This window comes from Nyctereutes procyonoides, unplaced genomic scaffold (genome assembly GCF_905146905.1).
Source record: "Nyctereutes procyonoides isolate TBG_1078 unplaced genomic scaffold, NYPRO_anot_genome, whole genome shotgun sequence".
Classification (NCBI taxonomy): Eukaryota; Metazoa; Chordata; class Mammalia; order Carnivora; family Canidae; genus Nyctereutes; species Nyctereutes procyonoides.
In genome coordinates, this window is record NW_026575124.1 from 3316885 (window position 1) to 3454759 (window position 137875).

The 137875-nt window shown below is 52.2% G+C and overlaps 8 protein-coding genes across 8 annotated transcripts in view; 1 reads left to right on the forward strand and 7 right to left on the reverse strand.

The window, feature by feature from the left end:
• Positions 1-5562, forward strand: part of LOC129517216 (keratin, type II cuticular Hb5-like) — a 12488-nt gene extending 6926 nt beyond the window's left edge. The window contains exons 6-9 of the mRNA XM_055336878.1: positions 1-82; positions 1478-1698; positions 4185-4216; positions 4820-5562. The exon at positions 1-82 is cut by the window's left edge and continues 44 nt beyond it. Of these exons, the coding sequence (XP_055192853.1) occupies positions 1-82; positions 1478-1698; positions 4185-4216; positions 4820-4971 (487 nt within the window). The 3' untranslated portion in view covers positions 4972-5562. The remainder of the gene's footprint in view (positions 83-1477; positions 1699-4184; positions 4217-4819) is intronic.
• Positions 5563-10748: 5186 nt separating this feature from the next.
• LOC129517215 (keratin, type II cuticular Hb5) lies at positions 10749-18210 on the reverse strand. The gene is made up of 9 exons (XM_055336876.1): positions 17701-18210; positions 15534-15742; positions 14869-14929; positions 14642-14737; positions 13826-13990; positions 13501-13626; positions 12888-13108; positions 12102-12133; positions 10749-11730 (listed from the first exon to the last, which is right to left on the reverse strand). Exons 1-9 carry the CDS (start codon positions 18118-18120, stop codon positions 11537-11539), a joined length of 1524 nt encoding a protein of 507 aa, XP_055192851.1. The 5' UTR covers positions 18121-18210; the 3' UTR covers positions 10749-11536.
• Positions 18211-37127: 18917 nt separating this feature from the next.
• On the reverse strand, positions 37128-45335 carry KRT84 (keratin 84). The gene is made up of 9 exons (XM_055336998.1): positions 44757-45335; positions 43311-43519; positions 42443-42503; positions 41801-41896; positions 40554-40718; positions 40266-40391; positions 39928-40148; positions 39415-39446; positions 37128-37631 (listed from the first exon to the last, which is right to left on the reverse strand). Exons 1-9 carry the CDS (start codon positions 45291-45293, stop codon positions 37288-37290), a joined length of 1791 nt encoding a protein of 596 aa, XP_055192973.1. The 5' UTR covers positions 45294-45335; the 3' UTR covers positions 37128-37287.
• Positions 45336-53665: 8330 nt separating this feature from the next.
• Positions 53666-65667, reverse strand: KRT82 (keratin 82). Its single transcript, XM_055337122.1, has 9 exons — positions 65187-65667; positions 63120-63328; positions 60746-60806; positions 59996-60091; positions 59462-59626; positions 57325-57450; positions 55633-55853; positions 55369-55400; positions 53666-54853 (listed from the first exon to the last, which is right to left on the reverse strand). Exons 1-9 carry the CDS (start codon positions 65589-65591, stop codon positions 54612-54614), a joined length of 1557 nt encoding a protein of 518 aa, XP_055193097.1. The 5' UTR covers positions 65592-65667; the 3' UTR covers positions 53666-54611.
• Positions 65668-67520: 1853 nt separating this feature from the next.
• LOC129517280 (keratin, type II cytoskeletal 5-like) lies at positions 67521-81878 on the reverse strand. The gene is made up of 9 exons (XM_055336964.1): positions 81162-81878; positions 79106-79314; positions 75945-76005; positions 75054-75149; positions 72742-72906; positions 71822-71947; positions 71130-71350; positions 70484-70518; positions 67521-69386 (listed from the first exon to the last, which is right to left on the reverse strand). The coding sequence occupies exons 1-9, from the start codon at positions 81639-81641 to the stop codon at positions 69184-69186; spliced, it is 1596 nt and encodes a 531-aa protein (XP_055192939.1). The 5' UTR covers positions 81642-81878; the 3' UTR covers positions 67521-69183.
• Positions 81879-83341: 1463 nt separating this feature from the next.
• Positions 83342-93804, reverse strand: LOC129517278 (keratin, type II cytoskeletal 75). Its single transcript, XM_055336963.1, has 9 exons — positions 93244-93804; positions 92474-92688; positions 91454-91514; positions 90966-91061; positions 89958-90122; positions 87976-88101; positions 87410-87630; positions 85989-86023; positions 83342-84046 (listed from the first exon to the last, which is right to left on the reverse strand). The coding sequence occupies exons 1-9, from the start codon at positions 93739-93741 to the stop codon at positions 83808-83810; spliced, it is 1656 nt and encodes a 551-aa protein (XP_055192938.1). The 5' UTR covers positions 93742-93804; the 3' UTR covers positions 83342-83807.
• A 15698-nt stretch (positions 93805-109502) lies between these two features.
• Positions 109503-114998, reverse strand: LOC129517405 (keratin, type II cytoskeletal 6A). Its single transcript, XM_055337218.1, has 9 exons — positions 114379-114998; positions 113273-113487; positions 112867-112927; positions 112618-112713; positions 112329-112493; positions 111709-111834; positions 110636-110856; positions 110382-110416; positions 109503-110268 (listed from the first exon to the last, which is right to left on the reverse strand). The coding sequence occupies exons 1-9, from the start codon at positions 114916-114918 to the stop codon at positions 110015-110017; spliced, it is 1713 nt and encodes a 570-aa protein (XP_055193193.1). The 5' UTR covers positions 114919-114998; the 3' UTR covers positions 109503-110014.
• A 12247-nt stretch (positions 114999-127245) lies between these two features.
• Positions 127246-132579, reverse strand: LOC129517397 (keratin, type II cytoskeletal 6A-like). Its single transcript, XM_055337197.1, has 9 exons — positions 131953-132579; positions 130845-131059; positions 130439-130499; positions 130187-130282; positions 129898-130062; positions 129278-129403; positions 128263-128483; positions 128009-128043; positions 127246-127895 (listed from the first exon to the last, which is right to left on the reverse strand). Exons 1-9 carry the CDS (start codon positions 132490-132492, stop codon positions 127642-127644), a joined length of 1713 nt encoding a protein of 570 aa, XP_055193172.1. The 5' UTR covers positions 132493-132579; the 3' UTR covers positions 127246-127641.
• Positions 132580-137875: the final 5296 nt, after the last annotated feature.

The window sequence follows — 137875 nt, forward strand, 5'->3', positions numbered from 1 at the left end:
CCGCAGAACCAAGGAGGAACTGCACGAGCTGAACCGCCTGATCCAGAGGCTGACAGCGGAGGTGGAGAACGCCAAGCAGCAGGTCAGGGGGCGCCGAGAGCTCGCCCGCTCCGTGTCCCTGCTGCTTCTGCTCTGCTCCCTGCTTTCCTCCTACCTGGAGGGGCTGCTGCGACCTTTGGAGAGGCTTTTATGGGAAGGGCCTGCAAACGCTGTTTGCACAGAACATTTCAGGGGGAGGATTGATGTGTTTGCCTTCTCTGAATTCTGTTCTTATTTCCCTTCTTTTTTTTTTTAATTTTTATTTATTTATGATAGTCACACAGAGAGCGAGAGAGAGAGAGGCAGAGACACAGGCAGAGAAGCAAGCTCCATGCAGGGAGCCCGATCAGGGACTCGATCCCGGCACCCTGGGATCACGGCCTGAGCCGAAGGCAGACGCTCAACCACTGAGCCAGCCAGGCGCCCCTTCATTGTATGTCTATACCATGTTTTCTTTGTTTGTTCGTCTGTAGATAGACACTTAGGGTTGCTCCCATGTGTTGGCTGTGGTGAATCGTGCTGCAATGAACATGGGAGCGCTAATATCTCTTCGAGATCCTGATTTTACTTCTTTGGGATAAATGCCGAGAAGTGGAATTGCTGGATCCCAATGGGGTAGTTCTATTTTTAACTTTTTGAGGACCCTCCACATGGTTTTCCAAAGCAGCTGCACCACTTTGCATTCCCAGCAACAGTTTGCAAGGGGTTCAGTTTCTCCATATCCTAGCCAACACTTACCTTGTTTCTTTGATAATAGCCAACCAGGCAGGGGTGAGGTGAATCTCATTGTGGCTATGATTAGCATTTCCTTGAAGATGAGTGACGTTGAGCAATCTTCTCATGTACCTGTGGACCATTTATATGTCTCTTGAGAGAAATGTCTCTTTGGGTTCCTTCTGCTTTAAGTGGGGGCAGTGTGGGGACTTCTTTCAGTACGCTGATCTCAGTGGCTCAGAGAATGGGACCCCAGACAGTGGCCTATGAAAATCTGGGGGTGGCACTAATGACTCAGGGTAGCGTAGGGCAAGTCACAGCCTCTCTGAGTCTCAATTTCTCCATCTGCATAAGGGGAATAGCCATGCCTGTTCCGACAAGCTCGCAGAGTAACTGGCGGTGGGTAAGGTAACATCTGCATAAATGCCTTGTAAACTCACAACAGTAAACAAACGTAAGATAATATCATTACTTATTATTAGCCCTGTTCCAGTGCTAATATTTCCTCCCTTTAATGGCTCACTGGAGACTTGAGTTTTACAACCACCATCGTACAAAAATGGAGGAAGAAAGCTCCAAAAGGTCATTATTTTCCTACCTACTTAATTTGCAAGTTGACCATTTTGGATGGAGGTGCAATAGGTTGACCGAGGCCATGGGGGACCCACCAGTATTCCCACAGCCTGCACCCCACTCAAGCTCCTTCCCTCCTCTCCTTCCCCAGCGCTGCAAGCTGGAGGGCGCCGTGGCGGAGGCGGAGCAGCAGGGTGAGGCAGCCCTCCGGGACGCCAAGTGCAAGCTGGCCGAGCTGGAGGCCGCCCTGCAGAAGGCCAAGCAGGACATGGCCTGCCTGCTCAAGGAGTACCAGGAGGTGATGAACTCCAAGCTGGGCCTGGACGTGGAGATCGCCACCTACCGAAAGCTGCTGGAGGGCGAGGAGAGCCGGTGAGCACGGGCGGGACTCAGGGTCTCTTCTCATCCCCCCTTAGGGCTCGAAGAGCACCTTGCTGGACTCTAATTCTCCAGGCAGAGAGCACTCACACGGGGAAGGACCCCAGAAAGACTCCAGAAATCGCGGGAATCCAACCATTTCCCCATTTACAGATGGGGAAACTGAGGCCTTGAGGAACTTGTTCAAGGTCACAGCTAGGTCGTGGCTATGCTTACATGACACCTGTCTCCTGGTTAGCGTTCCAGTGATCTTTCCCCTCCTCCACTGCCCCTCTGGCTGTGCCTAAAGCTCATTCCAACACAGCTGCTTTGCCCTGTTGGCTGAAAGGATGTTTCTGCAGTCACATCTCAGTGGGTTGCAAAGGCTGGAATCGTCCAGAAGCTTTATTAAATGCCATTTGATTTGGGATGCAGAGACAGGGAACCCTAGAGTCCCGTGTTCAGGACCAGCAAATGGAAACGAGCAGCACAGCATCCTTGCTTGGCAGGGAAAGACAGAGCTGGACATAAATCTGGCCTCCAGGTGACCGGGGTTAGTGTCCCAGGGAAGCTGTTGGAGGCTTCTCAGAGGAGGAGGTAGCAGAGCTGAGTGGGTGGGAAAGGAAAGGGCACATCAGGCTGTGCCGACGGTTTGAGCCAAGAATCGGGGCCCGTGAAGTCAGCAAGGGAAGGAGCGATGTGGATTTACACCTGGGGCGGTGATGGGCCCTTAGCCCAGAGGTGCATACATCATTACTGCCTCCTAGCTGGGTCCCGTCACAGGGGAGCAGGCTAGACGGGGGGTGGAACGTAAAGGTTAGGGTCACAGGCTGCGAGCCAAACCGCTCGGCCTTGGCCTCAAATCCCAGCTCTGCCACTTTCCAGCTCTGAGCCCCTGTGCCTCCGCCTCCTCACCTGTAAAACAGATCATCATAAAACCCGCCACTGTAGGCTGTTGCACGGATTAAATGAGCTACTGTGCATAGTAGAGCATAAGTAGGAGCAGGTTATGAGCAGAATAAGACTCTCTCTATGCAGGGTGGCCAGGCCGGGCGGTGCCATGGACAGGCTCCTTACTAACCAGGTTAGCTTTAGAAATCTGATGTGTGTGGCGCCCAAGGCAGCTAGCCATGCCGCTGGATTTGTGCCACACTTGACCAAAGCATGTAAACTCTCCTGTCCACGTCCTCAGGCCGCCAGAACTACCTCCTCCTTTGTACCCGTAAGCCCCCAATCCACTCACCTGCCTTCAGTGAAGCGTTAGGCATTTGCACCGTGAAGCTTACTGCCGTTGCCATAATCATCATCATTCGTGTATTAATACCTCAATCATATAATCAATGGGATTTTAAAGGGTGGATTTAGGGTATGGCGTTTTGCATATGGTGGCCGTTGACCTTTTAACAGACTTTCTCTTCGTGGCATTTACAAGTTTAATTGGGTGACACGAGGAACTCTCGTGGCAGAAAATAAGAAAAGCGGCCGTAATCCCTCAACTCGTAGCAGCTAGCTGCTGCCAGCACTGTGGCTCAACGGGCACCATGACTAGAATCTTCTGGAAAGGCGCAGTTCTAAGGCTGTGGTAGGGTCAGATTCACGTGACAGGAGAGTGAGCCCGAAGCATAGATCCGCACGGAAAAGCTGTAGCGTGTACAAGTGCTCTGTGTCGGGCAGAAGGAATCAGACTAGAGCTTTCCTGGAGCGAAGGGCCGGAAGCCGGCGTTACCAAAGAGGGCCACGTAGAACCGAAAGTGCGGGTGGGTGTGAGGGAGGAGCCCACCGCAGGGGTATACGGGTCCCACCCTTAACGAGATGGTTACCGCGTCCATAGCAAACGCGGTGGATGTACTGTGGGCCAGGCTCCGCTTGCACGCACTTTGCAATGTAGCGCTTACAACAATCCTGGAAGGTTGGGTATCATCATCCCCGTTGCAGAAATGAGGAGACCGAGGTCACCCAGCTAGTAAGTGGCTCAGCCAGCTTTGCTCCCAGGAGGCCTGGCTCCAGAGTCCAGGCTCTTAACCACTATACCCTCCTGCTTCTCCCTCTGCGTTTATCAAATCGGGTGCCTATCCGGGAGAGCGTGTGAACTCACGGGGTAAAGACCGATTGACTAGAATGAGAGGCAAGCCTTTCCCTACCCAGAGGCGTCCCGCGGGCCGTGGCTGCTCCCATCACCTATTTGGCTGTGCTGGAATGTCCAGCCAGGGGGCAAGGAGGGTAACCCCCACGGTAACCCACGCCCACCTTTCAGTACAGCTTTCCATGGCGAGAAGCAAACAAGGCATAAAGTGGCCTTTGGGGTCCTGCAACCTAACACTCCCCTGTCCTTTTGGCATCCCTGGGAGCAGGGGCAACACCGATGCTCTCTGCAGAGGGTGGGCAACAGGCCCCCAGCCCCTCAGCTCTGCTCCCCTCTCTCCGGATGGGGCACAACAGGCCCGATGGAGCGGAAGCAGAGGAACACGGTCCTCAATGTTCACTCTCTCTCTCCCCTGCAGCTTGTGTGAAGGCGTGGGCTCCGTCAATATCTGTAAGTTGGGTGTCCGTCATGGGCATCATCCTTTTGGGTCTTAATGTTGGGTTACAGCTAATTGGTGACTGAACCTCTGTCTGTGGGGCACTGGGTGGGGGAGAAGGGGGCTGAGGTCTCTGGGATCTGGACAAAAGGAAGGTCTAAAATGTTTGCCCCCTACGCAGATCCACCTGGACCCCAAGCTAGTGATCGTGGCAGGTTCTGTCCCCCTAATTGGTTCTGCAACTGATCACCTGGGGGGCCATTGTGGGCAAAGGTTGAATCTTTAATAATCCTATGTACACGCAGTCCCCAGGCCAGGTGTCTATCTGTTCTTCTCATCTTTGCAGCAGTCGTATTTCTCGATTTTTCCTCCACTTTGACCATCCGTCTTTGGTCAAAGGTTGTATAAACACATCTTGACATTAGTCTGGTTCAAGGAGAGTTAGGTGTTGACGGCAATGGGTTTGGATGAATGTCTGTTGTAAAGATTCATGTTGCTGCCCCCGCCCCCAACCCCCACCCCGAATGGGAAAAGAGTAAATCATTGGTTCCAAAAAAGTCTGGGTCATGTCATGTCACGGATGGAAGAGAATTCTGACGCAGCGTCTCCCTCCACAGGTGTGAGCCGTTCCCAGGGCGGCGTGGTCTGCGGGGACCTCAGTGCCACTGTCCCTCGTGGCCTGGGGGGCGTGGCCACCAGCAGCGGCATCCTGTGTGCCCCCTCCGTAGCGGGGGCCTGCTCCAGTGCCCGATCCGTGCGCTTTGCGTAGCGGGCGGGCGGGGGTAGGTGCAGGGGGGAGGTCACCGCTCTCTCAGACCTCAGTGTCCGTGCGGTACTTTCCCCTGGCTGGGAACCCAGATGAACGCTCCAGTTTCCTCCCTGTAGCAGTTATGACTTACCTTCAAGTGCGAACCCTGGGGCTGGCATTACTGCCACCTGCACCTGTCTCCCTTCCCAGTGGCCCAGCTTTCTGAGATAAGCTGCTCGGCCCCTTTCTTTCCCAACCAACTTCGACTTAGCAGGCATTTACGAGGTACTGACCGTGTGCCAGGCCCTCTGGGAAGGGGGCAGGGTAGGGGAACGGCTGTGGGTGGGTGCATGTCACCTGGGCGCTGAGGGGGCTGCGGGGAAAGTGGGCTGGGGGTCCGGGAAGCCCCTCACTGATCTGAGACATTGTGTGTCCCCAAGAGTGTCCCCCAGGCATGCACACGTCAGGGTGGAAAGGCTTGACTGAAGCTAATGGCTGAGCTATTTATGGTTGGTGCTTTGGATTTTTTTTGGGGGGGCGGCGGGGGATGCAATTCCTGTTGCGGCTTCTTCTCTCTTTGCGTGTGTGTGATTAAATACTGATGGTAAAACATTTTCTCCTAGTAAATGAATTAATGCCTGCTTCCTTTGCGGTTTTCCCAGCCCTATCCTCCTCCTCCCCAGAGCCCTGACCATCTCAGCGCTCCTGCCAGGTGTGGTCCATGGACACCACCTACATCAGGGTCCCTGGGGGTGGCGGGTGGAGGGGGCTTCTTATATAGGCAGATCCTGGGCTCCATCCAGAACCACTGAATCAGAAGTTCCAGGGATGAACCCGGGAATCTGAATTTTATTTTGAAGATTTATTTACTCCTGAGACACACACACAGAGAGGCAGAGACCCAGGCAGACGGAGAAGCAGGCTCCCTGCAGGGAGCCCGACGAGGGACTAGATCCCGGGACCCTGGGGTCATGCCCTGGGCCAAAAGCAGGTGCTCAACCCCTGAGCCGCCCGGGCGTCCCAGGAATCTGAACTTCAACATGCTCCCAAGTGATTCCAAAAGAACTAAAGCCGAGAACCGTTGGATTCTGTGGGCAGGGGGGTAGTGGGAGGGTCAGGTAATTCTGACGGTGGAGCTGACTTCCTCTGTGACTCTCACAGGATCAGGTTCACCTCCTCGCATTTCTCCTTTGACTTTGCCCGAGCCAATCTGGGTGTCCCACACCTGGGTGGGGTGGAGGTGAAGGTGGAAGAGGGGAGGACACAGGAGCCTGTATCCACAAGCACCTGCTAAGCGTCTGGCACATCATATCTGAATTTCATTCATGGCTCAGAGCAGCAGCAGCAGCAGCAGCATTTTATCTTCATTTTATAGATTAGGAAGTTCAGACCCGAAGAGGTTAAGTAACTTCTCTGACATCACGCAGCTAGTCCAGCCTCTGTCTGAGGCCAACTGTTCCTTTGGCTGGGACACCCTGGCTCGTCAGAATGCTCCTGGAGGAGGTGTTCTAACTGATGCCGCTTGCTGGTCAGACACTTCGGGAGTAAAACACGCAAGATGGCACAAAGGAACTTCCTGGAACGCTCGTAGAAACAGCTCCCATAGTCTCTGCTCTCCAAGAATCTTGGACAGATCTTCTTATGGGGCGGGTAGTACAGGCCAGTTATGTGGGAACCCAGAAGGAAAACCCAGACTTCTGGTTGGAGGACATTTTCCTTGGCGGCCTGGACGTTCCTGGACTGACGGTCCCCGAGAAGTCCCACCTGGGGAAGTCTGTTTGGAGCCCCCTCCAAACAAGGGGTGTCCTCCTGCTGAGGTGCAGAGAGAGCTTTCTGATGGATAGGTTTGTTCCATTTGAGTTATAGGAAGAGCTCCTCTTCTTCCATTTTATTTTATTTGGGATTTAAGAAGAAAGATTCAAAACCAGCCCGACTGGGTAGAGAATATCTTGCCATAAGAGTACATACTTGATCTCAAGACATAGAAAAAGCTATGGACAGTTGTCTGGGCAATGCAGTCCTGAGGCTTTCAGAATGTGTCTTCAGGGGGCACATTGTTCCCTGGGGCCCTGGGAGGACCAAGATCTATCTATCTTTCTTTCTTTCTTTCTTTCTTTCTTTCTTTCTTTCTTTCTTTCTTTCTTTCTTTCTTTCTTTCTTCTTTCTTTCTTTCTTTCTTTCTTTCTTTCTTTCTTTCTTTCTTTCTTTCTTCTTTCTTTCTTTTTAAGATTTTATTTATTTATTCATGAGAGACACAGAAAGAGAGGCAGAGACCCAGGCAGAGGGAGAAGCAGGCTCCATGCAGGGAGCCGACGTGGGACTCGATCCCAGGACCCCAGGATCACGCCCTGAGCCAGAGGCAGACGCTCAACCGCTGAGCCACCCAGCAGCCCCAAGATCTTTCTTAGAATATTACTCTCCTAGTCTCTGCCTCCTGGCCTTAGAGGGTCCTATAGGGGCTGCATGCTGGGCACACCATGGTCTAGATCCCACCAAGTTTGGGTGGAGGTAAAATCAGCTTCAAAAGGCCACCGGATCTGCTCTGAGGATGAAGGGGAGTCTCACGGGGCCCCTGCTGCCCTGGGACAGAACAGGGGATGGAATGGGGAGTGGGCCCTCTGCCTTTCCTTTCTCATGGGGGTGGGAGGGTGTATATACACGTTTTTGTGTCTCTGATGTTTTCTTTTTTTTTTTTTTAATATTTTTTATTTATTTATTTTTATTTATTTATGACAATCACACAGATAGAGAGAGAGAGGCAGAGACACAGGCAGAGGGAGAAGCAGGCTCCATGCACCGGGAGCCTGACGTGGGATTCGATCCCGGGTCTCCAGGATCGCGCCCTGGGCCAAAGGCAGGCGCTAAACCACTGCGCCACCCAGGGATCCCTTTTTTTTTTTTTTTTTTTTTTGTCTCTGATGTTTTCTTTATCTTTAATGCAAGAGCTCATTCTTGGGGCACCTGGGTGGCTTATTGGGTAAGCATCTGACTTTTGATTTTGGCTCAGGTCATGATCTTGGCATCATGAGATTGAGCCCTGTGTTGGGTTCTGTGCTGAGCGTGGAGCCTGCCTGGGATTCTCTCTTTCCCTCTCCCTCTGCCCCCACCATTTGCTCTTTCTCTCTCTCTCTCCAAAAACAAAAACAAAAACAAAAGCTCATCTTCTGAGGGCTGCCTCCACCCTACTCATTCCCTGGCTATCCATCTCTGCCCTATAGCACCAAGAGAATAGGAGTGGGCGCTTTGGAGAACTCTCCATTTTTAAGCAAAGTGGAAGTGGGCAGGGATTTCCAAGAGGCACACAGGGGGTCTGGTAAGGGTCACAGATGGGGCAGGAGAGTGGTGTGAGGCAGTTCGGAACTCAGCCATTCCCCAGTGCAAGTCCCCCCACCCAAAGCAAAAGCAGAACCAAGCTCGTGTGTCCTCACTGCTCTGATTTTCAACGAACAAACCACTCCATACAGTCTCTTCTTAATATCCCCGTTCCCAGAGAGCAGCAGTGGCTTGCGTATGTGGACAGGGGGTGATTCCCGGATAGCCATTTCCAGTGTCACGTCCATTCCAAGGAGCCATATGCTTTGTCATTTCCTTGACCGTGTGGTTAATTTCCATTTCTCACTATGCTTGGTTCGAGTGACCGATGGCACCAGTCTGTGTTTCCCGGGATCCCAAAGATTGAAGCAGGGACGTTGGAGACGTTGGGCTGGTTGAAGGAGCCGACCAGGGGTGGGTGTCTGTGAGGATGGTCCAAGGGGAGGGTACCTGAGACTTGGTGGAGGAAGCTGGTGGCCTTAGAGAGGAAAGAGAAATACCAAGGCCTAAGCTGACTTGATTGTTTTGAAAGGACTATAAGCCATACTTCGCGCATCCCTTGGAGATCCTTGTATTTTGGGGAACATTGAATATTTGAATAAGGCTAGAACACAAGCAGCAAGTCTGATTTTCTCTGAAGAAGGTCTTATTGGGTTTGTGGAGTTTCAAGGGAAAGGGAGCCCAGGAAAGCACTCGGGGATCACCCACATGGGCCAACTTTATTGTTTGGGCCACTTTGCTCTAGAATTTACCTGATCTCTTGATTTCAGACCACGTCACTTCTCCTTAAAATTTTTTTTCTAGTGAGACTTTAATCCTTAGTTGCTCTTGGATTAATCATTTGCTTTGTGTCTATCAGGAGAGGGCCGTGGGAGCCCCAGAAGCCTTTGAACTGGAAAAGCTTGCTCTGCATTTTTGCTGATGGCTGGAAGGAGGGCTGGGGAGGGCAGGCTTCTTCCTTATAAGGCAATGGCACCTCTGCCCGGCTGAGTAGGTTGACTGGTCTTTGCACACAAAGCATGAAAACTCATTAAAAAGCTTATTATTATCTCCCGGTTTGTGGCCTTTTGACTTTTTAATGCACACTGTCCTATTTCGGGGGTACCAGAGTTGGCATCTTAGGAATGCTTGGCCCCGATCCATGGGAACATCCAAGTGCTTTCCCCCAGCACAGACTCACCCCAGCAGCCCAGACCCGCAGGAGGTAGCAGGGCTGGGGAAGGCTCGGCTCACAGACCCCCAGGCTGATGCAAAAAGCTTCCTGCCCGACGTCTCACTGAGACACCTCAGGGTTCATGCTCAGGTTTTGATTTTCAGCCCCTGACTTATAACCTTCCCTGTGGATGATTGAGTGAGGACCAGAGGACCATGCCCCTGAGGACTAGAGAGGCGGGCAAAAGGAGAGAGGCCAGCGGGGAGCTTAGAACAGGCCTGCCCAGTGGCAGCCGGCAAACCTCAAACAGCAGCAGCAGAGCTCTCAGAAGAGGCCAGCAGCCCTCTCAAGGGAGCTGCTGTCCTTTGGGGCTGAAACGAGGAATCATCAGAACGCAGAGTCGTAACTTCTCCTCCCAGGGAAAGGCTGCCGAGGGGGCTGGCAGGTGGACATCCACCCAGAATGGGGACAGCCCGTCTGTTCTCCAAATGGAGCAATGGAGGGGAGTCCAACAGGGCTGATGTCTTCTCACGCTCTGCCAGCTGCCTGAGACCATCCAACCATCCCAGACCTGACGAGTCCTGGAGCCCCATCCCGGGAGGCGGGGGGAGTCAGAGCCAGAAGCAGATACCTCCTGGAACTTTAAGGAACTTCCAGCTTGATCCAGGCTCCGGATGCCCGGTGACATCCCAGGCCCTGAGCCACAAAGTCAGAACCAGAGATCCTGAGGGTTGGAGACCGTGTGGGGGCAGGGGTGGGGGGATTGTGCACATGGGAGGGAGGGAGGGGAGGGAGAGCAGAGAGAGCAGGGTAGAGGCCAACGAGGGGAGAGCCTTGGGATGTCTGTGTGTCTGTGTGGGATGGTCGTGGGTGGCTTAGAGGGTGGGATTGGCTCCATGGGGTGGAGCCTGAATCTGAGAAGAGCAGCACTGGGGAGGGAGCCCTTGGCAGGGGTTTGAGGAGCAGGTGGCAAGCGAAAGAGGAGATGGAGGGAGTGGGTGCTTGGCATCAGCAGGGCGCGCACACCTGGGAACTGATCTGAACCAGGAGGGGGTGAGAGTCATGGATCTGCGGTGGGTTCTGGCTGCCTGGGGCGGGTGGGAGCTTGGGGCAAAAGATCCTGGGGGAAGCTGGAGCTGAGGTCCAGGCCCGACTTGACTGGGCAGGGCTGAGCTGGAATCAGGCTATGGATCAGTGGATGAGAAGAGGCACAATCACTGGAGGGTTCGGGAAACACGACCTGGGGCTGGAAAGGGTTGCCGAGCTGGGGAGGGGCCGTGCATCTGTGTGTCGGAGAGGGCGGCCACACTGTCATCCACAAGACCACGCATCCTTGCATCGAAGCAGCATTTATTGGAACAGAGACTGAGACAACCCAGAAGGCAAGGCACCCACAGACAGTCGTAACAAGAGGGAGACTCAGAAGTGGCCTAACCTTCTCCATCCCACCGGCTCTGCATTGGACACACCCCTCCTGCACCCGCAGGGGAAGGGGGAGATCTGGAGCAACCTTGGAGTTTTCTTTGAAATGTATAAAGGTACAATGAAGAGCAAGACCCGTCCCAAGTCAAAAGGATTCCCTCACCCCCATGATGGGCCCTCAACTGGGAGGCCACACGAGGAGTTGGGCTGGGACAGGTTAACCCAAAGAAGGCATCGGTCAGAGAGACAAACAGAGGACCCAGGGCCAGTGCTTCCTGCACGTGCCAGCCAGGGGAGGAGCTGCTGGGAGGGAGGACTTGCTCTCAGCCTCTCAGCCTATGTGAATGCGAGGCCCGCAGGCACTACGCTCACGCCCTGTCTCGGGGAAAGGCCAAGCTCCTGCGACGTCCAGCCACCCTGGGTGACTGGTAGTGTCCCAGAGAGCTTGGAGAATGATGCAAACCGGCCACGGGTCTTTTGGAGTCAAACTGGAGTTAGGTTGGACAAACTGGGACTGCCTCTCTAACTGAAGCCCAGAGGAGAACCAGGAAACAACTCCCTAGAAGGAGAAGGTGCGGGAGCACGGCCGAGGGTCTTTCCCTCTCTAGGAACATGTGGAAGATTCCGGAAGCAAGCACACGATTTCCATTCACACGCCATTCCGCGCTCCGGGGCCGGGGCCGCGGGCGCCCGGGGGCTCTAGGCAAAGCGGACGGACCGGCTGCTGCTGCAGGTGAAGCTGGCCTGGCGGGGCTGGCAGGGGGCGCAGGAGTCGGGCGCCATCACCGTGATGCTGCCCCCCGTGGCCGCGGGCCCCGAGGCAATCTGGCGCCCCGGGGTGCTGCTGTACGTGAGGCCCCCGCAGGCCACTCCGCCGCGGGAGCTGCTGACGCCTGCGGGGGAAGAGAGGGGACACCGGGGGTGAGTGGCCTGCCCCGTCTCCCCAGCCTTGTGATGGGCCCCAGGGAGCTCCCGCCTAGCGGAGGGGGATTTAGTGGTTAGGAGCTCAAGGCCCGGTGCCCCCAGCATCTCAGTCCTTCTTGGGACTGGGACAGGAAGGGGGTGAGGACCCCCACCCAGAGGGGACATTTCCCTGGCCTGTGGGTCCCATCACCATCTGGGGAGGTGCTCCCCCGGGTGTTCCCCAGTGAGGAGCCCTGAGAGGAGGAAAGACCCCTCCCAATCGTCCAGAAGCATCCCAGGTTCAGCTCTGCCCATCAACAAAGCCGCTTTTCTGCGGGCAGGTGTTCGGGCAGGTACTTACAGACATTCACGGAGCCCACACCCTCACACAGCCTGCGGGAAAGAAAACTCCGTTAGCGCTGCACACGGAGCGGGGATCCTCGAGCCAGGTGGTTGCTCAGGGACAGGGAGAGCCCTTCCATGAACAGATGCCCCCCACCGTGCCCCCCGAGTCAGGGAGGGCGCCCCAACGTCTGCGTTACTGGACCCCCGTCTCTCTCTGACCATTCTCTGACCACAGGGACAAGGCCTTCCGGTTCCGAGCAGAGCTGGCACGACGCTGAGCTCCGCCGGCTGCCACCGATCTGAGGTCCCCGGGGCCGCCCGGAGGAGTGTGGTCAGGTGCCCAGAAAGCAGCAGGAGGGTGTGCAAAGGGCCGGAGCACCACCGAGGAGCTCGCGTGCAGGGAGCGCACTGTCCTCACGCCGTGCGAGCCCGTGGGGCAGCCACGTGGCGGCCTCCCGTAGGGAGCTACTGGGAGAAAATGGGTTTGGGGGGCACGTGGCTTGGAAACAGGCTGCGCCTCTTGCGCTTAGTAACTGAGGCCACAAGAACGTCACTGCACGCGGGGCCTTACTCCCTCACCTTTGGGTGTGAAACATGGTCGCTACCTCATTGGATTGTGAGGACTGAGCTGAGCGCGTGGCACAGGCCAAACACATAATAAGTATTTGATAAGTTATGACTATCATTGAAGCTTAACCTGCACCAGCGGTGGTTAGAGATGTAGCTCACACTTGGGCTCAGGGAAACAGACTCCCCGGGGGCCAGGGCCTCCTCCATCCCACCAGACCCTCCTTAGCCCCACCTGTGCTCCTCGCCCTCCAGCAGCCGCCTGTAGGTGGCGATCTCGATGTCCAGGCCCAGCTTGGAGTTCATCACCTCCTGGTACTCCTTGAGCAGGCAGGCCATGTCCTGCTTGGCCTTCTGCAGGGCGGCCTCCAGCTCGGCCAGCTTGCAGCGGGCGTCGGTGAGGGCCGCCTCGCCCTGCTGCTCCGCCTCGGCCACGGCGGCCTCCAGCTTGGCCCGCTGCGGGGAGGGAGATGGGGGACCAGGGATGAGAGAGAGAAGGCACGGCCGGCCGGGCTCGCCTGAGCGCGTGGAGCTGCACCAGGGAGAGGGGGCCAGAGGTCCAGGGAGAAGCTAGGTGAACCATGTACGATGGGTGCTTAACGAGACCTTGCCCATGAGCGAGAAGAGGGGGCCTTTCACCATGTCTCCTTGATGGTGGCCTCAGGGTGGCCAAGGAGGGTGATGCGGATGCATGTGACATGGTACGTCCCGCTGTGGGTGCTGAGTGATTCGGTTGGGTCCCTGCTTCCTCACGGGCACGCTGTGAAGCCCGACTGGGGCCGGGCTTTTGCCCTCCTGGTACTGCGGTCTGCCCGGGCTGGACATGCAGGCCCCTCCTCGAACCCTACCTGGCACTTGGCGTTCTCGATCTCGGCCGTCAGCCTCTGGATCATGCGGTTGAGCTCGTTGATCTCCTCCTTGGTGCGGCGCAGGGTCTCCCCGTGCCGGATCACCGTGGCCTTCATCTCCTCACACTGAGGGGGTGGGGGGGACGGTTCACAGGGGCTCCTGAGGCTCAGGACGGGTCATCCCGCTGAGCCCCACACCTTGCACAACTGCCACCCCGACCCGAGGGCTGCCTGCCCTTCCCTCGTCCATCCACCTGCACAAAACCCAAAGCCCTTTCAGCATCCCTCCTTCTGGGGCTCTGGCAGGGGGAGGCTGGGCCCCGACCTTGCTGCGGTACCAGGACTCGGCCTCAGCCCGGCTGCGGCTGGCGATGTCGTCGTACTGGGCCTTGATCTCGGCCACGACGCAGTCCATGTTCAGGTCCCGGCTGTTGTCCATCTTGACGATGACCGAGGTGTCTGAGATGTGGGCGTGGAGGACCTGGAGCTCCTGGGGGCCAACAGCCAATACATTTGGGTCTGGCACCTGGTCTGGGCAGTGGGCTCCACCCTTAGGGGCGGTGTCCGCTCCCTGGAGTGGTCATGCGGGCGGCATGACTCCTGCTCCGCGGGCTCCCCTCCCTTCATTCCCACGCAGGCTCATCATCAGACAAGAAAGCTGGAAGGGCCCCAGGAGGAGCTGCGGACTGACTGCCCCTGACTTAACAAATGGGAAAACCGAAGCCGGTGCTGGGTTTTCTCATAGTCACCCAGCAGGGGACCTGGGGTTCGAACACCGGCGAGTGATTAGTCCACTAAGTAACCAGAGACTCGCCCTGACCCCCACCCTCAAATAGACGCTTTCATATCCACGTGCAGACGGACCCGCCCCAGGCCGGCACACGGGCGCACACACTGCAGCGCACAGAGGCACTCACAGACGCGGAGAAGCCCAACCACACACACTCCGCAGTCCGCACGCGCGCCGGGCTCTCCCCGGGCACGTTCATACGTGTGTCCATCACAGCTGTGTGCGCGCTCTCTCGTGCTTTCATCACGCACACGGGGCGAGCGTGGACTCCCGGCACACGCTCTCCCCTCTTTCTCAGGTGCTCACGCCTCCCGTCTACCTGCCCTGGCTGGTCAGCAGGGGCCCCCTCACCTCGTCGTAGAGGCGCTTCAGGAAGCTAGATTCCTCCACCAGCGCCTCCACGTTGGCCTCCAGGTCGGATTTCCGCAGGTAGGCGCAGTCCACGTCCTGGCGGGGGAGGGAAGGGGGGCTTGTATGAGTGGGAGGCCTTGAGGTCAGTGTGCTAACCATGCTCCCCCCACTGGAGGTTGCCCCCAAGGGTCCCCCTCCCTTCCTGCCCCATGGCCAAGCCCCCTCACCTTCTTTAGAACCACGAACTCATTCTCTGCCGTGGCTCTCAGAGCCACCTCCTCTTCATACCTGGGTTGGGAGGAAGGGAAGGGCTGCAGCCAAGGGGTCAGAGCTCGGACACCCTCCTAGCTTCTGGGCAAGCTCTCCCAGGGAGTCAAAAGAGATGGAGTCCGTGCGATTGTTGTCTTGTCCTCTCCATGATCTAGCTTGTGCATTATTCCTGGGGCTAGCCCTCCCTCGTCCCGGCCTGGCTTATGCCACCCCAGTCCTGCTGCCTCTGGGATGAGATCAGGGAATGCACGCCCTGTTCCCCAAATCTAAGCTCCTCTGTGCATTCTGGATGCAGAGAGAGCCAGTGCCCTGGGCTGTGAAAACATAGAGCGAGCGGCATAAAGTGAGCTGAGCCGGCCCTGCGCTAGGCCCACAGAAAGCTGTAGAACTCCGCTGCGTTTCCTCTCCTCAGTCCCCATGAAAGCAGCTCTAAGACCTGCCGAGCCTCCAAAAGGTAGAGTGAGGCCAAAGAATCTAAGAAACAAGGGGTCTGGCCCCCTGACAGCCTTGGGAGTTCCAGGCAGCCCTGCTCATAGACAGGCGGGAATCTTAAGCCGCTTCAAGAAGTTGAGGGCGAGACCTTCCTGCGTTCCCTGGTGCCCCCCGGCCAGGCCGCACTCACTTCTTCTTGTAGCCCTCCAGCACCTCCTGGACGTGGTTGAGCTCGGAGGCCAGCCTCCCGCCGTCGGCCTCCACGCACTCGGCCTCCCGCCTCAGCGTCTCAATATAGCCGTTGAACAGGGGCTCCAGGTTGCTCTCGCAGCAGCGCTGGTTCTGGTAGAACTGCCACTTGGTCTCCAGCAGCTTGTTCTGCTGCTCCAGGAAGCGCACCTGCGTCGGGGCGGGAGGATGAGACTTGGGGTTGGGAGAGCCCGGGAGGAGCCTGACCCCCCTGCTCCCCCCAGAGCCCTCTCTGCCCTTGGTGCTTCCTGAACGGCCAGGGCCAGCCGAGGGCCGAGCATGGGGCTGAGAGTCTGAGACTCTCCGCGCCCACCCGGCCCACCCGGCCCCTGCCCCTGGAGGCAATGGGGTGGCGGTGGGGGGAGAGCGCCCCGGGGCCTCCGGCCAGCCGTCTGGTTCAAGTCCAGTTGTGCTGCTTGAAGCGGGCAAGCTTCTGAACCAGAGATGATAATAGAGCCTCCCTTAGAAGTCGTAAAGGTCGAACAAGTTAATACATGGAAAATGCTTAGAACATCCCTAACACGCGGTAAGCGCTCAGCTCATGCAACGCCCCCTGTAATCGGCAGCTCCTCATTTATTAATCCAGGTGGGGACGCTTCCCGAGACGTTCCTGTGTGGTGTGAGGCCCATGCTAAGCCACCCACACCTATCCATCTGCAGCTACAGCTGACCCTTGAACAATGCGAGGCTTAGGGGCACCGACGCCTCCCCCGGCCCCCCACCCTGCGCAGTCGAAAATTGGCCTATGACTTTTGACTCCCCGAAAACTGAACTACTAACACCCCCCATCCCGTTGCCCGGAAGCCTCGTTGACGACCTTAAGCAGTCGAGTAACATACATTTTGAATGTTATGTGTATTAAATATTGCATTTGTACACGACAACGTAAGCTAGAGAAAATCTGTTATTAGGAAACTCATAAGGAAGAGAAAATACATTGACAGTACTGCGTTTGTCGGGAAAAAAAATCCTCATGGAGGTAGATTTGTTCATCTCCTACCCGTGCTGTTCAAGGGTCAACTGTGTATCTCTCTCTACCCGTGTATCCATCACACTCAGTTCTCCCAAGCCCCCGGGTAGAGGGGGGTGTTATTCCGCTCATAGTACAGATGGGGAGACTGAGGTGACTAGCGCCTTGTCACACAGATAGTCAGTGAGAGTCGGGGTCTGATGTCCCCCGAGCCCCCTTCGCCTGCCCACCACGTCTAAGCAGCTCATCTGAACTCTCTCAGCTTCAATTTGGTAATAGAAAAACGGCAATAGTGCTGCCGACCCCGTTGGGCCATTTCGAAGATGAACCCAACTTGCTAAAGGACATGGTAACCGGAGCTCCTGACTGCAACCCCAGAGCCCGGTCCTATCTGCTCTGCCAGAGTGAGGCCTCGTGGGCACGCGGGGAGGGCGCGGGGGGCTTGGGAGGCGGCCTCACGGCGTGGGGGTTCCCACACTCTGCATGTCTGGGCTTGCTCCTCGCAGCCTGGCCGCCCCCTCCCGCCTTCCCAGCCCTCCGTCCACGGCGTGCTCGGTTTCCCGTCACACCTCCTGGCCCTCTATCCTTGAAGAATCATGCTGACAGCCAGCACTCATTGAGCACCTACTGTGTGCCATCCATGCCCACAAACACGCATACGAGGCTGGTTCTGTTATCCAGACAGGTCACACGGCCGAGGCCTCGTGCTGCCGAGGGGCAGAGCAAAGACGGGGAGGCCGGTGGCTCCGGGCCAAGGCCGCCCACTTCCCGAGCTGCCGGGCTGGGAGCCGTGTGCCTTTTACTCTCCCCATTATCTCCCACTCTTGCGGCACCCAGTACCCCGTCCAGGTTTCCGGGGGCGCCTCTGATGTTTCTGGGTTGCGTTGTCTGCAGAAGCGCGCGCACACACAACACACACGCGCACACCCGCTCTAGGCCGCAGACTCCGCTTCTGGCCCCCACCGGGCTCCTGTGCTGGAGTTAAAAGATGGGAACCGATCCTCTGCCTCTGTTGGCCTGCGTTTCTCTCCCTCTGCTGTCTCCAGCCCGGCTCCGTGCTGTCTCCCCAACACACGGGGACCTTCCCGAGGGGACGGCAGGCTGGGGCCTTCCCCGGACCGTCCTGGGCCTCACTGACCTTGTCGATGAAGGCGGCGAACCTGTTGTTGAGGCACTTGATCTGCTCCTTCTCCTCGTGCTTGACGCACTGCGCGTTGGGGTCGATCTCCAGGTTGAGGGGCGTCAGGAGGCTCTCGTTGACCGACACGGTGGTGATGCAGGGCGGGCTGGGCCCGCACACGCCCCCCGAGCGGTAGCCGAAGCTGCGGCCGCAGGAGCCGGCGCGGAAGCCGCCCACAGCCATGCGGGGCCCGCAGGAGCCCAGGTTGGAGAGGCTGCGGCTGCCGAAGCCCGTCAGCCCCCGGTAGCAGGACACCCCTCGGTAGGGGGCGGCGCTGATGCAGCAGCGGTTGCCAGTTTTGGGGGCCACGGCCGAGCAGGAGCTGAAGGTCCTGGTGACCCCACATCCTGAGCTGATTCTGTAGGAGCGGCAGGACATCGTGCGGGTCTGAGCAGAGGCCGAGTGCCACGGGAGTAAGTGAGGGCTTCGGGTGCGCTGCTTAGGATTCTCTGGCCTCTCTGATCCTCCCTGGTCCTTTTATTGGTGGGGAGAGCTGGGGTTGGCTGCATAAAAGGAGTGAAAAGCCATTTTATGTTGTTTATTGGCTTGGGGAGTTTGCCAGCAACTCCCCAAAGACTCGTCTTAAAGGTGAGCTCAGCGGCGACGTGGGGCCTCCGTAAAAGGGTTGAAGATGTTATTAGGGACACTGTGTTTGCACTTTTCATCTTCAAAGCTCGTTTACATACATTAAGCAATTAATTTTCTTGCAGTCTCCCTGTAAGAAGGCCCCAACCCACACTTGGAGACGGATCTGAACTCAACAGTCTGAGGTGGCTGGCGTTGGGGTAGAGGCTGGGCCCGCTGTCTCAAGGGGGAAGGTCCAGCGTCCCAGGTTGGGTGAGACCCCAGGAGCGCATTAGCTCTGTCCTCCCGGCTCCATGCAGGATGTGTTCTCGGGTAAATCGCCGTGTTTCAGGGGCTGACGGATCAGGCAAGTCCAGGCCCCACCAGGCACCATTGCCTGGAAGGTGGTTCAGGTCCGTGGGACCATTTTGACCACGCTCCCTGCGGGACACGGGCCTGGAGCACATGGTCTCTTAGAACCTTCTGGATTCCAGCCCAGGGGCTCTGTCTCAGAGCTTCGTTCCTCACTCAGCAAAATTGCAAACCAGTCCATTCCCAGTGGCCACAATAATGGCTACTTGTGGATAATGGGGGAGCCTCCCCTTCAGCCACTTTCTCCCACTGGGCGGCAAGGATGGAGGAACCCAATCCTGGGGTAACCTGCCTGCTGTGAACTTGCTCTGGGCACTTTCCCTCGGCTCTTCAAGAAGAAACAGGTTCTGTTAGTCTCCCTTCCAGGACCACCGGCCAGAGAAGGGGCGCATCCCGTTCGCCAGCCCCACAACCGTAACGTTTAGAGACGGGGGCAGGAAAGCGGCTTTATTTATCTTGTCTGAGGATGCTGTGATTTCTGGCGACCGGGGGGGCTCTGGGGGCCTGGCTCCTCATAACGTCCCTGCTTCCCTGTGTACCCTGGAGCCACTTATTAGGATAATGATTGCTATTTTTTTAATGGTCATTGAGCACAAAGCTGGGGGATGTGGTCTCTGCCCCCAGGGAGGCTAACCAGGCACCTGAGGTGTTAGGGACTTCAAGAAGGGAAGAAGAGCAGATGGGCATCCTTCGAGGAGGGGGACAACCCCTCCGGGGAGCCCCCCAGAGCCAAGTCCTGCCGCCGTGGGGCCCTCGCGTGCCTGATGTTCCATCCTGGTTCTGCCCTCATCTCCCTGGCTGGGCCCCTGCAGGTCTTCACCCGCAGCCAGGCGGATTGGCTTCTGTCTCCACACTCCACACGTGTTCTTCCAAAAAGGGCAGAGAGACTTGGGGCAGCGGGACCAAGGCAGCCTCACCAGCTGGCCCCGAAGGATCTCCAGGTCTCGGTCAACGCGGGCAGCGGAGTCCAAGGCAGAGGGCCTGGTTCCAGTGCCAGCTCGGATGCCTCCCACCGTGCGGCTCTAGGGCCCTCTCGGCTCTCTGAGTGTTTGTGCGCTTGACCGCAGTGTGGGCTTCATCCTCACCTTCCAGGGCTGTTGGGAGGTTGTGTGGCTAATACGCAAGCGTGTGCTTTGGGGGCCAGGAAACTCCGTATAAAGGAAGGAGCTTCTTGCTTCCTATCGGAAACGCCGCTGCCACTCCCGCACCCCTCACCCTGCAGGGAGTGGGTGTGCTCCCTGCCCCACCCATGGTCTTCACCTCCTCGGCACATTTATGACTGCTTTACCCTTTCAAGGCTGCTTTTAATGTTTCCTTTAACTTGATTTCACTAGTATAAAAATTTGGGGTGGAGTCTGGGGGTGGAGAGGGGAGGTTAGGGAGCACGGGGGCTGGTTTCCCAGCACCCACTCCCTAGTGGGGGCCCTGGTGGCCTGGGCCCAGGGATGTGTTCTGGTGCCTTGGGTGGTGAGCTCCTGCCTGCCTGTTGTGTGGACCTGGTGCTGGTGTGCTGGGGACCAAAAAAGGATTTGGGCCCTTTGAACATGGCAGGGGGAGGGGAACAAGTGAACATGGGAGATAGAAGATGGGTGGGCCCCCTGCTCAGCCGGCTTGGGAAGCCCACGAACCTCCTCTTCTCAACCCCCACGAGCCTCTGCTCTCCTTCAGCGTGTTGAAGAGGATGGAGCTAGATCCATCTCTGCCGCTCCCTGGGGCAGGAGACAGTGGAGGCTTTGTGCCACTGAGAGGCTCCTGAGTCAGTTGTTCTCCAGCCTCCAACACACACATGCACGCACACGCGTGCGCACACGTGCACACACCCCTCCCAAACCTCTACCTTGAACTGGGCTTGGGCACTGAGGGTGGGGAAGAGGATGCTGGGGGGCTCAGGAGACCTGGGGGGAGCCTGAGTGTGCCGGGGTGGGGGTGGGGGGAGGCCCAGCCCGGCACAGGGATGTGCTCATGGGCGCTGGGTGAAGTTTGCAGATGGCAGCTGAACCCAGGGCTGCTGGGGCTGCTCAGGGACGCCCTCTGCATGGTGCTTTGGATCAGAGAGGCTGGGCTGGAGAGGGAGGCTCAGTTCTTACTGAGGCTGTTCCCAGGTTGTGCAGGGCAAGTGAGAAACTCACAGACCAGGCCAGTCTGACACAGCTGCCCTGGAGGGTCTGTGTGGACGCGGCGGACCTGGGCCTTCGCCGTCTAGTTCTACCCAAGAAAGGGACCGAGGACCCATAGCCCCACCCTTGGCTCTACTCATCACCCATCACCTCTGCTCATGGGACTCACTCTCCGGTGGGAGCCTCACCTCCCTTGGCTGGCCTCCTCCTCATTTACTGCCACTGTGCCCTATAGGTTCCCTGCACCTCTTTCCCTACGCCCAAGCCTCCTCTCTGGTCACACCTTTGCCTGGAATGTTCCTAAGTGGCTGGCCACCTCTTCCAGGAGGCCTTTGTGAGCTAGTCAGAGGGAGGCTGTGATTTCTCCTCCTCTGTCTCAGCAGGCAGCTCATAAAATGCCCTTTCCGGGGCTTCCCAGGTAACTCCAATTATCCCCTTCCACACCCTCTTGTCCCAGGTGTTGTCATCCATCACCCTCTTTGGTCTTGTCCCCTCCTACCCCCATATGTTTTGAAGGCCACACCCAGTGTCGAGAACGGGCACTTAAGAACCCACGTCCTAAAAAAAAAAAAAAAAAAAAAAAAAAAAAAAAAAAAAGAGAACCCACGTCCTTTCTGCAATGTAAAATGCTCCCGAGAGGGCACTTGGTCCAGGAAGCATTCAAGAGCTGACTGAGTGACAGAGATTCTTTTCTTTTTTAAAAATGTATTTATTTATTAGAGAGAGAGAGAGAGAGACTCCGAAGCAGGCTCTGTGCTCAGCTCGCAGCCCTATGTGGGGCTCATCTCACGACCCGAAGACCATGACCTGAGATGAAATCAAGAGTTGGATGCCTAACCCACTGAGCCACCCAGGCACCCCAGAGAGAGAGAGGGAGAGAGAGAGAGAGAGAGAGAGATTCTTCACCCCACCCTGGAGACCCAGGAAACTGCCACGACTCCCTCTCAATCTGCTCCATTCTTGGTTGCCATCTCCTGGGGTTTCCGCAGAGGCCTATCACCCACACGCCTCCCCGCAGATGAGCCACCCTGCTCCCGTGTGCTACCTACTTGTTGGGGCACGCTTGCTCTTCCCCCACACCAGGGATCACTACCTACCTTCCCTTCTGATCCGTCTACTGTGCTTTAAACCCCCCTGCTTCTAGGAAGGCTTTCTGGATTTGTCCAAAGACAAAGGCGTGCTGGCATCTTCCCATCCTTCCCTGCCTGCCCTTAGAGCTGCCGGCCGGCCCTTGCAGTCTTGTATCTGTGTCTCTCTGGGCTCTTGTGGACCGTCTCTCTATCCTTCCTGGCTGGCTGGTTCTCTAGAATCAACCCTGTTGGACTCCCCATGGATCATGCCCACCCAGGTAGGGCTTTGGTGGCCGCCCGCGCAGCTCACTCAAGTTGGGCATCACCCACCATCTCTGCTGATCCTCTCCATGCCTTTCAGATTTTGAATCTGCACCACCTCCTGGGGCTGAGACAAAGCTCTTTAAGGGTCTTCTAGCCCCGTGACACTTTCTTCGGCTTTCATAAAACTTGGGCATGACTCATGACCCTGTGTGAGAGGAGCGGGGTCTGAACAACCACAGGGAGGAGCTGGATGAGCCACTGGGCTGAGCCCTGTGCACATAGGGCAGGGCTCCCCTGCAGCCCCCAAGCTGCAACCTGGCCTGCCCACCTCCCCTGTCACGGGATTCCCCACCAGGAGCTGCGAGAAGCAGTGTGGTTCCCTCCTGAAAGCTACCCACACCTCGCAGGCAGCTTACCTGGCGGCTTCGCGGTTGCCCGCGGCCGCTCTGGGTCCGAGCAGTCGATCCGTTAATACAGGGCCTCCAATTTTAGGATTGTACGTTAGTACTGGTCTGGAACTTCTATTCTTGTTTCTTCTTGCCTTTTTCGGCACTAGAACCACTTCCCTGAATCTCAGGAGGAAAACAGGGATCTAAAGCCATCTATATGACCATGTAACTCTACGCACAGATTTATTTATTTATAAAACAGGTGAGATTGGCACACTGCTTTCCCTGCTTGTCCTGTCCCCCTCCACGCCATTCTCAACACCTAGAGTGAGCCCCTTAAAACATGAAGCTGGATCATGTCACTCCTCTGCTCAAATGCTCTGAGGATTCCCCATTTCACTCGGAGCAAAAGACACAGTCCTAGGGATGCCCAACAAGGTCGCGTACCGCCTGTCCCTGGTGTCATGTCTTTCGGCTCATCTCCTTGCTCTCGGCCGCCACCCTGGCCTCCTGCGGCTCCTCGGACACACCTGCAGTTCTCCTAACTCAGAGCCTGTGCACTGGCTGTCCCTCCCGTCCAGAATGCTCTTCCCTCAGCCGCGCGCCTCGCTCTATCGCCACCTCTGGGTCTTGTCTCACCTTCGAAGAGGCTGCCCAACCCTTCTCTTTAAAATGACAATCTAGGGATCCCTGGGTGGCGCAGCGGTTTGGCGCCTGCCTTTGGCCCAGGGCGCGATCCTGGAGACCCGGGGTCGAATCCCACATCGGGCTCCTGGTGCATGGAGCCTGCTTCTCCCTCTGCCTGTGTCTCTGCCTCTCTCTCTCTCTCTCTCTGTGACTATCATAAATAAATAAAAATTAAAAAAATAATAAAATGACAATCTAGGCTCCCATTTCCAGGGCATTCTGCAAAGGTCTGTCTTGCTCTGACCTCTTTCTTTCTCCCCCCACAGCACTTAACACCTTCTAGCACACTCTATAATCGACTTATTCTATTTATTGATTATTGTCAGTCTTTCTGCTTTGCCCCATCAAGCCAAACCAAGCCAACACGGAACCCCATGGGAGCAGGGATTCTGTGTGCTTTGTTCATTGACGGCTCCCAAGCACTTAGGGCAGCACTGGGGATGTAGGAGGTGCTTAGTAAATACTTGTCGACCGACCACATGTGTAGGTGAACGGGAATCTCAGTTTAGGTATTTGGTGTTGGCAGAAAATGTCACCTTGTTTGAAGCTCGCAGGACTCGGGGCCCACCGCAGCTTTTTCCTGTGCAAAGGTGGTGGTTTTCTGAGCACGTGTGGGAACAAACACAGAAACACAGAATGGTGTAAGCGGGGTGGTGTTGGGCCTGGTGAGACGAGGGTTTCTTTTTCAAAGATGCTATTCATTGTTGTAATGTTTGTGTCCTAAGCACAATCTTGGAGGAAAAATTTGTTTTAAAAGAGTCTCAGAAAAAAAAAAAAAAACAATAAAAGAGTCTCAGCTGCCCACAGCATCAGTGTGCTTCAAAAATCCCATGTAGGGCCTCCTGGGAAGCTGGTGGCCAGTAGAGGGCAGCAACCCCCCACCACTGGCAGGTGAGGCTGAGCCCTGGATGCAGAGCATGAGGGCTGGGAGCTGCCTGCCTGCTTGCCTGAGTACTGTCTGCCTGCCTACCTGCCTACCTGCCTACCTGCCTATCTGCCTACCTGCCTACCTGCCTACCTGCCTATCTGCCTACCTGCCTGCCCACCTGCCCTCCTGTCTGCCTGCCTGCCTGTCTGCTTGCCTCTCTACTGCCTGCCTACCTGCCTACCTGCCTACTTGTCTACCTACCTACCTACCTACCTACCTGCCTATCTGTCTGCCTAACTGCCTACTGCCTGCCTGCCTACCTGTCTGCCTGGCTGCCTACCTGCCTACCTACCTACCTGCCTACCTGTCTGCCCAACTGCCTACTGCCTGCCTGCCTACCTGTCTGCCTGGCTGCCTACCTGCCTAACTACCTACCTACCTACCTGCCTGCCTGCCTACCTACTTACCTGCCTGCCTGCCTACCTACCTACCTACCTACCTGCCTGCCTACCTACCTGTCTGCCTAACTGCCTACTGCCTGCCTGCGTACCTGCCTACCTGCCTGCCTGCTGACCTACCTGCCTGCCTGTCTGCCTGCCTACCTGCCTGCCTGCCTACCTACCTACCTGCCTACCTACCTACCTGCCTACCTGTCTGCCTAACTGCCTACTGCCTGCCTGCCTACCTGTTTGCCTGGCTGCCTGCCTGCCTACCTACCTACCTACCTGCCTGCCTACCTACCTGTCTGCCTAACTGCCTACTGCCTGCCTGCGTACCTGCCTACCTGTCTGCCTGCCTGCCTACCTGCCTACCTACCTACCTACCTACCTGCCTACCTGCCTACCTGCCTACCTACCTACCTGCCTGCCTGCCTACCTGTCTGCCTAACTCCCTACTGCCTGCCTACCTGCCTACCTACCTGCCTACCTGCCTGCCTAACTGCCTACTGCCTGCCTGCATACCTGCCTGCCTACCTGCCTGCCTGCCTGCCTGTGGCCCAGGACACAGGGCTTTGGAGGAAGATGCCAGAAACAGCCTGCTGACACTTCAGCATCCACCCGCGTTTGCTCCTGGACTGGTTGAGCTGCCGAACACAGCGACTCTCCATCAGTCATAAAACTAGAACCACCGCCGCCACCACGAGCAGAGCGACATCAGACATTTGCTGCGCACCCACTGCGCGCCGGGCTAGGTGCTGAGCACCTCAGTCGTGTCACTGTGTGTCATCTCCACGACGACTCTTTGCAGTAGGAAATATTTTCCCACTTTATGGGCAAGAGGCTTATGGAGCTGAAGTGACACCAGAACTTTGCGGCGACCAGCGCGGGTTCTGGAGTCAGGATGCCGCTGCTTCTACCTCTCAGCCTCTCTGGGCCTTGGTTTTGTTCACCTCTCAAGTAATAATAAAGGAATGTTAGCGGGAACAGTAAAAGTACCTACCACATCAGGTTATTGAAAGAACCAAGCCGGACGCATCGCTACCTATGACTTATGGCCTCTGGCCGCACGGATGGGGAGCTTAGGGCCTGGGATATGAAGTGGCTCGGCCCACCCCGGAGCCCGTGGCTTTAAGCCTATGTCATCGCTGGGGGAGGCTCTCTGGGGGGGGGGACCTTGCATTCTGCAACCTTACGAAACTCACGTATTCTTGGTAGAAGGTTTTCAAAAGATTTCTTGGGATTTCCTCTGTAGAAAACGATAACCTTCTGAAAACAGAAACGGTTTTGTTTCTTCCTTCCCAACCCATGGGACTTATTTCTTCTTCTTGCCCCAGGTCGCTGGAGAGTCCAGCTTGTGGCAGTGGTGCAGGCAGCTACCCTGGCCTGGCTCTGTCTCGGGGCAGAAAGCACGCAGCCTTCCGCCATCCGTATGCTGCTGACTGCAGATCTGTTGTTTCGTGGTTCCTCTCTCTGTAGGTGCCGTTCTCCAGGTTAAAGACGTTCCCGTCTATAGCTGGCGTGCCGAGCCTTTGGGTCAGGAATGGATGCTGAATGTCGTTTGCGCATCTATTAAGATAACCTCAGGGTTTCTTTCTCTTTAGCCTCTCGATATAATAAACGACATTATTAGATTTTTAAAAAAGATCCTTCTCTCTCTTTTTTTTAAAGAGTTTATTTATTAGAGAGAGAGAGAGCGAGCATGTGAACAGGGGGTAGAGGCAGAGGGAGAAGCAGACTCCTCGCTTAGCAGGAAGCCTGACGTGGGACTTGATTCCAGGACCCCGGGATCATGATCTGAGCCCAAGGCAGACACTTAACCGACTGAGCCACCCAGGTGCCCAACATTAATAGATTTTTGAAAGATGACTCAATCCTGTGATAAGCCCTACTTGTTCTGGTATGTTATTTATTAATGTTGCTACTGTATTCGACTTACTACTATTTTGTTGAAGATTTTTATGTTTATGTTCATGAGCAGTATGGGTTTTGAGTTTTCTGTTTTTTTTTTTTAAGATTTTAATGTATTTATTCATTAGAGACAGAGAGAGAGAGAGAGGCAGAGACCCAGACAGAGGGAGCAGCAGGCTCCATGCAGGGAGCCCCATGCGGGACTTGATTCCACGACCCTGGGACCACATCTCGAGCCAAAGGCAGATGCTCAACTCCTGAGCCACCCAGGCGTCCCCAGTCTTCTGTTCTTACATGTTTTCATGTCTTTGCTTGATTTTGTGTCAAGGTAATGCCGGTCTCATAAAAGGAGCTAGGAGGTTTCCCTCCTCTTATGTTTTTCAGAAGAGCCTTGGGTTGAGTTTTTCCTTGAACGTTTGGTAGAATGCACCAGCGAGAGCACTAGGGCCTGTAGTTGTTGTTGTGAGATTCAAAACTCACATGTTCAGTTCCTCTAGCAGACCTTCAGCTCTTCAGGTAGAACCGGTTACGCAATTTATGGGGCTCGATGTAAAATAAAAATGTTGGGCCTGTTGTTAAAAAGTAAGGCTTTCAAGAACGTTCAAAAATTTCAAATTTCAAGATTTTAATGACAGTCGTCAGTAAACCACGTGCGGGGCATGCTGTGATATAGGATCCTGTGTGATTTTGCACAGGACACACACTAAGAGTTGTGGTCACACTCTGATGTGGGCATCTGTGTGTGTGTGTGGCGGGGGGGGGCAGGGGCAGGTTTCCCACTCGGAAACATTTTACTTACTAGATCACTGGTTTATTAAAAGGAAGAGTCAGGTGGAGGAGAGCATAAGGCAAGGTGTGGGGAAGGGCGAGGGGCTTCCAGACCCTCTCTAGACACGCCACTCTCCCATCTCCCTGTGTTCACCAACCCCTTTTGGGTCCTGATGGAGGCTTCAGCACAAAATCATGATTGATCCATTCAACCTCCAGCCCCTCTCCCCTCTCTGGTAAGTTCCAACCCTCTAATCACTGGTTGGAGCCCCCTGCAACTAGCCTCTTTCCTTAGGTACACCCCAAAAATCAGCTTATTAACACAAAGGACAACGTTATCACTCTCCTCGCTTAGGAAATCCCAAGGGTTTGAAGAATCCGATCCCAGGAAGGGGATGAAAACCAAACATTTATTTCTGATTACAAATCACAATATCACACATGCCCATGAAGCCGTCCCTGTATTTGGGCTATTTTCTTTCTTGAATCAGCTTTGGTCATTTGTGTTTTTCCGAGGAATTGACCCATTTCCTCTAAGTTCCCAGATTTCTGGGCATAAAGCTGTTTGTAATATTCCTTCATTATCCTCTTAATTAATATCTGCAGTGTCTGTAGAGATGTCTGTCTCTCACTCTTGAGAGGGCTGATTTTTGCCTTCTCTTCCCCCGCCCCTCGTACAGCTTGTCTAGACGTTTACCCATTTTATTAGTCTTCGAAAGAACCAGTTTTCAGTTGCATTACTTTGTCTTTCTGCTTTTCAGTATCATTTTTTTCTGCTCTTTTCTTGATTACCTCCTTTCTTCTGCTTGCTTTGTGTTTACTTTCATCTTCTTTTCCTAGTTTCTTTTCTTTTCTTTTTTTTTTTAAGAGGGGGACACAGAGGGAGAGAGAGAGAATCTCAAGCAGGCTCATGCCCTATGCGGAGCCTGAGGCTGGGTTTGATCTTACAACCCTGAAATCATGAATTGAACCTAAATCAAGTCAGACACTTAACCGACCAAGCCACCCAGGTGCCCCTCTTTTCCTGCTTCCTTCCTTCCTTCCTTCCTTCCTTCCTTCCTTCCTTCCTTCCTTCCTTCCTTCCTTCATCTTTCTTTCCTTCCTTGCTTTTTAAAAAATTATTTATTCATGAGAGACGCACAGGGAGAGGAGGCAGAGACATAGGCAGAGGGCGAAGCAGGCTATGCAGGACTTGATCTCAGGACCCCAGGATCATAACCTAAGCCAAAGGCAGATGCTCAACCATTGAGCCACCCAGATGCCCCCTTTTCCTGGTTTCTTAAGAAGGAAGCTTAAATAATTGATTCGAGACCTTCCTTCTATTCTAATTTAAGTATCCAATGTGATAAATTTTCCTCTAACCACTGCATTAGCTGCATCCCAAAATTTTGATATGCTGTGTCTTAGTTTTCACTCAGTTAAAATATTTTCTAACTTCCCTTGTGGCTTCCTCTTTGATCACTTGTTATTTAGAAGTGTGTTGCTTGATTTTCAAGTATTTTGGGGGGTATTCTCCAGATATTGTTCTGATACTGATTTATAATTTAATACCATTATGGTCAGAGAACATGTTTTGTATGGGGTTGAGTTTTTAAAACTTGTTAAGGTTTGTTTTATGGCCCAAAAGTGGCCTGTTTTGGTAAATGTTCCCTGTTGTCACTGAGGAGAATGTGTATTTTTCTGTTTTTAGGTGGAATGTTCTATCAATGTCAGTTGTCAGCTTGATTGATAATGTTGTTGAGGTCTTTTGTATTCCTATTGATTGTCTGTCTACTTGTTCTGTTGATTACGGAGAAAGAAGTGTTTAAATCAAGTATGATTGTGGATTTGCCTGTGTTGCCTTTCACTACTTTCCAGTTTGTGCTTCATGTATTTCGAAGCTCTGTTGTTAGGTGCATACACTCTTAGAATTGTCATGTCTTCTTGTTGAATTGACCCTTATAACAGTATGGGATCTCTTTACTGCTGGCAGTATTTCTTGTTCTTAAACCTAATTTGTCTAATATTAATATAATCATTCCAGCTTTCTTTTGATTATAGTTATTGTGATATATCAGTTTCAATCATTTTAATTTGACCTATCCACGTCTTTGTATCTAAAGTGTAGACAACATATATTTGAGTTTTTTAAAAAAATCTAATCTGACAATCTCTGCCACTTAATTTGGTGTGTTTGGACCATTTACATTATGTGTGATTATTAATATAGTTTTACTTAGAGCAGTCATTTTATTATTTGTTTTGCTTTTGTTCCTTCTAAGTTTTGTTTCTCTGGTACCCCTTTCCTGTATTTTTTGGGTTATTTGAATATTAAAAAATATTCCCTTTAATTTATTTATTGACTTTTGTTTTTTTTTTTTTTTGGTTTGTCTCTTTTTTTCTTTTTTCTTTTTTTTTTTTATAAATTAATTTTTATTTGTGTTCAATTTACCAACATACAGAATAACACCCAGTGCTCATCCCGTCAAGTGTACCCCTCAGTGCCCGTCACCCATTCACCCCCACCCCCCACCCTCCTCCCCCTCCACCACCCCTAGTTCATTTCCCAGAGTTAGAAGTCTTTATGTTCTGTCTCCCTTTCTGATATTTCTCACACATTTCTTCTCCCTTCCCTTATATTCCCTTTCGCTATTATTCATATTCCCCAAATGAATGAGAACATACACTGTTTGTCCTTCTCCGGTTACTGTGGCCAAGTTCAAAAAGGGTGTTGCCTGAGTTCTCCTCTGGGATTTTGATGGAATCTTGTCTCACATTTAGATCTTTCATCTATTTTGAGTTTATCTTTGTGTATGGTGCAAGAGAGTGGTCCAGTTTCATTCTTCTGCATGTGGATGTCCAATTTTCCCCGCACCATTTATTGAAGAGACTGTCTTTCTTCCAGTGGATCGTCTTTCCTCCTTTATCGTATATTAGTTGACCATAAAGTTCAGGGTCCACTTCTGGGTTCTCTGTTCTGTTCCATTGATCTATATGTCTGTTTTTGTGCCAGTACCACACTGTCTTGATGAACACAGCTTTGTAGTACAACCTGAAATCTGGCATTGTGATGCCCCCAGATATGGTTTTCTTTTTTTAAAATTCCCCTGGCTGTTTGGGGTCTTTCTGATTCCACACAAATCTTAAAATAATTTGTTCTAAGTCTCTGAAGAAAGTCCATGGTATTTTGATAGGGATTGCATTAAACGTGTAAATTGCCCTGGGTAACATTGACATTTTCACAATATTAATTCTGCCAATCCATGAGCATGGAATATTTTTCCATCTCTTTGTGTCTTCCTCAATTTCTTTCAGAAGTGTTCTGTAGTTTTTAGGGTATATTTTGAGAACCATTTGAATGGTAAATGGTTCTCCAACCTTTTATTTTCAGGTTGTAGGTGTCCTTCTGTCTAAAATGAGTCTCTTGTAGACAGCAAATAGATGGGTCCTGTTTTTTTATCCAGTCTGAAACTCTGCGCCTTTTGATGGGGTCATTAAGCCCATTCACGTTCAGAGTTACTTGAACTTCTTCTTAAAGGGGAGTTTTAAGAGTCCCCCTTAAAATTTCTTGCAGAGCTGGTTTGGAGGTCACATATTCTTTCAGTTCCTGCCTGTCTTGGAAGCTCTTTATCTCTCCTTCCATTTTGAATGAGAGCCTTGCTGGATAAAGTATTCTTGGTTGCATGTTCTTCTCATTTAGGACCCTGAATATATCCTGCCAGCCCTTTCTGGCCTGCCAGGTCTCTGTGGAGAGGTCTGCTGTTACCCTAATAGTCCTCCCCATGAAAGTCAGGGACTTCTTGTCTCTTGCTGCTTTAAGGATCTTCTCTTTATCTTTGGAATTTGCAAGCTTCACTATTAGATGTCGAGGTGTTGAACGGTTTTTATTGATTTTAGGGGGGGATCTCTCTATTTCCTGGATCTGAATGCCTGTTTCCCTTCCCAGATTGGGAAAGTTTTCAGCTAGGATTTGTTCAAATACATATTCTGGCCCTCTGTCCCTTTCGGCGCCCTCGGGAACCCCAATTAAACGTAGGTTTTTCTTCCTTAGACTGTCATTTATTTGCCTTAATCTGTCTTCATGGTCCCTTAATTGATTGTCTCTTTTTTCCTCAGTTTCCCTCTTTGCCATTAACTTGTCTTCTATGTCACTCACTCGTTCTTCCACCTCGTTAACCCTTGTCGTTAGGACTTCTAGTTTGGATTGCATCTCATTCAATTGATTTTTAATTTCTGCCTGATTGGATCTAAATTCTGCAGTCATGAAGTCTCGTGAGGCCTTAATGCTTTTTTCTAGAGCCACCAGTAGCTGTATAATGGTGCTTCTGAATTGGCTTTCTGACATTGAAGTGTAATCCAGATTTTGTAACTCTGTGGGAAAGAGGGCTGTTTCTGATTCTTTCTTTTGAAGTGAGGTTTTCCTTCTAGTCATTTTGCTCAGTGCAGAGTGGCCAAAAACAAGTTGTATTGGAACACGGGGGAGTATCACTGGTCCCTCTAGCTGGTCTTCTGGGGGAGGGGCCTGTTGCGCTGATTTTCAGGTGTCAGCACTTGGGGGAGCTGCTCTGCCCCTGCCTGCTGCAGGGCTCAGCGGGGGTTGTTTACCCGGTCAGGCCCCAGGAGGAACAGTCGCAGTTGCTATGGCAACTCTGGAAGCCTGGATTCAGCCTCCGCAGGAACTACGGGGCTCGGGGCTCTCGGCTCTCCTTCCGCAGGGCCTGGAGGCTCCGGGGCGGGGCCGCTGATCTGCTCAGCTGGGGGCAGGAGCGTCTTCGCTGTCTCGGGCCCTCCCGGCCTCTGCCTGTCCCGGGGGAGGCCGGGTCCTGGGCTGTGTCCCGGCGCCCTGTGCTCCGGGGCCTGCGCTGTGGGATTCGCGCTCCCGCCCCGCAGCTCCCTCCCTGGAGCCGCTCCCGAGTCCCTCCGAGCTGCTCCGGTCGGTCCCTCCGTGCGCGCTGCAGCCCTTAGGGAGCTCGGCGCACTCTCCCGGGGCGCAGGTGTCTGTTAGTGTCCCCGGGAGCCCGAGGGCATCCCCGCCCTTCTGGGTCCTGCTCCACCTCCCTGCGAGCCCCTTTCCGCCCGCCCGGGAAGGTTGGTGCAGCTCCTGCTCCTCCGGGACGGGGACGGGGCTCTCCTGTCCTGGGGACACTCGCCCCGGCCTCAGCCCGGCTCCTCGCGGGGCCCCTCCCCCTCGGAGGCCTTTTGTTCCTTTATTTCTTTTTCCCCGTCTTCCTACCTTGATAGAAGTGCGGACTCTTCTCCCTGTAGCGTTCCAGCTGGTCTCTCTTTACATCTCAGGCCGAATTCGTAGATTTTCAGGATGGTTTGAAGGTTATCTAGGTAATTTGGTGGGGACAGGCGACGTGGGGACCCTGCTCTTCCGCCATCTTGCCCCTCCCCCTCTATTTATTGACTTTTGAATATATATCTTTGTATTATTTTTTCAGTGGCTATTCCAGAGATTATAGTGTAAATAATCTCATGTTTCACAGTCTATCTAGAGTTAATATTTCATCACTTCATGTAAAATGTTATAGTTTTCATAGATATTCATTTGCATACATTGAAATCCTGCCAGATGATGTTACAATTTTTGTTTTGTTATTTTTATTTTTTGTCTTTTTTTAAAATTTTTGTTTTTAATAGTCAGACATATATTTTAAAGAATACAAGAGAAAGAGAATCGTTTTATATTTATCCAGTATTTACCATTTCTATTGCTCTTCCTTTATTCCTGAAGTTCTATGTTTCTCTCTGGTATCATTTCCTTTCATTCTGAAGAACTTTTGCCTTCTTTTTAGAGTAGGTCTGCAGACAGCAAATTCTCTCAGTTTTCTTTCATCTGAGAATGTCATTCTGACCCCCACTTCTTAAGAATACTTTTGCTGGCTATAGCATTCTGGGTTGACAAGGAATATATATATATATATATACACTTAACGTATTTTTTCAATATTCTTTTCTTTTTATTCTTCAGATTGGATAATTTCTATTGATCTATTTTCAAGTTATTGACTTACTTTTGTCTTTTCTTTTTTGCTATGGAGCCCATCAATGACTTTTAAACTTCAAATGTAGTATTTTTTTTTTAGTTCTAAAATTTCCATCTGGTTCCATTTTTATAGTTTCTTTTTCTGCTGAGAATTCTTAACTTTTAATTCACTTCAAATGTGTTTACCTTTCTCTTATGGAACATTGTTATAATAGTGATTTAAAATCTTTGTGTGATAGTTCCAACATCTGTGTCATCTTGGGATTAGCATCCGTTGTTTTTCTTTCCCCTTGAAAATTGGTCACAATTTCCTGGTTTCTGGATGTCAAAATAATTTTAGATCATATCTTGGAAAGTTTATTTATTTTTTTTAATTTTTTAAATTTTTATTTATGATAGGCACACAGCGAGAGAGAGAGAGGCAGAGACACAGGCAGAGGGAGAAGCAGTCTCCATGCACCGGGAGCCCGACGTGGGATTCGATCCCGGGTCTCCAGGATCACGCCCTGGGCCAAAGGCAGGCGTCAAACCGCTGCGCCACCCAGGGGTCCCCATATCTTGGAAAGTTTAATGATGATGTGTAGACTCTTGGTCCTGGTAAATCCTATGAAGAGTTTTCCGTTTTGATTTATTTGTTTGATAGAGAATCTGCCTAATTAGGTTCAGACTAAAAGTTCTTCACTTCATCTGTGGGAAACTTCGTTCAATTTCAATTTTCAAGCCTTTCTTTGCTTGCTGATTTGTGTCTGTCCTGTGTCTATTCCACTTAGGGTTTGTCTGAAACGTGGGCAGTGACTTAATTGTTATTCAGTTCTCAAAGCTTTGGCACGCTGTTTGGGTCTCCCTTGCATGTATAGCTCAAGGGAGAGCCCAGGACTTGTACATGTGTGGATTTACACACAGAGGAATCCCCTCCCCAGTTTTTCTCTCTCATTTCTTCTCCCAAATGGGGGTCTCTTTTCCTGGTTCCTCCTGCCAAAAAGATCAGGCTTCTCTTGGAGTTTCTGCTACCAGATTCTGGCTGCTGCACAGCCTTATGACTGGGATCTGCTCTCAGGCAAAACCATGAGAGAAAAGAGGAAAAACAGGAGGATTCCCCTTACATATTTTCCAGCTCACAAGTGCCCTCTTTCCTGCTTCCCCTGGATAGAAAGATGGACTTTCTTTCTTTTTTTAAAAAACATTTAATTTATTTATTTGAGAGAGACAGAGATAGCAAGAGAGAGGATGAATGGAGAGGAGAGGGAGAAACAGGCTCCTTGATGAACAGGGAGCCCATTGTGTGGCTCCCTCCCAGGGCTCTGGGCTCATGACCTGAGCTGAGGGCAGATGCTTAACTGCTGAGCCACCCATGTGCCCCAGAAAGATGGGATTTCTATTAGAGTTAATGGCTCACAGCCTTACTACTGGTCTCTTTGGACAGGGCACAACCACTGCTCACTAGATTCCAGAGAAGTCATTGTGGTGTCGCACCGATGGAACTTGCTGGAAATCTCCCATCCAGAACTTACCAAAAATCCACCCTCTAGGGTGCTGGGGAAAGTTTTTCATGAAGAGTGCTGGAGGAACTCCCTATGAAATTGCCCAAGAGGGGTGCTGGGGAAGCTGCTGGCTGCTGGGTGCTCTGCTGTGCATTGCGGGATCCTGATATTATAGAAGTCTGTGCTGCAGGAATCTGGCAGTAGAGAAACTGCTGAGACAGCTCAATGGAAGGAAAGTCCTACTCCTGCAACGTCTCTCCGTTGATTCTGGAAATGCCTACTGACAAGGCTTAGTTAACATCTTGCCAGCTGGCAAAATAAAATTTTTAGAGGGATCAGATCCATTTTCACATGGGAGGCAATAAGGGTGAATTTGGAACCAAGGCAAGAAATTGATAACCAGCACAGGGTAGACGTGGGTCTGGCTGAGGAGACGCACTAAGGCCAGATGGGGGCTGCCTTGCTGTCGCTGCTAACCTGAGGGGCGTGTGTGACTTCACATGGCAGACGAAGTGGGTAGTGTGGAGCTCCTGGAAGCAGAAGAACAGGTGGGCTGGGGAGCCCAGGGTCAGGCAGGCCTTAGACTGCGAGCAGAGCGACATGTAAGTTGTCAGGTTGCTGGCTGAGGTGTGGGCGAGGTGGATTCCATAAAGAAGAAAGGTGTGTTTCTTGCAGAGGAGGGCTCTCGAGGTGAGGCAGAGGGGCAAACAGTCCCTGTGTGGGACGTGGGCCCTGATGGAGCTGTGCCCCGGGAGCCGATCTTGAGTGCGTGTTGTCTGACTCCTGTCCCCACCTCTGCTGTCACTTGCAGGCTGTGTCATTCAGCCCCAGCGAGATCTCCAAACTGGGCACGCTCTCTCCAACCTCTTGGTTTTTGCACACCCTGTTTCCTCTGATTGGAGCACTTCCTCCTCCTTAGTATGGCCAATCCATCGGCCTTCACATCTCTGCTGGGACATGACATCCTCCAGGAAGCTTTTGATAATGCCCCACGTCTAGGTTGGGCCTCTCGTCTGTGGAGTGCAGCATTGACTCCACTCTGAACACGGCACGTAACATGTCAAGTCACAGTGCTTGTCCACCTGTCCGCCTGTCAGCCTGGACTGTGGGCTCTCTGATGACAAGGACCACGTCTCATTCACTGCTGTTTTCCCCGCATCGTGCCTGGCATGTAGCAAGCATTGCACGAGCGTCTGTTGGGTGAAGGAATAAAGGATGAGAGGCCAGAGTGGGGTGCGTGGAGGGATGGCACGGGGTGGAAGTGTACGGGCAGATCACTCAGGGCTTATATGCCATGTTGAGAAGTTTGGAATCTTTCTGAAAGGCAGTGGGGAGCCACGGAGGGCTATTAGTGGGGGGGGGGGGAGCCATGATCAGTTTTCTATGTGAGTTAGGCCTTTCTAGCAGCATCGTGGTGAGTGAGCTGGATGGAGACAAGAGTGAGGGCAGAAGATGAGTGTCCTGCAATGATCCCAGAGGAAGTGGGGCTGGGACAGGACCTGGGGAACAGGGGGAAGGGTTTCTGTTGGTCAGGAGGTGTGGGGCAATGCCTGGAGAGAAGCGGGCTGCTGGGCACTTGTTCTTGGGGCCTCTGCTGCATTTCTTCTCTCCCTCACTGAGTTGTGAGCCCCCGCAGGGAAGGCCCTGAGCCCTCTTTCCTCAGTGCTTCCTCTGTGCCCAGGACAGCAGCCTCTGCCCTTGGCACGTCCCTGGGGCGGGGGGTGTGCATGGTGGAGAGGGCAGGGGTTGGAGTGGTGGAGTCCAGGAGGCAATGTCTCCCATCGGCAATGTGATCCAGAAGGAGAGGCCAGAGTCCTAGTGAGGTTAGCTTGGCAAGTTTATTGAAAACCCAGCAATGCAAAGGATAGTACAAACAGGCACCCCACCCCACCCCAGACCCCCCTGGAGTTGCAGACATAAACCCTCCTGCAGCACACGGGGTTTGGGCCTCCCTCACACCACCAACAGGGGCAGGGGCCATGCAGCATAGCAGAGCCCACCTCTCCATCTGCACCCACCCACCACGTGCGCTCACATGCACATTAAACCAACAACGCAGGAAGAGAAGCTGCTGGGACGTTTGCCACTTGGAGAAGAACCATCTCAGGGGACTTAGGGATCCCTTGGGCTACCAAGGACTGTGGATCCTTTCGGGTGAGGAAGAGAAGGAAAGAACCTTCTCCTGCCAGCGAAAGGAAGGAGGAGGCAAAGGGCAGTGGGCTGAAGACGCCCGCAGTGTGGACAGCCAACTTTCCATTCTCCAACTTAATCCAAAGCCATGGATGGCGATGGTGCCTAGCACATTCTTTTTGGCTTTGCACTGTTCCTTTTCTCCCCGGGGCCCTGATTTGTGGAACTGTGTGGAATGAGCCTTTCTTCGGGACTGAAAGGTGAAGAGTGATCCGAAGAGTGGAAATGGGGAGTCAGCGAGAGGCCAGTCTACTGGGGCTGCAGACGGAGCATCCAGGTGGTGGAAAAAATGCCCCCGAGGACAGGGCCTGGCAGATCAATCCCTGGGGAGAGCGGCGTTGCCTGCCTGGCAGGAGGGGTGGCTGGAGCTCCCTCGGGCCCAGAGTCCAGACGCCTCTGGGACAGAAGCAGGTGACTTTGAGGTGGCTCTTCTCGGGCAGTGGCTGGCTGGCGTGGCCTCTAGTACTTGGTGCGATGGCAGGTGGTGGTGGACACGAAGCGGACGCTGGAGCTGCGGCTGCCTCGGCCCCCGCTGCAGCTGCTGAAGGACCCATCGGGGGGCAGTGGGCAGGGGACGCTGGGGGCGCAGGCCTCGCCCCCCAGCACCAAGCCGCCCCGGGAGCCGGCGCTCAGCAGGTCCCCGCTGGCCTTGATGACTCGGGCCCCCCCCAGGCTGGAGGCGCAGGTGCTGACGGAGCGGATGCCGCTGCCGGACGGGCAGGTGACTGCGCTGCGGGACAGGGTGGCGCTGGCGGCCAGGGCGTCGGGCCCGCACACCGTCCCGCCCCGGGAGCTGCTCACGGCTGCGGGCGGGAGAGGAACCTGTCAGCGGGCAGGCTGCCCACTCCTGGGGCCCGGGGCCCTGCCCTGTGCTGGCGGGCACCGGGGGAAGGGCCCGCGCAAGCCGTCCCTCTCGTCCACACAGACAACACCCCCCTCTCCCTCCTCTTGTCTGGGCCACTCTAGGGCTGTGACTCCCCTCAAGTTAAACATTCAGATTAAAATGGGAGAATTTGGGATCCCTGGGGGGCTCCGTAGATGAGCATCTGCCTTCAGCTCGGGGTGTGACCCCGGGGTCCCGGGATCGAGTCCCGCATCGGGCTCCCTGCATGGAGAGCCTGTTTCTCCCTCTGCCTGTGCCTCTGCCCCTCTCTCTATATATCTCTCATGAATAAATCAATAAAATCTTTAAAAAAAAATAGGGAGAACTCAACCAATTCCCCAGGTGGCATAGAGTCGTAAGTTGACTGTCATGTATATAAGCTGAAGTCAGGGGATCCCTGGGTGGCGCAGCGTTTTGGCGCCTGCCTTTGGCCCAGGGCATGATCCTGGAGACCCGGGATCGAATCCCACGTCGGGCTCCCGATGCATGGAGCCTGCTTCTCCCTCTGCCTATGTTTCTGCCTCTCTCTCTCTCTGTGACTATCATAAATAATAAATAAAAAATAAAAAAAAATAAAAAAAAATAAGCTGAAGTCAGGTTGGGCAGAGAGCTGGATTATCCAGACAACTGGAACAGTAACTCCTACAAAGCCATGGGCTTTTCTCTCCTGATCATATCATGTCCCTGGGGGGGTCCCCGCATTGTCCCTCCAATAAGAGTCTCTCGTCAGTTCTCTTTTAACCCACTGACGTCTTTGCTCTGTAGCCCTCTGGTATCCACTGGGGATATCTCCATGCTCCAGGGCGCCAACCCAACTAAGATCCTTGCTTAGAGCAGCCCCGTCTGTGGAGGGGTCCCCTCTCCTTCCCTCTCCTTTCACCAGAATCCTTCCTACCATCCGTGACCTCCACTCAAGCCTGACCTCTTGCAGGAAGCCACACCTTCTCCGAGGGCAGGCTCACCGGAGGACGAGCAGCTCTACCCGCCTGACCCGCCCAGTGTAGCGCTCACCCCACCAGACATCCATGGAGGTTTGTACTTTTGGATCAGGAATCTGAGTTTGAATTCTGGTTGTGCCACTGACCAGCTTTGTGACTTCTGGCAAACCACCTATTTTCTCCAAGTGAGCACTAAAGGGGTGCTCATGCCTCTCTTCAGGGCTTTGAGGGTCAGGCTGACAATGGGTAGGGCTCATCTCAAGAAGATTATAGTTCTAGAGAGCAGGGGGTGTTCTTGCCTTCTCTGTTCCTGCCCACCCCCCCGCCCCCGGAAGTGCCGGGCACAATCCCCTGCATGCTTTGGGCACAAATGAGGCTTTGGCAGCAACAGCAGCAGCAAGACTTGTGCTCATCCTTGTCCCATCCCCTGCCATGAGTGGGGGCAACTCCTGGGCACAGGCCTTTTCATTCCTTCTCTGACCTTTGTCCCTGAAGGACAAGACACTCACAAGAGAAGGGCTGACTCTCTTCTGGGACCTTCTCCCACCCATTCGACCCTGCAAACCTTTGTGATTGCTTTCTCTGGGGAGATCTCAGACCTCAGCTAAGGGATGCTCCCAGTCCAGGGGCTAAATGGTCCTTGCCTCCCTATCACGGCCAAGCCCAGCATGGGTTCCAGATCCCAACGCAAGCCTGACTTCAAAGGAATTTTGCAGAGCCCCAGGAGAGAAGTGTGAAGAGGAAAAAAAAACTCAAGTTTCTTACATATGTTGACTGGTCCAACACCTTCGCAGATCCTGGGGAGAGAAAGAAATAAGTCAGTTCACAAGCAGAGTTGTTCCTTGAAAAGCTGCCTGCTACCGGGACGGCTTTCTTTGCAGAGTGAACCTACCCATGGTTCTTACCCCTGGCTTACAAGCATCCCGGGAGCTTCGAAAAAAAACACATTTTACTAGACTCTGCCCCATAACTATTGAGTCAAAAAATTCGAGGAAATGTGTTTTTATTATTATTTTTCAACAGATAACCCATCACAGAAAATATCCCATGATTCTGGTGCAGCCTGTCTACAGACTTGCATTTTGGAGGAGAAAATCTAGAACCATCTTCTAATTCCCTGGCAAGGGCAACCTGACTAATACTTGCAGGGAAGCTACTGCTCCCTGTAGAGATGGTTCAAGCGGATGATTCTTCACCTGGTCCCCTTCCCCACGCAGCTGGTCTAGAAGCCTAAGTCTGACCTCACCCCCCACCCCCACCCACACTGGGAGCTCTCACCGGATCTCCTCGCCCTCCAGCAGGCGCCTGTAGGTGGCGATCTCGATGTCCAGGGCCAGCTTGACGTTCATGAGCTCCTGGTACTCGCGCAGCTGCCGGGCCATGTCCTGCTTGGCCTGCTGCAGGGCGCCCTCCAGCTCGGCCAGCTTGCACTTGGCGTCGGTGAGGGCCGCCTCGCCCTGCTGCTCCGCCTCGGCCACGGCAGCCTCCAGCTTGGCCCGCTGCGGGGAGGGCATCAGGCAGGTGGGCTTTGGCCGGGATTAGGGGATCCCTGGGTGAGGCTAGAAACAGAGCCCCTCCTCCTCCCTCTGAGGCTTTCTCTCCTCTCCTTTGCCCACCTGAGACTTGGCGTGCTCGATCTCTGCCTTCAGTCTCTGGATCAGGCGGGTCAGCTCATTGATCTCATCCCGTGTGTTGCGCAGGTTGTCACAATGTTGGCTAGCTGTCACCCGCATCTCCTCATACTGTGTGCGGAGGGAGGATGTTATAAGGCCAAAGTTTGAGTGAAGACTGCAGCCCCAACTGAGTTGCGGGCCTTAGACCTCCACTGGGTCCACTCCATCGTACATGAGTCTTACTCTAGGGCTGCCTACACCCCTTCCTCAGCCCCCCACCCCTTTTCCCACCTTGGTCTGGTACCAGGCTTCAGCATCAGCCCGACTGCGCCTGGCGACCTCTTCATACTGGGCCTTGATTTCGTCGATGATTCCATCAACGTTCAGGTCCCGGCTGTTGTCCATCTTCACGATGACCGATGTCTCTGAGATGTGTGACTGCAGCAACTGGATTTCCTGTGTTGGAGGATCAGCAAGACAGATGGGCTCAGAGTCTCATCAGTGGCTGGAACTCTGCCCAGGAGTAGCTTCAGGAGCCGAGAGCATTGCTCATTTGTTCAGAGCAAAAAGATGGAGCTGACCATCCAAACCTCAAGATGAAGAAGGAGACGTGAACCATTTCAGTGTGAATTTAAACCCTTGTTATAGGGGTGGGTCCATGGTTGAGTGTCTGCCTTTGGTTCAGGTCTTGGGATTGAGTCCTGCATGGGGCTCCCCGCAGGGAGCCTGCTTCTCCCTCTGCCTGTGTCTCTGCCTCTCTCTCTCTGTGTCTCTCATGAATGAATAAAATAAAATATTTAGGAAAAAAAAGTGAGCCCTTGTTATATGCTCGAAGATACCCCTTTAGCACCTTATTTGCTTAGGTGAATACACGGGGCCTAGGAACTTGGCAGAGGGGAGCGAGAGCCATGCTAGGGTTGAAACTTTCCTTTGGCTTATCCACAGAGTGACTGTGGTGGTCATGGATCACTGAAAGTTAATAATGTTCTAGAACATGATGGTCTAGGAATTCCTGCATCTCCAGTCCTTAAAAGAACCAGGGACTTAGAATTGGCCGCTAAGGGCTCTAGAGAGAGCTTTCTGATGCCTTTCCACCCAGAGCCAGACATTAGCTCTGGCTGGCTCTGTACCAGACCAAACAGACCACTTACGAAACAAAAGATAACTAGTTCATTTAGTTAATTAGATCAAACACAGTTTTCCTTACATCTTCTAACAAATCAGTTTTCCAGATTCTTCTGATTGGTAGAGAGGAAGTGACACTCTTAGAGCCCGGTCTTTGGATTGGCCAAAGAGGAGTTGCATCATAGATCCAAAGAGTTTATTCATAAACCTGAGTCAGGCTGCTGAGAAGCCTTACTTGCTTACCTTCCCTTCTCCCCTTGTGGATACATCGACATATAGAGAGGATATAGATTGGAACGGGAGGAAGATATATGGTACTAAATGTTAGAAATTATGCCAGTCCAGACGAAGTCCCCCAGGAGTCCAGGCTGAGCACCGATCTCCTTGTTTGGCTCAGAGGAATGGATGCTTACCGCCATGTATAGAGTTTTCAGAAAGTCGATTTCCTGAGTTAGGGTATCCACGTTGGCCTCCAGGTCAGACTTATTTAAGAAAGCTGTATCCACATTCTGCAGAAAAGACAGAAGGATAAAATGGTCATGACTTGTGCACTGTTTAAACTTGGTGGGGTCTGGAGATGGGTGGGAAGATCAGGCCAATCCGCATAGGGCCAGGCCAGGCTTTGGGATGGGTGGGAGAGTCCCTGGAATGCAGTTTAGTGACTGTTGTTCTTCTCCCTACTATGACATGAAAACTCCCCTGGGGGCTCCTGGACATTTCAAATGCTTATTTAGAGACAAGAAGAATATGGATAACCTAAGACTCTCTCTCTCTCTCTCTTTTTTTTTTTTTTAAATCTAAGACTCTTACAAGGTCACCTCTTCAGACCTCTGCTCTTGCAAAGACCCAGTCCTAAATAATCTGAGGCCAAATCAGAACTCCAAAGGGAACCTGTTACGACCTTTGAGGTTCCACCTTTTGTGGGTGGCCCCAGACTCCACCGGGCTCCCCTGGGCCATTTATAGGTAGGGAGTTGGCGGTGGGAGCAGGTTTTGACTTCAGAACATTTTCCTGTCTGGGGGAGAAGTTTGCTTGGACCTGTTGGTCTGTCTTACCTTCTTCAGAGCCACAAACTCATTCTCAGCGTTGGCCCGGAATCCCACCTCCTCTTCGTACCTGGTTGATAAGGATTGAGAGGGTGAGTTCTCATTCTGAACTGAGACGCAATTATTCCCAGCAACCCAGTGAGCCTCTTAAGACATCTCTGTTACATCCAGGAGCATGGGTCTCTGTTGCCACCTATGTGTTCTCATCTTCTTTGTCTCATCTTTAGGACCATTTATGAGCCTATGGCCTTCAGTTTTTCCAAATCTCTTTTACTTTCTCAAATTAGATTTGGGGTCTGAAAATGTGGACCATTGTTACGCTCCTCTGCTGGAAAAGACTTGGAGTCATTGTACTTGAACATAGAGAAAATAGGACCCCACTCATTGCTGAACCCGAGCACTATTCTTTTTTTTTTTTTTAATTTATGATAGTCACAGAGAGAGAGAGAGAGGCAGAGACACAGGCAGAGGGAGAAGCAGGCTCCATGTACCGGGAGCCCGACGTGGGATTCGATCCTGGATCTCCAGGATCGTGCCCTGGGCCAAAGGCAGGCGCCCAACCGCTGCGCCACCCAGGGATCCCCCGAGCACTATTCTTAAAACCAGAGGGCTCCTTTTTCTGGAGTCCACTCTCCATTCCCATAGATAAGACTAGGGATAAACCATGCCCAATTCCAAGACTCCTTTTTTACTCAGGACCTGCAGAGGGCTTTCTCCTCCTTCCCTACATATCATTGCCCCTACTCCCATCTCTAGGCTGAGTATTGAAACCAGCATTCAACCCCGATCCTTCCAGCTGCTGTTATCTGAGCTTGGCACCTGCTTTGGGGACCAAACCCTGCCGGTCCTTGTTCTATGAAGTAGAGATGCCACTTACTTCTTCTTGAAACCCTCAAGGACATCCTGCATGTGGTTCCTTTCAGCCTCAAACCGAGCCCGGTCACTGTTTGCTACGTCCAGCTGCCTCCGCAGGTTGGTGATATAATTCTCGAAGAGGGGCTCCAGGTTGCTCCTGGCACATTTCTGCTCTTGGAGGAAGTTCCACTTGGTCTCTAGGAGCTTATTCTGCTGTTCCAGGAACCGCACCTAAATCCGCAGGGACAGAGAAATGGCACCTGAAGAACTTGATGGGGTCGCCTACATGTCAGCCAGTTCTTCAGGTGGCCAGAGATGACTCTCAGCCTTATGTTGACGTTGTTCTCTTGTCATTTGACTTTCATTCCTCCTGTAACTCAGTAGAAGCTGTAAAAGTATGTCTGCAACCCCCTCCTCATGCTCAGCCAGGCTCAGCTGCAAACAGAAGCTTTCAAACCAAAGCACTTTAGCACCATTTCCCCTCTACACTCCAAGAATGGTGTAAGCCAGTCCACTGGGAAGTTTGAAAAATTGATTTTACCTGAGCTGGGATTTGCCTATATCTAAAAATTGGTATCGGCCATCTCTCACCGAGAATGAGGAGCAAAGTATATTGGGATAGGATAAGACATTAGGAGATAGGAATTCTCAGGTTATAAGTCCTATCCATCATCCCAGATACTCCATCAGCTGAGAATTATAGAGCTGGAGAAGAACTTGGATCATTTGCTCCACCCGTTCATTTCAGAGATAGGAACCTGAAGCTCACAGAAGGGAGTTTCCATTCTCAGAGAGAGAGGATTATACCCACTCCATGGAGGCATGGTTTGTGGGATGTCAGTTCCACATCATCAGGGTGTCACTGTTCCTCTCATCGGTCTGAAGATCATGACTTTCTGTGGTGGCTTCCTACTATTTCCTTCTATCTAGGCAACTCAGCTGGATTTTGGTATATAGCCCACGGGGGAGAGCATATATTCTTTCTTTTGTGCAAAAATCACTCAGTTCCATTCTCTACTTTCCTGATCCTGAACAGATGTGGTTACCCAGCCTCAGAGACTGTGACAATCTCAAAAAGAGCACAAAAATCTTAAAGGATAAAACCCTTTAAACACGTAGTCAACATTTGGCCTGGCCAAAATCTTAAGGTTTCTAGCCCATCTGAGAGATATTTCTAAGTGACTAGGTGCTAGGACTTAGTTTGTCCAGGTGCCCTCAGATTTGCCTGGATGTTTCTCTTTCCTCCAGAAGACACAACCACTGTCTTAGTCTACCCCATCACGAACCATTTCCTCAAGTTTGTCCTTGTTTTGCAACAAAGTGACCCAGAAATCACACTGCAGTGCCTGAAGGATGTGGGTCAAGGCTGATGCCTCAGGCCTGGGATGTTTTTTCTTAAGGGAGAGGACACTCCAATGCATTTTAGCTCTTCCCATCCCAGATCTAAAGATTGAGCTGTTATAGGTACCTTGTCAATGAAGGAGGCAAATTTGTTGTTGAGGGTCTTGATTTGTTCCTTCTCATCCTTCTTCACCCTCTGGGCATTGGGATCAATCTCCAGGTTGAGGGGGGTCAGCAGGCTCTGGTTAACGGTCACTGCTGTGATAGATGGGGCTGCTGGGATTCCACCTCCTCCAACTCTGTAGCCAAAGCCATAGCCAAGGCCACTGCCGGCTCCAAATCCCAGGCCAACACAACTGCTGGCCCCGAAGCCCATACCAGCACCACTGCCATCACCAAAGCCAAAGGCCATCCCACTGCCAGCACCAAGGCCAACGCCACAGCGGATGGGACGAGGGCCTACAGCTGCTATCCGGGGTGAGCACGATCCAAAAGCGATGACGCTCCGACTACCAAAGCTGCCAAGGCCCCGGAAGCTGGGCCCACTCCTGCAGGAGACAGAGCTTGCCCGGAAGCGGTTCAGGTTCTGGGGGGTCACTGTGGAGCAAGAGCTGAAGTTGCCCATGCGGCACCCAGAGCTGACTCGGTAGGAGCGGCAAGACATGATGGCTTCCAGAGCGGGGATTGCAGAGTGGGGCGAGCCGGAGCTGGGAGTCCCTCTGAGGCTAGTGGATCTCTTTCCCCCTTTTATGTGTCTGAGAATCTGAGGATTGGCCCCATAAAAATGCAAAAAAATCCATTTGGATGCATTTATGAGCTTGGGTAGTTAGCAGAAACTCTTCATGCCTGTGACCTCGTTAATAATGAGCTAATCTCAGACACACCTATTCTCCTCAGGATCCGGCTATAACATCAAGCCTATAAAGATTAAAAACACATAAACACATAAACATTATGGTCCTATTTTCCCCCCACAAGTTCACCACAATTGCCATTATGGGGACATAAATTTGCTTTGGTCATAAATCCAATAGCCTTTTTCACTGCAGGTGCGGCTAACCACCAGAAAGTTAGGATGGTAGGATTCCAGCAAGAGGCTCAAAAGAGATGCACCCGTATGGATGTAACCCCCTAAATAGATGGGGTGTGAGAGGGGTCTGCAGAAGAGACAGGGTCTGCACAGCTCTGAGTCAGAAATGATATAGCAAGAATATGGCTTGTTGCATCTCTGTAGATGGATTAAGTAGTCCAAAAACCCTTTTGTAGTCTTATCTGTCCTCCATGCTCTGGTTTGTGGTTTACATACGAGCTGAATCTTCAGCAAAGCTCATTTAGGTTGGTGGAGATGCACGTCTGATTTGAGACACTCAGAAGAGACTAATTCATGAATTCATTACTTCACTCAACGATGATCAGTTGTCCCTGTGTCCCAGGCAGTGTGCCTGGTGCTGAGGATGGAGAGATAAAAAGACAGTCTCTGTGTTGGGGGGAAGATTTATGTTAAGGTCTTCCACTGGTCAGTACTTTCATGGCATAATCTGAGGCCAAAGCATGCCAATGGTTTAACCATGTATCTGTGTTACATGATTTTGAATCCCCAAAATACACATTAAGGCTGATCTATAGGCTTGTGTGTGGGTTTCTGGTGCTGATGAATCTTCGGTTAGGGTAGAGAGACCCAAAGCCATGAGCCTCTGGTCTAGGGCCATACCATCCTGAATGCATCTATCTTGGAAGCTAAGCAGGGTTGGGCCTGGTTAGCACTTGGTGGGAGACAAAGCAATAAGTCTCTGGGTAGAAAAGGAAAAGCTCTAAGCAATTGGATATTATCATTGTTGCCAGGATTGCAGATATTTCAGGATGCAGGGCAGGTGTTCGCCTTTTTTATTCCAGCACATGACAGGGTTCATCCTACTTGTTCTGTATCTGGTGGAACTTGGGCTTGACTGGATGTTCGGGATTCTTTGGGATGCTTGGGATTCTACTTGGAAGGGGATGCGTGCTTTTGACCTGAGCTATCCAGCCGGGTTCTTTGCCATTTTCTTCCTTTCCAGTCGCAAAGGGGTTTATTTCCTTTGGTCTTACTGTATTAGCTAGGACTTCCAGACCAAGGTTGAAAAGCAGTGGTGAGAGAGGACCTCTTGGCCTTATTATTTTTATTTTTAAGATTTTATTTATTCATGAGAGACACACACAGAGGCAGAGACCTAGGTAGAGGGAGAAGCAGGCTCCTCACGGGGACCCCGGGATCACAACCTGAGCCAAAGGCAGACACTCAACCACTGAGCCACCCAGGTGCCCCACTTGGCCTTATTTTTAATTTTAGTCGGAAAGCTTCAAGTTTCTCACCATTATTAAGTAGGATGTTAGGTGCAGGCTTTTTTTTTTGTAGATGTTCTTTATCAAATTCAGGACATTTCCCTCTGTTCCTAGTTTACTACTATTTTCCATAGACCCAGCTCTCAGGCATATGAGAAGCAGGAAAGTAATGACGAGAGAATCCTTTTCGTGAAGATTGTGATCCCCGTGCTGCTAACCGAAGGGGTCTGTCCTTGGCCCTCACTTAGCTTCTCAGCAATATTTGATCATTTCTCTTTCCTTGAACCACTTTCTTCTTTTGGTTTCCAGACACCGTGCTCTCCCGATTTCCTTGCCATATTTCTGGCAGCTTTTTTTTTTTTTTTTTGGCTGTCTTAGCCAGTTTCTCCTCCCGTCCCCAACCTCTACACACTGCAACATCCTTCGGCCCGGCCTTTGTACCTGTTCACATCTTTATCTGCACTCATTCCCTTGGTGACGTAATACAGTCTCATGTCTTTTTTTTTAAATTTTATTTATTTATGAGAGAGAGAGAGGCAGAGACATAGGCAGAGGGAGAAGCAGGCTCCATGCAGGGAGCCTGACGTGGGATTCGATCCTGGGTCTCCAGGATCGTGCCCTGGGCCAAAGGCAGGCGCTAAACCCCTGTGCCACCCAGGGATCCCCAGTCTCATGTCTTTAAGTACCACCTCTCCACTGATGACTGCCGAGGCATATCGCTGTGCTGAACATCCCTTCTGTTCTCTGCACATAAATTTTAATGAACATCTTTATTTGGGTGCCAAGTAGGCATCTCAACCTTAATGCATCCCAAACCGTTTTCCCAATTGCTCCTGCTACATACATTCCACTTGCCAGGCTCACCATCCATCCCTAGAGTGGCTCGGGCCAAAAATCTGGCAGTCATCCTTGGGTCCCCTGTGTTTTTTCTCATGTCCCACATTCAATCCGTTGGCTGATCCTCCCTTCGGAACGTTTGTGGGTTCCTTCTCCCTCTCACCACCCCACTGCTGCGCTGTTGCCCCAGCCCATCACTTCTCACTGGGTCCATTGATGTGTCCTCAAGCTAGTCTCCCTTTCCCCCTTCATCCTTTTCTTAAACAGCGCAGCGCGATCCTTTAGCAACGTGTTAGATCATGTCATCTCTAGGCCCTTCTGGTTTCCCATCCCACTCAGGGTAAATGGTGTACAGGACCCTCCACAGTCCGCTCTCCTGCTTTCACGGACTTTGTCACCCTTTGTCCACCCTAACGGGCTCCCGCCGCCCTGACTTCTGGTTGTCCATCAAGCAGGTGGGAAAACTCCTGCCTCGGACACTCCCCGCTTGCTCTTTTCTCTGCTGGAAGCTCCTTTTCCTCAAATAGCTGCATGACCAGGTCCTTCAACTTCCAGCTCTTTGCTCATATGACACCTCCTACTTCAAGCTCCCTTCCCCACGTCCTCCCTACCCCCCCTTCCCCTAGTAGTTGTCACCATCAGAGGTGCCCTCCTGCATCGATTTGCTTGTTTCTCTACTGTTCCCTGGCTGGGACAGAAGCTCCAGGATGCAGGCACTTGGTGTGATTGGTTCCACATCCCCGGTGCTCAGGAGAGTGGGGCATGTGGAGGGGACGCTCCCGCTCTGTAGAATGCAGGAATGCCCCTCAAAGAGTCAGGGTGGGAAGCAAAGGGGGAGAAAGGAGCAGAAAGTAAAAAGAAGAGAAATTCCAGCATCTGGTTTTGGAGATACATCACGAAGAGGAGACTCCAGCCTCTAAGGTGGGTGGGCACAGCCCTGAGGACACTGCTCGTGCAGAAGCTCATGTGCTCACTCGGGAGCCAGCACAGTTCGCCCTCTGGCTCTGGCCTCTTGAGCTCTGAGTCTGGGATGCTTGGAGGAAAGGGCCAGGCCAGGGGATCCAGGAGATTGGGAGGGCGACTGGTGGACCCCTGGGGAGGCAGAAGAAGGGGGAGGAGAAGCATCAAGAACACCAACGAGGGTGCCAGGCCAACGACAGACGTGACACAGCCCTCGGAGTCAGATGGACCCGGGTTCAGTCCCGTTTTGCCACCTGCCAGTGGAGTGACCTTGGCCGGTGGTGCACCGAGGGCAGAGTGGGGACAGGACTCTGCTCCGGACTCTGCTTATGTGTAGAGAACTTAGAAATGAGAATACGAGGGGCTGAAAGTCAGTCTGCTTTTTAGTGTCACTGTGTGCGGCCATTTGGAACAGTGTGGGGCAGCGAGCACGCACCCTCCGTGGCGTAGCGGTGACCTGGGGACGTCCCTTAACCTGCCTCATCCTCAGTTTCTCCATCTGTAAGGTGGACTGACACCTCCTTCTCCTTCACAGTATTGTAGGGATGAACGTGGAGGTGTCTGGGCCGTGGCAGGCGGCTGGCTACCCGCAGCTATTTCCGCCCACCGGCCTCTCTGCTCCTCCCCTCGCTTGCCCGGGCCTCCCCTCCCTGCCAGGCGGGCACCCTGGCCCTGTTCCTGCCCACAGCGGTGCTTCCACCGCCCGCCAGTCTGGGGCTGTCCCGAGCTGGGCTTCCCGGGGCCCCAGCCGGCGGGGCCGGTGGGGCCTGTCCTGGGCTGAGGAGCCGCGTCAGCAGTTATGGTTCTGAGGCATCATTTCGCCAGGTGATGCGTAACACAACCCTCAGCCCTTTGCTCGGGGTGGCACGCGGGCGGGGCGGGGGGGGGTTGCCCCAGGGCCCCGGGCTGGCTGGAGCCTCTGCGGCCCTGGCGGTTCTTCCTTCCTGCCCACGGGTCTGGGGGCTGGAGATCTCCCGCTGTGCTGCGTGCGGCTGAGATGCCCGGGTGCAGGCACGGGCGTGGGTGCGGGTGCAGGTGCAAGCCCGCGGGAGGGGGGGAGCGAGGCCGGGGATGCCAGGTGCTGGGAGGCTTTGCTAAAAGCCGCCCTCTTCAGTGTTTCTGTTTTGCCTGGAGACAATGTGTGCTGGGGAGAGACGGCACCGGGTGGTGTTCGCGCCGGGACCTGCCGCTGTGGCAAGGGAAGCTCGGGGTCCCCCAGCAGAAGGGGGGGCGGTGGGGAGACGCCGAGCCCACCCTGCCTAGGCCCTCCCCCCTCTGCCCTCTCAGACTAATGACACTGTGATGGAAGCTAAACACCCCCGCGGGAGCCAGAGAGCCCCCCCCCCCGTTCAGGGCCCCCACTCTTAAGCAGGATGATCTCTTGCAGGTGTGATCCAGATTCCTCGCGTTACCCACGCAGCTGTCACCTGTGCAGAGCCAAAACGATGCTCCTGGAAGGTGTACGGCTCAGGCCACTTCCACGGCCATGCTGGGGGTGGCTGGGCCTGGCGTGGCGGTCCCGTGCTGGCACCGCTGACACCCAGCTGTCTTCCTTCCCCGACACAGGGCCCTGTTCTCTCAGCTCCGTTCACAAGGCCGCTTCTGAAGCCGCTCCTCCCAGTCGAAGCCCTGGCTGGAGAGTGGCAGTGGTGGGTGCACCTGGGCCACCCAGGGGACTGGGATGACAAAGGGGTCCTGGCAAGACAAGGGCCTCTGGGGGGCAGAGGCAAAGGGCACCTGAGGGAGGGGGCAGTGGGGCCGGGAAGGGCCTCGTAGAGGGGAGAGAGGCCCCGGGTGAGGACATGGGAGATGTTCTGGGGAGACAGGCCCAGAGACAAGGAGCTCCATTCTGGGTGCTTCCATCCTCCCCGGGATGCTGTTCCCGTCCTGTCCTCACACGGGTGCTTGGGGGGGGCGGGGTTTGGATTCCTGAGGCCCAGTGGAGTGCAGTGAAGCTCCGACCTCGTGCAGACCCCCATCCTCTCCGTACCCTCGCACCTGCACCCACCTGCACCGGGCTGGCCCTGGCTCCTGGCTCCTCCCGCGCTCAGGAGCCGCTTGCCACCACTAGGAGGCACTTTTGTCCTGTCTGCTTGGAGTCAGCTCCTCAGTGCGGAGGAAAGGAGATTGGGGTGCTGCTGCATAGCACTGAAGGGGACCCCCCCCCGGCATATGGTCTGGAGGGGCCACCAGGCCAAGCCCACCTCACAGTGAGGGGGGCAGCCCCCCTCCCTCTCCACCTTTACCCAGTGGCGTGTTTCCTGGGCCTTGGCCTGTGGGCTGGAGGTGGAAGGGCCGTGGGGACTCCGGGCCAGAGCATCCTTGCAGTTTTCAGGGCTTCGCATGTTCGTCAGCAAGGAGCTCCGCTGGCTCTGGGGCCAGGTCCAGAGTGACAGGGCTGCAAGTGGGGACTGAGGCGGGGAGGCCCTGCTCTCCTGTCCCCCTCCTCCCCTCTGCAAGGTTGTGTGGGCCTGGACTCCAGACTCTCACTGGCGGGGGGAAAATTCGCGCTTGGGCTCCCAGTCGCTGGTTCCTGAGCCTGGAACAGCACCTGCCCCGCCCCTGCTGCCGCCACCACCAGGCTTCCTTCCCCAGAGTCCAGCTGCCTTTCAGGGTCCAGCTTGCCTGCCCCTCCTCCTGGGGACCTTCCCAAAGCCCAGGACCAGGTAGGACACCCAGTCACGTCCCCCGTTGCAGCCATCCTCACATCTTTAATTCCCGTCCCAGGTCTGCATGCCCGGCTGGGCTGTAAACCCTGTGCGGCTTGCATCGTGGGGGCCCCACTTAAGAAACCCACAAACAAACAGCTTGGTTGAGATACAATCCACAGGCCATATAATTAGCTCATTTATTGTTTTTATTGTTATGTTTTGAAGATCTTATTTATTTATTTTAGAGAGAGAGAGAATGCAGGCGTGAGCGGAGCAGGAGGGACAGGGGGCGGGGGAGGGAATCTCACCCAGACTCCCTGCTGAGCATGGAGCCCGATGTGGGGCTCCATCCAGGACCCTGACGTCATGGCCTGAGCCGAAACCAAGAGTCAGACGCTTAACTGACTGAGCCTCCCGGGCGTCTCTATCATTTGCTGATTTAAAATGCACAGTCGGGGGCAGCCCAGGTGGCTCGGCGGTTTAGCGCCGCCTTCAGCCCAGGGCGTGATCCTGGGGTCCCAGGATCGAGTCCCGTGTCCGGGTCCCTGCATGGAGCCTGCTTCTCTCTCTGCCTCTCTCTCTGTGTCTCTATGAATAAATAATAAATAAATAAATAAATAAATCTTTAAAAAAAATGCACAGTCGGGTGGTTTTGGCATATGCTCAGGCACATGCATCCATCAGCATAGTCCAACTTAGAACGTTTTCACCACTTCCAAAGGGAACCTTCAGCCATCACCCCCCACCCCATCTTCTCCTCCCTCCAGCCCTAAGCAACCGCTGATTTGCTTTCTGCCTCTATGGATTCCTCTCTTCTGGACTTGCATAGGAAAGGACTCGTCGAACAGGCGATCTTCATGTCTGGCTTCTTTCACTTGCCATGCGTGATGTTTTCAAGGATCGTCCCTGTGGTAGCACGTGTGAGTGCTTCAGTCCCTTTCACCACCGGATAGTATTCCATTGTGTGGACAGACTACGGCTGTCCCCACCCTCTGGCTCTTGTGAATAATGCTGCTACGAGCACTCACATACAGGAGTTTGTGTGGACATGTGCTTTCATTTCTTCTGGGTGTACATGCCCACGAGGGGAAGTGCCGGGGCCTACGGCCGCTCTGTGTTTAGAGGAAACGCCAGGCTGCTTTCCAAGGTGGCTGCACCATTTGACAGTCCCAACCGTGGGCTCTAGCTACTGCGTCTATACTACCTGTTGAGCAAGTCAACCCTGACTGGAGCTGTCTTGTTCATCACTGTGTCACCAGCCGCGGGGTGGCCTGACCCATAGCAGGTACTTGATAAATATATATCGAATGAACGAAAAAGTAAATGAATGGGTTCTTTTGAATGTGCTGCTCCAGACTTCCACCCAGACTCTCTCCTCCTTACAAATCTTCTCTGTGAACCTCTCTCTGACCCCCTTTCCGGGCATAATCATTAGTTGCCTCTTCTTGTTGCTCCCATACTCTCTGCCTCTCATTATCTATGACTCCTCTGTGAGGCCAAGAGTCCCTCCAGGGTTAAGAGAGGGTCTGAGTCACCTCTGTATCACCCGCTTCTCATGCAGGGGTTGGCACAGAATAGATGCTCTGGATGGGGCCGTGGGGGAAGGGGAGCTGCACCCTGACACTCAGGAGAGGGGAGCCCCCACGGGGAGGTTGCAGTGGGCAGCTGGTTACAGGGGATCAGTGAGGCCACAGGAAGGATGTGGGGGCCCCACAGAGGGTAGATAGAACTGCTCCTACCAACTCTCATCTCTAAGTCTTGGGGTTCCCAAAGAGGGAGAGGGGTCTGGAGGGTCCTCCTTTTTGGCTGGGCTGCTGCCCATCTGCGCAGCTTTCCCCAGGCCTGTCCCTGCCCTGCCCTGAGACTGGTCCAGGATGGGGAAGCAGAGCCCAGGGCTTGGAGGCTGCTAAGTATAGACATGATAGCCCCCTCCCCGTAACAGGCTTTCTCTGGGGCCTCTGCAGGGGACCATGAGGTGAGGAGGCCTATGCGCACAAGGCCGTGGTTTTTAACATGGCAAGTCTCTTGCAATCTATTAGGGTGTGATATGTGGGTTTTAAATGCAATTTGTATGGATCCGCATTTATTCCACAGGCTGCTTACCAATCATCCAAATGTAGCTTTTCCATCTGTATGATAACCTTCATTTCCACTCCCAAGCCCCCCCATCCCAGCTCCCAGGTCCCAAAGGCTGCTCATTGGTTCCCCTTCAGCCTCCTTGCACCCCACAGAGCAGGTGGGGGTGTAAGAAATAATCCTGATGCCTGCAGTCTGTGAACAGTCAGTTTATTGGGAACAGAGAAGCCCAGAGGCTCATGGCAGAGATGGTGGCTCCCTGGGTGGGTGGCAGGATGCAACACTAAGGGCCTCTGGGGAGACGGGGTCAGCGCGACACCTCCTTCTGTGCAGCCCCTGAGCCAAAGCCTCCCAGTTTCTGGGCAGCCCCATATCACTGTAGCCAGGAAAACCCGTTCACATCAGCCCGAAAGCAAGAGGTTCTAAAAGGAGACAGAGCAGGAGGTGGGGGGTTGGCCTGGGGCCGGGGCGGGCTATGTACAGAGGGTGGGGCGGGGGCTTGATTCCGCTGAGCCAAGGGTGTCAGCTCTCGACCGTCTCCGTCCAGTAAGTTCCCCACATCCCCTTGCCTTTGTTTTGGCATTTCCCGGCCGTCAGCTGCCAACGGGACTCAGGAAAAAGATGTATTTTCGTAGTGTGAGTTCCGCACCCCTGAGCAGGGAAATCTAGTGCCCAAAGACCGCCTCTGGATTCCGTGTGCCAACCGAGAGGGCCGTTAAGAGGTCTAGAGCGATCCTGAAACGCGGGCACCGGGCTCCGGAATTCAGAGTGGGATTCGGGCGATCGCCGCGGTGCGTGTGTTAGCTGGGTGTTAAAAGGAGTTCGCTTTTCTCGGGTGCACGAGAGCTGTAAGGGGGCGGGGAGCCTGCAGGGGTGTGGGCCCGGGAGACTGGCTCTGTGGGGAAACTTGCAGGGGACGGTCCACAAAGCGGAGCTTTGATGCGTTCACCCCCAGGGGCTGGCTCGGGGTGGTGCACAAAGTGAAAGGTGACTCCTGAAGATGCCCGAGGGGCGCCTGCGGTCGGTCGGTACAGGAAGGCGGGGTTTGGAAACATCCTTGTCTTCAGCCCTGGTGGGGGGACGGCATCCAGGCTGTGGGCTGGAGGCCTGTCCCTGGGCTTCCAGCCTCTGGGGCCGCGCTAACACTTGTGGGGGGAGGCGCTGCCCCCAGCGCCCACCTTCGTGCTGGGGCTCCGGCCGCTCACGCAGCCCAGTACCCCTTGGGGCTCGCAGGGGACGTAGACTTCGCCGGAGCCCACCACGCTGCAGCCCCCGCTGCTCTTGAGGACCCCGGGGGCCCCTGGGCAGTATTCGGTCCTCAGGATGGGGGTGCTGACCATGCATGGCTCGTAGAGGACCGCGCCTTTGGAGCTGCTCACAGCTGTGGGAACAGGGAGGGCTGCTTAGGGTCCTGCGGCCTGTGGCTCTAAGGGCATTGCCCTGAGGTGTCTCAGCCAGGCCATCCCCCCGCCTGCTGCCACTCGCCAATACGGACACCCCCACGCCAGCCACCGACTTTCTACTCTAGCCACAAAAAGTGCTTAGAAGCTGTCCTCTTCCTCCCAAACCTCGGCTTCCGCTTCACGCTTGTTTCTACTTGTCTGAGCCTGCTTCCCAACTGCTTTCTCCAGAGAGGCATCCCCTCGTCACGATGGTTCCCAGCAGCTTCTAGACCCCAAAGCACTGAGGCCCTGCTGCATATCTGCTCCTGATTCTGCCCCCCAAAGTGAAGTACACCCTCTCCGTCTGGCCAGGAGCTCCCGGCAGACAGAGCTCCTCCTTGGGGTGGGGGTGGGGCACGCTCGCAGCCTGGGCAGGGGGCAGTGTGACCTGTCCTTGTTGGGTTGATCGGCCCCCACGACCCCAGAGCCCCCGCAGGAATGCTCATCTACTCACAGATATTCACGGGCCCGATGCCCTCGCACAGCCTGGAGTGAGGGAAGAAGACACAAGGAGACCGCGTCAAAGAGAGCAAGGCTGATGAAGGTGGGGGGGGGGCACCCATCCTCCTGCCCCCGCCGCGGCCCTGCACTGCGTGAAGGGGGTGGCGCTGGGGATTCTGTGCCCTTTGGGGCTTCCCCCTGACCGCGGAGTGGGCAAGCGGAGCCCCAGGGAGCAGAGGGCGGGAGGACCTGGCCTTGATGGGCAGCCGGGCCTCACCTGTGCTCCTCGCCCTCCAGCAGCCGCCTGTAGGTGGCGATCTCGATGTCCAGGCCCAGCTTGGAGTTCATCACCTCCTGGTACTCCTTGAGCAGGCAGGCCATGTCCTGCTTGGCCTTCTGCAGGGCGGCCTCCAGCCCCGCCAGCTTGCACTTGGCGTCGCCGAGGGCCGCCTCGCCCTGCTGCTCCGCCTGCGTCACGGCGGCCTCCAGCTTGCAGCGCTGGGGGCGAGGGCACAGAAGGGCATTACTGGGGGCTCCCTGGAGCCCAACGCTGACTCTCAGAAAAACGGGGAGAACATGGTCATTAGGAGATAATTAAAAAATATATATATATAGGTCTCTACCTCCAGGTCCTGGCACAGAACCCCAAAAGTCTGGCAAATCTCCCAAGTGGTAAGAGCATTAGGAGCATCTTTTGTTTTGATGTTTGGTCTCGGACCTTGGGTTCTGACACAAAGTTCTCAAATCCCTTGGGATTCGTGGATGATAGCAGTGTCTTTTGTTCCAATGAGGTGAGTCTGGGTGAGTCCCGCATGGCTCCTGGGTGGCGGCTGGTCACCAGAACAACCAAGCCATGCCCAGAAGCTTGGAATTTTCAGCCCCCCGGCCCCATGACCAGACAGAGGGGAGGGGCTGGAGATGGACTTAATAACTGGTCATGCCCAAGAGAGGAGGCCTCTATAAAAATCCCCAAAGTATGGGATTCACAGAGCTTCCAGGTTGGTGAACAAGCAGGGGTGCTGGGACGGTCGTGTGCCCAGAGAGGGGCATAGAGGTTCCGCGTCCTTCCCGTCTAGCCCGCCCTATGCCTCTCTTCCATCCGATTCTTGATCATATCCTTTTATAACAAATGGCTAAATAGTAGCTGAACTGTTTCCCTGAGTTCCGTGAGCCACTCCAGCAAATTAATCGACTGGAAGAGGGGGTCGCGGGAACCTCTGATGGGTCAGAAGCACGGGTGGCAACCTGGACCTGGCTTGGGCATCTGAAGTGGGGGCGGTCGTGTGGGACACTGACCCTGTGGGATCTGACCCTCTCTCCGGTTAGATAGTGTCGGAGCGGAGTTGAGGCGTAGGACACCCGCTGGGTGGCATAACCGGCTGCGTGGGCAGATTTGTGAGTGTGGGAATGAGGCCACAGTAAAGGGAACACATAGGAGGAGGAAGGGGATTTCCTTCCCAGTCGTGGTGACATGCCCGCTTCAAAGCTGCTGTGCATCTCGTCCTGGGGCTGTGACATCTGGTTCCTCCAAGGACGTGGGTCCAGCTCTACCTGTGACACTTCAAGGAGATCTTGGGGCTAAGACTTCAAGTGTCTGGCTGGATTTCACCAGCCTAGGAGAACAGAGTGGGTCTGTGTTTTTGGACCCCTGGGAGTCACCTGGAATTTTTCAGGATCACAGGACTGGAGTCTTTGGGTTCGAAGGGGCCGTGGCGACCACATTTCTGTGCCCGCACCTAGGGGAGCACCCTTGCTATTTCCCCTGTGACCAAAGGTTGCTTAGGGTCCGTCGGGACCTCGCTGTTTCCCAAGGCCGCTCCTGCCTGCGGTGGGCCAGCTTCTGTACCCACGGCCTGCGCCCCCCGGAGTGAGGGCCAGATGCCCACCCCCTCCTCCCCGCGCTCCCGGGGAGAACGGAGCCGCCCCGGGCCGGCGAGGTGGGGCCTCACACGAGGCTTCCTGGCCTCACCTGGGCTTTCACGGCCTCAATCTCTTGCTGAAGCCGCTGGATCAGCTTGTTCATCTCCAGGATCTCATTCTTGCGGTTGCGGAGGTTGTCACAGTGGTTCCCGGCTGTCAGCCGCAGCTCCTCATACTGCAGGGACCCCGGGAGCCGGCGGTCAGAGCCCGGGCCGCACCGGCACCCGCCCCGGCAGCGCAGCGCCCCTTCTCACAGTCGGGAGTCTCTCCTCCCGTGGCTGCCTCGCTCAGGCTCTCGGGATTCTCACGCTTGGGCTGCTCCCCGGCCCCTTTGCATTTCTGGTCAGCTTGGGGGTCCTTTCCTGGGCTGCTGCTTATTTCCTTCCCCAGCTCCGAACCTTCAAACTTACTAAACGCCACCCCTAGCTCTCCTTCTCTCTGTTTAGCTGTTCTGCGGCTCTTCTTTGTCCCCCTCGCCCGGAGCCCCAGGGTCTCCTGAGCGCTCCTTCCCCTTTAGACTTCCCTCTTGGATCCTAGGAGGGGTTTCTGCGCTCGGCCTTCGAGGCCTAACGGATCCGGGAGTGAGGACAAACCGCATCGGCCTCACCAGGGTGAGAACCTTCGGATATTCTCCTCCAAAACCATTGAAAACAGAATGCAACGTTACTTCCTACTCTGGCTTAACTCTTTTTTTAAACCATTGCAGCAATAAATAAATAAATAAATAAATAAATAAATAAATAAATATAAAAAAATAAACCATTGCAGCTCCAAAATCAATCTCTGAATCATGTTTTATCGATCACACCTATAGATGCGAAAAATTAGCCGACTTTAGGTTTTCTGCCCATGAAGGATGGGAGCACTTTGCACAGAGAAGGCAAAATAAGTGATTAAGCACAAATCACTCCCTTGGGCTCTTTTGTTATTCGGCTGCTGCGACAAAGCCTACAGCTGCCCAACCAATGTGCACCCTCCTCTTCTTCCAAAGAGCTCTGTTTCTGTTTGGGGTGGCAGCGAGCCTCAGAAGGGAGGCCTGGCTTTTGCATTAATGAGGTCTGTGGGTAAGGCTTCCAGGAAAGCTGTTTCAAGTCGGGGAGAACCCAGCTGGCCTGTGTCTTTTGCCCCGTGTTCTTCCTACCTGGAACGAGCATGCGAGATTAGCAATATGGCAGCCTCACTGGGACATGAGGCGACCGTGGGGACTATGGCAATGTTAAGGACGGCGGAGCAGAAAGCTGGAAGGAGCCGTGTCCCTGACGGCAACAGAAAACCCCTGTGTCATCTGTGGACAGTCTATTTCTGTGGCCTCTTTGCGGGCAGGGACGGTGTGACTCTCAGTATCGTCATGGTCCATCCATGCCACCCCAGTAAGGCCGTCCTTCCCTGGCCGCCCTATTTAAAACCTCATTCCCGCACCACTCCCTTCACTTCACGCTGATTGGTTTTCTTCAAAGCACACGCCACCGCCTCACACACATCCACGGTACTGAGTCACCCCGTTTATCGCCGGCCCCCCCCTGCTGTCCCTGCCTCTAAAAGGAAAGTGACCCGAAGGCAGGGTTTGCCGTCCGTTCTGTAACCTGCTGGGATCCAGCCCCAGTCCCAGTCCACTGCTGGGACAGTGCTTGGCATATGACGGATGCTCAACAAACGGTTGTTGGATGAATAAATGACGGAGCGAATGAATGCGTGGTGCCTTTCACAGACAGGGCGGGAGACACGGAGGTGATACTGTTGTGAAATCAAGTTGCCCTCGGGGGTATCAAGCTCCCTCCTAGCAAGCGCCTGATTCCCTAAGTCTGGGGCCGCCTTAACGACCGCTCATGCCCTGCCATTAGCGGCCGTTGCGCCACTGGCCTCCCCGACGCCCCGAAGCCCAGGGCCCTCTTTGCAGCCATTGCCAATTAGTGCCTCCTGAGTGCTGCTTAGAGGAAGGCCTCCAGGGCGTCTGTGCGTGGGGAGCGCTGGGACGCCCCGGCGCCCTGATGACAGGCCTGGGCTGTCGGTGGGGTCCCCTCCCACACCCTCTGTGGGGACCTGGCCTGGGGCCTGGCAGAAACAACAGGACCCGAGGATCATGGGGTTCCCTATGGCTGTGGTGCAATGCAGCCCTCGTCACCCTCTCACTCACTCCCTGGGGGTCAGGGGGCTGGGGTCCCCACCCTGTCCTGCCCGGGCCTCACCCGGCTCTGGTACCAGGCCTCAGCTTCGGCTTTGCTGCGGCTGGCGATGTCGTCATACTGGGCCTTGATCTCGGCGATGATGCCATCCACGTCCAGCTCCCGGCTGTTGTCCATCTTCACAATGACGGAGGTCTCGGAGATCTGAGACTGGAGCAGGCACATCTCCTGGGGTGATGGGGGGGGGGCGGCAGGTGGGAAGGTGGGAGTATTTTGAGGATGGAGACTGGAGGGGACAGCTCTCACCTTCCCAGAGCAGATTTGCACAGCACCTTGCGTAGCTGTCTCGAGCCTCCCGTCACCAACCTGCTCCTCGTCCCCCCTCTAGTTATGCAGACCCAAGAGCCGAGGCTTGGCCCCTGTGACTCCTGGGAGCCTCCCCGCCTGAGAACCAGCTGTTCGTGCCGATTTCTTCCAGGGCTCACTTTTGGGGCTGCCTGCCCCGGACAGCACCCGTTGGCAGGAGCGCTCCCTCCCCACCGTGCCCACCCAGCCGGTCCCTGACTGAGCATCTGTGGGTGGTGGGGCTCCAGGTACCTCTTCGTACAGGCCTTTCAGGAAGTCAATCTCCTGGACCAGAGCCTCAGCGTTGGTCTCCAGGTCAGCCTTTATCAGGAAGGCCGTGTCCACCTCCTGCAGCCAGAGCAGAGACAACCATAACCTGGGGCCGGGGGACCATGAGACGGCCACCCCCTCTTCCCACTGGGCCACCTCCCAGGCAGGCCGGTGGCGGGTGTGAAACCACGTGCAGGCCCGCGTGGAAGTGGAAAGGCAACAAAGCCAAGGATGGAGGGAGGGGTCCCAGCCCAGGACCCCATGCCCGAACCTGGTGCCCTGATGGGGAAGGATCTGATGGAGCTGGTTTTGAAGGGGCCTTGACTGCGGCTTCTCTGAGTCCGCTTTGTGAAGCACGGGCCATAGAGCACCTCTGTGCTTTTGTTTTCCTCTTTTGTGGTCCGAGCCAGTTTCTGTTTGATTTTTGATTTGGCCTGGGCTATATCTCCAACCGCTAGGGCAGGTGTACGTACGACCCTAACTGGGTCGGGACCACGTGAGTCGGGAGTGGAGGCGGGTCAATCACTGCTTTTCTGCAAGAAGTGGGGGAAAGCTGGCTTTCCTCTTTCCCAGAGTCAGTGGGGTTGGCCCTAGGCCCCGAGGGGTGAGAGGCCCCGTCGGGGGGTGCGGGGTGGGCTGCGGACACGTGTGGACCCTGTCAGGGGCTGAGTGCGGCCAGGCCACCTGGGCCGGCTCCGGGGGCTTCTGTCTCCCTGGGACCGACCCCCTCACCTTCTTCAAGGCGACAAACTCATTCTCGGCGCAGGGCCGCAGGGAGAGCTCCTCTTCATACCTGGTGGATGGGCGGGAAGAAATATCCTAGTCTGGCTTGGGGTTTGGAAGCAGCCTTGGTATCCGCCTGAGGGAGGGCCGGCGGGGGAGGGAGGAGGGGAATCCTGCCTCTCACTGCCTTAACGCCCTAAGGACCCCGTCGTCACTGGACACCTCTAGGCCCTCCAGGCGTTCAGGACAGAGCACTGTCGCCATGGCCTCTCCGTAGCCACCTTGCGTGCTTATCTCCCTCCCCGCAGCCCAGTAGCCTGTTCCTGCGATTAGTCATCTTCTGGGAAGTCCTTCTTAAGGCCCCCTTCATTCCACCTCGCTGCCCAGGAAGCTCGTCTCATTTAGCTGTTTGCTCTGGGAAGGTGCTGAGGAGTTGGCTGCCTGCAGCTGGCACCTCTGTCTCTCCTCGGGGTGGTTCTCAGATCGGGCTGCAGACCCTGGAGTCCCAGCCCGCCCGGTCCTTCCCCGCCAGGAGAGGTCTGAGCCGGGCCTCCACTTGCAGCTCACTTGCAGAGGTAGCAATTACCCACTTTACCGAGCCGTGGAGACAGCCCGACCATCTCCTCCAGGCTCCGAGGGAGCTCCTCGCCCACTCACTGTCGCCCTGGGCAGCGGAACCAGGGCCAGGGGGTTCCGTGTGGCCAGGATGACTCAGTCTGCCGAGGGATGTGGAGCCATTAAACGCCTCCCTGAGCTTCCCGACGCCCGTCCTTCCTTATTCTGGCCTCAGCGTGGGCCCGGCAGCCGGAGCCTTCTGTCCGGGTGCGAATCCCAGCTTGGTCAGGTGCTAGCCACGTGACTCTGGGTAAGGGACTTGGGTCGGGGACCTGTGGGTGCCTCAGCTTCATCACGTACAGAACGAGAATAACCCCGGTCCGGCCTCACGGAGCTGCCGCAAGCCAACACGGGCCACGGGTTAGTGTCTGTCCGGCACGCGGACGCCATCAGTGCTGCCCGTGACCGGCAAAACGGCGCTTCGTCTCATCCCTCTACCCCCACCGCCACTTTCCCAGCCCAAAGTCCTCCTTGTGAGCTGCAAACCACATCTCCCGCTGAGAAGGGCATCGCCCCTGCCGCAAGGGCCGGCCTCGCCGTGCCTCTCCCGTCGGGCTCCGCTTGAGTGGTCTCACCTGGCGCACTCTGGCCCCTCTTGTCACCTGCTCCCATCCCTTCCCCTTCACTGGGATCTACTCTGGACTCCCCTTTCGTGATGCCCAACTGGAATGAAATTTCATCATGGCCCCGAGCAAATGGCACCTCCTCCGGGGAGCTCTCCTGGGCCCCGTGTGCGCTCTCACTGTCTGGGCTTTCTTCTCCGCCTCCGTCCTGTCTCCCGTCATCACTGTTGGAACGTGTGCGTGGAGGTCTGTGCCCGACGGGGGCATCTTGAGGGCAGGAGCCAGCTCAGCACAGGGTCTGGCACCAAGTAGGCATGTGACCGACACCTGCAGCTCAAGCGCCTGCCATGTGGCTCCATGCCGCTGATGCACGTCCCCTGGGAACCATTGCTCTGAGCATACTTGCCCTGCTTCTTGTCAATGGAAACGTGTCTCTCTCTACCTTCTCCCAGCAACCTGTGCTCCCATGGGACCCTGGGCCCAGAGACACCCTCCTACGACCCATGAGGCAGTATGTCTGGGCCTCAAGCCTCTTGTGGGCACTGGACCTAGAAGCCTGCTCTTAGTTGACATCCATTTCCCGGCTACCTTCTCCTGTGAGTCAGGCTGGGAGCCGAACCTTAACCACAAGAACTGGGGACTTAGAGCCCTGAAGGTAAGGACGGGTGATGGCTTCCAGCTGTGGACACTGGGTCTGGAAGCTGGGTGTTGAGGAGTGAGAGGAAATGTGGGCTGTGGTGGCAGCTTGGGTGCCGTCCTGAGAGGAGCCGAGAGGGGCTTATTGGGGGAAGGGACAGCGGGAGCAAAAGCTTGAAGGGAAGAGGGTTTGGGGGGTGAGTTTGGGGAATGAGACATAGTTCCGCATCTGGACGGGGATGGTTGGAAGATGCAGCAGGGCGGGTGGTGGAGCAGAGCCCCGGCTGCTGGAAAAGGCGGGAGCAAGAACTCGTACCACGTTGGGATGACTGAGCGAGCATGGGGCGAGGGAGGTGCAGACAAACACACAACCTCAGAGCTTCTACCGCCAGCTCTGCCCCACGGGCGGTGTCCCTGGGGCTGTGCCTGTGTCATCCCGCTGCACTGACGCCTCACCTAATCAACCAAGTTTCAGGCCTCCCGTTGCACAGGTGGGGAAACCGAGGCCCAGGCTGTTGCACGTGCCTTGCTCCAGGCTCCGTGGAGGGGTGAAAGTGGGCCACACTCACTTTTTCTTGTAGCTTTCCAGTGCGTCCTGGAGGCTGCAGAGCTCCGACTCCAGCCTGGCCCGATCGCCCGCCACGCAGTCCAGCTGCCTCCGAAGGGCGCAGATGTAGGCCTCGAAGATGGGCTCTATGTTACTCTGGCAGCATCTCTGCTGCTGCATGAAGTTCCACTTGGTCTCCAGCAGCTTGTTCTTCTGCTCCAGGAACCGGACCTGCAGCCAAGCACAGGATGTCACCGGAGAGCTGGGAGCTGGGGACCACGGCTGGGAGACGGTAAGAGGTGGCCGGTGGGTGGGCAGCGCGCTCTTGCTCCCGGCACGCTGCCGCCAGCAAGCTGCAATTTTCAGATGAGGCTGTCCGCATAGACTGGCCCCTGAGGATGTGTCTCCACAGCTCCCCTGCCCCAGGGGAGCTTTCATAAGACCCCCACCTTCCACCCAGGGGTCACGCATTGTCATGGAAGGCGTACTGTCCCCAGAGGCCTGGGACAGGTGCACCTTCCAGCGCTGCCTGTCGACCTCCCACGAGCCTTGCGACCTTGGCCAACACATCCTGTCCCTCGGAGCCTCGCTTGGCTTCCTAAGGCTCCTGCGTGGTATCGGGTATGGGAAGCACTTTGTGAGTCCTCATACTGATGTCAGCTGGTGACACTACGCCTGGGAGTTCAGGCTTGCTTTGGTCGCAGCCCAGGGACACTCAGGGGAGTTCAGGTCGAAGACTTTGTCCCAGGACTCCAAGCCCTTTCCCCTGACTCTGCTGCGCTCTGTGTGGCTGCGTCCAAAATGTGTCCCTGTCACGGCAACGGGGAAAGCTCCCGCCAGCCGGGCTTCTCCCTTTGTGGGCTTAGAACCCGAGATTGGGAGAAGCCGAGTGAGCCCATCACGGCCACACCATCGGCCGCTGGCGGAGGGAGCACGGCGCCCGATCCTTGAGAGGAATCTGCGGGGCCAGCGATGTGGCCCTACGTCCGGAGCCGCCCCAGAGGTGCTGCGATGTTGCTGAGGATCAGGGCCCAGAACCTAATGAGCTTTAAAGGTAAAACTGCGGGCAGCCCCGGTGGCTCAGTGGTTTGGCGCCGCCTTCAGCCCAGGGCCTGATCCTGGGGACCCGGGATCGAGTCCCACATCGGGCTCCCGGTGGATGGAGCCTGCTTCTCTCTCGGCCTGTGTCTCTGCCTCTCTCTCTCTCTCTGTGTCTCTCATGCATAAATAAATAAAATCTTAAAAAAAAAAGATAAAACTGCAAGTGGGACAGTTCTCATTTACTAAAATAAGTTTCTCTCTGGAGCACTTTTAGGTATATGACCTCGTTTGATTCCCCCATTGCCACGGCCCTTCCCCGCGGGCGGCCAGCACCCTGAGGCTGAGAAGTGACAGCGTTGGCACAGGGCCTCGGGGAGCCGGCAGGAGTGGGGCCAACGCCAGGGCCCAGGCCGCCTGACTTCTGACCCGGGATTCTTTGCCCTCCGCCTGGGGCCGGGGGCGGCAGAGACACTGGCTCAGCCCCTGATCCCAAGAGCCTCCCCGGGTGTCGGGACAGGTGCAAAGGCACCTGCTTGAAGTCTGCTTGGTCACTTCTGTGCCTTTCAAGGCTTGGGTGACAGCGACCCTGTGTTCCCAGCTCTGAGTGCTCCATCTTCTCCTCCTACCAGGCCTACACCGGGGGCAAGCGTGGGGTCAGGGGGCCCATCCCTGCCTCCAGACCCAAGGGTCTCACCCCCGCTCAGGCACTCAGAAGGCAGCTCTATCGTTAGAGCCTCCTCTGCCTCATTGGTTTTTCTTTTCGGCTCTATCATTGCTTTGGAAGTTCCTCTTATAGTCTGACCTCAGGCAGCCCTGGTGACTTCATCAGATGTTGTTCAGAGAGAGATGACAAGAGAGTAAGACAAGAACCAGCAGGTAGAAATGTCTAGTGCTGAGCCCGACCTAAGCGGCTTTCAAGGGTTCGTGGTCATGCCGTGCAGCAGAGGCCAATCACCTCGGCTTCCCAGTTGCCTCTCCCTGCCTCCCTGGACCAGACGCGAGGCGCTCTCTGCCCCCACAGCCCCGGAGCGTGGCCCCTCCCTGTTACCTTGTTGATGAAGGATGCAAAGCGGTTATTCAGGCACTTGATCTGCTCCTTCTCGTCCCTCTTCACCCTCTGCACGGCCGGGTCGATCTCCAGCTCGAGCGGGACCAGCAGGCTCTCGTTGATGGTGACGGGGGCGATGCAGGCCGAGGGTCCGCAGACGGCCCCCACTCGGTACCCGAAGCTAGGCAGGCCGCACCTGGAGGCCACCCGGGGCCTCCCGAAGCCCACGTTGCACAGGCTCCGGGAGCCCAGGCAGCCCAGGGCTCGGAGGCCCCCCCCGCCCCCGGGCCGGCACGGCCCCTTGCTCACTGCATGGTGGGCGACCATCCGGGGCAGCACAGCCGAGCACGAGCTGAAGCTCTGACCGCCGCACCTGGAGCCCAGCTGGAAGGAGCGGCACGACATGGCGGGAGAGAGGCAGAGAGGCAGAGGCGGCTGGCGGGGAGAGCTCGAGGGCCCAGTTATCAGGCCAGCCCGGCTTCCACCCTTTTATCTGGTGGCCACGCAGGGCTGGGCAGGGTCAAACCCCAAATCACCATTAACAAGTTTATAAGCTTGGGATATTGGCAGCTGCTAAGTACCAAGGTGGATAATTAGGGTAGCAGAGAGCAAAGGGAAGGAGCCAGTGGACAGTGCTGGTGTCCTCTTTCCTTGTTTATGGGGGTGACGAAAGCGGCCAGCCAGACAGGCGTTTGGCATGCTGGGTGGCTCAGCATCAACGAAAGGGAGAGTTAGGACTTCATGCCATTTCATGGCAGGGAGAGGCATGAATTATACGGCCCTGTTGCCCAAGACTAGAGGCCAAATTAACTACGCTTGGGGATGCTCTATTTCCCCAAGGCTGCTTTTCTGCCAACGTGCCAGACCCTCCACGGGTTCCTAGGTGCCCTAGAAGCTCGCTGGGAGAGAGGATTTTGGAGTGGGCGAAGCCTCCCCAAGCCAGCTGGGCCCTGCCCCTCCTCAGGTCAAGCGGGTGCTGGCTGTGGCTTAGTGTCACTAGGGCTCCCGACGTTGACTCTTGTCCGTGGGGCCCATTTAGTCCAAAAGAGCCTGCAGGGGACTCAAGAGGAGCTGCTTTGCTCCCCGGGGAGGGGAGAGGAAGGGGCACACTCCCCCCAAGACTCTTTGGATCCTCAAAGATGGTATCAGCTTTATGTTGACACTATTGTGTCATCAGCCTCTTGCCTTTTGTCCCCACCTCATCTCTAGCCTCCCCTGTCCTGGCCTGGGGACATTCCCAGGGACCGTTGCTGACCTCAGGAATTGCTCAGATGGATGCGGGATGCAGGCTTCATCCCCATCACCCGGGTCACAGCCCTTAGGAGATGCTTGAAATGCCCCCTAATCCCCTAATCCTCTTCCCTCCTTGTTTCCATCAGTTCTATCCGCGGGGCATCTACTGTGGCCGACGGTCTTACCCCGCCACACTGGCTTCTTCTTCTTCTTCTTCTTTTTTTTTTTTTTTTATTTTCCAGGTCACAATTAAGCCAGTAATAATAATAGTGACATTTATGGGGCGTTTACTGAGTCCTGGGACCACCGCGAGCTCTACACCCACGATCTCATTTAATTGTATGACAACACCATGGTGTCGTTTCTGCTTTACATAAAGATGAGGAAAGTAAGGAGCAGAGTGATTAAAATTAAGTACCCCAAACCACGCAGCTCCTCGTGGTAGGCTGGGATTCCATCCTATTCTTTCTGATGTCACCGTGCCCTGCTGCTCTGGTGGAGAGAGGCCTGGTTGATGTTGGGCGGTTAAGAGAGTAGTTATAAAGGGGGAGAAGGGTCTCCTGCCCATGTGCATTATGTATTCTCTGTCCCACCTGAAGATTAGGAGCTTGGAGGTCCAGTTTTGGACTAACTGTGATGTGTCACTGTCCCCTTTTCTGTAGTCTTGACTTTAGGTCCCAGAAGGCTGGGGAGGGAAATTGGGGCTCGGGGAGGTCAGGGATGTCACAGGAGGCCACGGGCAATGGTGGGAGGCTGAGGTGGGTTGGGGTGGGTCTTGGTACTTGATGGCAGGACAGGGGGCTTCCCATTCCACCCTGGGGGAAGTGTCCCAAGAGGTGGGCTCAGGAGACGTGAGTCAGACGTGATGGTGACACCAGGAAACCAGACTGAAGAGCATCCCCCACCGCTCCCAGGCCAGAGCAAGGTGCAGTGACACGTTGGGTCCCCAGGAGCCTGGGGCCAGAGCTGGGGATCAGAGAGTAGGATGGTTCGCTGGATCTGTTGAGGGTGGAAGGCTCCTGTTCCCAGAGAACACCAGTTCTAAGCGCCCCCCACCCACCCCCACCCCGAATGTGAGATAAGACGCGGACTCTACCAAGACCTAGAGAGCTCAGTGACGCTTTATTGAAGCAATTTCAGGAAAGGGGCACACACGGGGAGCAGGCAGGTCAGGAGGGTCTGAGACCATCGGAGCGGGGTGACTTTGTTTTCTGACTTGTATCTCTACTGTCTTCATGTCCACAGCGGGCGGCCAGTCCCTGCTTGCCTTTGGGATGCATGCACGAGGACATGGCAGGTGTTTTGAGGACTCACAGCTCCTCAAGTAGGGAGACCAGACCATGAAGGCCAGCCTCAAAGAGATCTCTTTGCCTGTGTCTTCTTCCCTCTCCCACGGCTCCTCTACTTCTGCTTCCTCCACAGACCGAGCAAGCATCCTCTGAGGGGGAGGAAAGACGCCGGAGGACGCTCAGCCTCTCTTCTGAGTGTGCCCTCTTAGGTCTCCCCTGTGGGGCAGGGGGTTTGGTGGACTGCCCTCAAGAGCGTCATTTCTAGCCAGGCCAGGGGCACAGGCAAATCCACACTATAGACAGTTCAGAGACAAGAAGGTCAGGAGAGGGGGAGCGGGAGATATATTGCCAAACAGATGAGTGGGAGGGCAAGAAAGGAGAGAAATAAAGGAGCAGAGAGGAGGGGTGGAGAGAGAGGAGACGCACAGGGTGGTGGGGGAGGGGGAGAACGAGGAGGGAGGGGGGAAAGAGCAAGGTAAGGAGGACAGAGAACTTTCCAGAAAAGGGACATGGCTACCAGAGGGAGGAGAACGACTCCTGAGCCGGGAGGGTTATTCTGTGGGAGGAGCGTCCCAGGGCCGCTCGGACACAGCCTAGCTGGGCTCCTCTTCCGGGCGCGTCTGCTGCCCAGCCGCCTTCCCACGCCTGGCACGAGCCTGCCTCCCCCCACTCGGCAGCAGGGCGGTTCTGCACGCGGTGGGAAGTCTGACGCTGGCTTAAATGAGGCAGATTTGGAAGGAATTTGGCTGCGAGCTATCATGGAATGCAGCCCCGGGACGTGGAGAACCCTTGGGTTCTTGGTAAAATCCTTCTGTTCTAGTATGAATGATCGAGTTGGTCATATTTTGAAGGGGGTTGGTTTCTCATTCCAATAAGATGGTGGGAGTTGTCAGGGGAAGTGGGTGGGGGCCTGGCAGGGGACAAGAAGGAAGGAACTGAGGGTCCAGTAGGCCCGTTGGGTTGGCAGCGTGCCCTGGTCTGAGAGGGCCTGCAGGGAAGGGTCCCGTCTGTGATGAGAGAGCACACACGGCGGGGCTCTGGCCTAGATGGACTACACCCAACTGCTTTGGGAGCACCAAGGTCAATTCTAAGCACCTGCCCTCCCCCGTAAAGGACTGTGGGTGCTGTGGATCTGGCTCCCTTGGGGAGGAGAAGACCCTCCTGCACCCCTGCACTGGAAGCTGCTGATGGACAAAGTCCTAGCCTAGGTCTTGGCGCAGAGCAGTTGAGTCGGCATTAGTTGGAGCGGATGTCTGGGGACCCTGGAGGGGCTGGGATAAGGAGCAAGAGAGGTACCTCTGTGGGGACCCATCTGGAGGCAGAGCGATGGACAAGGTGACCTTAGAACTCACGGGCCACTCCCCACACCTCCTGCTGTTGATTTTGCATGTGGGGCATCAGCAAAGCGGCAGGTCTCAGGGCTGGGAACGAGGGGGTGGGGGTCCGGAGGGGGCAGCCGAAGCTGGTGCGGCCCTTTAGCTCCTGTAACTCTTCTTGGTGGATGACGTCTTGGAGATGATGCGCACGCTGGAGCTGCTGCCGCCCATGTTGCGGCCACTGGTGGAACTGAAGCCACCGCCCGAGCTGTAGCCCAGGCTGCTGCTGTAGCCACCGCCGGTCATGCACAGGCTGCCGCCACCGGAGCTGTAGCCCGTACCCCCACTGGAGGAGACCACGGCTGTGGAGACAAGGCACAGGGCACGCTGGCAGGTCCTCCAGGTCCCCAAGACTCCCGTTCCCTGGCTCTGGGCCCAGGAGGGCTCCCTCCCACTTGGCTTCCCAGAGGAAAAATGGAGATGCAAAGCCATCAAGTGGCATGCCCAGGGCCACACCTGCCATGTCCATTCCTGATCTACTTAGACTCTCAGGCTGGATGGAGCATGAGGCCTCGTGTCCTGAGCAGGACATGTCGGAAGGCTCCTTTACTGGAGAGGCCCCAAGGCCATCCAGGTAAACCTTCCCCCATTGGAATCACCTCTGACGCATCACCCAAAGGCAATGGTTTATAGTACTTGCCCAGACAGGTTAGTGAGGGGGAGCTCACTGCCCTGGGACGCATCACCCCACAGCCTGTCAAACATTTGAAGACGCCTCTTTGACTTTCCCCCTCTGTCCAGCTCTCCAGGTGAAGCATTCCTGTTCCTTTTCATCAACTGGTTTCAAGCTCTCCCCCTTCCTGGGTTTCTGGCCTCCCTCACGTGGTCTGAGCCACATGGGGCCCAAGGAGACCCTACTTCTCTTGCCTAGGACTCGATGCTCCCTGAGCACGTTCCCTCACCCTGCTGGGTCATTCCGAGAGATGCTTCTCCCCACCTCTCCCCTCCGTGAGCTGAGGCCGAGCCAGGTCGGTCACTGCTCTACTCGTTCCAGTAATTTGCTTTAATTCTAGATACGGCTCTTTTCATTTAACCAGTTTACTGGCCTCTTGTTAGTTGTGTGAGTTGGAATCCTGCCAGAGCTAGCTAAGGAATCATGGCCAGGCTGCGGACCCCTCACTCCTGGAGTCGTCCTGTCCTGTAACTGGGGGTCCTCTGGGGCCGGGGTGAACTCCTTCCCGTGGACAAGTGACTCCATCGGGACTGGCGCTGGGGGTGGGATCTCATCACAAGTCTCTTGAGCCCACAGAATGGAAATGCCCAAGGAGATAGGGTCTCCCCAGAGCCTTCAGGAGGATCCTCGTGACACTCTCCCCACATCTATCAGCAACGCCTTGTTACGATGCTATCGCTTCTCTTTTGACTCCCACTTCTCTATTATCCTGAGACATTTACTCACAGATGTTCACGGGTCCGACGCCTTCCCCGGTGAGTCTGGTGAAGGGAGGGAGGGGGAGAGAAAGAGATATTTCATTTGCTGAGAAGTGGAAGGGCCCTGGGCTCAATGTATTTGTCGCTAACAGCACGCAGAGCTTACTGCATGCCAGGCCCCATGCTTAGCAAGCCTTTCGTCCGTCTAGCTAATGTGAATCTTCCAGGGGACTCTAGAACAGAGCCCGAGACAAAGTTCATAGAGAAATGGGAAGAGCGATGCGTGTTTACTACCTAGACAGGGATGGTCAGACTGTAGGCATCTCTGGGCAAACGGGGGGCCCCCAAGGCCCTTCCCCAGTGTGGCCTGGTGGCTGGGCAGGAATAGGCCCTGCTGTGGCCTTCCCGGTAGTCGCGGGCCACCCCTGCCTGACACCGTCACCCTGACCCTCTGCCCCGGGGCCCAACAACAACTATGGGAGAAGCTGGGACTGCAGGATGCCTCTGGGAGAGCAGCTGCATTTTAACCCTGTCGCCGCCCTTGGAATTTCTATCTGGGGCCTGACACTGTGGGCCTCTTGGGGTCTGTGGCATTGGTGCTCCAGTGGCATCTGTTTGAGCCATGGTGGGGGGACATGGTACGTGAGCAGCCGCGGTCAGGGAAGGCCCCCCACCTGCACTCCTCGCCCTCCAGCAGCTTGCGGTAGGTGGCGATCTCGATGTCCAGGGCCAGCTTGACGTTCATGAGCTCCTGGTACTCGCGCAGCTGCCGGGCCATGTCCTGCTTGGCCTTCTGCAGGGCGTCCTCCAGCTCGGCCAGCTTGTGCTTGGCGTCCTTGAGGGCCAGCTCCCCGCGCTGCTCGGCGTCGGCGATGGCGGACTGCATCGTGGCGCACTGCCGGGGGCACACGGGAGTTTGTGAGGTCGCCCGCAGAGGATGCGGGATGATGTGCGTTTTGGGGTAAAAATATGGGGGCGTTTCCTGAAGTGGATTTCATGCAAAGGAGGTTGGAGCTTCACCATCTTTAAAAATAAGATTAATCTCTGTCCTCCTCGGATAATTTGAGACTTAGCCATAACAGAGGAAATGATTTGGGGGGGGGGGGTCCTTTCCAATGTCACGCTTTTCTGATAGTTTTGCCTCGTATGCACAGAGGACAGACCCTCCTCTAGAGGAGCAGCTGCTGGGCAGATCTCAGAAAGAAAGTCGGGACCTCCTCTGTGGGGCGGGTGGCCCCACAGTCACATTCCTGCAAGGTCACTCTTCTGGGGAGGCTTCTCTCTGGACGGGCCGAGTTGGGCCCAGGCCCAGGCCTGTCGGGGGGCAGGGGCATGGATGGGACGTCTGCTGGGAGCTCAGCCCTACCTGCTTCTTCAGGTTATCGATCTCAGAGCGCAGCCTCTGCATCACGCGGTTGAGCTCGGAGATCTCCATCTTCGTGGTGCGGAGGTCATCCCCGTGCCGGCCGGCAGACCGCTGCAGCTCCTCGTACTGGGGACGGCAGGCCCGAGGCAGGGGTGGTCAGGCCAGAGGCGAGGTGGCCGTGGCCTCCCGGGGCCCGAGAGGCTTCCAGCATGCTGCCTGGAAGTGCCTCCCTTTGACCCCACTGCTACTTTCCATCAAACTCCATCTGCACCACCTCTTGGCTCTGCCCCTCACTCTCCACGCCTGCAGGCTCCACCCCACAGCTGGGCCCTTCCTGTGTTTGGTCTTTGTCCTCCCCCCGCCACGCGCCATCAGGGATCTCATCCCCACGAGCTCAGCAGCATGCAGGGGTGCCTGTCACTCTCCGAGTCTTAAGCCCTTTCCTGCTTGGGGCTCTCCAGCTCAGAGTGTTTGCTGGAACACCTGGAAAAATCTCTTTGTGGCCCCTGTTCGGCACCTGCTCCCAGGCCCTCGGCCGCTGCCAGCTGCACGTCTCTTCTCTGGACGCAGGAGGCTGAACCTTGCTCTTGCTCCTGCCTTCCCTCCCTCACTCTTGCTGGCACTGGAGGCTGGCGCTGCCTGGCTGTCCCTTGCCGGCCTCGACAGGGCACCGGAGGTGGGTCCACTCCCCCCTCCCTCCCTGCAGAGGACCGACTGCTTCCTGCCTTGTCTGGTTGCTCTCCCGGGCCCTGAGGGTGCTGCTGAGGGACGCTCCCCATAGAGGGCAAACCCTAGGCTGAGCTCCTATCCCTTTGACCCCATCAGACCGGGGCACCTGAGAGGACAAAGTTTTTACCTAATTTGCTTTTGAAATCCCAGTTCCCGAAGACTGTTTCGTGCACCTGACCTTGACGTCTCACCTTGGTCTGGTACCAGGACTCGGCCTCGGCCCGGCTGCGGTTGGCGATGTCCTCGTACTGGGCCTTGACCTCAGAGATGATGCTGTCCAGGTCCAGCTTGCGGTTGTTGTCCATGGACAGGACCACGGAGGTTTCTGAGATCTGAGCCTGCAGCTGAGCCAGCTCCTGTGACGGGGCCCAAACGGAAGAGCTGAAGGAGGGTGTGTGAGTGTGAGTGTGAGTGTGTGTGTGTGTGTGTGTGTTGGGAGACAGTGGCCAGGCCTGGGAAGCAGGCCCTGGGATCGAGGACCTCACTTGCATTGCTGGGGTGCAGCATCTAGTATGGGCCGGAAGGGCCGGGAAGGACACATTAGGGAGGTCGCTGAGTTTACCCGGCTTCATTGTCACCTCATCTGCACACAGGGAGGGGAGCTCTAGCTGGCGTTCTCCAGAAGTCACTCCCACTTTCAAGGGAGCACACCTTGCTGGGACCTGTCAGTGCCGGGATGTCTCATGTTCTGAGAAAACAGCCTTTCACACCAAATAAAGAAATCGTCTTGTGACAGAAAACTGAGTCAGAAGGAGCCAGAAAGCTCTGCTGCGTCTCAGTCCCGTTTCCCGTCTTGGCTCCTCCCTGCTCCTTGGGGATGGGAAATGGAAATAAGCTCCAGACGGCAGAAAGGTCATCAGGACAAAGCACTGGAGCCTGGGATCTGCCAAGGGGGTTAGAGCACTTCTCCGAGTCTTGCGGGGGGCTGGTCCTACAGAGCTTCATACGCTTTCTGCGAGGATTAAATCAACCCATGTCTACATAACACGGTTTTTGGAACGGTAAACCGTAATGAATTTGTTAATGATCACTTTCTAGAATCATCTAAGGTGGCGGTTCCCAGAATGGGATCCTGAGACCGGCAGCGGCAGCCGCTGCAGCACCTGGGAACTTGCTTGAGATGCAACATTTTGGTTCCCACCCCAGACTCACTGAATCAGAACCGGTGTTTTAACAAACTGTCTGGAAGATTCTGACGCACTTTAAAATTTGAGGATCGCCGATCCAAAGCCCAGATCTTAGTAAAAATATTCCTTTCCTTTGTTTATCGATAAGTGGTTCATGCATCTCCTACTTCAATAAATTATTATTGTGAGTTGTTTTGAAATACATTTTTTCCTGGGGATCCCTGGGTGGTTCGGCGGTTGAGGGTCTGCCTCTGGCTCAGGTCATGATCCCGGGGTCCTGGGATCAAGTCCTGCATCAGGTTCCCCGCATGGAGCCCGCTTCTCCCTCTGCAACTCTCATGAATAAATAAATAAATAAAATCTTAAAAAATACATTTTTCCCAAATAGTTTCCCTGGTAGCTGACCTCACTGGGTGGGCGTCTCAGCCCACAGGCTTGCAGTTGTCAGCATTGTAGTAAACAAGCAAAGAAAAATGATGCCTTTTTTGCCCTATGCAGGTGGCAGGGCGGTCACTGAACCTGTCCAAAGACCTGAGGCTCGTGTTCCTGCTCCCAGATCATGACCGACTTCTGTTGGGCCACCAAACAAATGCAACACATGGGCAGGTCACCTGTCCTTACCAGGCCTACCTGGAGGTGCACAATGCACCCTGCACCCCTGCCTTGACTGAGCTGACCCCCTCTCTACCACTCTACCTCACTCGCTCTCCTCCGACCACCTTGGCCTCCTCCCGGCATTCCTGGATCCTCAGTTCTGCGGTTCCTCTTCAGATGTCGCCCACCTCCTGCCTGCCACCGTTCCTTATTTCTCTTCATCAGCCCTACTCTGCCTGAAATGGGGTAGTTTCCATCCTCTCTGTGCTGCCTGTCTCCTCCGCTGTAATAGAAGCTTCCAAGAACCTAAGGGCTTTGCTGTGTCTGCTCAGCACTGCCCCTGCAGCCCTGAGGACGGTGTGTGGTGTCTTCAGGAGAACCGGGCAGTTGTGCCGGGTGCTTCTAGAACTAACTGCCACTTGGTTTGTGAAATTGCATCATTCTGCAGCCTCTCTAGGAAGAGGAGCTGGTAAGTTTGAGCTGCGCTGGGTGAGCCAGGTTGTCCAGCGACTTCTTTGGAAATCACATGTGATTCAAACCCAAGCAGTCTTTTTTCTGACCAACACCACATGCTTGGACTGAGTGGTCAAGGTTGAATTCCTTGCCTGAGCCCCTAGCGGCCCCAGGGAGCCTCATTTTGTTCCTTTGTAGGCAAAACAGCATCTGCTCCATGAATTCCAACCTAGGCACGGGGTGGGGAGCAGAGAGGAGACCGAGGAAGGTGCCCAGCCCAGGCCCCCAGCCTCAGACCCTTCGGAGGGGGAGCCCCTGGCACTGCTTACCGCATCATAGAAAGCTCTCAGGAAGTTGATTTCATCCATCAGGGCATCCACCTTGGCCTCCAGCTCCACCTTGTTCATGTAGGCGGCATCCACGTCCTGGGCAGAGAACATGCTGTTACTCTGAGTCCCATCCATTGTGAGGCAGCCAGCGCCTCTGGCTGAGAGTGAGGCTAGAGAGCATCAACTCCGAGGGACGAGGGCGTTTCTTTGTTCCAGGTTATGGAGTGGAACTTGCAGGAGGGCCCAGGCTGTGTGGGGACCAGGCTCTCAGGGAATGCTCACCTGCTCACCAGCTGGTGCCAGATGGACAGATCTCTTAGGTCACCTGCACGTGGTGAGGTCAACCCCATCCTGGGCCCTTAGGCCTCCACTGCCCCTAGGCTCTCCCAGCCTCTCCCCAGGCCCTCCTCCTCGCACTGTCAGCCCCTTCCTGTGCTTCACACACCGCTGCTCCGTTCCCCCTCCCTTAACTGGTCCTTCCTCCCTCTGCCTGCCCTTGTGGAGCAGAAGGTCCACCACTCTGTGGAGCTGATCCCTGCCCTGCCCCTGTCCTCCTGAGCCTGACGTCATGTCCTGGAGCCTGAGCTCAGCACAGGGCCCATTTTACTTGTTTCTCCCCAAAGGGACTCCACGTAGGGTGGGGCTGGGCTGTCGTCATTTACAGCTGGGACTCCTGAGTCCTGGATTCTGACTCACTTCTGATTATCTGGGTAACCTCGGGCAACTTACTTAACCTGCCTGAGCCCAAGTGTTCTCACTTCTGAAGTAAAACCTGCTTCAAAGATCAGCTGCATGAATCAAAAGTTGCAAGGCCACTGGCTTCAGTGGCGTCACTCCCAGAAGGGGCTCCTTGGGCCTGAGAGCCCTGAGGGAGCAGCCCTGTCCCCTCACCTTCTTGAGCACCACAAACTCATTCTCCGCCACTGTGCGCCTGTTGATTTCTTCTTCGTACCTGTGGGAAGGTTCAAGAAGTGAGTTGTCAGGGTGATCATTTTTTTTTTAAAATAAATATTTCATTAATTTTTTTCAAGACAGACACACAGAGAGGCAGAGACACAGGCAGAGGGAGAAGCAGGCTCCCTGCATGGAGCCCGATGTGGGACTTGATCCCAGGACCCCGGGATCATGACCAGAGCCAAAGGCAGATGCTCAGCTACTGAGCCACCCAGGCATCCCGAGGTGATCATTTTGTAATATATAAAAATATGGAATCACGATGTTGTGCACCTGAGACTAATATAATATTGTACGCCAATTATAAACCAATTAAAAAAAAAGTGGATCGGCGTTAGGAGCAGGGTTCTAGGAGTGAGGTCAAACACCGGGGGCCGTAGGTGGGTAGGCGGTGTGGGTCCCCAGAACAGACACGGGAAGTGCGCTACCGGAGCAGCTCTCCCATTACACATTTGCCTCCCAGCCCAATTCAATCGCACAACCACGTCTGTCCAAATAAAACTCAATCCCCCCCGCAAAAAAACCTCCAACCCCAAACAACAGTAAAGCAGAACCACCCCTCTTTCCTTCTGGGGTTGTGTTTCACAGGGCTCTGCTCCCTAGAGCACTGACATCCCGTAAATGGACCAGCAGGCTTCCATTTTTGCCCCCTGGTGTTGCCCCAAGCGACCCCAGGTCACCTGGGGCATGTGGAGTTGCCCCCTTGCTCACTGAGCTCTGGGAAGGAAGCTTCCCTTCTGCTCTAGGTGACCCATTTGCTCCCCAGCTCTCCTAAGCACCAGTGAATCCTACCCTCTTGGCAGCTCTGGGCACCTGGGCTTTGCCTCTTGTACCGTCCAGCCGAGTGACCTGGGGCAGCCAGTTAACCTCTCAGAAGCTCTTCCTCATCTATGAATGGCTTGCCATTAGTTTTTTTATTTTTTTATTTTTTTAAAGATTTATTTATTTATTTATTTATTTATTTATTTATTTATTTATTTATTTATGATAGACACAGAGAGAGAGAGAGAGGCAGACACTGGAGGAGGGAGAAGCAGGCTCCATGCCAGGAGCTCGACGTGGGACTCGATCCCGGGACTCCAGGATCACGCCCCTGGCCAAAGGCAGGAGCTAAACCGCTGAGCCACCCAGGGATCCCCGCCATTAGTTTTTTTAAAAACCACCCAGGACTATCTCACAGCAAGTATATGCAGGATCCCTCTGCCTTTATGTTGCTTCCACTGTCCAGTAGGAGCTGAGGAAAGCCCTTTCCCACCATTGGGTCTTCGGTACTACGCCTTCTCCCAAGTTCTCTGGGAGAACTGACTGGTTCCCTTACTGCCTCCTCCCGCTGCCTTTTAACTGAATCTGAACAACTTTCCTCACCTAACTCCATTCAACTGTCCTCGTCGTCTGTGTTTTCTAGCTCACAGTCCCTCCTCCTGCATGGGCCTCTTAGGGGCTTGTCACGGGAACATCGCTGCCCGTTAGCGGGGAATGCACTCTTCAACTGTGCCCTCTTCCTTCTCAACCTTGAGCTTTAGTCTCTTCCTCCAGGAAGCCTTCTTGGACTAAACACTGTTACTCCATGTTACAAATTATCCATCTTTTCTGCTTTTCTTGCCTGTGTCTGCATCACCACATACCTAACCATCCATTTAATAAAAATAACTAACTCTTATTCACAACTTACTGTGTGTCAGGCGTTGGACACCCTACCAAGTATTTCACATACAACTTTTAATAAAATATCCCCAACCCCAATGAGGTGGGCACTATTAATATGCCCTTTAACAGACAGAAGACCTGGGGTTCAAAGAGTCTGAGGTCAAATCCACTGACTCTTGGGGATGCTTGGGTGGCTCAGTGGTTGAGCCTCTGCCTTTGGCTCAGGTTGTGACCCCGGGGTCCCGGGATCGAGTCCCACATCAGGCTCCCTGCATGGGTCCTGCTTCTCCCTCTGCCTGTGTCTCGGCCTCTCTCTGTGTGTCTCTCATGAATAAATAAATAAAATCTTTAAAAAAAATAAATCTGCTGACTGTAGATTCTATAGTGCTGCCCAACAGAAGTTTCTGTAATGATGGAAATACTCTATAGCTGCATCCACTCTGGAGCCCATTAGCCAGCCCCATGTGGCAACTGAGCACTTGAAACGTAGTGCGACTGAGGGGGGAGGAGCTGAAGTTTAAGTTTTATTTAATTTTAATTAATTTAAATGTAAATAGCCATGGTTGAGTATCGGCCAACCCTTAAAACTCAGCTCAGTCCTGAATTCTCATTACATTATGCAAACTCTAACTGAAACTGTTTATCAAGTCACTTATTTTGTTTGGACCAAGAGCATTAGAAATAAGTTAAAACTGGGGATCCCTGGGTGGCTCAGCGGTTTAGCGCCTGTCTTTGGCCCAGGGCGCGATCCTGGAGTCCCGGGATCGAGTCCCGCGTCGGGCTCCCGGCATGGAGCCTGCTTCTCCCTCCTTCTGTGTCTCTGCCTCTCTCTCTTTCTCTCTCTATGTCTATCATAAATAAATAAACCTTAAAAAATAAGTTAAAACAATAAATATAAGAAGCTGCTTGTATCTATAGGCACGAGCATGCCATCGGGTGCGGGGTGCTGTGTGTGTGTGTGTGTGTGTGTGTGTGTGCATGTGGTTCCAGGGGGAAGGCAGCAAGTCCATCCCCTTTTGCTTTGTTCCTGGCCCCGGCCAGGGCTGAGGTGAGTGCATGCACCCTGTGTAAGTCAGCAATGGGAGCAGGTTAAACAAATGTGAGAGCAAGAGTCTCTGGGTCTCATCCTTTAACCCGTGAGTTGCCACCCGTACCATGTTGGCTAAGTCAGTGGCTGTCTCCGAGCCTTACTGTCCCCATCTGCAGAGTTTACAACGAGGTGGTGCAAACCCCAGTCTCTGTGCCCGTGCCAGTCCTCATCATCTCCAGCCCCTCCCCCTCCCCAAAGCCTCAACATTCTTGCTCACAGGCTCCCAGTTCTTTCTCTGATTCCTCCTGGCTGCCCCGAGTGTGCATCACATGGCCCCCCTGGACTGGCACTTGTGGAGAGCGGGGCCTCCCCAGGACCCTCAGGCCAGGCCCTCCCAGGACCTGGCTGAGTGTCCACTCACTTGTTCTTGAAGTCCTCCACCACGTCCTGCATGTTCTTCAGCTCCGACTCTAGCCGAGTCCGCTCACCGCCGAGGCATTCCAGCTGCCTCCTCAGGTTGCTGATGTAGGCTTCAAACATGGGCTCGATGTTGGCCCTGGTGGTTTTATGCTCCTGCAGGAGGCTCCATTTGGTCTCCAGCACCTTGTTCTGCTGCTCCAGGAACCGCACCTGCCCCGGCCGGAGGGGAGAGACTGTGAGCGCTGCCCTCGCGGCCTCCCGGAGGGCTCTGGGTTACGCCCCCCGCCCCCCCCCTCCCCGGACAGGGCAGGGAGGTCCTGCAGGAGCCTGGAGTCCAGGTGGCAGGCTCCTCCTCCTCCTCGTCCTGGAAGGAGCCTGGAACGTAGAGGGCCACCCAAATGCTGGTGCAATGGGCCCGGGAGGTGGGCAACTGGGTTGGTGTGGAGGTGGGAGAAGGAAGGAGGACCAGGACCAGAGGGGCTGCAAACCGTGTTCATACACCAGGCCACGCTGATGTGCGCTCGCTGAAGAAAAGAACGCTCCACCATCGCCTTCCTGGGTGGGACTTTGATTCCCATTAAGTGGGCAGGAGGTCCTGGCAGAAGATCTAATCTGTCCATTTTCTTTCCTACGTGATTTCTCTAGATCTAGAATCTGAACTCATTCGCCCGTGTAGTCCGGGAACACTGAAACGGCTCACTCTAAAGTCGCACTGAGGGGACCTGGGCACAATCCCAGCCGCGTCGATGGCCAGCTGGGTGGCCTGGGCAAGCCCCCTCTGCTCTCAGATCCCTTGTGGTCTTGTGCTACAGCTCTGGTTTTCTTGAGTCGCACTCGTCTGGCGGCTCCCCCGCCTGGGAACAGCCTTGGGAATGTGTGAAACATTTCTCCCCACGCAAAGTCCTTCCTTTGGGAGTCCCTAGAACGGCACACAGCCTCAGAACGAAGGAACAAAGAGATGGCCATGTGCCTACAGCGAGGCTTGAACACTCGCCCCCCCCCACCCCTCCCACCTTCCTCCTCTTGTTAGAGGAAGGAGGGCGATCTCGGGCCCCAAGTCCCTCCCTACCACATCCCCTTGCCCCTGCATCCCCTCCAGGTGAACCAAGCAAACGAGGGCCTGCACGGTCCCCTCAGAGCCAGTCTCCTGGAAATCTCCCATCTGTTGGTGCAAATGCCAGGGCACGTGGGGTCACATGGGTGATCAAATCGAAGAACCACTAGTTCAATTGGTGTGATTTGCATGTTCGGAGATCTGGGACCCTATGATGAGGCATTTCATAGCCTGTTACACCTGCATGGTCACCTTAGAGTCTGTCTGTCCGACCCAACCGAAGCCCAAGAAGTTAGGGGATGTTCTCCTAGCACTAGAGTCTGGGTTGGAAGCGTCTAGCACTCTTCTTTCCAGGTCCCACGCATGGAACCTGAACAAACTAGAGCCTGGAACCGGTTCTTCTCAGACAAAGCAACCGGCTCAGGTATGAACGGGGGGGTGGAATAAAATAGGATTGCTGCTTTCCCCGGAACTGGGGAAATCCCTAGGAGTCCCGGCCACCCCGCAGGGCACACTCAGGGCTGATATCACAGCTTAACTCCCACCAGGGAAAAAGTGGGGAAGCCGGCCCCTTGCCAACCACTCAGCTTCCCAGACGTACCCTGTTCACCAGGGAGGTCTCTGCAGGAGGACCTGCCCCCTCTTAGCTGTGCAGGAAAAAGTGACCCCAGCCTGCTTCTCCTAACCTTTCACTCCTCCATCCCTCTGCTTTTAAAATGATCCACTTTGTTGTCTAACTTTAAGCCCAGGACACCTCCCTTGTCCATCAAAAGAGCAGGGTCCTTGCAGTAGGTCTGAGGGCTCCGGAGGGTGGAGATGAACTGTTCCTGCTTCCACCTCCACAAGGTGGGAAACCACTCCCTCCTTCGCTGGGTCAGCAGGCTTCCCAGCCCCCAGGGCCGCAGGTCCGGGGCAAGTCACAGTGAACCTCAGAGAAGCACAGAAAGCGGAGCTACCCCGGGCACCGGCTGCTTTCCCGGTGGGGACCCCCCTTGCCTCTCACCTTGTCAATGAAGGAGGCAAACTTGTTGTTGAGGGTCTTGATCTGCTCCTTTTCCTCCTTTCGCACCCGCTGGAGGGAGGGATCAATCTCCAGGTGGAGGGGGGTCAGGAGGCTTTGGTTGACAGTGACCTCCTGGATGCCGGCGGAGCCAGACATCATCCCACCTCCAAATCCATACCCTCCGAAGGCTCCCCCGGCCCTGTAGCCCATGCCTCCGAGACCCAGCCCGTAGCCGGCACCCCCGCTGCTGGCCCGGCTGCAGCGGTAGCTGCCGCTCATGGAGGTTCTCTTGCTCCCCCCGAAGCTGTGGAGGCTCCTGGTGCCGAAGCCACCCCCAAAGCTGCCCCCGAAGCTCTTCCCGCCCTGGGACACAGAGACGGAGCTAAAGCTGGGCCGGCAGCCCGGGAGGAGGTTGGCCGAGGAAGCACTGAAGTTCCGGGTGCTTCCTGACTTGATGGTGACAGAAGATCGTTGGGTCATGGTGGGAGCTGGTGCCAGAGCGTCGTCAGTGGAGCGAACGTGTCACAGGGATGAGGAGCCTTCCAGGTCTAGCTGTCCCAGACTCTCCCTGACTTTTATCCTTTTCAGGAACTGGGCTTGGCCGGAGAAGATCAAAGACCACTCTGTTGAGTTCACCTCAATGGCATGTCTGGCCAGCACCCATCCTCCTGCCCCCTAATCATCATGGGGAACACCCTACCCAGGGCAGGACCAGGCCTGGGGATTCGGGCCCAGGGCAGGCCTGGATCCTGAGCCCCCCGCCCACCCAGGTTCGCAGGCGCACACTGCAGCCACTCCCACTGGTTCTCCGCTGCTCCTGTCCTCCGATTCCCAGGTTTTGGACTCTGAGCCCAAGCACTGGATTATGCCCTTCCTGTCATAGGGAAAAGAAGAAACAACAACAACAACACACCTCATTTACTGAGGACTCAGTCTGGGCCAGACCATGTTGGCAGGTGATCTGCTGCAAGCCTTATGTCATATTCAATTCTCATAATGACTTTCTGAGGGTGGAGGGCAAGAGTAATAGTTGCCAACGTTTATTGAGCAGCTACTATAGGTAGCTGCTTTACACCCGTCTTCTCGTTTAGTCTTCACAGAGCACCATGGGACCATGATTTATTCTTTTGTTGAGGCATCGCGTTCTTGTGAAACTTGGCCGAGGTCACACAGCATGTGGGTGCTGGGCTCATGTTAGGGCACAATGGTCTGACCGCAGGATCTTTGCACCTGACACCGGTGGGGGAGAGGTGGCTTATCTCAGGGCAGTAGACTCAAGATTTCTCTCCAAACCCCTGTCCCCTTTACTCCTCTCATCCCTGGGGACCGGGGACATTTAGCGATTACCCTCAGTGTCACGTCTCTTCCTGCTATCCCTCCCGGCCCTTCCTGAGCTTAGCCCCTGGTTCTACACTCATTTTCTCCCGGTTCCTGGCTTCTCTCCTTCTGCCACTTGGCTTCCTGCGCAGCATCTCGGTTGGTTGTGGTTCAGATTTCCGGTTCCGAGCTCCCTCCAGTTCCGAGCGTGCTCCTGAGCCCTGAGCCCATTTCTAAGACCCCATGGGCGGCGGTTCCCCCCCCCCCCAGGGTGATGCCAGGCCCAGGCCTTAACGGGAGGGGTTCAGGAGACTGTAAACTTAGGAATGTGGGAGCTTCCTGGATGTCTCACTGCTGCCTGCAATTATGGGTCTTAGTGGCTCCTCTGCTTGGGCGAAAGCATTGCCCCCGGGGCTGACTTTTAACTCCTCTCCTGGCCTGTTATTTCTCTGCTCAGGTCTGCAAGTTTGAAGCTGTCAGGGAACAATCAGCCCCTTTGCTGGAGGAGGGCTGGGCCGCCCACCCTACGTCAGTGTCCTCAGGAGGCAGTCTGGTTTGGGGAGGGGACGGCATTGCTCTGAATGACACACACAGTAGGAAGGACGGAGCTGCCCAGGGGCTGGGGCCTCTCAAAGAAGGCATCCCAACAAGAGGCAGGAGGAAGAGGGTAGAGACGCCAGGATGGAGCCTGGCTGGTGGTCCACCCCAGCCCCCTTCATCTCTCCCATCTCCCCAGCCCAGCATCCTCTGTTCTGAGGGAGGCGGGGAGGATCTGATGTACCCTGGGCCCTCTATGTGGCCTGGAGAGGAGGCGGATTGTTCTGGGCCGCTTCACTGTGCCATACAGAGGGCTGGACACCAAACACATTACACATGCATTTAATAGACACATTCGGGGGGGGGGGCGGAGAAAGAGAGAGCCCTCACTCCCAGCAGGCAGCTGATAAGCAGCGTGAAACAGGCGGGCGCCAACCTGGCATTGAGCCCGCCTGGGAAACACCCACTCCCCATCTCTGCCTCTGGAAGGTGGGGAGGAAGGAGGAGGCTCTGAAGGGGGAGTCTCCGCAAGATGCTGAATGTGGATCTTGAAAGAGGGCGGGCGTTGGCGCAGAGGGTGCAGGGGCGCTCTGGGGACTGTCAGGAGGCTGGGGGCTGGCTTGCGCTGGGGAGTGGGGTTTAGCCAGGACGCCAGGCTTCCTTCCCAGCAGCACAGGTGGGCCAGGGGAGCTGAAGGAGAGGGACCCAGGGATCCTGTCTGCGAGTGTAGACAGGAGAGGTCCGCAAGCAGGCGGGCCTCAGGGCAGAGGAAGGGGAGCCGAGTGGCTGCACCTAATGCTTGTAGCTCTTCCGGCTGGAGGACGTGGTGGAGACAAACTTGACACTGGAGCCACTGCCGCCGAGGCCCCGGCTGCTACTGGCGCTGAAGCTGGAGCCGCCCAGGCCCGCACCCAGGTTGTGGCCGGCGCTGGTGGCGAAGGAGTAGCCGCTGCCCCCGCCGAGGCCCAGACTTGCGCCTCCCATGGCGCTGCCACCGCCGTAGCCGCTGGAAACGGTGGAGGTGACCACGGCTGCCGGGAGGGAGGGGACCGGGTCAGAGCCGAGGGCGGGAGAGGAGGCCGGGGCGTCAGGGCCTGTGGGTTGAAGGCCCTGGGGGTGGGGATGGGGTGGCCTCTCGGCAGCCTCTGCCTCCTTCTAACCTCCAAGCCCAGGTAGCGAGCTCCGACCGCGCTCGGCCAGGTTGTCCGGGCGGCAGTGCTGCGCTCTCCGTCTGGTTCGGCCTCCTGCCTCCTCTCTGCTACTTAATGCCTCGCTTTTCCTTCCAGAACTTAATGGAGACTTCTCGCCTCCAGGAAGCGATTCCTTCCCTTTGATCCCTTCGCACTCCCCTGCTCTGTGGGCCTGGCTCTGGTGTCTCTCTCCCTTCTTGGGGGGGGGGGCATGCACACACCTCTGTGGGTGTCCTCAGCCTCCGCCCCCCGAATCTCAAAGCAGGGCTGGAGTCATCTTGCTAGGCCAAGTGACAGACGACCCACGGGCTGGCCCACTCTGCTCCTGTTCTCTCCACGACCTGCTCTTAACTTTTATAACCAACCACCACCTTCAGCCTCTAGTACCCTTACGTTGGGCTCTTCAGAAGGGAAACTGAAAAAAAACGGACTGTTCTGGAATGAACTGTGTCCTCCAAAAAAGTGTCGGAGTCAATGCCTGTGAATGCAACCTTATTTGGCAACAGGATCTTGCAGATGGAATCCAGTTAAGATGAAATCACGAGGGAGGGCCCTACCCAATGGGACTCGTGTCCTTATAAGAAGAGGAGAGGCATCGACGTGAAGACAGACACATAGGGGAAGGGCCGTGTGACACAGAGACGGAGATGGGAATGATGCGGGCGAGTAGCACCAGGAGTTGACAGGAACCACTAGGCGCTGGACCAGGTGAGGAAGGAGGCTCCCCTACAGGTTTCAGAGGGGGCACGGCCCCGCTGACACCTGTTTTGAATCGCTAGTCTGCAGAAGTGTGAGACAATACATTTCTCTTGTCTGGAGCCCCCCGGTCTGCGGTACCGCGGTGCGGCCGACTTAGATGGCGCACAGATCACAGACTTCCAGGTGCTTTCAAGAGCAGGGCAACTTCAGAGCTTACGGCAGCCTTCCTCCCGACTAGCGGAGGGTCTCCGGGGCTGCCAGACAAGGACATCAGCGAAGGAGGACGGCTGGGTCATTCAGAAGGCTCTGCCTTCTAGAATCATCGGTCAGTACAGTCACTGGTGTTGTGAATCCCGCATCAGGAAAGCCACACGCACTCGTAGGATGCAAGCCGTAAAGCTCATCCCTGTGGGCCTCACGAGGCCAGCAGCGGGCTCTGCGAGTGACTTCTGCTCTTAGTGGCGTGGGCTGTGGCCGCTTGCTCACCCCGCTCCTGTTCCTGAGCGGCTGCACCCGCTACCTGCCTTATGGATTCTCACCGCCTTGGAAAGGTTGTTTGCTCTGCAGACCTAACCGGAGCAGCAGGGCTTCTCCCCACGCCGTTCCGGGAAGGGGCTGCCTTCCTGGCCGTGCCCTTGGGCCTGGGATGGAGGCAACTTCCTAAGGTCCACAGCACACTAGGGTTTCGTAAATCCTGTCTGTAGTGAATGCTCATGTCTGAATTAGACTTGCACCCCCAGCAAGAAAGGTGTGGGTGCCCCTGGGAGGTGGGGGGGGCAGGACCCGTGCATCCTCTAAACCCATGCAGAAGGGTCACAGCAAACCTCCTATCACCCTCTCTGTGGTGCTCTGTCACAGGCAAAGAGGTAAAAATTGGGACATTAAGATCTCTCTCCTAAAAAAAAATAAGACTCCTAATATGGCTCTCATCTTAATAAATTCAAGACCTCACACCTCAAAATAAACCTTCTCCGTGGGGTCCCCTCCAAAGGCTCACGCCTGCCCTCCAGCCTCCCGCAAGACGCCGCGTCCCTCGCCCCCAACCACACGCATGCCGACTGACACCGGAGGATGTCATACTCACAGATGTTAACTGGAGAAACGCCCTCTCCGCTCAGCCTGATTGGGAGCAGGGGGGAGAAGGAAAGTTAGTTACTATTATGTCCAGCAGCTTGTGGGCATTTGAAATAACATTTTTGCAATTAAGTGCATTAAAAAAAAACCCTTTATTATTTTTATTGCAGAACTAAGTGGAGGTTGGAATTATTTAAATACTAGTAGTATTAAAAATAATAATCTAATGCATGACACAAGGCGGAGTTGAGGTTCATAGGAGGAAGGCCTGTAATCTCAGAAACACATTTTTTGGTTCAAACCGGGTAGACACCTGGAGAAAATTAAAGCTAATCATACACCAGGGCTGGTTGGAGAGGTAGGGCTCGTTAAGGAACAAGATTTCTCTCCCAACAATGGACTGTTGTGGCGCACAGGGCAGTGCTGGGGTGATGAGAGGTGTGGGGCCCAGTCTGAGTCATAAACATAACAATGACAATAATCAGCCTGTTATTGTAGCAACTGGAGTGATTTTGCTTTCCACGCTGAGGACAGAACTGGCCTTCATTCATACACACATAGAACGGTAAAGAGGACTACCTACCTGCCACCTGCATCGTGCCACTTAATTCTCCCGATGACCCCATTAAGCAGCTATTGCTACCTCAGTTTGGTGGATGGGGAAATTGAAGCGCGGAGAGGTTAATTCACTTGCTCACGGTCACAAAGCTAGATGTGAAGCCAGACTCATTTGGTCCCAAAGCCCAAATCTTCGGCCACTGAACCAAAAGACAGCTAACATTTTTTTTTTTTTAACACTTGCTGTGTACATTGTTCTAAGACCTTCATGTCTGGTCCCTTTTTTTTTTTAACCCTTTTAATAACACATGGGGATAGAAACCATGGTTAGCCTCATTTCACGGGGGGAGGGGGGATGGAAAGGTGAAGCAATTCGCCCTCGGTCACACAGCTGGTGATTGGCAGAGCACAGAGCTCCCACTGAGCTTTGGGCATCAGATGATTGGGACTTTTTATTCCATCGCCGAAGAATTTGAGGACCAGGGAAGGGATACTGACTTTCCTGAGATTACACAGCTAGTTAGTGGCCGGCCTGTCCGCACTAATCCTGCGACAACCTATTCTCAGCCCAGAGCCTCTCACATCACATATCCAGACCTGCCGCAGAACCCAATTGCTCCTTTGATAGAATTTGATTACTTAGGACCGGATCAGATCCTAGATTTCCATGGGGTGCGAAAAGCAGTTGTACTCCGAATACGGGCATTTGATAATGATTCACTGGCCTGGAAAGAAATGGCACTTCTTCCCCCACTTCCTGGCCCAGTTCTATCAGCATTTGGCTCCCTTTTCCAGGAGAGGAGGGGGCCGCAGCCACCTGCGTCCCTAGGAATGCTCCGGCAGCTGGAATGGAACTAGTGCCCCGGGCCTCACCTGCACTCCTCGCCCTCCAGCAGCTTGCGGTAGGTGGCGATCTCCACGTCCAGGGCCAGCTTGACGTTCATGAGCTCCTGGTACTCCCTCAGCAGCCGGGCCATGTCCTGCTTGGCCTTCTGCAGGGCCTCCTCCAGGTCCACTAGCTTGGCCCGGGCATCCTTGAGGGCCAGCTCTCCGCGCTGTTCGGCATCAGCGATGGCCGTTTGCAGGCTGGAACACTACAGGAAGGGGAGGAAGCCACAGGCCTTACTGACAGCCCCGGGGCGTGTGGCGCTTCTTGGGCAGGAGTCCTGGGAACATGGTAGAAGGACCCTGGAGACATGGGTGGGCAAGGAGCTCTCGGCCCTGCCATATGCTACCTGCTTCTTTTTTTTTTTAATTTTTATTTATTTATGATAGGCACACACACACACAGAGAGAGAGAGGCAGAGACACAGGCAGAGGGAGAAGCAGGCTCCATGCACCGGGAGCCCGACGTGGGACTCGATCCCGGGTCTCCAGGATCACGCCCTGGGCCAAAGGCAGGCGCTAAACCGCTGCGCCACCCAGGGATCCCACGCTACCTGCTTCTTGATGCTGTCAATCTCGGCTCTGAGCCTCTGGATCACCCGGTTCATCTCGGAGATCTCTTGCTTGGTGTTGCGGAGGTCATCCCCGTGCCGGCCCGCTGTGACCTGCAGCTCTTCGTACTGACGGAATCAGAGCAGAGTCAGTCACCTCATCAAACGCCTGGACTGGGTACTCCCTATGTGCGTAACCTGGCCCTCGGGGCCACCGGCAGGCCACCCATTCACTGATCATTCACGCACCCTCTCGCTCACTCACCGGGGTGTTATTTCTTAAGCATGTGCTAGGCTCTGGGAGTATCATGGAGAGCATACTCAGACCCCTGCTTACACTTTATTGGGGGAAATAGATGGTAATTAAATCACCACATTATTGAATTTATAGTACCCACCGGAAAAGTTCTCCGTTCATTGGAAATGAACAGGTAGCATAACAAAGGAATCTGACCTAGACATGGAAGTTGAGGGGAGGGGGTCGGGGAAGCGCTTCCAGAGATGGAGTTGCTCCAGGTGCATGATAAAGGATGGAAAGGAGTGACCTAAGTGATAGGCTGGGGAGAGAACATTCCAGACGGGGGAGACAAACCGTGTGAAGACTCTGGGGCAAAAAGGAGCATGGTGAGCTTTAGGGGTGAGAAGGTGGCTTGGTCAGTGTCCTTTGGGGATCCCAATCACAGATCATACATCCAGAGCCATGTGACCATGAATTTTGGTAGCCGTCCAGATGTCAGTGCGGGGGGAGCAGGGGAGAGGTGCAGGGAATAGGTGTTAGATGGAGCCAGGCTGGAGGGGTCATAGTTCTGAAGACTTTGTATCAAAATCCCCCATCTGAGGGAACCTGGATAGGGTGCATATCCAGGATGCACTCATTTTGGAGCAACAAATGCCCCCTGTCACTTGCCCATACCTTTCCCAAGGAAGAGAGACGCTACCCGAGTGAAGATCTGTCTGGCTTTGGAAGTGCTGAGTGGCCCAGCTCCTCCATTTCTAGATACACATGGTTAAAGGGAGCAGTCGGCCCTACCAACAAAAGGAATTGTTCACTACAAATTTCAACCACTATAAATTTCAACTTAGGGACTTCTCACCTCCACTCGCCATCTGCCTCTGCCTCTGCTTCTGCCTCTGCGTTGTGCACCCCTGGCACTTGAGACCCTCTTCCTTTCTACTACTTTGCAGTGGTAGGGACTAAGGCAGGGCACACAGCAGGGCAAAGGATGGAAGCCACACGTAGGTGAGCAGCTGGCCCTGGAAAGGGTCTGCATTGGGCAGGGAGCTGATCTCATGGATTGGACTACCCAGTCTACTCCGCCCTCCAAAGCCAAACCTTCTTCTGGCCATCTGTGACTTTGGACAGTCGCTCTCCATGGTCATCCCAAACCCCCCTCTTCCTGGTATAAACTCTGTTGCTTGGAAAAGTGCTCATGTCTGCCTTCCAGCCCCAAAGAACTGCTTGTGCAGCCTTAAATACCTCCCCCGTCCTTGGCAATCTATTGTCCGTGGATGCTTCCAAATGGAAGGAAGAGCCACCTCTTCTTGGAAGCTTTTTATTAACAGTCTTTCTCCTTCCATGATCCACCCCCCCCATTTACTTCATAGTCTCTCAGACCAAAAATAAACGGTTTGCGATTTGCTTATTTACAACTCTGTAACCCTATGTGTTGAATAAATAAGCCATTTAGAAATAGCTCTATGACTATTTCTGGGTTGCGTTGGAGTCTCACCCAGCCCCGACCAGATCCTAAGTGATATGGGGACAAGGGCTGTCCCGAGCACCTTACATTCCCTGAGCACATGTTAGTGTGTATGGTTGGGTTTCCACACCTATTTCAAGTTGACTCTTCATGGTACCGGACACTTCTGCCCCATTGAAAGAAACAGAAATGCTCGTGTATTTCCTGACATTCATGGATAAATGATTATTTGGGGCTTCAGGTAACAGTCATACTGGAATCTATCACAGAGATGCCCACACTCACCTTGGTCTGGTACCAGGACTCAGCCTCAGCCCGGCTGCGGTTGGCGATGTCCTCATACTGGGCCTTGACCTCAGCGATGATGCTGTCCAGGTCCAGGCTGCGGTTGTTGTCCATGGACAACACCACGGAGGTGTCACTGACCTGGGTCTGCATCTGGGACAGCTCCTGCAGAGCCAGTAAACCCAGCGTCACCAAGGCATAAAAAGAAAGGTTCTTGAAATCACGCTATTGACTACCTGTCTAGGTCAGGAATCCCTTCTTTGGCATCCCTGGCAGGGGTTATTCCAGCCCTTCCCTGGGCACTTTCAGCCATTCAAGAACCCCCATGCCAACCCCTGAGAAGCTTCAGGGTCCCAGATCAATGTGATGGGGGTGTGACCCCCAGGATGGCTTCTCAAGACTCCCACATGGGTGTTTTCCCTGAGTATGAAGGGTGGGTCACTGTTCTCTGGGCCAAATAATATTGAGTTGAATATGACATATGTTGCTTCACACGCCAGCATAAAAGATTTCTTTAGGATATAGAGAGTTTTAGGACCCTGCTTCCCTCTGTACAGTATGACTTCATCACTCCCACTTCCCTCTCCCCATCAAAGACCCAGGTCTCTGCCTTCACAGTGGTAGCGCCCAGAATGAGGCATCTTCAGAGGGCAGGAAGCACCCGGACCAATGAGTTTAGGGGCAACTTCTTTTTGAACTTTTCTGGGAGGGGAGAGGGAGAGATCTATCTTGATTCCTTGGGAATGCTACCCAGGGACCTGGGATTCGAGAATCGGCACTCCCTCCATGATATGCTGTGGGGTGGGGGGAGCAGCCTCAGAGCTGGAGCTGGGTTTAGTGTGGCAAGATACCAAGCAGTTCTCCCAGGTGCTCATGACCACCCAAGTCCCAAATTGGAGCATCTGGGACCTGATGGATGGAGGCCCTACATAGATGACATTCTCTGCACCATCACTTTCTTCCCAGGCTCCAGACCTAGGAGGAACAAAAACATCTGCAGGCTCTTACAGCCTCAAAGAGCATCCGCAAGAAGTTGATCTCATCGGTCAGAGAGTTGACTTTGGCCTCCAGTTCCACCTTGTTCATGTAGGCTGAGTCCACGTCCTAGAACAACAGCACAGGATGCTCCTCTGAGACCCCAGCCCCAAGCAGTGAGCCCAGAAGAAGTTGGACCGACTCTTCCCTGGCCCTTCCAAGTTAGATTTCAGCAAACTCTGAGTCTGGGCTTTGGGATGGGGGTGAGTGATTGCAGAGAAGGGGAGTGATTGAGTTCCCTGAGCTCACAGAGACCCTAGCAGAGTTAGCGGGGCCCTATACCGAGGGAGCATTTGGGCAGATTTGAGCTCTCCAGATACTCTCAAGGGTTATGTGAGTCCCAAGGGTCATGTCTCCCCATACTCTAAAGATTCAGGGTCTTGGGAGTCCCAAGGGTCGTGTCTCCCCTACTCCAAAGATTCAGTTTAGAATCTTCTCCTTTGAGAGACATTTCCACCCACCTTCTTCAGGGCCACAAACTCGTTCTCAGCAGCGGTGCGCTTGTTAATCTCGTCCTCGTACCTGTAAGCACAGAGGAGAGGGGGCGTGCTGTTGAGCAAGTGTCCAGGTGAACTCTTCCCGGGCTGAGGAGCGTTTCTGGTGTAGCAAGAGTTCAGAGACCTCAAATCCTTTCCGGCTCTTCTACTGACCTATGTGTGACTTGGGGTGATTCACTTAACCTTTATTTCTCCCTCTATAAAAGGGGAATCATTTCGTCTACCAGAAGTTCTTTTTCTTTTTTTCCTCTCTTTCTTCTTCCTTTTGTAAGACTAGAAGGTGAGCATGGAACTACAAGAATAGAAATTTGTACTTATGAAACTCTACCTTCTTAGAGATGCACAATTGTGAGCTTTAAAACACTTGGCTGCCTCAAGTGGCTTCTGGAACTATGGGGTCAATTTTGCTTGTTCAGGAAGGAGACCTTTCCTGGTAGATTTTGCTGTATTTTTACTGAACCTCAGAGCAGCCACGTGAGCAGTGGGCTTTTTAGTAAACAGAAGTGGCTCTAACTCCGAAGCCATGGGTCGGCCATCCCTTGGGAGGACCATCCCCTTTTGTTGGATACCTCACCTACTGTAGCCTGCATGATGGCCAGCCAAATTTTGCCTCCCTTGGGAGGATTACCTCGCTTGTACACTAGCGAGTCTCCTGGGATTGCACCCCCTCAATAATAGGCAGTGCTTTGGGGGTTAAAGAATACTTTGGCTGTGAAATGGTATTTTGCCTTTCAGAGTATCAGTGATGCAGACACCACTTTGCAGTCATGTGGACAGGTCAGGGTAGGCTTCTTGGGAATAGTGATGCATGAGACGAGAGTCCCTTTGTCGCCCTACACCATGCTATCTTCAAATCACAGAATGACGGCTGCAAGTTCCAAGCTCCCTGCTGGCACTGGCATTTGCCCCTTTGCACCTTGCTGGTCCTTATAGAGACGAGTCCCGGGACTACTGTGCGTGACCGGAAGCCCGCCTTCCCCTTACCTGACTTTGAAATCTTCCACGACGTCCTGCATGTTCCTCAGCTCGGCGTCTAGCCTGCCCCTCTCCGTCGTGACGCTGTCCAGCTGCCGGCGGAGGTCGTTGATGTAGGCGTCGAAGAAGGGCTCCAGGTTCTGCCTCACTGTCTTGGAGCCCTGCTCCTGAAGGAGCTCCCACTTGGTCTCCAAGACCTTGTTCTGCTGCTCCAGGAAGCGCACCTGGAGGGGGCGAGAAGGAAATGTTGAGAAACTGGGGAGGCAGAGCCAGACACTCCAACTAATAAGGGAGAGAAGAAAAATATGCTTTGTCACCTGATACCCAACTGTCGGCTACATAACTGACGGCTCCAAATTGGAATGAGAAAGCCCTTGGAGCTACTCCACAGTTCTCTGGGGCTTCTACTAGTACACCCGGGGCTTCCAGAGAACTGATGGGGTGGGCTTGGAGGTCTCTATGGGGAGACTCTCCTCTTGGGTTGAGTGTCTCGACAACACCTACTCTGGGTGAGGTTAGTTTGCTCAATGGAAACTCCTGCGGAGAACAACTCAACTCTTCCCTTGGTGTTGGCTGAACCAACCACATGGCTTCCAGGGAAATGAGGGAGATTTCAAGGGCCTCTGGGGCAGTCTGGCCCCACTTGTGAGGTGCCTGTGGAGCTGATGCATTTTTCCACAGGGAGGCCATTGTGATACTGCTCCCTGTCGGGGCGAGGGCCTCTCCAAGAGTTCCTGCCACCCCGACCCAAGGGGCACGCATGCGGCCCCCGGCCTCACCTTGTCGATGAAGGAGGCGAACTTGTTGTTGAGGGTCTTGATCTGCTCGCGCTCCTCTTTCCGCACCCGCTGGATGGCGGGGTCGATTTGCAGGTTCAGGGGAGTCAGGAGGCTCTGGTTGACTGTGACCTCCTGGATGCCTCCGGGGGGGCACACAGGGAAGCCCAAGGCCCCGTAGCCTCCTCCGGCTGCGCCCCCATAGCCAAATCCACTGCCAGCCCCAAACCCGCCGCTGGCCCTGCCACCAAAGCCACTTCGGAAGCCGCCGCCACAGCCCCCAGTGGAGAGCCGCCGGGTGCCCCCCACGTTGTACAGGCTGCGGCTCCCGAAGGCGGCCCCCGCGCTGCTCAGCCTGCCCGGCCCCGCGCTGCCCCCCGTGGAGCGGGCCACGGAGAGCGAGCTGAAGCGGGAGCGGCCCACGGCCGGGGTGGAGGCCGAGGCCGTGCTGAAGCTCCTGCGGCCGCCGGGCTGGAAAGTGACGCTGGGCTGCCTGGACATGGTGGCTGGGCGAGACGGCGAGGGCTCCTGACACGGGTGCGTGCGAAGGGGATGGAGAGCACGGGGCGCCCTGGCTTTTATGGGGCCCTGGGAGGGCGGGCGCTGCCCAGGCGGCCTCTGATGGCATCCCCCAGGCATCCGCCCCTCCGGGCCGTGTCAGGGCCACTGGCTGCCTTCCTGCCCCCCCCCCCCCCCGTGGAAACTCCTTTCCAGTCGCAACTTGATCAGCAGACGAATGAGAAGCACGCTAATTGCCTTCAGTCATGTCCTAATCATGCATCTAATGGGCTCTAAAAACACCGCCTGGTTTCTAAACCGCTTTCTTACGCCTGGGACCCACTCCCTCCTGTGCAAACATCGGTGTCAAAACAAGTGTCTGTGATGCCCTGTTTCCCAGGCCCTCCCGTTCCTCCTCCGCTGTGCTCCTTGTTCCTGAGCCTTGGCTCAGCAATTACCCGCCGTGTCCCCTGCTGCCCCCGCCCTCCCGCTGTCCTTCCAGGTCCTAAAAATCCTGCTCCGCACTCATCTTCCTTAGGAAACCACCCGGTTTTGATCACCCCTTGGTTTTCCTCATATGCTTCCCTCTGTGTGGTGCAGGTCACACCTGATTTCCCTGCGGCAGGAGCATGTGCTCGTGCACACACACACACACACACACACACACACACCTGCGCCCGTACATCCTGCCTGCTCCACTAGGGGACTCTCCGGACCAGACCCTCTGTCTGCTGTGGAGACAAGTTGTGAGTATGGGGAAGGTGGGTTTGAGTCCCAGCCCTGTCTCTTATTAGTCGTGAGCATGTATGACTGAAGGGTCAGCAGCATGTCCGTCCTGGGGCAGGGTCAGTGGGGATTTGAAAGGAGCACCACACATGTTCTTTTTCTCTATATTTTTAAAAAAGTTTTTATGTATTTATTTGACAGAGATAGATGAGACAGAGAGAGAGAGAGAGAGAGAGCCCAAGTAGGGGGAGCGGCAGACAGAGGGAGAGGGAGAAGCAGGCTTCCCGTGGAGCGGGGAGCCCGACACGGGGCTCGATCCCAGGACCCCAGGATCATGACCTGAGCCGAGGGCAGATGCTAAACCGCCCGAGCCACCCGGGCGTCCCATTTTTTTCTTCAATAACAGGCTTGGGGGCCTGGTAGGAAGATAGCACTGAAGTACATTAATTTATAAAAAGGTTCTATACCATAAAGCACTACCTCTCAGCTTTGTCTGAGGCTGCTTTATTCCAGAAGCTTCCCAGGCTGGCCATCCCCATTCAAGGCCGGGGATCCCTGGCTTTCCGTCTTCATCAGAAGAGCTCCAGTAGTTGCACCGAGTGGAGGGCGCCCGAGACATTTGTCTTGCGTCCCCTTCGGTGGAAACTGATAGGAAGCCTGCAAGCCCCTGGTCTCGCCTTTTTCTGCATCCCACCCCCCCTGACTCTACCGTGGGGGGAGAGCCAGACAGAGAAACGGTCAGATTTTGTTTTGTCCTCCTGACTGCTTACTACCCGCAGTGGTTTCGAGAGCTAGCAGAGTGAGAGCGGAACCCAAATGTGTTCAGTTTCCGGAGACAGAGTCCCTGAATCGGCAATTAAGCAGACAGTGGTCCTTAGCTATGGAGAAGCGGAGCCCGATTCCGTGACCTTCCCACACGGGTGTCCTTCCAGAGACACACGTGTAAGGCTGGGGTAGCAGATGCTCACCTGCCTGGAATGACAGCTTGGCACTTGGCGTGGCGGCTCTCTGTTCACTGAGCTATTTCCTCCTTGGGGCCGAGGCAGGCAGGGGCGGTGGGGGGTGGGGGGTGGCGGGAGCGTTCCCTCTGTTGAGAGATCGTTTGAGAGTCTCAGTTTCCAGAGGGAACCTATGAATCATAGCTTTTGTTGATACAGGGCAAGAGGAGCATAGGAGCTCTCCCGCCTGGCTGCTAACGCGCTCGGGGCCCCGCCAGGTGGTGCATGCGTCTGGGGCGGAAAGAATAATTGTCTTTGTTTTCTGTAGTCATCGCATGATAATCTCTTTCTCAGAGAAGAGGCATTTGTCTCCTGACCTGTGCTGAGCAAACGCTTCGGAGCTTTCTACGGAACAAAGGCCGAAGGAGAGTTAGGGCCCAGGGAGCGCCTTAGCCCATGTCCGCGGGAATGGGGGTCACCTCTGCTGTCTCCCATCACACTTTCCATGACGCAGCAGCCGACTCCAATCTGCCTCCCTTCCCAGGTCGTTCCTTTCTTTCCATGCCGTCTCTGGGGAGCCCCATTCCCAGGCTTTACCTTTCATCCCGTTTCCATTTGCCTCCATGTCTGGGGCTGCCCACTTCTCTTCTCTTCTAATTTTCCCACCCAAACTTGTTGTTTCCGGAGCTGGACTGTCCCACTCACTGACCTTGGTGACATTAGATGGAAATGGATAACATCTTTCATGTCTCTTCTTTCTTTACCCCCTTTTCTGTGACCTTTGATCTTCATCATGACCTTCCCCGCCCCCCCCCCCATGAACATGAATGCTTAGGACACCCCAGCTCCCTTGACGGCCTGTGTCACTGTCCGCTTTAAAGCCTCGAAACTTAAAAAAAAAATAAAAAAATAAAAAAAAAATAAAGCCTCGAAACTTGAGACTACTAACAGTGTCTTCTTTCCTTTCTGCTGTGGGAAGTTTTCTGTTTCCGTGTTGACGCCCTTTATAATTCTGCCTAAAACTCACCCCCGAGAAGGCTTCGCAGATAAACCACACGCAGGTACTGATGCCTTCCTGCCCGTTTCCTGAGACCACCTGTGTTTGGCTTGCGAGTCCCTGGGTTTTTCCACTGCTTTGGTTTTCTGGTCGTCCTGGAGCTAGTTTACCTGTGAGGGTTAAGGAGGTTCCTTTCCTCCTGACTTGCCTCCTAGGACCCTAAATGGAACTGTGGCAAAAGTTCACCCAAGCTGGGTTGTCCAGCTTAGAGAAGAGCTGCATGTTCCCCTCTGCTCTCTACTTCTGAATTTCTCTAACTCGCTGTCACTGAGTCTGTCCGGAGGCATTTTCTTGAGGTTTGGGGGAGGGTGGATCAAGAGCTGTGGCATGTGCTCCGCTGCCCCAGGTTGGGAGGCCAGACTCTCTGGTTTCCCTGTTTCCTGTCCGCCCTGCTCAGGGTGGGCTCTCCTGTCCCCAGAGGGACACTGAGGTCCTTGGCTGTGGTAGATTTTGAGGAGGTCAGGCTGGGCTGGCAGTCAGGACTGTGGAGGGCAGGGGAGGCAGAGAAAAAGGCCACGGAGGCACGCCTCCCAAGGCCGAGGGGGTCCGTGGGGAGCACACCTAGGAGCTTTGGCTTCCTACCAGGCCAAGGCCAGAGAAGGGCAGGCTGGATGGGGACAGAGGGGGTTAGGTGATTCCTTAGAGCAGACAGTTTTGATGCACAGAGCCAAGTCCCTGCACCCAGTGTCAGAGGACCCAGCCCCCAAACCCTGTGCCTCTAATCCCTCACTACACCGGGACGGGCGTCTTGTACTATCTTTAGTTAAGAATTATTGATCAGGGGATCCCTGGGTGGTGCAGCGGTTTAGCGCCTGCCTTTGGCCCAGGGCACGATCCTGGAGACCCAGGATCGAATCCCACATCGGGCTCCTGGTGCATGGAGCCTGCTCCTCCCTCTGCCTGTGTCTCTGCCTCTCTCTCTCTCTCTCTCTCTCTCTCTCTGTGACTATCATAAAAAAAAAAAGAACTATTGATCAGCACCTACTGTGTGCCGGATGTTCCCTGTTGCAGGCATGGGGGATCCAGCAGTGGATCCCACAAAGCACACACAACGCCTTCTTCCTGGAGTAGACGCTGAAAGAGAAAGGGGAGCCGAGGCGGTCTGGAGGGGCAGCCACATGTGGTTCTATAGCAGGTTTATAGCTTCCAGGGGCTGAGCTCACAGAAGATGACTCTGTTGTGGTGCCTGAGACATCGCGACCAGAAACCCTTTCCTACCTGGGCTATCGGTGCATGCCAGGGCAGCCGGCTTCTTTCGGGTTTGGTACCTCTGAGAGTCGCCACCCACCCTGCCTCTGCGGGGGTCAGACCCTCCACCCCACAGCCCCCTTTGCTCCTGCTTTTAGTGGTAATATCTGCTCTCCAAAGGGCACTTTATGTGCCAGTCAATCTCAAGAAGCCACCAAGATTCATGACTTGGGATACCTATGGGCTCATGGCCAGACCTCGGTTGGTCTGCTCCCTTCTGCTGCCGACACAACCAGGCATTTCTCTGGGGTCCAGATTTGATGGGTAGGCAGCCCTCACGTCCCTTTCAGACAATTCTAGCAACAAAATGGGGGTGTTCTTTTCATTCCAGCTTGGGTTTAAGCGAAGGTGGAACAATCCCTTCCCTCCACAATCAAGTTCTTCAGACACACCCAACAGACGTGCACATGGCAAAGCATGAACACATGGACATGCATGTCTTTTTTTTAAAAAAAAAGATTTTATTAATTTATTCATGGGAGACACAGAGAGGCAGAGATGCAGGCAGAGGGAGAAGCAGCCTCCCTGTAGAGGCCTGATGTGGGACTCGATCCCAGGACCCTGGGGTCACGCCCTGAGCCGAAGACAGATGCTCAAGCCCTCAGCCACCCAGACATCCCAGACACGTGTGTCTTAAGAACAGTCACGAAACAGTCTAGATGTGACGTGGTGGTGATTGAGTGTGTCTGGGGAGAGAAGTGACATGAAGGGGTAGAATCAGGTCTTTGGAGCCTGAAGGAGCCTCAGCGATGAGGAGACCCGTTACAAGAACTGTCTGAAGGTGATGCACCTGTTTGGTAGCTGAGCTGGGATCCTGACTCCTTCTGCTGCCATTTGCCTGGATCCTGCCCCCCTTCACAGCCAGTGAGAAAAGCCCCTGCTGCCCAGGAAGCACAGTTGGGGCCCCTCCTGGAGAGAAGAGGTGGTGCGATGCCAGAGTCTCAAGGGGCACCCTGTGGGACCCCAAAGAAGGCACCTGCAGGGATTTAGACAAGAAAGGCTTCAGAGGTGTGTCTTGGCCAGCCACCGCTAATCCCTTTAATGGCTTCATTTGTTTGCCAGATCAAGGTGCTTCACCAAGAGTCTCCAGTTGGTGCTGGGGAGCAGCGGCCAAACTGGGACACTGCTGGGAGAGGAAAGTGGGGGATGAACGGAATGCCCCTGTGGCTCTTCCTGGGCGCCTGTGAACAGAGAGCGCAATACCTAGAAACCCTGGCCAGCTGGAATGGTGTGCAGCCCCAGCCTGTGGGCACAGGCTGGGTGGGCTGGGTGATACTGGTGCACTGCGGGAGGCTGTTGACACCATCCACTGGCTCCTTCCGGGGCTCCAGGGTGCTGTCGAGGTCTGGGGTGTGTGTCACAAGCTGGGAAGTAACAGCCGGAAGCCATGCAGGGCTTGGCACCATGTCACTCTCTCATAAACCTGGACATCACGGAAGCCCTTCCCTCCTTCTTGCCTTCCAGTGTCATCATCTCTCACCCTCCAGTTATACCCGAGAGGCACTGCTGGCTGGAGCCTTCATCCAACATGCGTCTGTTCATTTGTTCATTTATTTTTTCAACGGAATATTCATTGAGACCTGCAATGTGCTGGGTCCTGGGCTATGACGGTGGAGGAGGCGCCGTCATCCACACTGCCTCAAGGAAAGGAACCACAGTGGTAGGATGTCATCATATGAATACGAATAGGCCCAGCATGTGTACAGGGAACTCTGGGATGCCAGGCAGGGACACCCCCTCCTTGCAGGCCAGGCCATGACCTGGGGTCTAGACCCCCCTGGCCCTTGCTGTTCATTTCAGCTCCAGAAAAGTTCACGAAGTATACCTTAAAGAGGTTCCCTATTTCTGGATGATAAGAGTGAGGTCCGGAGTCCCACAAGAAGCTGAGAGTAAAGCTGGAAGTAGGGCTGTTGTTTCCTATCCTCTTGCTCAGTGTTTGTGCCCATGGCACACTGGTCCCTGGTGTGCTAGACACGCAGTCATGGTTGTACGTGACTCTCACCCCCACGGACCTGCTGGGCTGTGGGGAAGAGAAGATGGACGCATATGGCACAATGAGAGTCATACAAGAGGCCAAATAACAGAATTTAAAATATACAGTTCAGATAATGTGTGTCATGATCGATCACATGATGGACCTTAAGGGCTTCAGGTGAGCCTTACTCTCCCCATGGGCTCCGAAGGCCATGTTTCCAGCACACACATGAGGACGCAGCCTGAGCACAAAAGGAGAGGCTGGGGGCCCTGGTTTGGTTTAACATTCCTCATGGATAAATCACAGAGTGAATCCATCATGGATACTTAAGATGGGCTTGCATCTATCTGCTGAGCGCACACCCACCTTGTCTGTAAAGCTGTGCTCCTGAGACATCTCTGATGCATCATTTACCTGGGAGTTTCCATGGGCAGGAGCTTCTGCATGTGGGGCTGTGTTTTCCACCAACCCCAGGAGGGCCGGACCCATGGGGCACCCAGCTGTGGCCTAGGAGTGCCTGCCTCATGATGAGTGTCATGCTGGGCCACCTGACAGCTGGCCGACCGGTGGGCACCACGTGAGCACACACGGATGATGAGGACAGTGACGATGATGATGATGTCTGGAAACCGAGAGCCATTAAGCCGGGAGTGATTGGCTCAAGGTAAACTAGAGAGTAGATACCTCTCTGTGCTCTGCTTTAGGAGGGGTAAACATTCAAAGGCACAGAGACAGAGGGTAAAAAATTAAGGCCCATTAATGGCTCATTATTACAAAAGAATTTGTCTCTTAGAAGAAGCCACTCAGCAGAGGAGTCTTTGAATTAGCTGGCTTTCTTGGCGTGCACTCGGAGGACAATGGATGGATATGCAGCTTTGCAGGGGATCTTGTAGGGTGCAGAGCCAAGCATGCTTCTGGAATCAATTGCGATGAAGCAGTTTTGAAGGGGCCAGCACCACGTGTGTGATGCGGGTTACATCTGAGCAGCCAGGACACTGCTCTCACCTCCCTTCCTGGAAAAGGGCTGAAAGGAGATGTGACCCCGCAGGCAGGTGTCTCTTAGCGGCCTCTGTGAGATTTCCTCTGGTGGGCATTCTGGATATGGTCCGATCTGGCCAATGAGAGGCACTAACTCCTTTTAAAGGAATGTGTCTAAGGGCTTTTCCTTCTCCCTTCCCCCCTGAGAACTGGTTTATCAAGCAAGAGTTGACCAACTTGGAGTGAACCCAGAGACTAATGAATATGACAAGGGAGTTGGGAAATAGGCGGTATGGGGAGTGGGGGAAGGGCGTTATGGTCGACCAGTCAGGCTCTTGGTTGTTGTCGGAGCCACCAGCTGATACACTTCAACCCCAGTGAGAAGAATTCAAGTCGGAATCCAAGGGCCTCTGGGCTCTGCTGGTCAACGGGGAAGTCCTCTCTCCAGAGAAGTGCTGAGGCTTCTGTAGATTCTTTCTGGAATGATTTAGAGGGCGTGATTCTGCAATAAATGAAGTTCTCTTTTGTTTGTTTTGTTTTGTGGAGCATTTAATGTCTCGATGAGATAAGCACCTATGATTCTGCACCCTGATAAGGTTGTTAAGGCATCATGGTATCGAAGGATTTAATTTTTTTAAAATTTTTATTTATTCATGATAGTCACACACACAGAGAGAGAGGCAGAGACATAGGCAGAGGGAGAAGCAGGCTCCATGCACCGGAGCCTGATGTGGGACTCGATCCCTGGTCTCCAGGATCGCGCCCTGGGCCAAAGGCTGGCGCTAAACCGCTGAGCCACCCAGGGATCCCCAGGATTTACTTTTAAGCTACGATCTTCCTACATCTTTAAAAATTTCCCCTCGAAGGAACTGACATCCACTTAGCCTCTCCAAAGTGTACCTACCTTTCTTAAAAGTTATTTGCAGTGTCTACAACCCAGCTATGCCACAGGGAATCTTAAGCGGCATTGCTGGGTAGCTTTGCTGGGCTGCTGAGTCACATAGGACCTATATGAGGCTGGGCAGGCATTTTGTGAGGCGGGGGTAACACAGGCTAAAGGTAGTCACATTCCACTCATCACTCCCTCATCACTGAGGAATGAACGAGGAGGAGTCAGAGTAGGGGAGATGAGGCTTCAGGGACTAGTGGGGGTTTTAAGGAAAGGCAGAACAAAATAAAGCTTGGACAGGGTCCAGGGCTGGGGGAGGAAAGAGCAGTAAGCTTGCCAGCTTGGGCAAAAGCAGTCATTCCTCTTCCTTCCAGTGTGGGCTGCGATTCTCAAGCCCAGGGGCAGCACTGCTTGGTGTTTGCCCGCTGCGTGTGAGTGTATGTCACCAGCTGATGTCATCATCTGGCGGACGTGGGCGGACGCCCCAACAAGGTGAGGGGCGCACTCGGTGTCTGCAGGCAGCAGCCCAGGGTAGTGGCGCCTCCACCAGAGGGCGAGCAAAGCAAAGAAGGGGACCGGAGTGGTGGGGGAAGGCCAGGTCAGTGCCTCCTCCGCTGCACCTCTGCCCATGGCCAGAGGGGGAACTGATGGAGCCAGAGTCCAGAGTGGAGCGAGACCACGCGGACCTCCCTAACATTGGGGGAGACACAGATTCCGACAGGAGGAACTCAATCCCGGGTCTCCAGGATCGCGCCCTGGGCCAAAGGCAGGCGCTAAACCGCTGCGCCACCCAGGGATCCCCTGATCAATAATTCTTAACTAAAGATAGTACGAGACGCCCGTCCTGGTGTAGTGAGGGATTGGAGGCACAGGGTTTGGGGGCTGGGTCCTCTGACACTGGGTGCAGGGACTTGGCTCTGTGCATCAAAACTGTCTGCTCTAAGGAATCACCTAACCCCCTCTGTCCCCATCCAGCCTGCCCTTCTCTGGCCTTGGCCTGGTAGGAAGCCAAAGCTCCTAGGTGTGCTCCCCACGGACCCCCTCGGCCTTGGGAGGCGTGCCTCCGTGGCCTTTTTCTCTGCCTCCCCTGCCCTCCACAGTCCTGACTGCCAGCCCAGCCTGACCTCCTCAAAATCTACCACAGCCAAGGACCTCAGTGTCCCTCTGGGGACAGGAGAGCCCACCCTGAGCAGGGCGGACAGGAAACAGGGAAACCAGAGAGTCTGGCCTCCCAACCTGGGGCAGCGGAGCACATGCCACAGCTCTTGATCCACCCTCCCCCAAACCTCAAGAAAATGCCTCCGGACAGACTCAGTGACAGCGAGTTAGAGAAATTCAGAAGTAGAGAGCAGAGGGGAACATGCAGCTCTTCTCTAAGCTGGACAACCCAGCTTGGGTGAACTCTTGCTCCTTTCTCCTCTTTAACTCATTTTTTTTTTCTTGAAGTCCTTCACCAGGACTGCATGTATCTAAGCCCTTAGTCCAGGCAATCACTAAAGGCGGGGAGACATTCCAGTTGACTCCTGAAGTTGTTGGGGGTGATGCTCACACAAAGGCTCCAGGTTTGGCTTTATGATCTTGGTGCTCTGATCTGGAAGGGGGGTCCACTTGGTGTGTAGATACTTGTTCTATTGCTCCAGGAACCACACCCAGAAGAAGACAGAATGGTTATTTCTCAGACATGGAAAGTAAGATATTTATATTGTTATATTTCTAAATAGGCCAGGGTGGTCTCCATGGTGCTGGGCTACTAAGACAACATAGAGAGGCTCAGTTTGGGAGGCATGCTCCCCCAAATCATTTTCCTTCTCAACCCACAGATCTCACAAGTGAAATTCACCAACAGACCTTTGAGATTTTCCTTCCCTGTAAGCTACTGTGTCCATCAGTGATTTTTCATCACTTCCTCTCCTTCTTTTGACAAGCAGAAACACAAATGTAATTTAAAATAGGTTTTATCTGATATGTTATGCAAAGCTTTTATTTTCCAGGAGATGCCAGCAAAAGGAATGTTGAATGTTATCTAATGATTTGATTCTAATCTAAATTTCTCTTTTTAAAAAGATTTTATTTACTTATTCATGAGAGACACATGGAGAGAGAAGCAGGCTCCGTGCAGGGAGCCCGATGTGGGACTTGATCCTGGGACTCTGGGATCACGCCCTGAGCCAAAGGCAGATGCTCAACCAGTGAGCCACCAGGCATACCCTAATCTAAATTTCCATTTAGAGCAAGTATCTCTTTGAAAACTTTCTTTATGGATGGTCATGCTCTGTTTCTAGAATAAATTCATTTTGTAATGGATTATCCATACTTTTGCATCTCAAATATTTCTTTTTCTCAAATGGGCAGAAAATAATTTTATCTTTCTTTTCTTCTCTTTGTTTTTCACTTTTTCTTCCTACCCAGAGCCTCAAAGCAGGTTATGACTGACCTTTCCTTTGTATCCCACCATAGACCCTTCAGTGGTAAATGCTAACTCATTCTGCCTTATTTTGCTTCATGCTTATCAAAAATAGACTATTCTTCCCTGGTAGAGATGAGGGACATTTAAGAGACCCAGTGGGTTTTTTTTTGTATATTTTTTATTGGAGTTCGATTTGCCAACATATAGCATATCACCCAGTGCTCATCCTGTTAAGTGCCCCCCTCAGTGCCTGTCACCCAGTCACCCCAATCCCCTGCCCACCTCCCTTTCCACCTCCCCTTGTTCATTTCCCAGAGTTAGGAGTCTCTCATGTTCTGTCTCCCTCTCTGATATTTCCCTCTCATTTTCTCACCTTTCCCTTTCACTATTTCTTATATTCCCCATATGAGTGAAACTATATAATGTTTGTCCTTCACCGACTGACTTACTTCACTCAGCATAATACACTCTAGTTCCATCCATGTTGAAGCAAATGGTGGGTATTCATCATTTCTGATGGCTGAGTAATATTCCATTGTATACATAGAACACATCTTCTTTATCTATTCATCTTTTGATGGGCACGGAGGCTCCTTCCACATTTTAGCTATTGTGAACATTGCTGCTGTGAACATTGGGGTGCAGGTGTCTCAGTCTTTCATTGCATCTGTACCTTTGGGGTAAATCATCAGCAGTGCAATTGCTGGGTCGTAGGGCAGGTCTATTTTTAACTCTTTGAGGAACCTCCACACGGTTTTCCAGAGTGGCTGCACCACTTCACATTCCCACCAACAGTGCAAGAGGGTTCCCCCTTCTCCACATCCTCCCCAACATTTGTGGTTTCCTGTCTTGTTAATCTTCACCATTCTCACTGGTGTGAGGTGGGATCTCATTGTGGTTTTGATTTGTATTTCCCTGATGGCCAGTGATACGGAGCATTTTCTCATGTCCTTGTTGGCCATGTCTATGAAACACCATACACAAAGATAAACTCAAAATGGATGAAGGATCTAAATGTGAGACAAGAATCCATCAAAATCCTAGAGGAGAACACAGGCAACACCCTTTTGGAACTTGGCCACAGCAACTTCTTGCAAGATACGTCTATGAAGGCAAGGGAAACAATAGCAAAAATGAACTATTGGGACTTCATCAAGATAAAAAGCTTCTGCACAGGAAAAGAAACAGTCAACAAAACTAAAAGACAACCTACAGAATGGGAGAAGGTAATTGCAAATGAAATATCAGATAAAGGGCTAGTATCCAAGATCTAGAAAGAACTTATTAGACTCAACAGCAAAGAAACAAAAAACCCAATCTTGAAATGGGCGAAAGACATGAACAGAAATTTCACCAAAGAAGCGACCTAGTGGTTTTAAATGATTTCTATTACCTTCTGCCTGTTGTGAACATGGAGCCACAGTGGCATCCCAGGGGAGAGCTGGTCTCCCTCCCTCCTGAGTCTCCCCCTGGTAGGACATTTGTTGGTTGTATAGTCCGGGGGCTCTGAAATCCCATGGTGGCTCCTTATGGTGGATTTGCTAGACATGGTTCCTGAAGAGGAGAAGGCTGAAGAAAGGGTGAGGGGTTGGAGGGTAGAACTGACAGGAGGAGAAGGAACACGAGATACCTTCCAGCAGCCATTGTTTAGGGAAGACTGGGCTGGGCTCATCCTGAAAGTTGACCTTGCAGTTTGGGAGGGGTTGGCTTTCAAAAACCGTGAAACCCGCAGCCCAGGGGGCTCAGTGGTTTAGCGCTGCCTTCAGCCCAGGGCCTGATCCTGGAGCCTGCTTCTCCCTCTGCCTGTGTCTCTGCCTCTGTGTGTGTGTGTGTGTGTCTCATGAATAAATAAATAGAAATCTTTTATAAATAAGTAAATAAATAAATAAATAAATAAATAAATAAATAAATACAGTGAAACCTCATCCTTATTATTAGAAAAGTTATGAAATATGCAGATAACATTTTTGGCTTCCGTTAATCAGGGGAATATTCTCCTATCTCTGATCTATGATTGATATCAACACAATAAGACTATCCTGAATTCACTGAAGCTAGGAGTTAGGCTTTGTCTCAAACAAAGGTTCAGAATATTTTGATTGTATATCAAAATATCCTAATATTCTCTCTAACCTGATCTTTTGTGATGACTGAGAGCTAGAAATCTAAAAGCAATCTATTGCTAATGTCCTAACAAAAGATGACCATTTTCCAATAATTGCAAATATGTTGTTTGAATTGTTTTTTTCTGTTTTGTAAAATATTGGATAGGTAGAAAAGGATAAGAAGAACTTAATAAACCCTTGGATACCTTCACTCAGATTTTACTATTGTTATCTCAAGATCAGCTTTATTTTATTCATAACTTCACCTTCTTTCTTCATCCACTTTAAATATATTTGAAAGGAAATTCTGAAGGATCATATGATTTTACCAGTAAAAAATTCAGTTTTTCTGTCTAAATGGCAGATTATTTAAAAAATGACCAAAGTGCTAGTTTTATATCTTAAGTTTGTTAATTCTTTAACATCATGAAGTGTCTAATATTCAAATTCCTTGTATTCTTATTGTTTTTTTTAATAATTTTTCAATTCAGGATCTAAACAAGGTCCATACATATTTGTTTGAGTGATGTATCCTCCAAATATGTCCTTTAAATCATTTAATCTTCTTTTTTTTTTCAACTTATTTCTCAAGTAAACTAGGTTAATTGTCCCTAGAGTTTTTTATTCTTTGGACTTTGTGATTTCATCCACTGGTGTCATTGAATATGTTACTCTCTCCTCTCTCTCCTGACAGTATTCCTGTCAATAGGTACTTAAATCTAGAAAGCTGGTAATAAGTTTATTTTACATATTTAAACTTTTCCAGAAGTGGATGCAGTTTAAAGTGTATGAGAATGAATATTGTCACTGGGGTGCCTATATGACTCAGTCAGTTAAATGACTGACTCTTAGTTTTGGTTCACGTCATGATCTCAGTGTCATTAGATGAGCCCTGCATGAGGCTCCTCACTCAGCATGGAATCTGTTTGAGAATCTCTCTGTCTCCCTCTCCCCCTCTCCCCACTTGCATGTTCTATAAATAAATAAATAAATAAATAAATAAATAAATAAATAAATAAATCTATCTTAAAAACAAAGAGTAAACATTTTAAAAAAGAATGAATATTGTTACTACAATATTTACATATTTAGAAATGACTAAGTAACATATGTTTGTCTATCAAAATAAATGTTCAAGGCAAGTCCCCAGCCATGTAATTGAAGATATTTCTGTGCTTTGGGGGGACTGTTGGTGTGTATGAGTTTGTGTGTGTGTGTGTGTGTGTGTGTACACACTTCCTTTAGGTATTCCAGTTATGCTTGTGTTGGACCCACTTTATCTGTATTTCCTCTTGACTCTCCTTTGATATGCTTTGACTCTTCAGTTCTTCTCTCTTTTCTCAATATTCTCCTGTATGTCCTTTATTGTGCATTTAACATACCTATTGCCTTTTATACTGATACTAAATTGGCCTTCATTTGCACTGTGGCTTTATTTTTCTCTCTGTCTCATATCTGACCTGTAAGTAATGTTTTAGCTGTTATTGTCTCATTATATGGTTTTTATTCTCAAATTTAATAGGGGGTTTACTTGATTAATTTTGGTAATATTTTATAGTAACTTTGTGCTGGTAAGTGATTATTATCTGTTTTTTGTTTTTCATATTCATTTCATTTTCAAACAGGTGTTATTGCTCCCCAGGGCTCTGTGGGTTTGTAGTATTCCTGGCAGTTCTTCCCTAGTGTGTCTCTTACTTTTCTTATCTAATTTGGACTTATGTGAAACAAAGATGAAAACCTTGCCTTTGTTCTTCAGAAATCCTTCAGACATGTTGAAGAGACTTGCACAGTTATTTGCAAATAGGGGTTACAACTGCTTTCTCTGGTTCAAGGTGTATGTGGTGGGGAAATTAGAGGCAGAGAGTGTGGGGAGAAGGTGGAGGGTTGAAGGAAGGAGAGAGGTTGGGGAAGAGTTCAGGAACAGGCTGCTGCCTACTCAAGACCTAAATTGCAATAGGTAGAGAGTAGAACAGTTGCTAAGAAAAATATTTTTAAAAGCTTTACTATAATTATAAAGTTGCCTATTCTTGATTGGTCATTTGTTTAGTTGTAAACTTTTGACTGTTTTCCAGAGCTCCTACAGAGTTTACTCAGACAGTTTCTGGTTGTTTTTTTGATGTTTCTGGGGGCAGAAGGAGAACTTGGAGGTTTCCAGTCTGTCATTCTGCTATCATCACCTGCACCATAAGACTTTAATTAAATAAATCTATGTATCTATACTGTTATTGCAACTTCTTCTGTTAGATGCTGTTTTCTATATAATTTTCCAGGTCAGTTGTTTCCTTTCCATTATTCCTCATGAGTGCATAATAATATGAAAGTTAAATGGGCTTAGATTTTGGAATGAGTCATCACTTTATCTGTTGTTGGGAAGTCCTGGTAGAGGATGAGGAGGTGCCAATGGGAGAGGCTGCCCATGTGTTAGAAGTGAACACAGGAGAATACTGATACAACAGGATCCAGAAGCACCCTCTATATAATATTGGATTGAAGAATTTTTCTCTTGTGATGTGAGAGCCTGGGAGCTAGGAAGATAAATGATCACTCATGAAGAAAAAGGAATTGATGTGATTAAGAGCAGGACAAGTTGAATGATGAGAGGAGCCATACCCTGAATTTTCATTTCCCATTCATAGAGGTCAAACCTGGCCATGCCACACCAGAGGTGCAATGTGGAAGCATCTCTTCCAAGCACCAGGGACCCAGCTTCATCCATTTCCATGAAAGCCTTAGGGTGTGGCAAGGTGGGAATTTCCATTCTTGTTTTGCCTTACACTTCAAGAAATCAGCGTATGATTTTTGTACCTGAGTCTTTGGATTCTTAATTTGAGAACCTCTAGTATGTTTGATTTTTCCATGTTGTGAAGATTGTTTGGATTCACATCCACCTACATACAGCTTCTCACATTTGTGCTATTTCCTCAGTACACATTTCTAGAGGATAATTGCAGTTCAGAAGAACAAACACTTTAATTTATCTTGATATACGTTGTCAGGCAAATTTCTGGATCATGAAGCTAATTCCAAGTAAAAATCAAATATTTATCCCTTTTTTAAATGTCGTTTTGATCTGATAGGCCAGAAATATATTTCCCCAACTGATAATTTAGGGTTCAATGCTGGGAGGTGTAGTGAAGTGGTCTTAGAGGTGAGGGAAGTGAGGCCAAGCCATTTCTGCCTGGTACAGGCAATAAAAAGCAAGAGTATACAATGATGGAGGACCAGGTTCTTCCCATTTGACTTGCCAAAAATTTAAACAAAATCTTATCCAAGAAGGAAATCTCAGTGTCAGGACACCAAACTGTAGGCTTTTGTGTCTCTATCAAGGAAGAAACTGAGGTTTATGGGGACTGGGAGTATCTTTAATATGTGAATAGGCATTGTCCATTGAAAAAAACCTCAAGAAGAACTGGTGACAAACCAAAGCCATAAAACAATGCATTATGTAATAAAAATGCTTTATTTAGCAATTAGAAGAAAGCAAAGAGCAGAGAGAACTTCACAGAGATACAGATTCTATACGTTGGAGGACAAGTCACTTGTGCTTTCAGGACCACTGCAAGGAAAGAGGAACCCAACACTGGGAAATTGGGGAATTCATGGTTACCTGGAGGCAAGTGGGATATTGCCCTGTTCTAGAGTAGGACCCAGGTAATGTTTCAGTAATTAAAATGTGGAGAAGTAATTTCCTTATAATGCTCAGCCTCATATACCAAATAATGGAGGCAAGAGAGTACTATTTTGGTAACAAAGTGCAGCCCCAATTGTGTTATACAATGGTGTAAGTCAGAGGCTGATCTACGGTGAGCAGTGAGGAGACACCAAGGCACTCAGAGACTTGAGCTCAAACTCAGAAAATAAGAGAAATCAGAGACAGGGGAGGAGAAGTAGCCTCGGAGAGGGCAATGCAACTGTAGACTTGGACAACGTGGGACCAGAGCCGATGGCAGGACTTAGTGCTTGTAGCTCTTCCTGCTGGAGGATGAGGTGGTGGTGTATTTGATGGTGGAACTGCTGCCTCCAGAGGAGCTGAAGCCACCCCCCACGCCTCGGCCACTGCTGGAACTGAAGCCAGCTCCAAGGCCGTGACCGCTGCCATAGGAGTAGCCGCTGCCTCCACCCAGGCCTGAGCCACTGCCCATACCGCTGGCACCGCCAAAGCCACCAGCGCCGCCATAGCCGCCAGAGACGGTGGACTGCACCACAGCTGTGGACGGGAGACAGACAAGGACACACGAGACACGGTGAGCTCTTCCTGCCAGCCTGAGTCCGGCCAGAAGAGCACAAGGGCAAGGGAGGGAGGCAAGCAAAGGTACTTACAGATGTTGACTTGTCCAACGCCTTCTCCACTCAGCCTAGGAAGGGGGAAAACACAGGGAGCATGAGACGTCGGAGCCACCAGTGGGCCAGAGTGGGAAGCGTCAGTGTGAGGCTAGCCCACGGGGAAGCCGCCTTCCAAATGGTGCTCTGAGAGCAGCCACTGTGGCCGTAACTAGAGGGCCTTCAACTCGGGCTCCTGCCAGCCTTCCTGCACATGGATCCAGATGTTGGAGGGGCCTGTGTGAGGTACCCACCTGCACTCCTCGCCCTCCAGCAGCTTCCTGTAGGTGGCGATCTCCACGTCCAGGGCCAGCTTGGTGTTCATGAGCTCCTGGTACTCCTTCAGCAGCCGGGCCATGTCCTGCTTGGCCTTCTGCAGGGCATCCTCCAGCCCAGCCAGCTTGTTCTTGGCGTCCTTGAGGGCCATCTCTCCACGCTGCTCAGCATCAGCGATGGCAGACTGCAGGTTGGCGCACTAGAGGAGGGACATAGGCAGAATGGACTGGCAATTCAGTCCTCCAGAGATCAACCACGCTGCTGCTTTCTAGCGAGGTAGAGTTCCAGAGCCCAGGTATCACGGAAAAGGCCTTTTTTGCCCAGGTATCACATTGGCCTTTTTTGCCCAGTCTTTTTCTGTTCTGCACAAATTATCTAGTCTGGGTACCCCATGAAAAAGCCTGTGCCCTTTTTTAATGACCCTGGACTACACTGGTCGAAACACCAGCAGATTTATAAGAAATGGACCTACTCGCTTGTTTCGAGTGCTGTCTCCATAGCCAGACCAGGAGCTTTTGTGCTGAGCTCATGTGGATGCCACACTAACTTATACAAAATTAGGAGCAACGTCACTTAAGGACATGAATTTCACATCTAGCTGCTGAGATCTGGGCATCCTCACTCCTAAGGGATTCTAACGTGCTTGGGCAACACTGATCATCATCATAGGTCGTTGCTCAACTTTCTTTTTCAAGTGAATCTTGGGCAGATTTGGAACAAGAAGTGCCCCTCTGCCCGCCTCCCCTTTTCTTTCCTGACTGGTTTCTGGTATTCCTAAACCAATCCTTCTCCTTCAGTAATGTCTTTTAAAGGTCCAGGCTACCTTTTCACAATCTGACAACTGGGATTGTTCCTGTCACCTGACGGTATCATTGTCTGGTGTTGGCATCTGTGTGTCCTAACCTGTGGGACCTCACTAAGGCTGGGAGCTGCGCGTCCTCCTCTCTCTGCTGTTCCCTCAATTCCCAGCATTTCCCAAGTGGCGGCTGCTGACCAGCTGGTGGTGTAGCAAGGAAAGGATGCTTTTCTTCTCCAGAGGCCCCCACCGTACCTGCTTCTTGACGTGGTCGATCTCAGATCTCAGCCTCTGGATCATGCGGTTGATCTCGGCAATCTCCTGCTTGGTGTTGCGCAGGTCGTCCCCGTGTCTGCCCGCTGAGACCTGCAGTTCCTCGTACTGGAGTCCAAAGAGAGAGAAGGTGGAGTATATGGGCTTTCACATGCCAACGGTGATTTGACCTCTGGGTCAGGCATTTCACACCCTTGGACCTAGTGGCTTCTCCCCAGGGGGCTTTAGGGAAAGTTGCTGTGGCAAGGTCATTGGATACTGGACATTGATCACAGGCCCTCTTTTGATGAGACCGCTGATAGCCTGTCCAGTTGGGACCAACGATGTTCTGTGTCATGTTTCTGAGAGCCAGCATCAGGGTGGAGACAAAAGCAAAGATCACTAGGTCCTTAACTATGCAGCTGTCGTCCTGCACCTGGGTTCTTTCACTTACTGAACTTGGACATAAAGTCTGTAAATGCCTACTGTATGAGAGCAGGGGAGCCATCCTATGAGAGAACATCAGCTTCCCTGCAGCACACCTCCCAGCAAAGGATGTAGCCTTGCTGGTGTTGAGGGAGGGGACACGGGCACACCTGGGCAGCTGCCAACTCAAGACTCACCTTGCTCTGGTACCAGGACTCAGCCTCAGCCCGGCTCCTCTGGGCAATCTCCTCATACTGGGCTTTGACTTCAGCGATGATGCTGTCCAGGTCCAGGTTACGGTTGTTGTCCATGGACAGGACCACGGAAGTGTCGGAGACGTGGGTCTGCATCTGAGACAGTTCCTGCAGAGTACAGGAGAGTCAGATCACCTCTTGCTGTGGCGTTCACAGAGGTATCCAACCCCAAGCTCTTCCACCCCCTGCACTGTCCCATCACAGCAAATGCAAGAGGACTGGAGATGCTTACTGCGTCATACAAGGCTCTGGTGAAGTTGATCTCATCTGTGAGGGCATCTACCTTGGCTTGCAGTTCAACCTTATTCATGTAGGCAGCGTCCACGTCCTGGGGCACAAGGCAACAACGTGGAGTCAGCTGAGCCCTCCTTCCCAGTCTGAACCCTTTTAGCCTCCCCATGGGGGCCCTCTTGGATGGTGCAGGGACCCAGAGTCCTCTCCCTCTCCGCGGAACACGGTCCCCTGGTGTTCATCGGCTCACCTTCTTCAGGGTGACAAATTCATTCTCTGCTGCCGTGCGCTTGTTGATTTCATCTTCATATCTAGAGTGAGAACGGGGTGAGGGACACTGAGCCAGTGGCCAGGACGGTCCCGCAGAAGCAGCCTGGCATCCCAGCTTCCATGAAGCAGATATATCCAAGTTGAGCTTTCCCGCCACTGAGCCCCAGAAATGATTTCCTGTGTTCCCTAAAGTTTTTGTGTCTTTTCTCTCCCCGTCCATCTCTATGGCCCTTTTGTTGTTTTGGGGTTGTTTTGAGGCACTAATTGTGATTCTCATTGCCATGGACCTGTTTCCCTATGGGACCATGTCCACCTCTGGACCAGATCAGCTGGCGGTCTTCACGTGTGCATTTCAAGAACTGAGCCCTTCATGCCCTTGAACTCACTTGTTCTTGAAGTCCTCCACTGTGTCCTGCATGCTCCTCAGCTCCGAGTCCAGGCGGCCCCTCTCCCCCAGGATGCTGTCCAGCTGTCTCCTGAGGTTGTTGATGTACTGCTCAAACAGGGGCTCCAGGTTCTGCCTCACGGTCTTGGTGCCCTGCTCCTGGAGCAGAGTCCACTTGGTGTCCAGGACCTTGTTCTGTTGCTCCAGGAAGCGCACCTGGAGGAAGACAAGGTGGTTATTTGCCAGAGAAAACAAGGGAGAAAGAGACATGACTTGTCCCCTGGATGTCACCCAGGTCCTGGGCTGCCTCAGAGCATGTCTGGAGGATGAGGCTGACAATGCTGCGCCCTCAAACCTATTCCTTCCCACTCCAGCAATCCTAGTGTGAAATTCCTCCAGTGGACCCCTGGGGTGGTCTCACTACTACGCTGTGCAGCCTATCAGTGACATTGCACAGTCTTCTCTTTTTATTGAAAAGCACCATCACACGTTTCCCCGTTCCATCACACAGAATGTATTAAAAATCAACCTCAGTTAAAGGAATATTAAATATGCAGAATGTGATGATTAAATCCAATTCAGTAATGATTGGCTTCCAACTCCTTCTGCTTTGGTACCCGGTTCTCCTCTACAACGAATGCCCTGATGGTCATGCTCTGGTTCTACCCAGTTAGTATTTCTATGGATATAGAAATATTTCTGAGTCTTTTTCTTCTAATCCAAGCAGAATCCTTTTCTTTTCTTTTTTCTATCACTCTTTTTCCTCATGCCCGGAGCCCTAGAGCAGATTTCCACCTGCAGTATTTTTTAATCTCTTGGAATCTTCAGAAGGCCAACCTAACCCATTCCGTTCTCTCACTGCCTTAATTTGCTTCCCACTTCCCCCAAGTAGAGTATCCTTCCCTGGCAGGAGTGAGGGACATTTAAGGGACCCAGGGGGTTTAGATGATGTCCATCACCTCTGCCTGCTGTGAACATGGAGCCCAAGCGGCACCCCGGGGGAGAGCTGGTCTCCCTCCTTCCTGAGTGTCCCCCGGGTTGGACATTCATTGGTTGTCTAGTCTGGGGGCCCTGAAAGGCCAGTGGAGGCAGGTGCTCCTGGCTCACCTTGTCGATGAAGGAGGCGAACTTGTTGTTGAGGGTCTTGATCTGCTCGCGCTCCTCCGTCCTCACCCTCTGGATGGTGGGGTCGATTTGCAGGTTCAGAGGAGTGAGGAGATTCTGGTTGACGGTGACCTCCTGGATGCCTCCGGGGGGGCACACGGGGAAGCCAGAGCCCCCGTAGCCACCGGCAAAGCCAGCTCCACCACCGAGCCCGAAGCCACCACCAGCTGCACCCCCAAAGCCAAATCCGCTGGCGGCTCCACCTCCATAGGCAAAGCCACCTCCAACTCTGCCACCATATCCGCCGCTGATGGCACAGCTGCCGCCTCCGATGGAGATCCTCTTGGAGCCGCCCAGGCCATAGAGGCTCCTGCTGCCAAAGCCAGCTCCGCCACACGCTCCGCCAAGGCCACCACTGCCCCTGGAGCGGGACACGGAGACGCTGCTGAAGCCTGAGCGGCAGACCCCGGGGACTCTGGCCGAGCTGGCGCTGAAGCCCCGGTGGCCGATGCTTTGGCTCCTCATGGTGGATCTGCTAGACATGCTTCGTGAAGAGGAGAAGGCTGAAGAAGGCGCGAGAGGCTGGAGGGTAGAGCTGAGAGGAGCAGATCTGTGAGATGAGCCTCCCGGCAGCGGTTTATATAGGGTGAAAATGGGCTGGGCCCCGTCCTGGAAGGTGAGCTTGCAGATTGGGAAGGGCTGGGCTTTACAGACACTGATGTAACATCTGGATTATTAAAAAAGTTATGAAATATGAAGATTGCATTTTTGGCTTCCTTTAGTCAGGGAAAAATTACTCCTGTCTCTCAGCTTTGACTTGATCTCAGTACAATGGGACTATTCTCAATTCACTGAGCTTGGAGTTAGTCACTGTCTCGAACAAAGGATCGGCATGTTATGCTTGTACTTCAGAAGGTACTAAGGCTCTCCTCTCCACCTGTGTTGGACCCAGCAGAGACAGGAGATTGAAATAATATATTGCATATGCTGTCATTAAAAATTTCATCTTTTTCATGATTAAAAAGTTAAATATGACTTTTTCCCTTTTATCTAAAACTTCACCCACATAAAGGAGTAAAGTAACAATGTAATCGGTCCCCATGTTCTTATCACCCAGTTTTATGAAAGTCATTGTCTCATGGCCAGTTCCTGCTCCATATTCCCACAGTATTCCTTAGCAATTGTAAATTATTTGAACACAAATACCAGAGATCTAATTTTCTCTGTGGCACATAATTCTACATGCATGAGTAAATGAGAGACTCTTTTTTTTTTTAAAAAAAATATGTTTGTTTATTCATGAGAGACACAGACATAGGCTGAGACAAGGCGGAGGGAGAAGCAGGCTCCCTGCAGACAGGCCAATGCAGAACTTGATCCCAGGATCATGACCTGAGCCAAAGGCAGACACTGAACCACTGAGCCACCCGGGCATCCCTATATGAGAAACTCTTTAAAAAAATAACTAAAATATCATTTTTATTATTCCCCAAAATTCATATATTCATTAATATCGACAAATATCGATTCAATCTTCAAATATTCATGTTAGTATTATTCATGCATTATATCTTGGCTGTCCAAGTCAAGATCCAAGTAAGTTGTACACATATTGTATGTGGATGATATGCCTTTTAGATCACACATCTTTCAAATTTTTTGAGTCATTAGATCCTCCTTCATAATTTTCCTATAATTTATCTGTTAAAGAAATCAGGTTATTTTTTCCCAGACAGACTACGTTCTTGGATTTTTCTAATCGCACATTCATCGTGTCTCATTTAACATCTCATTGTACCCTTTGTATATCCCATAAAGTGATAGTTAAAGCTACAAACTTAATATACTATATAAACATTCCAGATGCAGATGGAGTAGGCTGCCCACTTATATACTGAATGTCATTACTTACAGTCGTTTGTATGCTTAAAAATTGAGGAAGGAATAGATGTTCGAGGAACAAACATGCTCCAGGCTGTTGCCCAGCCGATCAATTCCCATATATGGGTGCGAGCAATATTTCCCTTTCCTGTGTATCTTTGTAGTGATCTCACTTGGACGTGGTTCTGTGTTTTTTCCTGGCACATATGTGATGTGTGTGTTGTGTATGTTTATGAGAGAGACTGAGAGAGAGATGGAGAGAGATATTGGGTGGGACTGTATATGTACAGAGGGAGCTCATGTTGTTAAAAAGCATTATTTTATGCATATTTATGTATATATAAAACCCACCTATATATTCTCTTTTCAGTTACGCCTGCGTTGAATTTATTGGTGTTTTCTCTTCATTCTCTGTGATGGCTGCTTCCTGCCTGCTTGGTCCTCTTCCCTCTGTCTGCCTCCCCTTCCGAGTCCATAACTGCGCCTTCAGCAAGGCCTTGGCCTCCTTGTCTGTTTCCAGCTTGGCCTATATTTCTATGATGGCTGTCTTGTTTCTTTGCTCCGTTTCTGAGCTCTACAAGCTCACATTTTCTTTTTTATTATCCCATCCAATTGCCTCTTCATGCTCTTATTTTATTTTGGGGTCTATTTCGTTAAGTTTTGGGTAATATTTTATTGGAACTTTTTCCTGTTGAGTGTTTTTCACGTGTCTCTTGTTTTTCTCATTCTCTGTGGTTTTTAACGTAAGGTATCTTTTGTGGGTCCTGGAATAGTTCCTTTCTGACCAGTGCTCATCTTTTTTTTTTTTTTTTTTTCCAGTGCTCATCTTTGAGTGAGGTCAGACCCTCCTGGGCTTGCCATTTGCAAGGTGTCTTCTGGGAGGGGGCCAGAGCCATATCCAGGCTAATAGGGATTCTCATTATGACAACCAGCCTTGTGAATAATTCCTTTAAGCTTTCATTCAGACAAGCCAACAAAGGTCGCTGGAGAGTGGCTCACAATTCATTCTCAGGCTTCTTTGCTTCGCCAACACAATGCTGCCAATAGGCCTCAGCTGATTCCTTATTCAGCATTGCCTTTACAGTTTCTAGAAACTTCATGACAAATGGGGTCCTGCCTCTGGCCCACACACCCAGTTCTGACTGTTGCAAGCAAGGGATTCCTGGATTTGCCCCTGATGAAGTGTCCTTTACAGTGAATTGGCAGGAGCTCAGTGAGTCAGCAGCGGCTGGCATGCAGGAAAACCTGTGTTGGCTTTGTTTGCTGTTCCTATGTGGTTACCGTGCTGTTTGGTTTTGATTTGTCAGTTTGTTCTAAGTGTTCTTCACTGAGATGTGCAGCTGTGGCCATCTTCTCTCTGAGTTTTCTTAACAGCTGGGCTTGTGTGTCTTAGAGAATCTTCTTCTTCTTCTTCTTTTTTTTTAAATGGGATTTTAAGATTTTTTTCATTTTGGTGGTTGAGGTGAGGATGGAGTTTCCCTTTATATTTCTTATTCTTCTTGTCATTTTCAGGTAATTTCTGGAAGGGGAAAGACCTTCCTTTCATCTGCTAGGATCCATTCAGAAGTCTCCTGTTCACATATTTTTTTTTTCAAAGATTTTGACTTATTTATTCACGAGAGACACACAGAGAGAGCTAGAGACATAAGCAGAGGGAGAAGCAGGCTCCCCATGGGGAGGGACTCTATCCTAGGACCCCTCTCTCACACTTCATAAAAATAATTTTATTCAGTGCAGATGTCCTTGCCCTCAGGGTCACCTGACAGTTTTCAACAAGACATCATCATATTTACCATCCGTAGAAATTTAATCCTAAATTAAAAGCTCTCCTCAGTGTGACAATTTACTTAATTGCTTAAATGAAATTTGTATCATTGAACATTTTGAGCAGATACAATCACAGAGAGTAGCATATAAACCACCAAGTACCAATCACCCAGCGTAAACAGTTATCAGTGCTTTCTCATTATTGTCTCATCTAATCCCCCTTCTTTTTATATCTGAGTTTTCTACTACTTTTGTGGAAATAACTTAAAGGAAATCCAGACATCAAGGCATTTAACTCATAGATATTTGCAGGCAGGTCTAAGGAATGACAACTTTTTAATCCAACTGCGTAACAATACCATAGCTTTCTTAAGCAACAGTCCTTTTAAAATGACATCTAATACCCACTTATATTTGAATTTCTCTGATTATCTCAAACATGTCTTTTTATCCTGGTTTGCTGGAAGCAACATCCTAACCAGGTTCATATATTGCATTTGACTGCCGTGTGTCTTCAGGTTCCTTTATTTGATAACAAACTCCTTCCTTTTCTTTCATATGCCATTGATTTGTAGAGAAATTATTTTTCCTGTGGAATGTCTACATTCTGGATTTGGCTCACCGTTTCCTGTTGGTGTCATGTAACTTCTAGCCCTAGTGTTCCTGCATACTAGTAGTGGTACTAGAGTTAATTAGATTTATTTCCATGGTGTCAGGCAAGATTAGTACTAGCTGTGCTCTGTGCTCATCAGATCACGACGTACACAATACTAGCTGGTCGATTTTTAGTGATATTAAGGCTAATCAGGGGACTTCTGTGGTTCAGTCATATCACTTCATTGAAAAGTACACAGTAAAATTTCACCTAAGATCGTGGCATTCACTGATCACTTCCTAGACTCAGTACTTCATGAGGAGTTGCAAAATGGCAATTTTCTGATTTTATCATCCTGCCTCTGCATTGATTAGCCAGGACTCCTATATAAAGAAGGACTCTTCAGGTTTACTCTTTAGGTAAACTAATAGTAAATTCATCCATGAGAGTCAAAATAAGTACTTGATTCTTTCTTTTTTATTTATTTATTTTTACATTTTTTTATGGCAGTACAAGAATAATCATGTAATGTCACACTCTATCAGAGGTATAAATCCTATTGCATCCAGCAACATCACAATACTTCTTTTGCTGTAACACTGGTGTTAATGTTTTCTTTTTTTTTTAAGATTTTATTTATTTATTCATGATAGAGAGAGAGAGAGAGAGAGAGAGAGAGAGAGAGTCAGAGACACAGGCAGAGGGAGAAGCAGGCTCCATGCAGGGAGCCCGACGTGGGACTCGATCCCGGGACTCCAGGATCACGCCCTGGGCTGAGCCCCCCGGCCTGCCCAATTCTTTCTCTTTCAAAATCACTTTCTAGTGGCCTCTGGGCAGCTCGATCAATTAAATTTCTGCCTTCAGTTCAGGTCATGATTCCGAGGTCCTGGGATTGGGGTCCCCCCACCCCAATCAGGCTCCCTGCTCAACAGGGAGTCTGTGTCTCCCTTTCCATCTGCCCCACACTTCAAGCTCTCTCTCTCTCTCTCAAATAGATAAATAAAATATTTTTTTAAAAATCACTTTTTAGACCAATGGATTGGAAATCTAGCAATTTCAAAAGGTAACCAAGGAGGTTTTTAGTTTGGTCATTTGTTTCGTTTTAATTTTTGGTATAATTATAAATTCACAGTTTAAAAAATATAGATTTGATATATTTTAGCCCATTGCAGTCATTAGTTCTTTGGGTGCTTAAAAGTGTCCCATTTTAGGCCAGTGGGAGTTTTTCAGATCGGCTTCTGTGTCCTTTTGACAAGACTCACTCGGTTTCAATAGTGCCCTTGTTTTCTGAGATAAGGTGTCTCCAGCGTACCTTGTACTTACCTTGCAACAGACATGGAATCAGTCATTTTGGCAAACAGCTCTGGCTCCTTTTATTGGGAAATAATATTCATACACTAGAATTTCGATGATAAGAGCACTCACCGGTACTGGGTTGTCTCTGCTTTGAAATCTTTTCAATGGACAGAACTACGAAAGATGTAAGAATGTATTTAAAAACAAATCAAAAGTTTGTAGTAATATTTTCGATTCAAACAAGGTTTCAGGATGATTTTATACCTGTATTTATTGTTTCTCTCACTGAAATCTTGGCCCTGAATGACATAAACATATTATTTATTTGCTTTATCCTGCACCATACCTATGGTAGTCTCAAAATCACAGTATCAATCTTACTATTAAAAATAAGTCTACTGAATGCACTTTGTGATTTCTCTGGGGCTACTTTCTCCAAGTATATGAAGAAAAACAAGTTAGGAAAAGGGGATGGGGAGATTAGTGAAAGGGAATATAAGGGAAGGGAGAAGAAATGTGTGGGAAATATCAGAAAGGGAGACAGAACATAAAGACTCCTAACTCTGGGAAATGACCTAGGGGTGGTGGAAGGGGAGGAGGGCGGGGGGTTGGGGGGGGAATGGGTGACGGGCACTGAGGGGGGCACTTTACGGGATGAGCACTGGGTGTTATTCTGTATGTTGGTAAATTGAACACCAATAAAAAATTAATTTATTAAAAAAAAAGGAAAAGGGGATGGAAAGAGAGAAAGAGGTGAAAGAAAACTTTCATGAACATTCAGATGAATTCTAGGCTGACCGTCTCAGACAGGAGCAGGAACACAAAGTCCTCCATTACCACAACTGTTGAAGCAGAGTTTCTTCAGTGAGAGGAGCACAGACACAGAGGACAGTGACCTTAAGGAAGTAGCCTACTAAAGGAGCATGAAGAGGTTGGGAACTGTAAAAACGTTGAAGGAAATGGAGTCTCTGAGTGGATATGCTTCCAAGACCTGAGGTGGATGGTTTTCCTGCCCATCCCTACTTTTTAGTGCCGAAGGGATCGTGGGGCCCCTGGAGTCTAGTAAGTGAAAGCATTGAGAAGGGACTGCCCAACAGGAGTTATGATCAAAAAGGGATGCAGCTACTTCCAGAGATGGACACCTCAACCCTTTTGTCCTCCTATGCTTGGATCTACTGCCAGTTTTTCATAAGTCAAATACAATGACTAGGTAGGTAGCAAGGAAGTCTGTAGGGATTGCCTCCTGGGGCATGGAGCAAGGCAGAGAAAAGCAGCCTGCGCTCAACCGCTCTCTGAAGCATTCCATCCCCTGACTGTGCTGCACCCTTCCCTTCTATGAGATGTGCACCCTCCCATGCATTGGGATGTGCTCAGAATTGTACCTAATGCAGCTGGAATCTACCTTGGACTGCCCACTAGCAATCATGCTGGATCACAGAGGATTCAGCTATGGTAGACTTTGGGTGTGTTGTTAACTAGCAAATAGTTCTTCTACTTGAGTGTGTTGTTAAAAAGATGTATTTCTTATCTTTTCCAGACACATGGACTCTGTACTGAGGAAGGCAATTGGCTAGGCTTCTCAGGAAGTCAAATCCAGTATCTAACCACCATTGTACCCAGGGCTCATTCCTCGCCTCAAAAACAACTCTTTGCTGTTGCAAAAGAAATCCATTCCCTCTTACTCAGTCCTCAGTGGGGAAAGGGATAAAATGCAATGTTTTCTTCACGGATACCGGTAAATCTAGAGTTAAATCTTTTCTCCTTTTGTACCAAAAAGCAAAACCACAATTAACCGCAGATTTCCTATAATGAGGACATCTTTGGGGGACTCTTTTATTCCCTTTTGAAACAATTTTCAATGATGAAATTAATACATGCTCAACATTGGAATATTCAGAAAGTACACAATTTCAAAGAAAAATGGGTTATTTACATTCACATCAACTTGAGCTAACCAATATTATTGTTTGAGCATACGTGCTAAAAGCTAAAGTAGCATACGTTACTTCTCTCTGTTTCTGTCTGTCTCTCTCTAGTTGTTTTATAATTTTGTTTACAAATTTGGCATTTGTTAAAAATATAGACATAACTTCGAGGCTTCACACTTTTTTAAAAAAGATTTTATTCATTTATTCATGAGAGATAGAGAGAGAGAGAGAGAGAGAGAGAGGCAGAGACACAGGCAGAGGGAGAAGCAGGCTCCATGCAGGGAGCCCAGTGTGGAACTCTGTCCTGGGACCCGGGACCACACAACCAGGCCCTGAGCCAAAGGCAGACGTTCAACTGCTGAGCCACCCAGGCATCCCAGGAGGCTTCACACTTTAAGCATTTTTTGTAATAAACTTTTTATTTTAGAATAATTTAAGATTTACAAACAATTTGTGAAGATAGTTCAGAGGTCCTGTAGACCCCACACACCCAGTTTCCCTGTTATTAATATCTCACATTAGTATGGTACATTTGTCACAGTGAATGAACCAATATAAATATATTATTAACTAGTCCATACTTTACTTGGATTTCTTTAGCTTTTGCTTAATGTCCTTTTTTCCGTTCTAGGATCTCATCCAGGATACTACACTGCATTTAGTCATTCTATCTCCTTAACTCCTGTTGGTTGAGACTGTTTGTCAGGCTTTCCTGTTTTGATGACCTTGAAAATTTTGAGGAGCAATGGCTAGATATTTTGTAGGTGTCCACACTTGGGATTTGTATAAGGTTTTCTCATGATGACACTGGGGCTATGGGATTTTGAGAAGAAGATGGCAGAGATGACATGCCATTCTCATCCCATTGTATCAAGGATACATACTATTGACATATCACTGTTGAGGTTAAACTTGACTACCTGGCTGAGGAAGTGTTTGTCAGATTTTGGTAAAGTTATTATAAAGTTATTCTATGACCCCTTTCCTTCATACTCTTTGGAACAAAGTTATTACGTACAGCTCACACTTGGGAGGGGTGCAGTTATTCACTACCTGCTGGAAGCAGGAGCACCTATGTAAATAATTGAGAATTCTTCTGCATGAGAATAATTTATCTTCCCTCTTTAATTAATTTAATCATTGATCCATATCAGCATGGGCTCATGAATATTTATTTTGTATTTTGCATTATAATCCAATGTCCGTCCTTCCTTCCTTCCTTCCTTCCTTCTTTCCCTCTTTCCTTCCTTCCCTCCTTCCTTGTACAAATTGTTCCAGTTTGGCTATTGGAAGCTCTTTCAGTGGGCTTTTTGATTATTTCCTAAATTTTTGGCACTGAAAGATATTCCACAGTTATCTTGTATATTTTCCACCCTAGGCCTCGAATCAGTCATTTCTCCAGGGAGACTTCTTCATTCCTAATGATATTAGTTAGGGTTTGCCAAAGAAACAGAACCAAGCAGACTTATGCATATATATATATATATATGCATATATATAAAAACACATTATAGATTTATGACATATATAATACACATAATTACACATAAATACATGTAATTCTATATATAATGAATCTATAATAAATGTTTTTTATATATATAATCATATGAGTCAGTTCCTTATAACATATCTTTCTTATATATATCTATATATGTATATCTATATGATCCTTGTATGTATGCGTACATATACAAAAAGAGATTTATTATAAGGCCTTGGCTTATGTGATTATGGAGGCTGCCAAGTCCAAAATCTGCATAGCTGCTGTTCTAGTTTGAGTTTGAGGGCTGGCAGGCTGTTGCAGCGCCAGGAAATGCTGATGTCCCAATTCAAAGGTCATCAAAGCAAGAGAATTGCTTATTTAGGGGAGGGTCAGCCTTTTGTTCTCTCCAGGCCTTCAATGGCCTGGCTGAGGCTCACCCATATTATGGAGGGCAATCTACTTCATACAGACTACCAATTTATAGATTATGAGATGATAATTTCATCTAAAAACATCCTGAAAGAAATGCCCAGAATAATTTTTGACTAAATATCTGGGCACCTTGTAGCCTAGTGAACTTGATGCATAAAATTAACCACCACATTAATAGTGGGTCATGGTATTAGAAACCAAGATCTGGATGCTAGCTGTGCTCATTGGTACTGGAGTGTCATTGTTTCCAGGTGCTCTTAGGTGATGGAGCAAAAAAACAATGTGTACATTCTAGCATTTCCCTGCATATACACGCATCTATCAATGCTACTATATGTAACTAAACTAACCATAAGCTCATGCTGATGTCTACAACTTTAATTCATTACCATAAGGATTCTTTTAGCTTTTGCCTTTACTTATATGTACACTCAATCCAATGATGATAAAACTGGCTCTAACCATCTGCCATCCATTTATTTAATTTTTCAATCCCAGTGTATGTGTAGAATGGCTTCACAATTATCAACACCTTGTCCCCGTGGGAATCAATGTTACCGACTACAGTGTTTATGCACAGTTCCTCTTGCCTTTAGTCTTACAGTTTCTGCTCAGGTCAGCCTTTTTTATCCCCAACCCCTTTCATGAGGTGGTTTTGTACATTTGTAATACTGTAGTTCTTTTTTTCACATTCTACATTCCATCCTGAGATTGCTCAATCTCATAAATTATTCCTTTTTAATTTCAAATATTCAAAGTTCACTCATGCTACAAAATCCTATGAGCTTTGATAAATTCAGAGTGTCATGAATTCACCATTACAACATCATACAGACAAGTTTACCCTCAGTAAGTCCTCCTGTGCTTCACTTATTTAACCTTGCAAAAAGCCTTTTGCCTTTCCATATACATTTTAGAATCAACTTGTTGATAATCAACAAAAGAGCTTGCTAAAATTTCAATTAAGATTGTGTTGAATCTATAAGCCAACTGGGAAGAATTGACATCTTAATAATATTGAATCTTCTAATCCATGAATATGCAATATCTATTCATTTATTTGCATCTTTTATTTCTTCCATCAGTATTTTATAATTTTCCACACAGATTCTCTTACCTTATTTGACTAGATTAATATCTAAGTATTTAACTTTTCAGTACTACTATAAATGATACTTTTTAAAATTTCAGCATTCAGTTCTTTACTACTGGTATATAAAAAAACAAATGACTTTTTAAACAGTAATCTTGTGTACTACAACTTTGCTATACTGGCTTGTGTATTTCAGAAGGTTTTTGACAAAGTCTTTCAGATTTTCTACATAGACTATCATTTCATCTGGGAATAAAGACAGTTTTATTTTTTCACCTGTAATCTGTATAACTTATATTGTTTTCTCTCATCTTATTGCATTAGTTAGAACTTCCAGTACAATGTTGATTAAAAGTGGAGAGAGAACACACACTTGTCTTATTCTTGACCTCAGAATAAAAGGGTCCAGTCTCTCATCAGTCAGTATGATATTAGCTATAGGATTGGTTTTTAATGTCTTTTACTAAGATGTGGAACTTGTCCTCTATTCCTTGTTAGGTGAAGTTTTTTTTTTTTTTTAATCAATAGCTGTTGGATTCTGTTCTGTAATTTTTCTGCATTAACTAATAAATCATGATTTTTCTTTAGTCTTTTGCTATGGTGAATTACATTGATTGATGTAATTCAATGTTGAGTCAGCCTTGTGTATCTGGAATAAATCTCATTTGTTGTATAGAATTCTTTTTATACATCACAGGACTCACTTTGATAATATTTTGCTGAACGTCTTCATGTCCATGACCATAAGAGATATTGGACTGTAGTTTACCTTTCTTTAAATGTCTTTAACTGGTTTTGGTATTAAAGTAATGCTGTCAAAAATAAATAAATAAAGTAATGCTGTCCTCATAGAATGAGTTAGAAAGTGTTCTTATTTCTATTTTCTAGAAGAGATTGTCAAGAATTGGTACCATTTCTTTTTTAATTGTTTGGTAGAATTAACCACTGAAAATATCCAGACCTGGTATTTTCTTTTTTGGAATATTATATATTATTGATTTGATTTCTTTAATAGGTACAGGACTAATCTGCTGATCTGCTTCTCCTTGTGTCCGCTTTAGTAGTTTTATGTCTTTCTAATTTAGCCCATTTCATCTAAATTATCAAATTTATAAGTATAGACTTGTTTGTAGTCTTTCTTGATTATAGTTTTGATGTACATGCACCGTAAGATTTTAATTTAAATCCATATATGCATATATAATTTTTTGGCCTCCTTATTGTGTATTGCTACATCCTAGATAAATTTCTTTGCTAATTATTTTACATTCCATTATTCCTCATGGGAATATTAGTGTGTGGTGAGTGGACTTAGATTTTGGAAGCCAAATGTCACAAATATGGTGTTAGGTAAATTCTGTGCAGAAAGTGAGTTGGTGCCAAAATGAAAGGCTATCCCTGCTCCCTGCAGGAATGGTTAGAGGGGAACACAGTAGGATCCAGGAACACCTTTATAAATTAGCCAATCCATGGGAATTTTTCCTATGCTGAGTTGGAGTTAGGGGTATGGAGAAAATGGACTAGAAACAGCAACTGGCCTTTAGAAGTAGAGGTTAATAGACCATCTTTTCCCTGTATCCTGAATTTCCCCTTAACCATTCTTAGAAGCCAAAGCAGGCCAGGACACACCTAGAAGGGATGTGAGACCATCTCATCAGAGCAATAGGACTTCTTTAAGTCCCTATGAGAGGCTGATAAGGTAAGGAAGAGGGAGTTGCCATTCTTGTTCTGCCTTTGCACTTTAAGAAATTAGCATCTAAGTCTTGTGCCTCAGTTTTTGGATCCTTAATCTGTCCAGCTGTAGATTTTCAATTGTTTCATGTTATGAAGATTAATGGAATTCACATCCATGTAGATATACCTTCCTGCATTTGTACTATTTCTCAGGATGTATTTCTAGAATCATAATTCCAGTTCAGAAGTAAACATATTTTAATTGCTCTTGATACAAGTCAGACAAGTTTCTAGGTCATGAAGGCAATTGCAAGTAAAAATCAAGTATCTTCTCTCTTGTCAATGTTCTTTTGCTATAATTGGATGGAAAAATATTTCTCTGTGCATGCTGGGTGGCAGTTGAGGCAGGGGGCAGAGAAGTCTTAGAGATCAAGTTAGAGAGACGAAGCTGCTACTACTGAATACAGGTAGTAAAAATAATTTTACAATGATGCTAGACCATATATGTGCCACTCGACTTGCCAAACATTTATATGGAAGCGGATCTGAGAAGGACTCCTGATCATTAGGATACCAAACTGCACTTTATTGAAACTATCTGAAAGAAGGTGGTAGGGTACATGGGTATTGGGAGTTTCCTTCATAATAATAAGGCATTCCACCGATTAAAAAGTCTAAGGGCCAAAGGTGAAAAAGTAAGTCAATACCACACCATAAATCATATTATAAATCTGCTTTATTGCAATTAGAAGAGATCAAGAAGCAGAAGATAAACACAGGGATAAAAACCCTGTTTATCACACACCTGGACACTTCTACTATCATAACCATTGTGAGGGAGGACCTCAACATTAAAGAGATGGGGAAATCCTGGTCCAGTGACAGCAGAAGTTGCCCTATTCTGATATAGGACCCAGGGAGTGGCCTTCAGATGGTGAGCAATGGAAGCTCAGGTGGAGTAGGCTTAGACAGAGAAGAAAAATGAAGGCACTCAGCAACTTGAGCTAAAACCCAGAAAGTAAGAGAAATCAGAGACAGGGGAGGAGAAGTAGCCTCGGAGAGGGCAATGCAGCTGTAGACATGGACAACATGGGACCAGAGCCGATGGCAGGACTTAGTGCTTGTAGCTCTTCCTGCTGGAGGATGAGGTGGTGGTGTATTTGATGGTGGAACTGCTGCCTCCAGAGGAGCTGAAGCCACCCCCCACGCCTCGGCCACTGCTGGAACTGAAGCCAGCTCCAAGGCCGTGACCGCTGCCATAGGAGTAGCCGCTGCCTCCACCCAGGCCTGAGCCACTGCCCATACCGCTGGCACCGCCAAAGCCACCAGCGCCGCCATAGCCGCCAGAGACGGTGGACTGCACCACAGCTGTGGACGGGAGACAGACAAGGACACACGAGACACGGTGAGCTCTTCCTGCCAGCCTGAGTCCGGCCAGAAGAGCACAAGGGCAAGGGAGGGAGGCAAGCAAAGGTACTTACAGATGTTGACTTGTCCAACGCCTTCTCCACTCAGCCTAGGAAGGGGGAAAACACAGGGAGCATGAGACGTCGGAGCCACCAGTGGGCCAGAGTGGGAAGCGTCAGTGTGAGGCTAGCCCACGGGGAAGCCGCCTTCCAAATGGTGCTCTGAGAGCAGCCACTGTGGCCGTAACTAGAGGGCCTTCAACTCGGGCTCCTGCCAGCCTTCCTGCACATGGATCCAGATGTTGGAGGGGCCTGTGTGAGGTACCCACCTGCACTCCTCGCCCTCCAGCAGCTTCCTGTAGGTGGCGATCTCCACGTCCAGGGCCAGCTTGACATTCATGAGCTCCTGGTACTCCTTCAGCAGCCGGGCCATGTCCTGCTTGGCCTTCTGCAGGGCGTCCTCCAGCTCAGCCAGCTTGTTCTTGGCGTCCTTGAGGGCCATCTCTCCACGCTGCTCAGCATCAGCGATGGCAGACTGCAGGTTGGCGCACTAGAGGAGGGACATAGGCAGAATGGACTGGCAATTCAGTCCTCCAGAGATCAACCACGCTGCTGCTTTCTAGCGAGGTAGAGTTCCAGAGCCCAGGTATCACGGAAAAGGACATCTGCCTTTTTTGCCCAGTCTTTTTCTGTTCTGCACAAATTATCTAGTCTGGGAGCCCCGTGAGAACACCTGAACCTTTTTTTAACGACCCTGGATTACACTGGACAAAACACCAGCAGATTTAGAAGAAATGGACCTACCCGCTTGTTTCGAGTGCTGTCTCCATAGCCAGACCAGGAGCTTACAAAATTAGGAGCAACTTCCTTAAGGACATGAATTTCACATCTAGCTGCTGAGATCTGGGCATCCTCACTCCTAAGGGATTCTAATACGCTTGGGCAACACTGATCATCATCATAGGTCGTTGCTCAACTTTCTTTTTCAAGTGAATCTTGGGCAGATTTGGAACAAGAAGTGCCCCTCTGCCCGCCTCCCCTTTTCTTTCCTGACTGGTTTCTGGTATTCCTAAACCAATCCTTCTCCTTCAGTAATGTCTTTTAAAGGCCCCGAGACAACCTTTTTACAGTCTAACTGGGATTGTTCCTGTCACCTGACTATATCTTGTCTGGTGTTGGCCTCAGTGTGTCCTAACCTGTGGGACCTCACTAAGGCTGGGAGCTGCGTGTCCTCCCCTCTCTGCTGTTCCCTCAATTCCCAGCATTTCCCAAGTGGCGGCTGCTGACCAGCTGGTGGTGTAGCAAGGAAAGGATGCTTTTCTTCTCCAGAGGCCCCCACCGTACCTGCTTCTTGACGTGGTCAATCTCAGATCTCAGCCTCTGGATCATGCGGTTGATCTCGGCAATCTCCTGCTTGGTATTGCGCAGGTCGTCCCCGTGTCTGCCCGCTGAGACCTGCAGTTCCTCGTACTGGAGTCCAAAGAGAGAGAAGGTGGAGTATATGGGCTTTCACATGCCAACGGTGATTTGACCTCTGGGTCAGGCATTTCACACCCTTGGACCTAGTGGCTTCTTCCCAGGGGGCTTTAGGGAAAGTTGCTGTGGCAAGGTCATTGGATACTGGACATTGATCACAGGCCCTCTTTTGATGAGACCGCTGATAGCCTGTCCAGTTGGGACCAACGATGTTCTGTGTCATGTTTCTGAGAGCCAGCATCAGGGTGGAGACAAAAGCAAAGATCACTAGGTCCTTAACTATGCAGCTGTCGTCCTGCACCTGGGTTCTTTCACTTACTGAACTTGGACATAAAGTCTGTAAATGCCTACTGTATGAGAGCAGGGGAGCCATCCTATGAGAGAACATCAGCTTCCCTGCAGCACACCTCCCAGCAAAGGATGTAGCCTTGCTGGTGTTGAGGGAGGGGACACGGGCACACCTGGGCAGCTGCCAACTCAAGACTCACCTTGCTCTGGTACCAGGACTCAGCCTCAGCCCGGCTCCTCTGGGCAATCTCCTCATACTGGGCTTTGACTTCAGCGATGATGCTGTCCAGGTCCAGGTTACGGTTGTTGTCCATGGACAGGACCACGGAAGTGTCGGAGACGTGGGTCTGCATCTGAGACAGTTCCTGCAGAGCACAGGAGAGTCAGATCACCTCTTGCTGTGGCGTTCACAGAGGTATCCAACCCCAAGCTCTTCCACCCCCTGCACTGTCCCGTCACAGCAAATGCAAGAGGACTGGAGATGCTTACTGCGTCATACAAGGCTCTGGTGAAGTTGATCTCATCTGTGAGGGCATCTACCTTGGCTTGCAGTTCAACCTTATTCATGTAGGCAGCGTCCACGTCCTGGGGCACAAGGCAACAACGTGGAGTCAGCTGAGCCCTCCTTCCCAGTCTGAACCAAACTTTTAGCCTCCCCGTGGGGGCCCTCTTGGATGGTGCAGGGACCCAGAGTCCTCTCCCTCTCCGCGGAACACGGTCCCCTGGTGTTCATCGGCTCACCTTCTTCAGGGTGACAAATTCATTCTCTGCTGCCGTGCGCTTGTTGATTTCATCTTCATATCTAGAGTGAGAACGGGGTGAGGGACACTGAGCCAGTGGCCAGGACGGTCCCGCAGAAGCAGCCTGGCATCCCAGTTTCCATGAAGCAGATATATCCAAGTTGAGCTTTCCCGCCACTGAGCCCCAGAAATGATTTCCTGTGTTCCCTAAAGTTTTTGTGTCTTTTCTCTCCCCGTCCATCTCTATGGCCCTTTTGTTGTTTTGGGGTTGTTTTGAGGCACTAATTGTGATTCTCATTGCCATGGACCTGTTTCCCTATGGGACCATGTCCACCTCTGGACCAGATCAGCTGGCGGTCTTCACGTGTGCATTTCAAGAACTGAGCCCTTCATGCCCTTGAACTCACTTGTTCTTGAAGTCCTCCACTGTGTCCTGCATGCTCCTCAGCTCCGAGTCCAGGCGGCCCCTCTCCCCCAGGATGCTGTCCAGCTGTCTCCTGAGGTTGTTGATGTACTGCTCAAACAGGGGCTCCAGGTTCTGCCTCACGGTCTTGGTGCCCTGCTCCTGGAGCAGAGTCCACTTGGTGTCCAGGACCTTGTTCTGTTGCTCCAGGAAGCGCACCTGGAGGAAGACAAGGTGGTTATTTGCCAGAGAAAACAAGGGAGAAAGAGACATGACTTGTCCCCTGGATGTCACCCAGGTCCTGGGCTGCCTCAGAGCATGTCTGGAGGATGAGGCTGACAATGCTGCGCCCTCAAACCTATTCCTTCCCACTCCAGCAATCCTAGTGTGAAATTCCTCCAGTGGACCCCTGGGGTGGTCTCACTACTACGCTGTGCAGCCTATCAGTGACATTGCACAGTCTTCTCTTTTTATTGAAAAGCACCATCACACGTTTCCCCGTTCCATCACACAGAGTGTATTAAAAATCAGACCTCAGTTAAAGGAATATTAAATATGCAGAATGTGACGATTAAATCCAATTCAGTAATGATTGGCTTCCAACTCCTTCTGCTTTGGTACCCGGTTCTCCTCTACAACGAATGCCCTGATGGTCATGCTCTGGTTCTACCCAGTTAGTATTTCTATGGATATAGAAATATTTCTGAGTCTTTATCTTCTAATCCAAGCAGAATCCTTTTCTTTTCTTTTTTCTATCACTCTTTTTCCTCATGCCCAGAGCCCTAGAGCAGATTTCCACCTGCAGTATTTTTTAATCTCTTGGAATCTTCAGAAGGCCAACCTAACCCATCCTGTTCTCTCACTGCCTTAATTTGCTTCCCACTTCCCCCAAGTAGAGTATCCTTCCCTGGCAGGAGTGAGGGACATTTAAGGGACCCAGGGGGTTTAGATGATGCCCATCACCTCTGCCTGCTGTGAACATGGAGCCCAAGCGGCACCCCGGGGGAGAGCTGGTCTCCCTCCTTCCTGAGTGTCCCCCGGGGTTGGACATTCATTGGTTGTCTAGTCTGGGGGCCCTGAAAGGCCAGTGGAGGCAGGTGCTCCTGGCTCACCTTGTCGATGAAGGAGGCGAACTTGTTGTTGAGGGTCTTGATCTGCTCGCGCTCCTCCGTCCTCACCCTCTGGATGGTGGGGTCGATTTGCAGGTTCAGGGGAGTGAGGAGATTCTGGTTGACGGTGACCTCCTGGATGCCTCCGGGGGGGCACACGGGGAAGCCAGAGCCCCCGTAGCCACCGGCAAAGCCAGCTCCACCACCGAGCCCGAAGCCACCACCAGCTGCACCCCCAAAGCCAAATCCGCTGGCGGCTCCACCTCCATAGGCAAAGCCACCTCCAACTCTGCCACCATATCCGCCGCTGATGGCACAGCTGCCGCCTCCGATGGAGATCCTCTTGGAGCCGCCCAGGCCATAGAGGCTCCTGCTGCCAAAGCCAGCTCCGCCACACGCTCCGCCAAGGCCACCACTGCCCCTGGAGCGGGACACGGAGACGCTGCTGAAGCCTGAGCGGCAGACCCCGGGGACTCTGGCCGAGCTGGCGCTGAAGCCCCGGTGGCCGATGCTTTGGCTCCTCATGGTGGATCTGCTAGACATGCTTCGTGAAGAGGAGAAGGCTGAAGAAGGCGCGAGAGGCTGGAGGGTAGAGCTGAGAGGAGCAGATCTGTGAGATGAGCCTCCCGGCAGCGGTTTATATAGGGTGAAAATGGGCTGGGCCCCGTCCTGGAAGGTGAGCTTGCAGATTGGGAAGGGCTGGGCTTTACAAATAGTGAGATCAGCCCCAGCCTCTTAAAGGTATGAAATATGAAGATTACTTCTTTGGCTTCCTTTAGTCATGGAGAAATTCTCCTGCCTTCCAGCCTTGACGATCCCAACACAATAAGGCTGGATATGAATTCACTGAAGTCATGAGTTAGTCATGTTCTCAAACAAAGGAGACAAGGAGCTGATCTGTGATAATTGTCCCTTCCTTCTGCTTACTCAGACACTCCTCTGTGTGCCCCCTTCCCACACAGGTTTTCTCCTCTACCAGCACCACCCTTCCCATCAGGGTGGGACTGACTGTGAGTTCTTATAGGCATTTGCCCATAGGCCTGAGCAAGAATTGGCCTGCAGTGATTTTCACCATGTCTATACCTGTCCTTCTAGAGCTCCCGGCTGTTCTTCCTGGTGGCCTAGGCATGGAAGTGGGGACTGTTTGGGGACAATATAGTCCTTTGAAAAACAAAGGGATAGAAAAGTCGAGTTTTTATACTGTGAGATCAGCGTTTGCTCCCCGTCCCGTGTGATAAGGTGCCCAATTGGCAGTTTCTTTCCAACTAGAGTCCATAGACATCTTTTTGTCTCCTGTTTTGGTATGTTCACTTGGAACTTAAGGAATCTAAGATGCGTAAGACAAAAATCGTTGAAGCGTTCACTGACTCTGGTTCTGATGGACTTTGACACTTCTTAGGAATCAAGAAGCAGACACCTTAATGGAGTGTGTATGGAAAGTTGAGGGGCATATAGAAACAGTGAATCATAAAAAAATGTGCCCTTACATGTGTGATTACATCACAAGTAAATTCCAAATTTATATTTCTAATCTCAGTGCTTAAAATCTGAAATGGCTACACATCTCAGAGTGAAAGAAGGCTGTGAGTGAGTGTGGTGTTTGGCCTAGAGAGGAATGAGGTCCATTTTCCCCAGCCCACACATTAAGGACCGAATACCAGGAGCATTGAGAGCAGTTGCAGGCATGCTGTACTGTGAGAACACACGAGTAAGTGGCAACCAGCAGAGGAAGGACAAACTGGCATGTTGAGATGACCTGAGAAAAACTCTTGTTACTATCTTACAAATGTCCCATTTCTCCAGTGTTTTGGGGTGCACAATATCCAGGAGGACAGGGCATTCTGTGCCCAAAGGAGGTTCTTCTGAGCATAGGGAAGAGGTACCTTCTCAAGACAACGGAAACAGCTCCCTCCTCTCCTGGTTGCACAATGGCTGACCAAGATATGTGATTCCACCCACGTCTGGGAAAGAAGTATTCCTTCCCATGGCATGGTGTTCTGCTTCACTCTACTCTCTTGGGATAGGGGCTCTAGGCTTGGCATAGATGATGTCAGGAGGGGTAGGAAGGGTTGGCAAGCCAGGTAGGAGCAGCATGCATTGTGCCCAATATTTATATCTGTAGCTGCTTTCATACTGCAGTGGTGGAGTTGGGTAGTTGCCCCTGAAAGTGTATGGCTTGCAAATCCTAAATGATGTACCATGTGTCCCTTTATTTATTTATTTTTAAAATTTTTTTTTTTTAATTTATTTACGATAGTCATACAGAGAGAGAGAGAGAGGCAGAGACACAGGCAGAGGGAGAAGCAGGCTCCATGCACCGGGAGCCTGACGTGGGATTCGATCCCGGGTCTCCAGGATCGCGCCCTGGGCCAAAGGCAGGCGCCAAACCGCTGCGCCACCCAGGGATCCCCCATGTGTCCCTTTGAAGAAAAACTTTGTCAATCCCTGGTGAAGAGCGTGGGCTCTGGAGACAGAGTACTCAGGCTCACAACTAGACTCATGTGTGTCTTTTTAAAAATTATTCATTTTTACAGCTGTATAGTGGGCATGGAAATAATGCCTACCACACAACGTTGTGAGGATTGTGGGAAATAATGCAGAGGCCTTAGCACGGGGCCTACACAGAAGTGCTCCATGAAGATGAGATAATATCGTTGCTATAATGCAAGTAGGAAGAAACTTGGGAGGTTCAGGGACGCACAGAATCCTCAAGAACTGGCACTCAGGTGCAGCTGCGTGTGTGGCAGAGGAGGTGGGGATGGAAGAAGTGACACCAATGCCGCAGGTCTGTATCATATTGGTAAGGACCTGGAAGCCACACATGGAGGTTTACCCTTGTTCTCAGAAGTTGTGTAGTGCCACGGAAGCTAGAAGAACAACAGTGGCAGGGGCATATAAATTATGATTTATAAGCTTGCTGGTGCCCAGAGCAGCAGGACAGAGAAAATCTCTGCTCTGGGGCAAATGCAGCTCCTTTTGCTCGAGTGGCTGGAAGGATACTGTGGCCGGAGAGAAGGAGGGTCTGTGACTTTGGCGGGAACCCAGCAGACTGCTGTCTCTGCCCTATGTGGAATCAGGGTCCCCTGGGCCACCCTTTACTGGGCCTTCTTCTGTCCTCAGGGCTGTGCTTGCAGGGACAGGCTGCCATCAACCAGCACAGGAGACCAGATCAATGACTCCTTTAGTATTAATTTTATGTCTTTTCTGGGTGGGAGAGACGCATCCCTGAGTAGAGTGTGTAATTCAGTTGCAGCAGGAACCTCACATTCAACCAGTTAGTCGGTCAGAGGATGGTTTAACTTGAACATATTATCCCCTTCCCAGCTTGGCATGTGCACCAAAGAGCACCAGCAATATAAAGCATTATATTTCATTATATTTTATTTTCTGACCAAGTATTTCTCCTATTGATAGCTTTCTAAGACATTCCATAGTATATTATATTCTCCTAATATGTATGAGGATACTTTTTTTTTCCAGCAAATTCTCATCACTACCTGCCAGGGAATGATGCCCTGGGAACCAATTCTGGTGACCCTGACCATGAGTAAGGTCAGCTAGGAGGGCTCGTGAGAGTTGCTGCAGGCTCCTACGGCCGTGGAGGGTGGTGGTTAGAGAGAAGGGGGGCTCCATGGAAGGTTCACTCTTTTCCTGTCCCATCACCCTTAAAAGGTCAAGTTTGTACCCGATTCATTTGCCCTTGATTTTCTAGATCTTTGGCTGCCAGGAGGTACCCTGTCTTCTGTATCTCACTTTTCTACTACCGCCCTGGGCCAAGTTATACTTTGTCCTCCTCTAGAGTCCAGACTTCTGCCCTCTGCTCCTGCTTCTGCTCTCAGGAGAGGGCTGTGCTCATAGGCAGTGGGGACCCACTGGATGGGGACAGAACTGATTCCTCCAGTGAAATCTCCCCAGTGTTCCTGAATCCTGTCCCACGGTGGTTATATTTTCCCAGGGAAGCAGGGTGGAGAAGGCCAGGCCTTCATAACAAGATTCAAACAAAGGGTGATAGTTCAGGCAACTATGTGAGAGAAACTAAAGCAAGCAACGTGAGTAACACCGATGACAGCTGGCCTCCTCCCCGGCAGGCTGCCGAACCCAGCCTCTTCCCTCTGCCAGGACAGCCTCCGTGCAGTGCTGCTGTCTGAGCACCACGGAATGAAGAAGGCCCTTTGTTCTAGGCCCAGGGGTCAGCCTGTACTCCTTGCATGCTCCCCAGCATGGAGGAAGGCAGGAGGGGAGCCCCGAAGCCCGAGCCCTTGCAAAGTCGGCCTCGAGAGCATTTGCCTTGTGTTCCTGCCTCTCTGGGTGGAGCCGGCAGACTAGACTGAAGGATAGGCTATTGTCATCATGCATCAAAAGTTTAAGACCTGCCAGCCCTGGTGCAGGATGATGCTGTTCAGAGGGAATCCCACAGACCCAGTCCCGTCCCTAGGGAGCACCCACTGAAAGAAAAACATATGCAGCCACATGTGTAAGGACTGTAGACAGCAGCACCCAAGTTGGAGAGGAAAGTCAGCCTTCTGGGACATATAGAGAGGTTGAGACAGTATGGAAACTTCCAAAACTGTATAAGCAGGCTGTCGTGAGCATACGGTGTGCACTAAACTGGAGTGCGGAGCTTCCCTTGTATTTCTCAATTTCCACACACACGGTCCATCCATATTTGCTGAGAACACAGTGACAGGGTCATGTATCTGGACACAAAATTTGAGTGGCTTTACCCACAGCTGCTAGAAGTTTCTGACAACTCCCATCTTCCAGTGGGATGAGGCTCTACCTAGGGTCAGTCATGGGGTCCAGAGGTCACTGAGAGAACACTTTTCAGGGAGCTCAATGGGATGCTTGGTTCAAAGCACTGCCTGCCTCTGGAACTGTGGTCCCAAACCCCCTGACGTCACTCCATGTGACCTCTAGTGGGGAAAAGTCAAGAACCTCATATTTGTCCTGCTTCCCCCTCACAGCCTGGAGGAGATGAAGGGAAGCCTGGTGGCCACCATTTCAACCAGCAAAAGCAGTATGCAGCACAGGGTCTGGGATGAATTGGGTTACTGTTGTTAGCATATAGGATCGGTGCGTGTCATGTGCCTTGAGGGACACAGATTGAGTGTTTGTACAGTTATAGAAAAAACTCTTTTGTTCCTTTAAACATTGATCTTGGTGCATTTTCCTATAAAACCTAGGTGCTGCCTAACACATTTTTGAAAGTGTTCATTTCTTTTTGACTCACCGTATACGCACTGGTATTCGGTAGGTACGGGCATTTGAATGGTTAAGTACTGATAGGTGCATGATTGGGGCAAATTCAGTGGAAGGGGACAATGCTTGGCTTTCCTAATCAACACGGAGAGACTAGTTGGAGGAAGTGAGTCATTTGGAGGTTCTGAGGGAAGAAGCGATTTCGGAGGCAGAAAGAAGATGAAGACCTTTCGAAAGGATACGAGGGTGGGAAGAGAACCAGCCATATAGTAAGGCTGGTGTAGATCATGCCTGGGATGGGGAGGGTGAGAGGACATGGGTGAGGGGCCAGATTTTCCTCCTGTTATGTGTCCAAGGTCCTCCATAGCAACTGGAGTTGAGCAGAGCCCAGCCAGGCCTCCCCAGGGGTTGAGAAAATCTCCAGGAGCTGCCAGTAGCCTGGCTTCTGTTGTTCTCCACGGCCTCCATCATGTCCCCGCCGCCTTTCTGCATCCTGCCTCCCCTTTAAGGTTCTGGTTCCTGCGTCCTCACCACTGAAGGGTCCACCTCACTATCCTGGGTCATTAAACAAAAATGTAGTTGGGTAAAAATGTTCCAGCAACTCTCCAGTGAGATACACAAAGACCTGGTTTAAATACTATAAGTGGGGGCAGCCTGGGTGGCTCAGCGGTTTAGTGCTGCCTTCAGCTCAGGGCCTGACCCCAGTCCTGGGACTGAGTCCCACACT

Bases quoted from the DNA above. Each gene is read 5' to 3' on its own strand.
- KRT82 (XM_055337122.1), bottom strand. From the start codon at position 65,591: ATGTCGTGCCGCTCCTTCCAGCTGGGCTCCAGGTGCGGCGGTCAGAGC. The intron at 63,329-65,186 runs GTAACAGGGAGG...GCTTGGCTGCAG, and splicing joins TTGCATCCTTCATCAACAAG to GTCCGGTTCCTGGAGCAGAA. The intron at 60,092-60,745 runs GTGAGGGGGTCG...CTCTGGCTGCAG, and splicing joins AGTTTGTCGCCTTGAAGAAG to GAGGTGGACACGGCCTTCCT.
- LOC129517405 (XM_055337218.1), bottom strand. From the start codon at position 114,918: ATGTCTAGCAGATCCACCATGAGGAGCCAAAGCATCGGCCACCGGGGC. The intron at 112,928-113,272 runs GTGAGTTCAAGG...TTCTCACTCTAG, and splicing joins GTGGAGGACTTCAAGAACAA to ATATGAAGATGAAATCAACA. The intron at 110,269-110,381 runs GTAAGTACCTTT...TCCCGTCCACAG, and splicing joins CGTTGGACAAGTCAACATCT to CTGTGGTGCAGTCCACCGTC.
- KRT84 (XM_055336998.1), bottom strand. From the start codon at position 45,293: ATGTCTTGCCGCTCCTACCGAGTCAGCTCTGGGTGCCGCATGGGCAAC. The intron at 40,392-40,553 runs GTGGGAAAAGGG...CTCCGCACACAG, and splicing joins AAGCCTGGTACCAGACCAAG to TATGAGGAGATGCGGGTGAC. The intron at 40,149-40,265 runs GTGGGCAAAGGA...CCCTCCCCGCAG, and splicing joins TCGAGCACGCCAAGTCTCAG to CGGGCCAAGCTGGAGGCTGC.
- LOC129517280 (XM_055336964.1), bottom strand. From the start codon at position 81,641: ATGACCCAACGATCTTCTGTCACCATCAAGTCAGGAAGCACCCGGAAC. The intron at 79,315-81,161 runs GTGAGAGGCAAG...CGGCCGGGGCAG, and splicing joins TTGCCTCCTTCATTGACAAG to GTGCGGTTCCTGGAGCAGCA. The intron at 75,150-75,944 runs GTGAGGGGACAG...TTCTCTGCCCAG, and splicing joins AGTTTGTGGTGCTCAAGAAG to GACGTGGATGCCGCCTACAT.
- LOC129517397 (XM_055337197.1), bottom strand. From the start codon at position 132,492: ATGTCTAGCAGATCCACCATGAGGAGCCAAAGCATCGGCCACCGGGGC. The intron at 130,283-130,438 runs GTGAGCCGATGA...CTTGTGCCCCAG, and splicing joins AATTTGTCACCCTGAAGAAG to GACGTGGACGCTGCCTACAT. The intron at 130,063-130,186 runs GTAAGCATCTCC...TGTGCTCTGCAG, and splicing joins CCAGAGCCTTGTATGACGCA to GAACTGTCTCAGATGCAGAC.
- LOC129517215 (XM_055336876.1), bottom strand. From the start codon at position 18,120: ATGTCCTGCCGCTCCTACAGAATCAGCTCAGGATGTGGGGTCACCAGG. The intron at 15,743-17,700 runs GTCAGTGAGGCC...GCCCCGACGCAG, and splicing joins TCGCCGCCTTCATCGACAAG to GTGCGCTTCCTGGAGCAGCA. The intron at 13,627-13,825 runs GTCGGGGCCCAG...CCACCCCCTCAG, and splicing joins AGTCCTGGTACCGCAGCAAG to TGTGAGGAGATGAAGGCCAC.
- LOC129517278 (XM_055336963.1), bottom strand. From the start codon at position 93,741: ATGTCCAGGCAGCCCAGCGTCACTTTCCAGCCCGGCGGCCGCAGGAGC. The intron at 91,062-91,453 runs GTGGGTGGAAAT...CTGTTGTTCTAG, and splicing joins AGTTTGTGGCCCTGAAGAAG to GACGTGGACTCAGCCTACAT. The intron at 87,631-87,975 runs GTAGCGTGGGAT...CCCTTCCTGTAG, and splicing joins TTGACAGCATCAAGAAGCAG to TGTTCCAGCCTGCAAACGGC.